The sequence below is a fragment of the Rana temporaria genome, chromosome 7, assembly GCF_905171775.1.
Source record: "Rana temporaria chromosome 7, aRanTem1.1, whole genome shotgun sequence".
In the NCBI taxonomy this organism is placed as follows: Eukaryota; Metazoa; Chordata; class Amphibia; order Anura; family Ranidae; genus Rana; species Rana temporaria.
The window spans coordinates 21,637,245-21,781,423 of NC_053495.1; the positions used below are offsets into that span (position 1 = coordinate 21,637,245).

At 46.9% G+C, this 144,179-nt stretch overlaps 3 protein-coding genes across 5 annotated transcripts in view; 1 reads left to right on the top strand and 2 right to left on the bottom strand.

Moving 5' to 3' along the window:
• The first annotated feature begins 55,691 nt into the window (after positions 1-55,691).
• Positions 55,692-98,606, top strand: LOC120945156 (mitogen-activated protein kinase 14-like). The gene is made up of 12 exons (XM_040359054.1): positions 55,692-55,887; positions 68,662-68,791; positions 70,113-70,171; positions 71,573-71,684; positions 84,733-84,762; positions 86,209-86,256; positions 89,100-89,214; positions 90,424-90,495; positions 91,793-91,872; positions 92,408-92,486; positions 94,670-94,843; positions 97,539-98,606. Exons 1-12 carry the CDS (start codon positions 55,769-55,771, stop codon positions 97,598-97,600), a joined length of 1,080 nt encoding a protein of 359 aa, XP_040214988.1. The 5' UTR covers positions 55,692-55,768; the 3' UTR covers positions 97,601-98,606.
• A 2,205-nt stretch (positions 98,607-100,811) lies between these two features.
• CCDC51 (coiled-coil domain containing 51) lies at positions 100,812-115,536 on the bottom strand. Of its 2 annotated transcripts, none has more exons than XM_040359055.1 (4): positions 115,375-115,536; positions 111,403-111,730; positions 106,958-107,122; positions 100,812-101,635 (listed from the first exon to the last, which is right to left on the bottom strand). In XM_040359055.1, the coding sequence occupies exons 2-4, from the start codon at positions 111,700-111,702 to the stop codon at positions 100,859-100,861; spliced, it is 1,242 nt and encodes a 413-aa protein (XP_040214989.1). In that variant the 5' UTR covers positions 111,703-111,730; positions 115,375-115,536; the 3' UTR covers positions 100,812-100,858. The 2 variants fall into 2 exon arrangements, with proteins under 2 accessions (XP_040214989.1, XP_040214990.1); XM_040359056.1 differs by having other exon boundaries at positions 115,302-115,377.
• Positions 115,537-136,375: 20,839 nt separating this feature from the next.
• Positions 136,376-144,179, bottom strand: part of LOC120945158 (deoxyribonuclease gamma-like) — a 54,691-nt gene continuing 46,887 nt past the window's right edge. For both annotated transcript variants that reach the window (XM_040359057.1, XM_040359059.1), the window contains exons 6-9: positions 141,871-141,983; positions 139,640-139,797; positions 138,165-138,258; positions 136,376-136,770 (exon numbers count right to left, since the gene is read on the bottom strand). In XM_040359057.1, coding sequence (XP_040214991.1) covers positions 136,696-136,770; positions 138,165-138,258; positions 139,640-139,797; positions 141,871-141,983 — 440 coding nt within the window. In that variant the 3' untranslated portion in view covers positions 136,376-136,695. The remainder of the gene's footprint in view (positions 136,771-138,164; positions 138,259-139,639; positions 139,798-141,870; positions 141,984-144,179) is intronic.

A 144,179-nucleotide genomic window follows, 5' to 3' on the forward strand; every position in this document is an offset into this window, starting at 1 on the left:
AACTTGCAGTAACACACTGAACTGTACAGCATTAAACTTGCAGTAACGCAATGAAATATACTGTGATAAACAGTCACTACACTCACACTGATTGAACTATCCCTAAATTTACACTAATGTAAAGATAAATGGTCGCACTACACTCACACTGAACTCTACACTGACAATAGAATCCGAATAGCACACAAACTGTCTAATAGCACTGAACAGAGCCCTGATCTATCTCTCTCCACGCCGCTATCACACTACAAATGGCCCCTGTGTAAAGAATATGTTTATAGTGTGGGGCGGGATTAAGAGCAATGAGTCATGATTGGATACAGTCATCATGACAGCGTCCAATCATGGCTCTGACAGTGCTCTGTGCCCTGATTGGGTAAAGCTTTTATTGGCTCTGGCTCTAATCGGTGTTAAAAAAAACAAATTGCCGCTGTAATTCATGCGCCCGGTGTCCTGAAAGGGGCCGGACGCATGGATAGGGGATGGCGGCATGGATAGGGGGTGGCGGTACCCATGCGCCCTTAATGAACGGGCCACCCCTGGGTAGAGGATTTGTGCTAGGAGGGGTGAATTATCTTGGTGGCGGGGGAACTTGAGCATTGGGGAATTTAGAGATGGGGCAGGAAAGATTTGTACTGAGAGGGGGCATTTTTAGCAGAAGGGCAGATTTGTACTGGGAGGAGGGGGAAGCATGCAGATTAGAGCTCAGGGTTTGTGTTGGGGGAATTTTGCTGACACATAATGCTCATACATTTTGGGGTGGGGGGGCCCTTTGGCATGTTCCCCCTGGGCTCTAGATGACCTTGTCCTGGCACTGCTGGCACCGGTTGCAGCACGGCTTCATAGACTTTACTGAGCAAGTTTGACAGCTGCAGTAGTTCATAAACAAATTGCTGTTCATTGAAAAAAAAAAAAAAAAGCAGGCATTTAGGTAGTCGCAGTATCACCTCCTGATTGCCTAGAAGTCGCTTCATAAAAAAGCGATCCACCACAGATTGCTTTTTAGAGGGTGGTAGAAACTGCCACCTGTGTGAACCTAGCCTAAAACTGTCAAATTTCAGCCATAAAGGACGAATGGCACCCAAACACACATCACGCGTTTGGCTGCAATTTGGGTACGACTTGGAACAGCCCGCAATTCCAAATCGCTAAGTGCATACGGGGCCCAAAATCCGTGTTTTGCATGGAGTCACGTCGATCACGTCTCGGCTCTGCTGCTGGGTCTATTATAGGGCAAAGTTTTCACTGGTGCTGATGACAGTGGCCCAGATTCAAGAAGCACTTGCGCCCGCGCAACCATAGTTACGCAGCGCAATTGCTTACTTGCGCCGGCGTAACGACTTCTCCAGATTCAGAGAGCTCGTTACGCCGACTGCAGCCTAAGATATGCGTGGCATAAGGCTCCTATGCCCTCATATCTTAGGCTGCATTCTTACGCAGGCCGATAGGTGGCGTTCCCGTTGTGGTCAGCGTATAGTATGCAAATTGCATACTAACGCCGATTCACAACATTACGCGAGCCCTGCGTACGCAGTTTACGTCGTTTGCGTACGGCGGTTTTTGCGTAAGGCTGCCCATGCTATTAGCAGGGGCAGCCAATGCTACGTATACCCGTCGTTCCCGCGTCGCGAAATTTGAAATTTACGTAGTTTGCGTAAGTGAATAGTGAATGGCGCTGGATGCCATTCACGTTCACTTTGAAGCAAATGACGTCCTTGCGACGTCATTTACCGCAATGCACGTCGGGAAAGTTTCCCGACGGAGCATGCGCTCTACTCTCGGCGCGGGAGCGCGCCTAATTTAAATGATTCCCGCCCCCTACGGGATCATTTACATTAGGCGCCCTTACGCAGGGAATTTTTGAAGAGCGCCCACGCAAATTACGTGGCTACTGCTTCATGAATGAAGCATAGCGCAAATAATTTGCGTAGGCGCAGGGTAAAAAGGGTACACTGCGCCTCCGTAAGGAGCGCGCAGCTGTACCTGGAATCTACCCCAGTATCGCCAACATAGGCCATCCAGTTGCAATGCTGCCCCATAAAGAGAAGTGGAAGCTCTTCCCTGTGCACTTCCCATGGTCTCCCTCCACACTATACATCGATTGACACCCGGCTCTGGGAACGAACATCTGCCCCTCCAGCCGCAGCCCGGCAGAATAGATGTTTGTTGTTTAAATTAAAGGGACCCGCAACTTCTGTAAAAGATCCTTGTTAGCGGAAACACGCCGGCCAACAATCGGCTTCATTGTATGATCACCGACAGGATGCCGTCCTCTACACTGGATTTACTGTACACTGTACTAACCAATGGAACATTCAACCCCCATCACCCCCCACATAGAGGGCCAGGGCTGGGGACAGGTTTGGATTCAGTCTCTTTTCTGCTGGCTATTAGTGCTGAGTGCTGGGGGGGGGTTTGTGCGTCTAGGTGTAACGACCTGTCCATAGGTGTGCACCCCAAAACTCAAACACACATGCGCACATGTGTGTATATATATATATATTAAGGGCCAGATTCAGATAGATCAGCGGATCTTTAGATCTGCGTAATCTATCTGATTTAAGATCCGCCGCCGCAAGTTTTAGTGGCAAGTGGGTAATTCACTAAACACTTACCTCCAAACTTGCGGCGGCGTATCTTAAATCCCCCGGCGGAATTCAAATTCCGCGGCTAGGGGGAGTGTAGCATTTAAATCAGGCGCGTCCCCGCGCCGATGTAACTGCGCATGCGCCGTCCGCGAATTTTCCCGGTGTGCATTGCTCCCAATGATGTCGCTAGGACGTCATTGGTTTCGGCGTGAGCGCAACTTGCGACGAGCGGGTTTGTGAATCGACGTACGCAATCGACGTAAAAAAAAAAAAATTGACGCGGGAACGACGGCCATACTTAACATTGGCTGCGCCTCATAGAAGCAGGGGTAAGTATATGCCGGGAAAATGCTTACGTAAACAACGTAAAGTGACTGCGTCGGACCCGCGTACGTTCGTGAATTGGCGTATCTCGCTGATTTACATATCATCGCCGTAATTCAGCGAGAACGCCCCCCAGCGGCCATTTTTAAATTGCCGTTAAGATCCGACGGTGTAACACAGTTACACCTGTCGGATCTTAGGGATATCTATGCGTAACTGATTCTATGGGCCAGATTCACGTAGATCAGCGGATCTTTAGATCCGCGTAAACCTATCTGATTTAAGATCCGCCGCCACAAGTTTTAGAGGCAAGTGGGTAATTCACAAAACACTTACCTCCAAACTTGCGGCGGCGTATCTTAAATCCCCCGGCGGAATTCAAATTCCGCGGCTAGGGGGAGTGTAGCATTTAAATCAGGCGCGTCCCCGCGCCGATTTAACTGCGCATGCGCCGTCCGCGAATTTTCCCGGCGTGCATTGCTCCCAATGACGTCGCTAGGACGTCATTGGTTTCGGCATGAGCGTAACTTGCGACGAGCGGGTTTGTGAATCGACGTACGCAATCGACGTAAAAAAAAAAAAAATTGACGCGGGAACGACGGCCATACTTAACATTGGCTGCGCCTCATAGAAGCAGGGGTAAGTATACGCCGGGAAAACGCTTACGTAAACAACGTAAAGTGACTGCGTCGGGCCCGCGTACGTTCGTGAATTGGCGTATCTCGCTGATTTACATATCGTCGCCGTAAATCAGCGAGAACGCCCCCAGCGGCCATTTTTAAATTGCAGTTAAGATCGGACGTTGTAACACAGTTACACCTGTCGGATCTTAGGCATATCTATGCGTAACTGATTCTATGAATCAGGCGCATAGATACGACCGGCCTAACTCAGAGATACGACGGAGTATCAGGAGATACACCGTCGTATCTCTTTGAGAATCTGGCCCTATATACATAAAAATTGCCCAAATCGTCCTCTCAGCTCCTCCCAGGACCTCCTGCTCTCTAGCTCCCTTGGTATCTCCTCCCATGCTCGTCTCCAGGACTTCTCCAGAGCCGCTCCCATCTTCTGGAACTCCCTGCCCCGGTATGTCTGATCAGACCCTACCCTGTCCACCTTTAGGAGATCCCTGAAAACTCATTTATTTCTGGGAAGCCTATCCCACACCCACCTAACAACTGTCCCCGAGACACCCCCATCAAATATTCTCTGCAGCTATTACCTTTTGTACCCCCCTCCCTTTAGAGTGTAAGCTCTACGAGCCGGGCCCTTCTGTACTGAACTGTACTGTATAGTCAGGACGCTCTCTACGCTGCAGATAGAGAAAGGAGCTGTGTGTTATTGGGCGTCCTGACTCTCCTGTACTCCAAGGGAGGGGGCGAGCACGACACTCCACACCAGGGAGAAAGCCTCGCATTACTGTGTGGAGTTACAGACAGAAGAACAGGAAGTGAGGATTTCTCAGAAGAAATAAGGACATTTAAAAGCAAAATGGAAGGATGAGGTAAGTGAAGGAGGACTGCACTAAGGTAAAGGAAGCTATTTAGGGAAAAAAAATTGTACCTTTACAACCCCTTTAAAAAGAACAAATGCCTCATTGCAGATTCATTAAAAAAAATTAAAAAAAAGAGACACCCGTTACTAAACGTAGAATTTACAAAGTACTCTCAGTCCATTAAAAATTCAAATTGCTGTGGTTAAGTCCTGTGCTTCAGCTAGATTTCATTTTGTAGTCTTGTAATGTTATTTCCTGGATGATGTTATGTAAAACGACTTTCAAATGAGCGCAACTTCTCCCGCAGTGACATCCGTCTCCAAGTTATTACCGCCGTTACAAGGTGATCTTCCTGGGTCTGGGAGCCACCAGACATATCCATTGGGAAAGGAGGATTTCTACAACACTGCCTTTATTTCCATTGGTTGTTGGCTTTTGTTCACTGATATATAAAGCAATATTAAAGTATTAAACTAAACCCACAACAGTGAAATCAGTGGGGTAGATTCAGAGAGCAATTGCGTCTGCGTAACCATAGTTACGCAGCGCAATTGCTTACTTGCCCCGGCGTATCGAATGCTCCTGATTCAGGAACCTCGATACGCCGACTGCAGCCTAAGATATGCCTGGCATAAGGCTCTTATGCCGTCGTATCGTAGGCTGCATTCTTACGATGGCCGCTAGGTGGCGTTCCCGTAGTGGTCAGCGTAGAGTATGCAAATTGCATACTCACGCCGATTCACAACCGTACGCACGCCCGGCGTTCGCATTTTACGTCGTTTGCGTTCGTCGGTTTCTGCGTAAAGCTGCTCATGTTATTAGCAGGAGCAGCCAATGCAAAGTATACCCGTCGTTTGAAAATTACGTCGTTTGCGTAAATGAATCGTGAATGGCGCTGGACGCCATTTACGTTCACGTTAAAGCAAATGACGTCCTTGCAACGTCATTTGCCGCAATGCACGTCGGGAAAGTTTCCCGACGGAGCATGCGCACTACGTTCGGCGCGGGAACGCGATGAGTGTGAAGGACTCCTGTGCTCTTCTCTAGTTATCACTGTTTTCTATCATTTTAATCATAGATAATTGATTTTTCCAGCTGCAATCGTAGATGAAAACGATCGGATTAGGATGGAATGATCACATATGGAAACGATCACTATGGAATCTCGTTGTTTATTGATATTGACATTGGAAGTGATCGGAGGAGAATTTACTGTTTGTGCTGCATGGAGCCAACCTTTCATATATCCAATGAATTAGCAGGATTGGATGGGACAGTCCGTCACATAGAAAATCAATGGGCAGAAGTGGTGTGATCACCAGGGAAGGTGCGCAGGGGATTTCTGTTTAATAATAATTACATTTACCAGTGGAGGGTAATTGATTTCCCTTTTTACAAAGCTGTTTTGTTAGGAACCTTGGGGTAGATTCAAAAAGCAATTGCGTCTGCGTAACCATAGTTACGCAGCGCAATTGCTTACTTGCGCCGGCGTATCGAATGCTCCTGATTCAGGTAGCTCGATACGCCGACTGCAGCCTAAGATATGCCTGGCATAAGGATCTTATGCCGTCATATCTTAGGCTGCATTCTTACGCAGGCCACTAGGTGGCGTTCCCGTAGTGGTCAGCGTAGAGTATGCAAATTGCATACTAACGCCGATTCACAACCGTACGCGCGCCCTGCGTACGCAGTTTACGTCGTTTGCGTACGTCGGTTTTTGCGTAAGGCTGCCCCTGCTATTAGCAGGGGCAGCCAATGCTACGTATACCCGTCGTTCCCGCGTCGCGTTTTTGAAAAATGACGTCGTTTGCGTAAGTGAATCGTGAATGGCGCTGGACGCCATTCACGTTCACTTTGAAGCAAATGACGTCCTTGCGACGTCATTTGCCGCAATGCACGTCGGGAAAGTTTCCCGACGGAGCATGCGCACTACGCTCGGCGCGGGAACGCGCCTAATTTAAATGATCCACGCCCCCTACGGGATCGTTTAAATTACGCGCCCTTACGCCGGACAGTTTTCCGGAGCGCACACGCAATTTACGGAGCTACTGCTCCGTGAATCAAGCGTAGCGCAGGAAATTTACGGAGGCGCAGCGGCAAAACGGTGCGCTGCGCCTCCGTAAGAAATGGGCAAAGCAACCTGAATCTACCTCCTTGAGCCTTTTGAGACTCGGCTGATCACAGATCGGAGCCCCGATCCCAGCCCCTTACCATGTGATCAGCTGTCAGCCAATGATGTAAACAGAAGATTGCAATCTGCTTTTTATTTTTCCTCACGCTGACAGTCGGCTTCTGTCAGAGGGTCATCGGTCCCGCACATGGACACATGCTGCTGCTAAGCAGTGCCCACCAGTGCCACCTACCAGTGTATAGCAGTGCTGCCTATCAGTACCCACCAGTGCCACATATCAATGCCCACCAGTGCCACCTATCAGTGCTAGGGTTGCCACCTCACCCTTTTAAAACCAAACACATATTAATTACACAGGTTCTGTGGCTACTTCAAGTGGTAATTAAACTTACTTGGTACCTTATCTGCATTAAATTAGCCTCAGAACCGGTGTAATTCATATGTGTTTGGGTTTAAAGGGATGAGGTGGCAACCCCAATCAGTGTCACCTATTAGTGTTGCCTATCAGTGTCACATACCAGTGCCGCCCAGGGGCGGACTGACCATTTGGGAACTCGGGCACTGCTCGAGGGCCCCATGTCACTAGGGGGCCCCATCAAGGTTGTCAGGCTCAGTCAAACCAGGGACAGTATGTAAAAATCTGTGTTTTTAAAAAAAATCCCAAGATTATAGCTGCCCCGCCTCTCCAGTACCTTTTCAGTGTGTATTCTGTGTGTATGTATTCTGTGTATGTATTCTGTGTGTGTGTATTCTGTGTATGTATTCTGTGTGTGTGTATTCTGTGTGTATGTATTCTGTGTATGTATTCTGTGTGTGTGTATTCTGTGTGTATGTATTCTGTGTATGTATTCTGTGTGTGTGTATTCTGTGTGTATGTATTCTGTGTATGTATTCTGTGTGTGTGTATTCTGTGTGTATGTATTCTGTGTATGTATTCTGTGTGTGTGTATTCTGTGTGTGTGTATTCTGTGTATGTATTCTGTGTGTGTGTATTCTGTGTGTATGTATTCTGTGTATGTATTCTGTGTGTGTGTATTCTGTGTATGTATTCTGTGTGTGTGTATTCTGTGTATGTATTCTGTGTGTGTGTATTCTGTGTGTATGTATTCTGTGTATGTATTCTGTGTGTGTGTATTCTGTGTGTATGTATTCTGTGTATGTATTCTGTGTGTGTGTATTCTGTGTATGTATTCTGTGTGTGTGTATTCTGTGTGTGTGTATTCTGTGTATGTATTCTGTGTGTGTGTATTCTGTGTGTATGTATTCTGTGTATGTATTCTGTGTGTGTGTATTCTGTGTATGTATTCTGTGTGTGTGTATTCTGTGTATGTATTCTGTGTGTGTGTATTCTGTGTGTATGTATTCTGTGTGTGTGTATTCTGTGTATGTATTCTTTGTGTATGTATTCTGTGTGTGTGTATTCTATGTATGTATTCTGTGTGTGTGTATTCTGTGTGTGTGTATTCTGTGTGTGTGTATTCTGTGTATGTATTCTGTGTGTGTGTATTCTGTGTATGTATTCTGTGTGTATGTATTCTGTGTGTGTGTATTCTGTGTATGTATTCTGTGTGTGCGTATAATGTGTATGTATTCTGTGTGTGTGTATTCTGTGTATGTATTCTGTGTGTGTGTATTCTGTGTGTGTGTATTCTGTGTATGTATTCTGTGTGTGTGTATTCTGTGTGTATGTATTCTGTGTGTATGTATTCTGTGTGTGTATATTCTGTGTATGTATTCTGTGTGTGCGTATAATGTGTATGTATTCTGTGTGTGTGTGTGTGTGTATACTGTGTATGTATACTGTGTGGCCCCATAATCTCCTATTGCCCGGGGGCCACCATAATCTCCTATTGCCCATGGCCCCATGATCTCCTATTGCCCGGGGGCCCCATGAGTTGTCAGGCTGCCCATCAGTGTCCACCAGTGCCGCCTTATTAGTGTCCATCAGTGCAGCCTATCAGTGCCCATCAGTGCTGCCTCATCAGCGCACGTCAATGAAGGAGAAAAATTACCTGTTTGCTGCATTTTATAACAAACGATAAAACTTTTTTTATCCAAATCTTCAGCCTTTTTTTTTTCCAGCAAAAAATGAAAACCCCAGCAGTGATTAAATACCACCAAAAGAAAGCTCTATTTGTGGGAGAAAACATGTATGTGGGTACAGTGCTGCATGACCGTAAGGAGTGACAGCACTGAACGCTGAAAACTGACCTGAGCAGGAAGCGGGTTTAAGTGCCCATGAAGCAAGTGGTTGTAAACCTTTTTTTTTGTATTAAAAAAAACAAAGATGTTATACTTACCTTCTCTATGTAATGGTTTTGCACAGAGCAGCCCTGATCCTCTTCTTTTCGGGTCCCCCGCCAGCGATCCAGGCTCCTCCTCCTTCATCGCGTACCCCCACTGAAAGCTGCTTTCCATGGGAGGCACTCGTGCGTTCCTGAGTCCCGTCGCTGCATCGATTGACACAGCCCCGCCCCCACCCCCTGTGTCACAGGATTTGAAACCAATGGCTCCTGCTGCTATCAATCTGTCCAATGAGGAGAGAGACAGCAGCTGGAGCCGCTGCGCTTGTGCACATGGCTGGATCGCATCGGGCACAGGTAAGAAATAAAAGGAGGGGGGGTTACAACCACTTTAAAGCTTTATGGGCCAGATCCACAGACGAAGTACGCCGGCGTATCTACTGATACGCCGGCGTACTTTCAAATTTCCCGCGTTGTATCGTTGTTTTGAATCCTCAAAACAAGATACGACGGCTTCTGGGTTAGATCCGACAGGTTGTACGTCTTCGTAGACCTTCGGATTTAAGATGCAATACTTCGGCGTCCGCTGGGTGCCGTTTTCCGCGTTGGGTATGCAAATTAGCGATTTACGACGATCCACGAACGTAAGCGCGGCCGGCGCATTTTCTAACGTCGTCTGTAGTCGGCTTTTTCCGGCGTATAGTTAAAGCTGGTATTTTGCAGCGTATAGATAGAATTGCCATGTTAAGTATGGCCATCATTCCCGCGTCGAAATTTGACATTTTTTTTTTTTGCGTAAGTCGTCCGTGAATAGGGATGGACGTAACTCACGTCTAAGTTAAAAAAATTACGTCCTAGCGACGTAATTTAGCGCAATGCACGGCGGGAAATTTCGGGACGACGCATGCGCAGTTCATTCGGCGCGGGGACGCGCTTCATTTAAATGAAACCCGCCCAATTTCAAATCCGCCGCCAGAAATTTACTACGCCGCCGTAACTTAAGGCGCGAACTCGCTGAGGATTCGAATATACGCCAGGTAAGGTACGGCGGCGTAGTGTATCTCTGATACGCTACGCCGATGCAATTGTATGTGGATCTGGCCCTATATGAGAATGTAGTGATTGGATTTAAATCTTATTAACGTATAATTGTACATAAATATAAAGATAATACGGTAATCTTCAGTAGCGATGTAGCCGCGCCGTAGTACACAATACCGCTGACAAATAACGGCGCATCCAGTACCATATCTACCGCCAGTAAATATTCCTGGCATGCAAACTCTTGCTAATCCCAGGGGGAGATCCCTTAATTACAGTTACAGATAATAACTATTTTTAGACCTATCAAGGATTATTTATAAAACTCTCCCAGCTGGGCGCACGTAAACTCCGAAGGATGTCAGTTTATTAACCGCTCTACCGCCAAATAACAACAAACTGCTATGAATGCATCGCGCCTGGGAAATTTTCAAAAGCCAATCAAATGAAAGCGATCTCGTTCATCATGTTTATTTTCCAAATGATCTTTTTAAGAAGATGATGCGCCATTTATTACACTTTGAAGGAGAACCCCGGTCAGTGGAAAAATGGCCATAAGACGTACAATGCTGTGAAAAAGTATTTGCCCTCTTCCTGATTTATTTGTTTTGCTTAATGGTCACACTTAAATGATTCAGATGATCAAAGAAATGTTAAATTGCATAAAGATAACTTTTGGGGCGACAGGCGTACCGACATTTTTTTTGCACGATTTTGCCGCAATAAATCACAGCAAATCGAAATGCAAAAAGGAGCAGGAGCTTCCTTTGAGGGTGCCATAACCCTGGTATATTTTCAAACAGCGGGCAATCCGCTTTAACATAAAAGTGGTCTCAGCAGCGGATTTGCCGCAAGATCACTTTTATGGGCAGCGGGAGAGGTGCCCCTACCTCCTGCCGCTTCTTGGTCGTCTTCGCTGCTTACCGGAGCTGTTAGTAGTGGCAGAAACGATCCAATCCCGTTGATGGTGGAACTTTGATGAGCATTTGGTGAGGCTTTGATAAACCTTTGGTGGGGCTTCGATGAACCTTTGGTGGGGCTTTGATGAGCCTTTGGTGGGGCTTCGATGAGCCTTTGGTGGGGCTTCGATGAGCCTTTGGTGGGGCTTCGATGAGCCTTTAGTGAGGCTTCGATGAACCTTTGGTGGGGTTTTGATGAACCTTTGGTGGGGCTTCAAAGAGCCTTTGGTGGGGTTTTGATGAACCTTTGGTGGGGCTTCAAAGAGCCTTTGGTGGGGTTTTGATGAGCCTTTGGTGGGGCTTCGATGAGCCTTTGGTGGGGCTTCGATGAGCCTTTGGTGGGGCTTCGATGAGCCTTTGGTGGGGCTTCGATGAGCCTTTGGTGGGGCTTCGATGAGCCTTTGGTGGAGCTTCGATGAGCCTTTGGTGGGGCTTCGATGAGCCTTTGGTGGGGCTTCGATGAGCCTTTGGTGGAGCTTTGATGAGCCTTTGGTGGGGCTTCGATGAGCCTTTGGTGGGGCTTTGATGAGCCTTTGGTGGGGCTTTGATGAGCCTTTGGTGGGGCTTCGATGAGCCTTTGGTGGGGCTTCGATGAGCCTTTGGTGGAGCTTCGATGAGCCTTTGGTGGGGCTTCGATGAGCCTTTGGTGGGGCTTCGATGAGCCTTTGGTGGGGCTTCGATGAGCCTTTGGTGGGGCTTTGATGAGCCTTTGGTGGGGCTTTGATGAGCCTTTGGTGGGGCTTCGATGAGCCTTTGGTGGGGCTTCGTTAAGCCTTTGGTGGAGCTTTGATGAGCCTTTGGTGGGGCTTCGATGAGCCTTTGGTGGGGCTTCGATGAGCCTTTGGTGGGGCTTCGATGAGCCTTTGGTGGGGCTTCGATGAGCCTTTGGTGGGGCTTCGATGAGCCTTTGGTGGAGCTTCGATGAGCCTAGGGTGGGGCTTTGATGAACCTTTGGTGGGGCTTTGATGAGCCTAGGGTGGGGCTTTGATGAACCTTTGGTGGGGCTTTGATGAGAGTTTGGTGGAGCTTCGATGAGCCTTTGGTGGGGCTTTGATGAACCTTTGGTGGGGCTTCGATGAGCCTTTGGTGGGGCTTTGATGAACCTTTGGTGGGGCTTTGATGAACCTTTGGTGGGGCTTTGATGAGCCTTTGGTGGAGCTTCAATGAGCCTTTGGTGGGGCTTTGATGAGCCTAGGGTGGGGCTTTGATGAACCTTTGATGAGAGTTTGGTGGAGCTTCGATGAGCCTTTGGTGGGGCTTTGATGAACCTTTGGTGGGGCTTCGATGAGCCTTTGATGGGGCTTTGGTGAACCTTTGGTGGGGCTTCGATGAGCCTTCGGTGGAGCTTCGATGAGCCTTTGGTGGGGCTTTGATGAGCCTTTGGTAGAGGTTCGATGAGCCTTTGGTGGGGCTTCAAAAAGCCTTTGGTGGGGCTTTGGTGAGGCTTCAAGCAAGCTTTGCCATAGACTTCTATGGAGGTTTTGAAGACACTATGAAGCACCACTAAAGCTACATGGAGTATCATTTTTTAAGCAAAGCAAAGGCAAGGTATAAACAGGACTGTAAGCTAACCATTTTATTTAGTGATCGGGGCTTGGACTGGCATTCAGAGAGCCTTAACAAAACTTGTCCGAAGCTATGTTTTGAAGCAAGTTTAAACTAGTCCTAATGTGTGTTAAAGCCGAAGCAAGTGCACATGAGCCCTAAGAAACCACTTCATGAAAAATAGATTAAAGGGCCATTAGGTAGAGGATGTGTATGGAATAATTTTGGAGAATAAGGATTTAGATCGGGAAGGGGGGTGCATTATAAACACATGTGTGTCCATTTTCAAAGACTTATCAGCTGTCTCTGTCCAGGGACAACCGGAATCTCAATTTTATTTCCCCTCTATCTGGTATTCATCCCTCCATCCTCATTCTGTTCAGCAAAATTGAAATGATCGAATAAGACATTTCTGAGCGTATTTCGTAATTCGGCGTTGTGCAGAACACAGCAAGCCCTCTCTAGTGCTCCGGTAACCAAGGAGCAGACACAAACTTTCATCCCACCACCCTCAGCCATTCATAGTCCTGAACACTAATCCATTCTGTATCCCCTCTAAGAGACTGGGAGACCCCCCCCCTCCTTCTCCTCCGAACTGTGTAAGGGGACAGCAGAAAAATCAGGAAAAAGAAAAGGGGGGGGGGTGAGAAAGACGTATTTATATCCACCCAGAGCCCGGCCTCGGTGAAGTGCTGCTTTTGTGACTTACGTAGATTGGGAGTGGAAGGAGGGCAGGCCAGGCAGTCTGTGCGCTCTATTCACTGGCCACAAACACTGCGCCATTCATCACCTCTCCCGCCTGGTATGTGTACCCACAAGGAGGGCGTTCTATATGGAAAAAACATGTACAGGTATACCTCAATATACACAGAGGGGATTGTAAAAAGGGAAAACTAGAAGGACGCGCTGCAACTATTCTTTGCAAAAAAAAAAATTTAGGATGATTTTTTTATGCCCCTCTATGCGTGCAGTGCCACATTTCCATGATTATTCCTAAAAGGTGCGCCATCTACTGGCCATGTATATGCCAGGATGTGCTATCAGTACTTTGCTGAATGATTGCTGCAGACCAGTTGTAAGAGTCGGTTCACACAGCAGCGACACGACTTCGGGGGCGACTCTGCAAGTCGTCCTGAGGACGACTTCAGAGACGATTTGCAAAATGACTTCTGTATAGAAGTCAATGCAGGTCGCCCCGAGCCGCCCCCGAAGTCATACAGGAACCCTTTTCTAAATCGGAGCAACTTGCGTCGCTCCTATTAGAACGGTTCCATTGCATTAAATGGGACGCGACACGTCAGGCGGCTGAGCCGCTGCATTGCCACGAAATGAGATTTGCCATCGAATGAGATGGTCCGCCTCCATCACATCCTATTGGCTCACTCCGGTCACGTGACATATTTAAACGTCAAGTATCGACGCAAACATCAGTCTCAGCTAGGCTATCATAGGGAGAGGATCTCCTCTCCCTGTGATAGCTGAAGCTGCACGGAGCTGGTGCACGGAGCTCGCTGTCATGCCTCCCCGCGAGCGCGATAGATCCACAGCGCTATCGGGATCCCAATGCCCGATAGCGCTGTCAGTGTGCCTCCCGCCAGCGCTAACTACACCCCGCGCCCGCAGCTCTACTCCCCGTCCCCCGTTAAGGCTCAGGGAACGGGGAACAGAAAGTACAGCATCGGGTGCAGGTAAAGTAGTAGTGCGCAGGCGCAGCACTACGCAAATAGCGTAGGGTGTTCTAAAGTATTTTCTAATCTGTGAAAAGTGCTATACGCATGCGCGAGTCTACGCTATTAGCTCCGTGCAGCTTCAGCTATCACAGGGAGAGGAGATCCTCTCCCTATGATAGCCTAGCTGAGACTGATGTTTGCGTCGATATTTGACGTTTAAATATGTCACGTGACAGGAGTGAGCCAATAGGATGTGATGGAGGCGGACCATCTCATTTGATGGCAAATCTCATTTCGTGGCAATGCACCGCCTGTCGTGTCGCCCCAGTGTGAACCGGGTCTAAAGGTTCCCCTTCTGTACTGAAATTGCTTACTCTGATTTCACTGCACACCAGTGGCGGCTGGTGTTTTTTCCTTTTGAGGGGGTGGCAAACAAACAACCCCCCCCCTCCAAGTTCTCTTGAAAGGGGCCATATGCATGAATAAGGGGTGGCAGCGGTGATAAAAAAAAAGGAGGTGGCGCCCGTGCATTCTTAATGAATGGACCACCCCTGCTGCACACTGTGAGCTGCAACAAGTCAGCTAGACCCCGCCTCATTTCCTGGCTGGAGGGCGACCTACATCATTGATAGGGAAATTGCATATTTTATATTCCTTAGCCCTGAGGAAGGGGAACTAGTACTCTGAAACGTTGTTGGATCGTACCTGTATTTGACCGGTGCTGTCACGTACCTCAGAGGGTGAGCCCGACGTGCAGGAAGTGGCAGCCGTTACTCCTCTGATTCCGGGACCCCTGATAGAGTAGACAGGGGGAACGGAAATGCAGAGTCGCACAAGCGCCTGGAGAGACGCTGATGCAGGGGCTGTTGGTCGCTTCTGCAGGATCTGATGGAGTCTCTGGAAGGCAGGTGCAGCCTGGCAAGTAGCAGACCGATGGGAAGAGGTCTGGAAGATCCAGCAGCAACAAGTCCCAGAAGACAGTGCAAGTCCCAGAAGCCGGAGAGAAGCTGGACCAGCCGATCAGGCGCAGGGAGGTCAGGATGGTAGAGGGGTCGTCAAGCCGGGTCAGTAACAGGCGGGCGGCAGAGTACCAGGGATGAGGCAGAGGGATGGTCGGAGCAAGCCAAAAGGTCAGGGCAGGCGGAAGACAGGATCAACAGGAACAAGCCGGGTATCAGGATTAGGATTCAAGCAGGGGTAACAGGTACTGGCAGGTTCAGGAAACACTTCAGACCGGACAGCAAGGGGCCAGACTCCCAGGACGCCTTAAGTACCTTGTTTTGGCGCCGAATTGCCGTTTGCACGTGCCCGTGCGCCGTTGCCGCCGGTGCGCGTGCCCGTGCGCGCCGTTGCCGCCGGTGCGCGTGCCCGTGCGCGCCGTTGCCGCGATTGCGTGTGCCCCGCGCGCGCCGATGTGCCGCTAGCGCCATCTGGTGGCTGAGGTATTTCATGACATTGCCCCCCTCCAATGGGCAGCCTCCGGATGCCCAATCGAGACATCTCCAGTGGATGCGAGTCCTTAAATGATTGGATTAGTCTCTCAGCATGTATGTTGTCCTCTGGTTCCCATGAATTCTCCTCGGGCCCATACCCCTTCCATTTAACGAGGAACTGAATTTGGTTGCGTCTCCTCCTGCAATCAAGGATGGATTCTACCTCAAATTCTTCTTCCCCATTGACTAATACCGGTTCTGGGGGACCAGTATCTCGTTCAGGAAAGGGATTGGGAACATCCGGCTTGAGCAAAGCAACATGGAAGACTGGATGAATTCGAAAGGTTTCTGGTAAATCAAGTTCGTAGGCTACCTCATTTATCTTTCTTTTAACAGAGAAGGGGCCCACAAATTTAGGGCCTAGCTTCTTCGTAGGACATGCAAGTCTTAGATTCAGAGTGGACAAATAAACTTTGGTTCCAGGTTCCAGATTGAGTTCTCCTCTTCTTCCCCTGTCAAAGATCTCTTTATTGCGTTCCTGTGTCTTAGTCATTGTCTCCTGCAGGATCCTGTTATTTGTGTTGAAAAAATTTAGAGTATCCTGGACAGCGGGTACCGTACTCTCCGGAATAGAATTAGACAGGAACAGAGGATGAAACCCGTAGTTGGCATAAAAGGGTGACTGTTTGGTGGCGGAGTGAATAGAATTATTGTAAGCGAATTCCGCTAAGGGCAGCAGGGACACCCAATCTTCTTGAGAGAACGAGGAGAAGCAGCGGAGATACTGCTCAAGAGTTTGATTTGTTCTCTCCGTCTGCCCATTTGACTGTGGGTGGTATGCTGATGAAAAGGAGAGACCGATTTTGAGACTACTGCAGAGTGCCCTCCAGAACCTAGACGTGAACTGCACCCCCCGATCGGACACGATGTCCGCTGGGACGCCGTGAAGCCTAACAATTTCCCTGATGAAAACTTTGGCTGTTTCCGGGGCAGAGGGTGTGCCCTTCAAAGGGACAAAGTGTGCCATCTTTGAGAGCCTGTCCACGACCACAAAGATAGTGGTGAAGCCTTCTGATGGGGGAAGTTCCACAATGAAATCCATGGAGATCATTCTCCATGGTCTCTCTGGCACTGATAACGGTTTAAGGAGTCCCCAGGCTCTAAGCTTGCTTCCCTTGTTGCGAATGCACGTGGTGCAAGACTCCACATAGTCCTTGCAGTCCTTCAGAAGTTGAGGCCACCAAAAGGTGCGTTGCAAAAGTTCCGAGGTTTTTTGTATCCCAAAGTGACCGGCCAACTCATGATCGTGACAAGAGCTCAGAACATCAATTCGTAGACTCTCGGGCACGAAGATCTTGTCCTGATGCCATAGCAAACCGTCCCTGGACTGCAGCTCCGAACCAGATAAAGGGAAAATTCCAGCAGAGGCTTGCCTGATTTGCGGTAATAAGTCCCTTTGTAACAATAGAAAGTTCCCAGATGACAAGATGGTGTCAGGGGGACTGAGAGACCCTGAATCTCCGTACATGCGGGAAAGAGCATCCGGCTTGGTGTTTTTTGACCCTGGCCTGTATGTGATATGAAAAGAGAATCTCGTAAAAAAAAGTGCCCATCTGGCCTGGCGTGGTTTAAGTCTCTTGGCCACCTTCAGGTACTCGAGATTCTTGTGGTCAGTGTAAATTAAAATTGGGTGCGCTGCGCCCTCCAGGAGGTAACGCCACTCCTCCAGAGCGGCCTTTATTGCCAACAACTCTCGGTCCCCGACGTCATAATTTCTTTCTGCTTCAGACAACTTACGGGAGAAGTAAGCAACGGGGTGTAACAGAGCCTTGGGGCCCTGTCTCTGCGAAAGAACTGCCCCAACCGCGGTTTCAGACGCATCCACCTCAAGAATGTATGGCAAACTCGCGTCGGGGTGTCTGAGAATGGATGCCGAAGTAAACAAGTTCTTCAGGGTTTCAAAGGCTGTTTGGGCTTCTGTAGTCCAGCGGAAACGAGCAGTCTGTTTGGTCAAATCCGTTATAGGAGCAATGATGCTGGAGAAAGCTCTGATGAATTTCCTATAAAAATTTGAGAAGCCGACAAATCGCTGAACGCCCTTTCGGTCCGTAGGTGCTGGCCAGTCGAGAATCGCTGAGACCTTCTGGGGGTCCATCTCAACGCCTTTTATGGAAATTATAAGCCCCAGGAACTGTATACTTGAGCGTTCGAACTCGCATTTATCGGGTTTGGCATACAGTCCGTGGGTTCGGAGACGCTCAAGTACATTCCTGACGTGTAGCCGGTGTTTTTCCAGAGAAGGGGAGAAGATCAGGATATCGTCCAGATAAATGATGACAAAGAGGTCCAGGTAGTCTCTAAAAATGTCATTCACGAAGTGTTGGAACGTTGCTGGGGCGTTACAGAGCCCGAAGGGCATGACTAAATATTCGAAGTGCCCGAAACGGGTACGAAAAGCGGTTTTCCACTCATCCCCTTCACGTATGCGGACTAAGTTGTAGGCCCCACGGAGGTCTAGTTTGGTAAAGACAACCGCGGACCCAAGACGTTGAAACAGTTCAGGCACCAAGGGGAGAGGGTACCGGTTCTTAATTGTTATCTTATTAAGTTCCCGATAGTCCACACAAGGGCGAAGGGAATGGTCTTTTTTTTCCACAAAAAAGATGCCTGCTCCCGCGGGTGATGTGGATGGGCGGATGAACCCCTTCCTCAGACTTTCATCGATGTATGTTTTTAAAGTCTCTAGTTCAAGTCCTGTTAAGGGAAAGATCCTTCCGAAGGGAACTTCAGCACCTGGAAGGAGTTCAATGGGGCAATCGTAGGCCCTGTGTGGTGGAAGGGTCTCAGCCCCCTTCTTGCTGAAAACATCCAGGTAGTCGTGGTAAGCTTCTGGAACAGATTGACGGGTCTCGATGTCGAAGTCCATACAAAGTAAAGGCAGAGGAGGAGGTGACACTTGTAAGCAGTGCTGTCGGCAGAACAGAGAACCGAAGCTGACCTTGCCCGTGGTCCAGTCAATCTGCGGGTTGTGAATTTGAAGCCATGGTACCCCCAGTATGACAGGAAACAGGGGAGAATGAATCACATCTAGGCATAGCAATTCATGGTGATTTTCAGCAATGGTGGTGGGTAGAGGCTGGGTTTCTCGGGTGACTGGTCCGGATTTTAGCACCGAGCCATCCGCTAGGTAAACAGAGAGTCCAGTAGTCCTGGGACGAAGAGGGATCCGATGCTTGATGGCGAAAGACTGGTCCAAAAAGCAGCTGCAGGCCCCTGAGTCAATTATAGCGCTGACTTGGATGGACTCTCCTGGAAGCTGGAAGAGAATAGGAATAGCCAGATGAGCGGAATTACTTGGCAGAACAGGTAGGTGAACGGAAGACATGGACAGACACTTACGAAGTTTGGCAGGACAGGTCCTCACGTAGTGCCCGGCCTCTCCGCAATACAGGCATAAGTTGTTGACCCTGCGGCGTTGTCGTTCTTCGGGCGTCAGGGAAGGACGGAGGAGACCCAACTGCATGGGCTCTGAGGTGTCAGGAATAGATGAGGCTGAAGGAACCGGAGGAACTATACTGGAAACGGGAGGCACCCGTGGCAGCATCCAGACCGGACGAGATGGGGTAGTGGTCCTTTCCGTTCGGCGCTCCCTCAGGCGCCGATCGATCTGGATGGTCAGGTTAATTAATGCCTCCAGGGTCCCTGGAACTCCTACCCGGGCCAGTTCGTCCTTCAGTGGCTCAGAAAGACCAAGGCGGAATTGGTAGCAGAGGGCCGAGTCATTCCAGGTTGTGTCTGAGCTCCATCTGCGAAACTCGGACACATAGTCCTCTGCTGGTCTGCGACCCTGTTGCAGGGCGTGCAAAGCGGCCTCCGCGGAGGCGGCCTGGTGAGGGTCCTCATACAGCAGAGACATGGCTTGGAAAAAGGTAGTAACATTGTCAAGTGATGGATCTTTGTTTTCCAGGAGGCGATGGGCCCAAGCTTGCGGTTCGCCAGACAGCAGTGAGATGGCGAAACCCACTTTAGTGGCTTCTAACGAAAAGGTCCGTGGCTGCAGGGCAAAGTACAGTTCGCAAGCATTGCGGAAGGCCCGGTATCTACTACGTTCACCCGCGAACCTCTCGGGCATAGGGACTTTGGGTTCGGGCGGTAGCATGATCACGGATGGGGAAGCAGATGCCCCAGAAGCCGCTGCAGCGGTGGTGGGAGTAGATAGAGCCTGGACACGATTCTCCAAACGCGTGTAGCCTTCTTGTAAGGTTCGGACGGCCTGGGTCAGTCCCTCAAGATGGCGGCAAAGTTCCTGCATAGGATCCACTCCCTGCGCGGGCTCGGACATGGCTGTCCGGTACTGTCACGTACCTCAGAGGGTGAGCCCGACGTGCAGGAAGTGGCAGCCGTTACTCCTCTGATTCCGGGACCCCTGATAGAGTAGACAGGGGGAACGGAAATGCAGAGTCGCACAAGCGCCTGGAGAGACGCTGATGCAGGGGCTGTTGGTCGCTTCTGCAGGATCTGATGGAGTCTCTGGAAGGCAGGTGCAGCCTGGCAAGTAGCAGACCGATGGGAAGAGGTCTGGAAGATCCAGCAGCAACAAGTCCCAGAAGACAGTGCAAGTCCCAGAAGCCGGAGAGAAGCTGGACCAGCCGATCAGGCGCAGGGAGGTCAGGATGGTAGAGGGGTCGTCAAGCCGGGTCAGTAACAGGCGGGCGGCAGAGTACCAGGGATGAGGCAGAGGGATGGTCGGAGCAAGCCAAAAGGTCAGGGCAGGCGGAAGACAGGATCAACAGGAACAAGCCGGGTATCAGGATTAGGATTCAAGCAGGGGTAACAGGTACTGGCAGGTTCAGGAAACACTTCAGACCGGACAGCAAGGGGCCAGACTCCCAGGACGCCTTAAGTACCTTGTTTTGGCGCCGAATTGCCGTTTGCACGTGCCCGTGCGCCGTTGCCGCCGGTGCGCGTGCCCGTGCGCGCCGTTGCCGCCGGTGCGCGTGCCCGTGCGCGCCGTTGCCGCGATTGCGTGTGCCCCGCGCGCGCCGATGTGCCGCTAGCGCCATCTGGTGGCTGAGGTATTTCATGACAGGTGCTCATACATCTTTATTTCCTAATATGTCCTTACAGTGGTGTATTCCTCTTTGGGGAGAATTTGAGTCCCGGTGGCAGTTAGCACTAGGACAGGAAATGAGGGAAAATCCCCCCCCCTCCCCCAACAGAGACACAAACAGCAAAGAAAACCTGAAAAAAGGAGTCAGCGGGCCAGATTCACAAAGATCTCTGATCTCGTATCTCTGAGTTCTGCCGGTCGTATCTATGCGACTGATTCATAGAATCAGTTACGCATAGATATCCCTAAGATCCGACAGGTGAAACTGTGTTACACCGTCGGATCTTAGGCTGCAATTCCAGGCCGGCCGCTTTTTTTTTTTACGTCGTTTGCGTTCGGCTTTTTCCGGCGTATAGTTACCCCTGGGTCTATGAGGCGCAGCCAATGTTAAGTATGGCCGTCGTTCCCGCGTCGAATTTTTAAATTTTACGTTGTTTGCGTAAGTCGATTCACAAAAGAGCTGGACGTAAGTTACGCTCACGACGAAACCAATGACGTCCTTGCGACGTCATTTGGAGCAATTTCCGGACGGCGCATACGCTGTTCGATCGGCGCGGGGACGCGTCTGATTTGAATAGTACACTCCCCCTAGCCGCGGAATTTGAATTCCGCCAAGGGATTTACGATACGCCGCCGCAAGTTTTGAGGTAAGTGCTTTGTGAATTAACCACTTGCTTCAAAAACTTGCCGCGGCGGATCTTAAATCAGATCTAATCTAAAGATCCGCTAACCTATGTGAATCTGGCCCAGCATCTTCAATCTTTTAAAACCTCAAAAATGTAAACACTGTTTTCTTTTTTTTCTTTTTTTTTTTGCTGGCACAATGTAGAGTATAAGATTTCCTATCATCTGTGCCCAGTCTTGCCACACAGAGTTAATCCAGCCCTGAGCAATCCTCTTTTATTGTTCAGTGAGATCAATCTTGACAAACGGAGAAAAACGTTGTCAAATCCTCCCCCTTGCTGTGAGTGACAGGTTGTTTACATATCTCATGCACTAGCCTGGAGACAGGCATTATTTTTTAATTCCCACCCCCACTCCTTTTCTGAAGTCATGTGGTTACTTTTCTGGATTTTGACTGGATGTTAGTGATCATAGCAGAATTCAGTGTAAGGAATACACAGGATAAAATGCATGTTGACAAGGGGAGTGTAGAGGAGGGCGGGGAGTCTACTGACATCACGACTCCACCCACAGAGCTCCAGACAACCGATCCACCCACAGAATCTGCAGTTTTTCAGTTCTTATAACAGACAGAGGGGAGACATTTGACAGGTAAGGATACATGCAGGAGACATCCATATCCTTATAGATCAGCACTATGGCAGTAGTTTAGAAAGGGTGAGAGCGGGTTTACATTCACTTTAAATAATCTTTACTTCTTCCTAAATTGACCACTGGGTGGCACCCTTCCAAAAAAGTCACTGGCCCAGATTCAGGTACATTTGCGCTTTATTTGCGGAGGCACAGGGCAACGATTTTGCCCTGCGCCCCCGCAAATATTTTGCGCTGCCCTCGATTCACGGAACAGTAGCTCCGTAAATTGCGAGGGCGCGCCAGCAAAATTGCCCGGCGTAAGCGCGCGCAATGTAAATGATCCCGCCGGGGGCGGGAATCATTTAAATTAGGCGCGCTCCCGCGCCGAGCGTAGAGCGCATGCTCCGTCAGGAAACTTTCCCGACGTGCATTGCGGCAAATGACGTCGCAAGGACGTCATTTGCTTCAAAGTGAACGTGAATGGCGTCCAGCGCCATTCACGATTCACTTACGCAAACGACGTAGATTTTAAATATCGCGACGCGGGAACGTGGGTATCCTATAGCATTGGCTGCGCCTGCTATTAGGATGTGTAACCTTACGCGAAACCCGACGTACGCAAACTACGTAATTTGCGTACGCAGGGCTCGCGCAACGTTGTGAATCGGTGTTAGTATGCAATTTGCATACTATACACAGATCACAATGGGAGCGCCCCCTAGCGGCCAACGCAAGAATGCAGCCTAAAATCTGCGTGGCATAAGAGCCTTATGCCACGCAGATTTTAGGCTGCAGTCGGCGTAGCGATGTTCCTGAATCAGGAGCACTCGTTACACCGGAGCAAGTAAGCAATTGCGCTGTGTAACCTATGGTTACACAGGCGCAATTGCTTCTTGAATCTGGCCCACTGGGTATTTCACTGCCGTTCAATACAGCCTGTCATTTGGCAGCGGCTCTTCGTACTAATAAATAAAATGATGTTGATAATTGAAATTCGCTGTGCGGAGTAACATTTGCCAAAATATATAACTGAGCTTTTCCAGAAAGATAAAGTGAAGATAATGCTATTAATCCAATGATGAAGAAGACGGGGGTTTGATTTATACATGCCCAGTAGGAATGTCTTTGGACTGCTGTTGTGGCACTTTATCTTCTACTTTTAAATTGGTTTAGATTTATGATTTTAGAGGGAAAAGGAGGGAGAGGATGTCATCCCACCTGACAGACGGATCCCCATACGTCTGTTTTTAGCAGGTAAGATAGGATAGGATGTCGGCGGATGTCAACGGATACAAGTCCATTGACTCCTGCCAATCCATAGAGGGGAATATGTTGTCCAATTGGGTCCACCTAAAAAACGTATCGGTCCGCCTGTGTGAAAGGCACTTGTTTCTATTGATGCATACAGTGTAGGGAGACATAACTCTAGCCAAGGGTGGCTCCATAGGATGCTGCAAGACAAAGGAGCCACCCAGACCTGGCACCAGTTTAAAGCGGAGTTCCACCCACATTTGCATCTTTGCATCATCTGCTTCAATACAGCATAGTAAAAACAACATTAAAGCGGAGTTCCGGCCACAATTTCACTTTTTAAATATAAATACCCCTGTAATACACAAGCTTAATGTATTCTAGTAAAGTTAGGGCCAAATCCACAAAGATCCGGCGTAACGGCGAATTTCTAATTTAAGTTACACTGCCTTAAAATTTCTACCTAAGTGCCCGATCCACAAAGCACTTACCTAGAAATTTCTGGCCGTGTAACTTAAATTCCGCCGGCGCAAGGCGTTCCTCATTTCATGGGGGCGATTCCCATTTAAATGAGGCGCGCTCCCGCGCCGGCCGTACTGCGCATGCTCGTGACGTCATTTTCCCGACGTGCATAGCACGAAATTACGTTACGTCGGGCTTTGTGGATTGCGACGGGTCAATAAAGTTGCGTCGGGAAAAAAAAAAGATACGGCGCGAAAAAAAAAATTCTAATTCGAAAAAAAAACGCGTCGCGTGACAGAAGGGTCTGCTTTTACATGGTGTACTAACTTTACACCATGTAAAAGCAGCCCTAATTTTGCGTATGCAACTTAATACTTACGGAGAAAAAACGAAGCAGAAAAGCTTTGTGGATCTCCGTAAGTGCTAATTTGCATACCCGAGGCGGCATTTCGACACGAAATGCCCCCAGCGGCGGATGCGGTACTGCATCCTAAGATCCAGCAGTGTAATTCAATTACACATGTCGGATCTTCTGCCTAACTATGGAAAACTGATTCTGTGGATCAGTTCCATAGTTAGGACCAGGGATACGACGGAGTAACAGCAGTTACTCCGTCGTATCTCTTTTGAGGATTTGGCCCTTAGTCTGTAAACTAAGGTCAGTTTTGTTAGGTTGTTACAGCATTTAGACACTTTATAAAATAGAAATTGACTGGGGCCATCTTAAGTGTGGGCATCACGAAGCCAGACTGTATGACTTCCTGGATTTCAGCCTTGCAGATCTCGCACATGCTCAGTGCTGCACAAGCAGTGTAATAGGTTTCAGATCAGATTTCAGCACCTGTGCTGTCTATGGGGGGGGGGGGAAGATGCATAATTCATCCTTAAGAACCACTTAATGTCATTTTTAAAGCGGAGATCTGCCAATTTTTCTACCAATACTGCAGCTGCTAACTTTTAAAATAAGGACACTTACCTGTCCTGGGCGCTCGCTCGGCTCTCGAGTGTTGCCACCGCCATCTTCGGTAAAGGAATCAAGAAGTGAAGCCTTGTGGCTTCACTTCCTGGTTCCCTACTGCGCATACACGACTCGCGCTGCGCTATCCCACTGGCCCCTGCTGTCTTCTGGGACCTCTGTGTCTCCCAGAAGACAGCGGTGGGGGGCAGAGAAGGTGCCACAAGTGGCGTAGATACCCGCGGGTGGCTCCGGTATCTATGTCCGGACGTGGGAGCAAATACCTGTATTACACAGATATCTGCTCCCCCCTCCCCCTGAAAGGTGCCAAATGTGATACCGGAGGGGGGGGGGGTTGTTACGAAAAGCAGAAGTTCCATTTTTGGGTTGGAACTCTGCTTTAACTAACAACTATATTTTTTTCTGTATAGCATTGGTCACTGACCATGTCTCCTTAATTCCTGTAGCTGCTTTTTAAACCCAACATCACCCTAGGGTAGATGTCAAATCCATAGGCATGCGCAGGTGTGCCAAGTGTGCCTGAGCACACCCTAATCACCCCGTGCGCATTAGTGTTATTATTATCTGTGTGCCGGCGGGGGGAGATGGAAAATATCTCTCTTGTGACTAGTTCTGCCAATAATGAAATGCTACTGTACTTCTCTTTCACTGTATCGGCTCTGTCATAAGAGTGATTGGGCCATATTCATGTAGATTTGAGGCGGGCGTAGCGTAAGCCATTTACACTACGCCGCCCCAACTTACAGGAGCAAGTGCTGTATTCCCCAAACACTTGCTCCGTAGTTTGGGGCGGCGTAGTGTAATTGGCCCGGCGTATCCCCACGTATTTCAAAGGGGGTGGCTTATATTTAAATTAAGCGCGCCCCCGTTTCGAACGAACTGCGCATGCGCCAGGCTAAAAATAGCCCAATGTGCATGCTCCAGTTCTCGGCGGAAAACGTCAATGACGCCGACGTGTGCGTCATTGACGTAAAGTCGTATTCAAGAACGACTTAGGAAAACGACGTACCCGACGGGAAAAGACGACGCGGACCCGACGCCATACTTAACATGGCATACGTGGGACTGGCGTAAGGTTACCCCTCATATAGCAGGGGTAACCTTACGCTTACGCAAACGACGTAAGCGACGGTTACGCGACACGATTTTGTTCGCGAATCGGCGTATCAGGCTCATTTGCATAAACAAATGAGACCTGAACGTAAACGCCACCTAGCGGCCGGCGGCGAATTACATTTAAGATCCGACAGTGTAAGTGACTTACACATGTCGGATCTTCAGCGTATCTATGCGAAAATGATTGTAGGAATCACTCGCATAGATACGCGGGTCAAAAAAGAGAGATACTCCGTCGTAACTCTACTCAGAATATGGCCCTGTGTGTGTATATATATATATAAACACGTGTTTGAGCAATAGGCTGCGCACACCTATAGTCTAATCTCTTCCTGTCTATGTAGCCACAGGAGAATTGAGCGTAAACTCCTCAGTGGCGACACAGACAGCAATAAAAACCTGGTAAGGGTTTTAAAGGCTCCACATTCTATACAACACTAACAAAACAAAAACACGACAGGGTTAAGCTTTAAAGCACAATAAAACTTTCAGTTGAAATCAGCTAAATATGTCCCAGGTGCATCAAAACAAAACGTGTACAAAGTCTAAGGCCCCGTACACACGAGAGAATTTATCCGCGAATACGGTCCAGCGGACCGTTTCCGCGGATAAATCCTCTCGAGGATTTCGGCGGATTTTCATGCGATGGAGTGTACACACCAGCGCATTGAAATCCGCGCCGAAATCCTCTGGCGATGACGTGTCGCGCCTTCGCCGCGATTATGACGCGGCGACGTGCGCGAAGCTGTCATATAAGGAATTCCACGCATGCGTCGTAATCATTACGATGCATGCGGGGGATCCCTTCGGACGGATGGATCCGGTCAGTCTATACAGACCAGCGGATCCATCCGTTGGGATGGATTCCAGCAGATAGATTTGTTTGGCATGTCAGCAAATATTCGATCTGCTGGAATCCATCCCAGGGGAGATATATCCGCGGAAACAGATCCGCTGGAGTGTACACACCATAGGATCTATCCGCTGAAACCCATTTGCTGGGATTTTTCAGCGGATGGATTCTATCGTGTGTACGGGGCCTTAGAGTTCATTTTCTTTAGAAACCAGCCACAGTCTGAGTAGAAAAGCCTGTCCCCTGCCAGCATGTTGAGGAGAAGGACTCTTGCTCTCTAGGTGGCAGCAGTGGTTCCTCTTTAGAGGACCAAAACACCTCCATGTAGAGCAGAGATAATGAGATTTGCTAATTGCAGACTTGCAGGTCTGACTCTGCAGGGTTGGGAAAGGCGATCAATGACGTCACACGTCCAGCCTGCCCCCCTACAGTTAGAAACACATATGAGGTCACACTTAACCCCTTCAGCGCCCCCTAGTGGTTAACTCCCAAACTGCCATTGTCATTTTCACAGTAAACAATGCATTTTTATAGCATTTTTTGCTGTGAAAATGATAATGGTTCCAAAAGTGTGTCAAAATTGTCCGATGTGTCCGCCATAATAGCAATAAAAACAAGAAAAGCCACGCGGCTTTTCTTGTTTTTATTGCTATTTCTTGTTTTTATTGCTATTTTGTGTATCGCACGCTAGCTGCTGCCTGTAGTGTATGGTTTGGGAGGGCTATTAGCGCAGTTTTCAGTTTTTTCTCTGTCCGCCATAATGTCGCAGTCACAAAAAAAAAACGCTGACCGCCGCCATTAGTAGTAAAAATTTTTTTTTTATAAAAATGCAATAAAACTATCCCCTATTTTGTAAACGCTATAAATTTTGCGCAAACCAATCGATAAGCGCTTATTGCGATTCTTTTTTTTTCAAAAATAGGTAGAAGAATACATATCGGCCTAAACTGAGGAAAAAACGTTTTTTTATATATTTTTGGGGGATATTTATTATAGCAAAAAGTAAAAAATATTGTTTTTTTTTTCAAAATTGTCGCTCTATTTTTGTTTATAGCGCAAAAAATAAAAACTGCAGAGGTGATCAAATACCACCAAAAGAAAGCTCTATTTGTGGGGAAAAAAGGACGCCAATTTTGTTTGGGAGCCACGTCGCACGGCCACGCAATTGTCAGTTAAATCGACGCAGTGCCGAATCGCAAAAACTAGCCGGGTCCTTTACCTGCATTTTGGTCCGGGTCTTAAGTGGTTAAGAAAAGCAGAGCCCGGAAAGCAGGTAAAAAATACCCTGCAGGATGTAATGTTAGAACATCTATATAAATATTTCCGAGAAGAAAAAAAAGCAAATAGAAAGAAATAAAACGAAAAAAACACTCAAAACATTTTTCGGTCCTGGAGAAATGATTGCTGCTGTGTGAGAACTCCAGGTAACACAGACCCCTTCCTCCAATTTTTATACATAAGACCTGGCGTGCCCCCTCCCCCCCTCCTCCCCTCCGGCGCACTTACTAAATCCTTTTTGCTGTGACAACATGCTGATTTAAAGTAGCGTACTGCTGTAATATAAAATCTGCGCCGCTGTGCCCGCTGCGTTTCCTCACTCACGTGAGTCCCGCTGTGAGACGAAAATTCATTTTGGCAGGATTGCCATACTGAGTTTTATTTGCGGACTTCACTAATCTCGCAGATGCAGCGGCGGCGCTCTGGTGGGAGAATATACGTATAATTAGATACAAACACCTCCTTAACTACCTGCGAGACGCATTACTCATCACAGACGAGCAGACACCAGATGGTCACGGGAGATAACGTTTGAAGCAGGGCTCTCTGCGGAGCTGATGCTTTTTAAGCGCATTTTTCCTCTCTTTTTTTTTTTCTTCACCTTAAATGGGGACATGTGTGTTCCGGTAGGTTTTTGGTGCATTCCAGTGTGTTTTTGATGCGTTTTACCGCATTCCAGTACAGTTCAGTGCAAAAAAAAAAATGCAGCATATTCTACTTTTTTTTTTCTGGAAATGGAATGCACTGGAACTGACTGCATTGATGTGAACTATGCCATTGGAAACCATATAATCTACTATCCATGCGTTTCTGATGCAAAAAAAAAATGCACTGGACTGCATGTGGTGTGAACCAGCCCTTAACCACTTAAGGACCGCCTCCTGCACATTTACGTCGGCAGAATGGCACGCCTGGGCACAAGCACGTACAGGTACATCCTCTTTAAGTGCCCAGCCGTGGGTCTCGGGCGCGCGCCCGCGACCCGGTCCAAAGCTCCGTGACCGCGGGACCCGATCGCCGCTGGAGTCCCGCGATCGGTCCCCGGAGCTGAAGAACGGGGATAGCTGTGTGTAAACACAGCTTCCCTGTTCTTCACAGTGGCGCCGTCAATGGCCCGGATTCAGAAAGAATTGCGCTCTATTTGCGGAGGCGCAGGGCAACGATTTTGCCCTGCGCCCCCGCAAATATTTTGCGCTGCCCTCGATTCACGGAGCAGTAGCTCCGTAAATTGCGAGGGCGCGCCGGCAAAATTGCCCGGCGTAAGCGCGCGCAATGTAAATGATCCTGCCGGGGGCAGGAATCATTTAAATTAGGAGTAGAGCGCATGCTCTGTCAGGAAACTTTCCCGACGTGCATTGCGGCAAATGACGTCGCAAGGACGTCATTTGCTTCAAAGTGAACGTGAATGGCGCCCAGCGTCATTCACGATTCACTTAGGCAAACAAGGTAAAATTTGAACGTCGCGACGCGGGAACGCCGGGTATAGTTTAGCATTGGCTGCCCCTGCTATTAGAAGGGGCAGCCTTACGCTAAACACGCCGTACGGAAACTACGTTACTTGCATACGCAGGGGGCGCGCAACATTGTGAATCGGCGTAAGTATGCAATTTGCATACTATACGCTGACCACAATGGGAACGCCCCCTAGCGGTCATCGCAAGAATGCAGCCTAGATCTGCGTGGCATAAGAGCCTTATGCCACGCAGATTTTAGGCTGCAGTCGGCGTAACAAGTTCTCTGAATCAGGAGAACTCGTTACGCCGGTGCAAGTCAGCAATTGCGCTGTGTAACTATGGTTACGCAGGCGCAATTGCTCTCTGAATCCGGGCCCATATAATCTACTATCCATGCGTTTCTGATGCAAAAAAAAAAAAAATGCACTGGACTGCATGTGGTGTGAACCAGCCCATAACCACTTAAGGACCGCCTCCTGCACATTTACGTCGGCAGAATGGCACGCCTGGGCACAAGCACGTACAGGTACATCCTCTTTAAGTGCCCAGCCGTGGGTCGCGGGCGCGCGCCCGCGACGCGGTCCAAAGCTCCGTGACCGCGGGACCCGATTGCTGCTGGAGTCCCACGATCGGTCCCCGGAGCTGAAGAACGGGGAGAGCCGTGTGTAAACACAGCTTCCCCTTTTTTCACTGTGGCGCCGTCATTGATCGTGTCATCCCTTTTATAGGGAAACACAATCAATGACCTCACACCTACAGCCACACCCCCCTACAGTTAGAAACACAGCTGAGGTCACACTTAACCCCTTCAGCGCCCCCTTGTGGTTAACTCCCAAACTGCAATTATCATTTTCACAGTAAACAATGCATTTTTAATGCATTTTTTGCTGTGAAAATGACAATGGTCCCAAAAATTTGTCAAAATTGTCCGAAGTGTCCGCTGTAATGTCGCAGTCATGAAAAAAATCGCTGATCGCTGCCATTAGTAGTAAAAAAAAAATAATTAATAATAATGGAATAAAACTATCCCCTATTTTGTAAACGCTATAAATTTTGCGCAAACCAATCGATAAACGCTTATTGCGATTTTTTTTACCGAACATAGGTAGAAGAATACGTATCGGCCTAAACTGAGGGGGAAGTTTCATTCCGGGACACTGTATTGTCCTGGAATGAATGTGCCCGGGACAGACCTGCAAAATGCGGGACTGTCCCAGGCAATCCGGGACACGTGGTCACACTACCCCGCAGGGATGTAGTCCCAAAGGAGGGGGCGAGCACGCTGACTAACCCCCAGACAGAACGGCTCGGTTGATGGGGGCAAGCTTACTGAGGAGGAACAGAAAGTGAGAAATTCAGACAAAGAAAAAAAAACATTTAGAAGGGAAATTGAAGGAAAAAGGTAAGTGAACCAACAATACACTAGCTTAAAGGAACCGATTTAGAAAATAAAAAACGAACCTTTACAACCCCTTTCAATAAATCCACCTATTAGTCTCAGAATTCCCAGAAAGACGCTTGCAGCAAAACCAAAGCCAAACCACATAAGACAAAGGGCCATATTCTCGTACTTTCTGCGGCGGCATCGCGTTAGCTATTTACACTACGCCGCCGCAACTTACTGGAGCAAGTGCCGTATTCCTCAAGCACTTGCTCCGTAGTTTGCGGAGGCGTAGTGTAAAAGGCCCGGCGTATCCCCACGTATTTCAAAGGGGCGGCTTATATTTAAATTAAGCGCGCCCCCGTTTCAAACGAACTGCGCATGCGCCGGGCTAAAAATAGCCCAGTGCGCATGCTCCAGTTCTCGGCGGAAAACGTCAATGACGCCGACGTGTGCGTCATTGACGTAAAGTCGTATTCAAGAACGACTTAGGAAAACAACGTATCCAACGGGAAAAGACGACGCGGACCCGACGCCATACTTAACATGGCGTACGTGGGACTGGCGTAAGGTTACCCCTCATATAGCAGGGGTAACCTTATGCTTACGTAAGCGACGGTTACGCGACGCGATTTCGTTCGTGAATCGGCGTATCAGGCTCATTTGCATAAACAAATGAGACCTGAACGTAAACGCCACCTAGCGGCCGGCGGCGAATTACATTTAAGATCCGACAGTGTAAGTGACTTACACATGTCGGATCTTCAGCGTATCTATGCGAAAATGATTCTTAGGCCGGGTACTCACGAGCAAACATGTACGGTGAAACCGGTCCGTCGGACCGTTTTCACCGTACATGCCTGCCAGAGGGCTTCTGTACGATGGTTGTACTAACCATCGTACAGAAGTCCGCGCGTAAACATTACGCGGGGCGTGTCCGCGTCGTCGCCGCGATGATGACGCGGCGATGACGCGGCGACGTGGGCGGGCCTGCCATTTAAAGGCTTCCACGCATGCGTCGAAGTCATTCGACGCATGCGAGGGACGGCGGGCGCTCGGACATGTACGGTAGGTCTGTACTGACGACCATACATGTCCGAGCGGGCAGGATTCCAGAGGACGGTTTTAAAACACGTCCAGGAATATTTGTCTGCTGGGAAAAGGCCCGGCAGGCAAATGTTTGCTGGAATTCGGCCCGCTCGCGCCTACACACGACCGAACATGTATGCTGAAACTGGTCCGCGGACCAGTTTCAGCATACATGTTTGGTCGTGTGTACGGGGCCTAAGAATCACTCGCATAGATACGCGGGTCAAAAAAGAGAGATACGACGGAGTTTCCTGAGATACTCCGTCGTAACTCTACTCAGAATATGGCCCACAGTCAGAAGATGTTCCTGCAATTGGCCAAAATGGATTCTACCATTAGCAGGAAGGGGGGAGTCAGATTAACGGTGGAGGATTCCTTTAAGCGGTAATGTCGGCCGGTCTACGAGGAATTAATAACAAATCCTCTCAGACAGTTGGTGCTCAGCCACAAAAGATGACATTATTTAGCTAACATTTTTTTATCCGAGGGATATTTTTGGAGGGGTTATTTTGGGAAGAAAACATATTTGCCTTTGGCAGTAGAAAGTCATCTCAGAACAAATTTCCACTGGCAAATGTTCCCCGCGTTTATGGGGAGCGAAGCAGGCAGTGAAGACAGTACACAGCCCCCGGGTTATACCATCCTCGCTCACCCCCCCCCGAGAGGAAAATTGTCTGCCGGAAATAAACAATTAAAATGGAGAAACTTGTTAACTCTTTCCGTCGTTTCTGATGTTATTCTACTGAATTTAAAGCCGAAGTTTAATCTGCTAATATTTTGCCGTCCTGTGTTCCTTCTTTACCCTCTAACACACATATGTCAAACACAAGGCCCGTGGGCCAAATACGGCCCCCCAGGCCTGGTCATGTGGCCCTTGTACCAAGTTACGTGGCTGAACTCTATCCCGCCATCTCCGGCTCTCATCCTCCACTCCCGCTCACTTGTAAACATAGAAGCCTTCTGTATTTACAAGGGACAGCTTTGCTCTCAGAGGCTCCCGGGCCTAACAGATCCCTTGGGGTGGGGCACAGCGGGGACATTTCTCCTGAATCTGAGAGAGAGAGCATGATCTCCCTGCAAGGCACCTACACAGGGGGGGGTACAGAGCCGAATACATATAGCTAGATTCAGAAAGAGTTAAGCCGGCGTATCAGTAGATACGCCGTCGTAACTCTGAATCTGCGCCGTCGTATATTTAAGTGTATTCTCAAAATGAGATACACTTAAATCTAGCTAAGATACGACCGCCGGCGCCGTCGCATCTTAGCTGTCTACTTACGCCGGCCGCTAGGGGCGTGTACGCTGATTTACGCCTAGAATGCGTAAATCAGCGAGATACGCCTATTCACGAACGTACGCTTGCTCGTCGCAGTAAAGATATGCCGCTTACGTAAGGCGTTTTCAGACCTAAAGATATTCCACCAAAAAGATGGCGCGGCCAATGTTAAGTATGGACGTCGGAACCGCGTCAAATATTTAAATTTTTACGTCGTTTGCGTAAGTCGTCCGTGAACTGGGCTGGACGTAATTTACGTTCACGTCGAAACCAATAAGTCTTTGCGGCGTAATTTGGAGCATGCGCACTTGGATATGTCCACGGACGGCGCAAGCAATCACGTCGGGTCACGATTCATTAGCATAAAACACGCCCACCTCTTCATAATTTGAATTAGGCGCGCTTAGGCCGGCACATTTACACTACCCCGCCGTAACTTAGGACGCAAGTGCTTTGTGAATACAGCACTTGCCTCTCTAACTTACGGCGGTGTAGCGCATATGAGATGCGATACGCCTGCCTAACGTTAGGCACGTGTACCTGAATCCAGCTAATAGATACTAGAGCCGCCTGCATGGGAAGGTCCTAGAGCCAGGCCATGTAGAAGAGAGAGAGATGCGAGAAAGCTTCAGGGGGGGGAATGTAGGTTGAGGTTGCAGATTATGCATAGCACACCCCTGTACACAGCGCACCCCTGAACTCTGCACTCTGTATGTAACACACCCCTAAACTCTGCACTCTGTATTTAACACACTCCTAAACTATACACTCTGTACGTAGCACATCCCTCAACGCCATTGTGTGTGTAACGCACTCCTGAACCCCACATTTTGTGCATAACACATCCTGGAACTCTGCAATCTGTGCATAGTGCACCCCTGGAACTGCACTCTGTACACGGTGTTCCCCTGAACCCTGCACTTTGTACATAGTGCACTCCTGAACACTTCACTATGTACGTAGAACAACTCTGAACCCTGCACTCTATACGTAGCACACCCCTGAACCCAGCACTCTGTACGTAGCACACCCCTGAACCCTGCACTTTGTACATAGAGCAATCCTGAACACTTCACTCTGTACTTAGCACACTCCTGAACGCTGAACTCTGTACGTAGCACACTCCTGAATGCTGCACTCTGTACGTAGCACACCCCTGAACCCTGCACTCTGTACGTAGCACACCCCTGAACTCTGCACTTTGTACATAGTGCACTCCTGAACACTTCACTCTGTACGTAGCACACCCCTGAACCCTGCACTCTGTACGTAGCACACCCCTGAACCCTGCACTCTGTATGTAGCACACCCCTGAACCCTGCACTCTGTACGTAGCACACCCCTGAATCCTGAACTCTGTACGTAGCACACTCCTGAACCCTGCACTCTGTACGTAGCACACTCCTGAACCCTGCACTCTGTAATTTGTATATTGGGGGAACCCTGGGGTATGGAAAAGTAGGTGCAGGTTTGGGGCGTTAGGGGGCCCCTTAGTGTCTGAACGTGAGCCTACAACACAGATTTTTGGCCCATTGCTAGGATGGGCAGCCTCGTTGGCCAATAGGAAGTCATGGAAGGAGGCAGGCGATCTCTAGACACCGTGGGGGAAGTCAATATTTGCATGTTAGTATGTCTTAGGATTTGGAATTCCCAGGTGGTCAAGAAGGCAATTGAAGGTATATACTGTGCTGGCTTTGGATTGCTTTGGAGAAGACGGAGATGTACTGTAAGTTTCAAATAAATGATTCTCCTGGTTATAACCAAATTTCCTCCTGGCATTTTGGGATACATGATGCTATTTCCCGCAGCCGCATAACACCCACCAGGCTTATCCAATAATTCCCAGTTTCTAATCTTTAATTAGAGTGAACCAGCCCTCATCTCAGAGGAATAATCAGCAAAAGCCCAAGTGCTAATGTGGTGCGTGGGAAAAAAAGTTGGGGCTGCTGTGGCCCCTCCCCCGGTGTCAGAGGCTTTTGAGGCTTCAGTATGTGCCCAGGCAGCCAGGGTAGAATGAAGACAATTGTATCCCATAACGACAGAGCGAGAGAGAGTGACCGCACAGTGCCCGGCAGCCAATCACACGCAGAGCTAGGTCCAGGCAGCCTGCGTGCTACGCAGACGAAGTTTGATCAAAGTTGTAACTCATTTTCCAAAGGAGAAATGTATTGTCTCCCCCTGAGCACAGCAACAAATCTCCTCCTGCGGCATTGTCCGCGTGCTTCGCATTAACTCCTAATCAGCTGGCGAAAGCCAAACTTAAAGGGGAGTTTCAGCCTTTTTTTAAGTTTATTAAAAGTCAGCAGCTACAAAAAGTGTAGCTGCTGGCTTTTAATAAAAAGACACTTACCTGCTCCACGGTTCCAGCTACGCGCCGGCCTGGGCTCCGCTCCTCGCCCCCCCTCGCCGGCCTGCGTCTTCATTCCTAGTGTGGGCACCCGGCAGTGGCAGCTTTCGGCTTCACGCCCAGGCACCCACTGCGCATGCGCGAGCGGCATTGCGCAAGCACGAGTGGCGCGGCGCCGTCCGATTGGACAGTCGCTCACCTACAGGGAGGGGCTGCAATATGGCGATTAAGCCTTACCAGCCCCTCGGCGGAAGGAGAAAGTGGGACAGCAAGTCCCCTTCTCCTGACCCCCCACCTACCCCCCCAAAAAAATTACATGCCAAATGTGGCATGTAAGGGGGGAAGGAGTGGATTAAGCGGAAGTTCCATTTTTAGGTGGAACTCCGCTTTAAACATAACGCTGCTGGATGGAAAATAACATTCAAGGATAACAAATAGGAAATTAGGATGTTTAGGTTAATACGGGCAGCAAAGGGGGGTAAAAACAGGCAGTCGAACCACGTTTTTACTGCCCCTGTAACCGCCCACCTCCAAAGGAACATGGTGGAGCTGCTCGGGTGAATAAACTCTACTGCGGATTTACTGGTTGGCTTCGGGGGCGCGGCAATTTTAATTGCTTGACGGGGGACTTCGCCTGTTAGGCATCATTAACATCTAAACCAGGGGTCTCGAAACTTTCTAAACAAAGGGTCCGGTTTACTGTCCTTCAGACTTTAGAGGGGGCCGGACTGTGACCATCGGGGGTAGAAAAAGTCCCGACACCAGTGGGGGGAGGGGGGGGGGTATGCCCTATCATTTTGTTTTAGTGGAAGTAATTGTGCCCCATCATTGGGTCTTATTGGGCCCCATTATTGGTCTCATTGGGAGGAATTGTGCCCCATTGTTGGTCTCATTGGGAGGAATTGTGCCCCATTATTGGGTGTCATTGGGCCCCATTGTTGGTCTCATTGGGAGGAATTGTGCCCCATTATTGGGTGTCATTGGGCCCCATTGTTGGTCTCATTGGGAGGAATTGTACCCCATTATTGGGTGTCATTGCACCCCATTGTTGGTTTCATTGGGAGGAATTGTGCCCCATTATTGGGTGTCATTGCGCCCCATTGTTGGTTTCATTGGGAGGAATTGTGCCCCATTATTGGGTGTCATTGCACCCCATTGTTGGTTTCATTGGGAGGAATTGTGCCACATTATTGGGTGTCATTGGGCCCCATTGTTGGTTTCATTGGGAGGAATTGTATCTAGTGGCAGAAAAAAAAGTACTACAGGGGAAATTTCCTTGGATTAACGTTAAATATTGCAGCAAAAGCTGGTTTTGGTATTGTATTCCTTGGTGGGCTATTCATTTTGAGTTCTGCTTCTCCTTTCACTGTCCGGTCACAGGCTGGGGAAAGGGGGCGGGTCCAGGGCGACCTGGGTCAGAGTAAGAGGGTTGAATGATGCTGGGCATTAGACTGAGAATGTCTAGTGGCAGAAAAAAGTGCTGAGCTCATCACTGTGCTGCTTCTCCTTTCACTGTCCAGTCACAAGCCAGGGGATGGGTCCAGGGCGACCTGGGCTGAGAGGAAGAGGGTTGAATGATGCTGGGCATTAGACTGGGGATATCTAGTGGCAGAAAAAAAAGTACTACAGGGGAAATTTCCTTGGATTAACGTTAAATATTGCAGCAAAAGCTGGTTTTGGTATTGTATTCCTTGGTGGGCTATTCATTTTAAAGTTCTGCTTCTCTTTTCACTGTCCAGTCACAGGCTGGAGAAAGGGGGCGGGTCCAGGGCGACCTGGGTTCAGGGTAAGAGGATTGAATGATGCTGGGCATTAGACTGAGAATGTCTAGTGGCAGAAAAAAAGTACTACAGGGGATATCTCTGGATTAAAGTTAAATATTGCAGCAAAAGCTGGTTTTGGCATTGTATTCCATAGTGGGCTATTCATTTTGAGTTCTGCTTCTTCTTTCACTGTCCAGTCACAGGCTGGGGAAAGGGGGCGGGTCCAGGGTGACCTGGGTTCAGGGTAAGAGGATTGAATGATGCTGGGCATTAGACTGAGGTAGCTGGATTCAGATAGCTTTACGCCGGCGTATCAGTAGATACGCCGACGTAACTCTGAATCTACGCCGTCCTAAATGTAAGCGTATTCTGGAAACCAGATACGCTTAAATTAGGCTAAGATACGAGCGGCGTAAGTCTCCTACGCCGTCGTATCTTAGGGTGCAATATTTAGGCTGGCCGCTAGGTGGCGCAAATGACTAGATACGCAGATTCAGAAACGTACGTGCGCCCGGCTCATTTTTTTTACGTCGTTTACGTACGGCTTTTTCTGGCGTAAAGTTAGTCGAACAAATAGCTGGCCTAGTCAATGTTAAGTATGGCCATCGTTCCCGTGTTGAAATTTGATATTTTTACGTAGTTTGCGTAAGTCGTCCGTGAATGGGGCTGGACATCATTTACGTTCACGTCGAAACCAATACGTCCTTGCGGCATACTTTGGAGCAATGCACACTGGGATATGTACACGGACGGCGCATGCGCCGTTCGTAAAAAACTTCAATCACGTCGGGTCACCAATCATTTACATAAAACACGACCCCCTCATCCTCATTTGAATTAGGCGCGCTTACGCCGGCCCCATTTACGCTACGCCGCCGTAACTTAGGAGGCAAGTGCTTTGTGAATACAGCACTTGCCTCTCTGACTTACGGCGGCATATCATAAATACGATACGCTACGCCGCCTGAAAGATGCGCCGCCCTACCTGAATCTAGCTAAGAACATCTAGTGTCAGAAAAAAAGTGCTGAGCTCATCACTGTGCTGCTTTTTCTTTCACTGTCCAGTCACAGGCTGGGGGGCGGGTCCACGGCGACCAGGGCTCAGAGGAAGAGGGTTGAATGATGCTGGGCATTAGACTGAGACTGTCTAGCGGCAGAAAAAAAGTACTGCGGAGAAATCTCTGGATTAAAGGTGAATATTGCAGCAAAAGCTGATTTTGGTGTTTTATTCCCTAGTGGGCCATTCATTTTGAATTCTACTTTAGGTTAAGTTTGTCGTTTTTACGTTTTTCACTAAATCTGTCCTTTAAAAAGACATTCCGGGGATGCAATCCAAGGCCTGGCACCTTTCCTGGACTTTATGAGCAGCTGGCAAAGTAACTCAGCTCAGAAGACAGTAAAAATACAATAAAAGAGAGCGAAGCGCAATAGAGGGGAGCAGAGTGCGGTAACCCATAGCAACCAAAGACTTAAAAAAATAAAAATAAAATCACAGATAAAGTATTAATGTGACAATAATGTCGCTTTGTTCTGCGCTCCTTACCGCAAGAAAAAAGCATGGACTTTAGTTACACTGGCGGCAGCTGTTGCCACCGGCCACCGAAGGGTTAAAGCGGCGTCTGCTTAGAAAACGCTGATCAATGCATTGATATCTCCCTGATAAACTGCGCTGCCCTGCTCCAGCACACCCGCCCCGCCATCAGCTGACCTCTGTTCTGCCCTGTTGCCATGGAAACACAGAAAGTAGAAGCCCGGAGCCCTGGTTCTCTTTGGCGCTTGATGGAACGGTCGCATAATCAAGACTCGGGCTGAAGAAATGAGGAAATTAAGATTACACTGTCGCCTCACAGAACGGCTTAGCGGTCAGATGCGGAGGGGGGGGGGTGCTGACCGTCAGTGCGGATCCAGTAACCACAACCTTCTTGTCACTCGATATGATCAATAGTGATGAGCAGTAACCCTTAGCAACCCATCACAAATGATTGCTTTCACTGATTTACATTGGTTGCTATGGGTTACCGAACTCTGTAAATCATTATCACTATATCGGCATAAGATTATTAGCCAGATTCAGGTAAGGTGGCGCATCTTTCAGGCGCTACGCCGCCGTAAGTCAGAGAGGCAAGTGCTGTATTCACAAAGCACTTGCCTCCTAAGTTACGGCGGCGTAGCGTAAATGGGGCCGACGTAAGCCCGCCTAATTCAAATGAGGATGAGGGGACGTGTTTTATGCAAATGGATGGTGACCCGATGTGATTGACGTTTTTTACGAACGGCGCATGCGCCGTCCTTGTACATATCCCAGTGTGCATTGCTCCAAAGTACGCCGCAAGGACGTATTGGTAAACAACGTAAAAAAATGCGCCGGGCGGACGTACGTTTCTAAATCGGCGTATCTAGCTCATTTGCATATTCTACGCCAAAATCAACGGAAGCGCCACCTAGCGGCCAGCGTAAATATGCACCCTAAGATACGACGGCGTAGGAGACTTGCGTCTCTTAGCCTAATTTAAGCGTATCTGGTTTACGCTTAATACGCTTAAATTTACGGCGGCGTAGATTCAGAGTTACGACGGCGTATCTACTGATACGCCGGCGTAACTTTCTCTGAATCTAGCCCTATATATATATAAAACAATAAATAAAAATTAATTATTTTATAAAAAATAAATTTAAAAAGGGGGGGTTGCCATATGGGGCCCTGGGGACCTCTGGGCCCTTTAAAAAAATTATATAAAAAATAAAAAAATATATTGAAAGAATATAAAAAAAATATTTTATATAAAAAAGGGGGGGGGGTTGCCATCCGGGGCCCTGGGGACCTCTGGGCCCTTTAATAAAAATAAAAAAATATATAAAAAATAAATAAAAATGTTTTTATATAAAAAAAAAGGGGGGTTGCCATCCGGGCCCCTTACAGGTGTACTGCCTGTACCCCCCCCCCCCCCGATGGCGTCCCTGACTCTGGGGAAGCTCTGGGTTGATGTTGAGTATTGCAGCAAAAGCTCATTATCTTCTAATGAACTGTTCATTTTATTGGCTAGATTCAGAGAGAGTTACGCCGGCGTATCAGTAGATACGCCGACGTAACTCGGAATCTGCGCCGTCGTAAGTTTAAGTGTATTCTCAAACTGAGATTCACTTAAACCTAGCTAAGATACGACAGCCTGCGCCGTCGTATCTTAGGGTGCAATATTTACGCTGGCCGCTAGGTGGCTCTTCTGTTGAGTTCGGCGTAGAATATGTAAAAGCCTAGATATGCCGATTCACGAACGTATGTGCGCCCGTCGCAGTAAAGATACGCCGTTTACGTAAGGCATTTTGCGGCGTGAAGTTATTCCAACAAATAGCTGGCCTAGTCAATGTTAAGTATGGCCGCCGTTCCCGCGTAGAAATTTTTAAATTTTTACGTTGTTTGCGTAAGTCGTCCGTGAATGGGGCTGGGCGTAATTTACGTTCACGTCGAAACCAATACGTCCTTGTGGCGTACTTTGGAGCAATGCACACTGGGATATGTACACGGACGGCGCATGCGCCGTTCGTAAAAAACGTCAATCATGTCACCAAACATTTACATAAAACACGCCCCCCCCATCCTCATTTGAATTAGGCACGCTTACGCCGGACACATTTACGCTACGCCGCCGTAAGTTAGGAGGCAAGTGCTTTGTGAATACAGTACTTGCCTCTCTGACTTAAGGCGGCGTAGCGTAAATACGATACGCTACGCCGCCTGAAAGATGCGCGCCCCTACCTGAATCTGGCTATATATGTTTTTCTGGAGTTCAGCTTTACTGACCTTCGCTCAGCTGTAATGTTTCCTATCTAGAAATAGATCGTCCCCATTGACTGTGTATAAGCCTGCAGTCGCTATGTGATATTTGATGAACGATGAAGTATTTAAAGCTCATTATGTCACATTCCATTGCGCATTTCTGATGAGTGTCGCTTCCCTTTAATTGGATGGGGGAACGCGATTCATTTGGCGTTCTCGGGGGTTAAAGTACCTGTCCCATATTCCAGTTAACAGATGGTAAGTGAATTCTCGCCGCGTCAGTCTCGGCTTTTCGATCGCTGCGCTCACTGAAGCGTGATTACATGGAACTGCGGGAGGCGCTGCGTCTATATCTGCTAATCCTCTGTACATACTGAGATACAGTCACCGGGGCTTTGGCTCTAAACGATATCATTTCTCACTGATTGGACCCTAATACTGTGTATTCCCCCATCACCAAGGAGGGAGATCGACTCCGCTGGCTTCTTCTAAATAGGATTTAGCATTTTGCTTAAAGGGAAAATGTGCTGTTTTTATGTCTTATCTGCAAGTGTTATATAAATGTAAAACTTCCAGGTATTTATTACCTGTCACAGAGATCACAGTACTCCCCCTGGCAATGCCTTCGTCTGCTTTTCTCTAAAATTCCAATCGTGTGTACACGGCATAAAAGTTCAGTTAGGAGGCAGAGGTGGGATAAGCTTCCTAAAGGCAGATAGAGTAGGAGATGGCCAGACAGATGGGGTAGGGAGCTCCAGAGGATGGGGGAGGCTCTGGAGAAGTCCTGGAGAAGAGTATGGGAGGAGGAGACGAGGGAGCTAGAGAGCAGGAGGTCTTGGAAGGATTGAAGAGGACAGGTTGGATGATATTTGAGACGAGGTTGGTGATGTATCCAGTTGCGTAGCGTGGGTTGTCAACAGGGATGGACTGGCCATTGGGACTACAGGGAGTTTCCCAGTGGGCCGATGGCTCAGTGGGCCGGCTTTAGTGACAGCGGACTGCTGCCCCCCCTCAGCTCCTCTGTCTCTTCCTCCCCGCAGCGCTCACCTGGGGGTAACAAAGAAGCAGGGGGAGGACCAGAGGAGCAGGGGGGACGACAGAGGAGCATGGAGGGAGGGGACAGAAAGCTGACTCAACAGCTATGGCCTGGGAGTTTCTCACTTCTGCCTAATCTTGTACCATAAGGGGGGCACCAAACTGATTCGGGTGAAATAATGTCTAGCTTCCCCACTGGTACTGCCTATATGAGTACCAGTACCAGCCGTTCTACTCTAATAAAGAGGGGGTGGCCGGGGGGGGGGGGGGTGCGGGAGTTGTCCGGCCGCCATGGGAGAGACCTGTCAAAGTGGGCCAGTCTGGATGAAGTCCAGGGCCAAATTTCTGTCCCAGTCCATCCCAGGTTGTCAGCGCCTGGGGCGAGGCAAGTCATTTGCAGCCCCCTGAACCATGGACTTACCTATTTTCAGCTAGCTCCAGTCTGGTCACATGATTCACTGCGTGAGGGAAGAGGAGAGCATGCTTGATAATGACTGGTAAAGCCTGGAGTGGTGACATCATGCATATGTTCCTATCTCCCATCTGTTGTTGGCGCTCCCTCCTCTCCACACCCGTGACAGCGCCCCTCTAAATTTTGCGCCCGGGGCGGTGGTCCCCCTTGCACCCCCCACGCTACGCCACTGGATGTAGCTCAGGGAAGAGTAGTGGTTGGTTTTCTATGTTGTTAGGGATTTTAATTTTATTTGGTGGGCAATTGGAGGGATTGGGGGTAAGGGTGGTGGATACTGAGCAGTTGGTAAAGGGGAATAGCTTGTTAGATGGAGGTCAACAAGGAGGGAGTTGCAAAAGTCAAGGCAAGAGATAATGAAGACATAAATTAGTAGCTTGGTGGAGTTGTTGGTTAAGAAGGGGCAAATGTTGTATATGTTACAGAGATAAAGGTGGAAAGATTTGGACAGTAATTGGATTTGGGGCTGATAGGCAAGGTCAAAGTCTAGGATTACACCAGATATCCCGGTATGAGGCACCCCTTTAGAACCCTTGGCCAGTACCACCGATAAAGGGCCAGATTCACATAGAATTACGTTGCTCCACGGCAGCGTAACGTATGTGATTTACGTTACACCGCCGCAGGTTTACAGCGTAAGTGCCTGATTCTCAGAACTCTTACCTGTAAACTTGCGGCGGTGTATCGTAAATGCGCTCGGCGCAAGCCCGCCCAATTCAAATGGGGCGAGCACCATTTAAATTAGGCGCGTTCCCGCGCCGAACGTACTGCGCATGCTCCGTCGGGTAAATTACCCGACGTGCATTGCGCTAAATGAAGTCGCACGGACGTCATTTGTTTTGACGTTAACGCAAATGGCGTCCAGCGCCACTCACGGACGACTTACGCAAACGACGTTGTTTTTAAAATTTTCGACGTGGGAACGACGGCCATACTTAACATGGCTTAGGACAACTAGGGCTCAGCCCTAATTTTACGCGGCGTAACTCGACGGAAACAACGTAAAGTTAGATCGACGGGCAGCGTCTATAGTCTATAAAGACTTCTGGGGAGGGAAAACAAATTCTTTGCACAAACATAGTGGATTCCCAACTCGTTGCTTGACATATTCCTTTATAGGCAATGATTTTTGAGCTGATGATCTGAAAATCCTGAGGACAGACAGCCTCGGCTTCTCTAATATGAAGTGACAGAGCAGCAGAATTCCATTGACCTCGCCTGGTGATGGCCAGCATTGCCTCCTGTCCACTCCTTCTGCTCTGCTAACAAAAGGACGGAGGGGTCACCTGGTATCACTACCCCCGGAGAACTGTGAAATATCTGGCCAAGACATCGATTCTCTTTCTTCTTCATTTGTATTTTTTAAGGTGGACTTTCTATAATGTTTTTTTTTTTTTTTTACATCATATAAATTAGAAAAAATATGATCTTTGTGGAAATGATTGAAAATATTAATATGCCTTATGGTAAAAAAAGAGAACACCAAGAACTGTAAAGCTGGGTTTAAAGAACATCCATCATGATATTTTTATTTCAGTTAGGTCTCTTATGAGGTCCAACCTGCCCCATCCTCTCCTGCCGGAGCCAATCTAACAACAGCTATAAAGGAAACAGCTGATTCATACCCATAGCTGTGCGCACAGGGTGTGCCAGGTGTGCCCAGGCACACCTTAATCTCCCTTTACAGCACAGATTCCCTGTCAGGTCACCTGTGGCCAGGTGACAAGTGCACCCCGTTGGGGTCAGGGATGCACCACAGGGTAGTGAAACCTATGGACGATTGCTGCGATTAGAGAGGAAGCGTGAACCCAAGATCGCCCAGGGTGCGGAGTCTAAGACCCAGCTTTGTGTTCACCAGAGCCTCTAGTGGTGAGGATGGCCTTCGCCGCAGCTGGATCCAGGTCGCGACCCCTGGGATCCTCTAGGTCACGCTCCGCAGGGAGAGAGGGCAAGCAGCAAGCAGGACAAGCGGTAGTGATGGGTAAGCCGAGGTCAGGGCAACAGGCAGACTAGGGTAACCGAGGGACAGGCAAAAGGTCAGAATCACAGGCAAATAGGAGAAGTCAGGGACGAGCCAAAAATGGTACACAGGAAGATAATCGTAGCACACTGCAGACAGGAACTAAAGCTAACAACACTGTTGAACAGCAAAGCAGACTAGCAGTGCAATGGTTAATATAGACTTCCTGGGATGGCCTAGGGTGGAGCAATAAAGGGAGGAAGGTGATAAAAGATAGTCAGAAGGAGGGTCAGGCCTCTAATGAACACATGGAGATCAGGTAAGCTGCCAGACTTTATTGCATATCCATGACATTCCCCCTGCAGTGCTACCAGCTTCCCTCCTCTCCCGCCAGCTGTTGCTGCAAGGATGCTTTAGGATGAGTGGAGGAAGGGGCCGGTAAATATGTAATTGACCATCCCCTTCCCTTTCTAAATGAAAATCGTGAGTGATCAGTAATGTGTGTTTAAGACTTGCGGTGCACAACCTAATGCAATAAACTGCGCACACCTATGTTCATACCTGGGATCTCGGCTGTGAGCACTTTCCTGAAACAAGCAACTATAAGAGGAATGCAGAGGCTAACATGACCGCCCAGCCCTTCCTCACTCTGCATTACTCTTGCCATTGCATGTCTCGTGAAAGTGCTCAGAGCTGAGACAAACTGCAGCTATGAATCAGTCGTTTGCTTCACAGCTCTTGTCCATCCATGGCAGGAGGTGGGGATATTTATTATAGCAACAAGTAAAAAATATTGAATTTTTTTCAAAATCGTCGCTCTATTTTTGTTTATAGCGCAAAAAATTAAAACCGCAGAGGTGATCAAAAACCACCAAAAGAAAGCTCTATTTGTGGGGAAAAAAAGGACGCCAATTATGTTTGGGAGCCACGTCGCACGACCGCGCAATTGTCAGTTAAAGCGACGCAGTGCCGAATCGCAAAAAGGGGCCTGGTCCTTTACCTGCATTTTGGTCCGGGTCTTAAGTGGTTAAAGAGTAACTAAATCCTCCCACACCTTCCAAAATACACACTCACAGGTCCAGCAAATTTAGTGTTGTCATGCTGCATTGCCCCAGTCTGCCACCCCACCAGGTCCAACATCTGCTTTACTTACACCATCAGGGGGGCTGGCTGTGTCATCCAGGTTTTTAAAAGCCTCTGCCACCCCTTCTGAAGATGTGCATGTGCCATGACGGGGGGGAGGTTGGCCCTCTACAGAGAGACCACTGCTTCCATGCAGAGAACAAGGATCCTTCTATACTGCATGCTTCTTTAGAAACTGAACGTTTATAAATATCTATTTGAGTTGTGTTGGGAGTTGCCAGCTTGCGTATTTTCCCACTTCATTGTGTCTGACATTGAGTCTTGCACCATCATAAAAGCAATTGCGGTTGCATTGTTATGTCTTATTTGTCATGCTGTTTTCTGCTTTGCCTGAAGTCCTGTGAAACAATTCCATTAATCGCTTCTCATCCACAGACATGTCAGCCTGAAGCCTCAGGAGGAAATGCTTCCAGATCTTTGCTGTGCGCACGGTGCTCTCTGGTTGGAAGGCCTCCTGACATCGGGGAGATGACCAGTGTTGCGTGTCGCCGCTCACATGACCTCTGGAAGGGAGGACACAGGTCAGAGCATAGCCATCTATCTCCCTGCATTCAGATACGTCATTAATCAAACTTTCAGTGTCCACATTGATATATTAAACTCTGACACGGGGGTCAGAAAAACATTGGAGACAACACAACTCCCTAAACACCTACAGACACACTAATGGCCCGTACACACCATCCGAAAAAAATATTGCTTTCGAAATGATCGTCCGATAATCTGATCGTTAGTACAGCGCTTTCGAGAGCCGATCATGTGCAGTCTTCCACTCGTCACCGTCCTCGGAAATTACGGCGGCTTCCTCTGCATCTTCTTCTCCTCGGCAGCCGATACGATCGCTTCTCCTCTCAGAAAATCGGGTCTCAGGACCTGCTTCCTGATTGGCCGGGAGGAGAATCAGGAAGACAATAGCAAATATTAGTTTTCTATTGTCACAGGGACCAGTGTGAGTTGCGCATTGCGCAGTAGGGAATCAGGAATCACTTCCTGATTCCCTTACAGAAGATGGTGGCGCCTCAACTCGAGAGCCGAGGGACAGATCGGCTTCGGGTGCCGACATCGCGGGCACCCTGGACAGGTAAGTGTCCTTATTTTAAAAGATAGTAGGTGACTTAAAAGAAAAATTCAGCGGAACTCCGCTTTAAAGCGGAGGTTCACCCTAATAACATGTATATCTGACCAACTTCCTTACATTCGTAACAAGTATAGTCCGCAATTTTTTTTTTATGCTTTACGTACCTTGTAATCCATCTTTTCAATCTACTTCTCCCCGCGGGAGTAGGCGTTTCTATGCCTAGGGGGATTGTCATCTAGGAGGTCGCCCAGATGACTGACGTCTGTTCCCCCCGGCGGTTAAGGCCCCGCCCCCCGTATTGCGTAGGCGTGCACGAGTTGCAGGGTCTTCCGAAAGAAGACGAACATGCAGATATGTGAGTCGGCTCTATACGGCGCCTGCGCTCTCCATGTTCGGCTTCTTTCGGAAAACCCTGTAACTCGTGCGCGCCTACGCAATATACGGGGGGCGGGGCCTTAACTGCCGGGGGGAACGGACGTCAGTCATCTGGGCGACCTCCTAGATGACAATCCCCCTAGGAATAGAAACGCCTACTCCCACGGGGAGAAGTAGATTGAAAAGATGGATTACAAGGTACTTAAAGCATAAAAAAAATAAAAAATTGCGGACTATACTTGTTACGAATGTAAGGAAGTTGGTCAGATATACATGTTATTAGGGTGAACCTCCGCTTTAAGGAGCGTGTTCCTGGTCAGTGTCTCGGGATGCACCAAAGTCAGAGGCAGTTAGGAATCTAGGGCTAGATTCAGGTAGCTGCGCCCCTTCTTACGGCGGCGCAGCGTATCGTATTTAAGCTGCGCCGCCGTAAGTTTGAGAGGCAAGTGCTGTATTCACAAAGCACTTGCCTCGTAACTTACGGCGGCATAGCGTAAATGGGGCCGGCGTAAGCACGCGTAATTCAAAAGATGATGAGGGGGGGGCGTGTTTTATTTAAATTATGTTGACCCCGTGTTTTTTACGTTTTTTACGAACGGCGCATGCACCGTTCGTGAAAGAATCCCAGTGCGCATGCTCGAAATTCCGACGCAAATCGTCATTGCTTTCGACGTGAACGTAAATTACGTCCAGCCCTATTCGCGAACGACTTACGCAAACGACGTAAAAAATTAAAATTTCGAAGCGGGAACGACGTCCATACTTAACATTGGCTGCGCCACCTAATAGCAGGAGCAACGTTACGCCGAAAAACCCTTACGCAAACGACGTAAAATATTACCGCCGGGCGCACGTACGTTTGTGAATCGGCGTAACTAGGTAATTTGCATACTCTACGCCGAAAACGACGGAAGCGCCACCTAGCGGCCAGCGTGAGAATGCACCCTAAGATGCGACGGCGTAAGAGAATTACGCCAGTCGGATCTTAGGCTAATGTCTGCGTATCTAGCTTTCTGAATACAGAAAGTAGATACGCCGGCGCAGCTTTGAATTTACGCGGCGTATCTATGGATACGCTGGCGTAATTCTTTGCTGAATCTGGCCCCTAGCATTTTCAGAAGGAGCCCAGCAACAGCAGCCCATACCCTTTTTTCACAACAGCTCACACATTATAATTCTGCCTCTGCAGTGACACCTTCAGGTGTAAAGAGGGTATTACTCCCCCCACCTAATAAACTGTTCACACATTTCTTCCTGAGTTTTGAAGTATATCAGCCATACGAATATATCATTTAACATAAAATAAATAAGAAGCTTATCTTTAAGGTCGCGGAACAGAATGCAGGCAACTATTCAAAATGTTCTCAATTAAACCGAGCACAAGGCATCCCCACATGACTGCGCTTTGTACTCTGAACTTTGGAAGCGATGTATTAATTCTTTGAAGTCCTCAATCTCTCCTCTTGTGGTTTCCTCAAGCCGCCTTCCATCCCTCCCCGCGTCTTTTATATAATCCCTCCATTTCCCTATCAGAAAGCCACAGACACCAGGCCCCTCGCTGAGTTTCTGGGATATTATTTCATCTGCCTTCTAATTTAACCTTTTGCCCTGTGCCTGCTGCTGCATCACATCTGACTGATCCCCGGGGACTTGTCCTAATGTGGACTGTCTGTTCCAGCACCGCTAGGACAGGTACCGCCAGTTATTACAGTTTAATAGAATCCTGTCTTCCTGCGCTCATCTGTATAAATGTGACATGACTGTGGCAGAAAGACATTAAAAATGGGAATCAATCAGGAAAGCTATTTATGTATTAAAAATACATGATGATAATAATAATAATTGAGTTTGTGCAGCTCATTCTAATCAGTAAGTGAATGGAAAGCAAAGGGTTCTGCTGACACCTGGTGGACAATTTGATAACTGCAGCATGCAGCATTGTCTAGGTCTAGGTAGGACCTGCTGGTTTGGGATATTTGTAGGCTGCCATTGCTCAGGGCAGTCTTAATGAGAGGGCACTGCCCAGGGGCCCAAGCTGCATGGGGGGCCCCTGCACTTTCCCCAAAGCAGCTGATACTTGAGCCCACGCTGCCCCAAAATCGGGGGCCCCATGGTGGCACTGAGGGTGATAGATACACAGGGGAGGCAGTCTTCCTCCTACCTACTTGATGTCTGTTTACCTGCACTGTCATCGTTGTAGGGGCCCCAGAGCATTTCTTTGCCCAGGGGCCCATGATGCTATTAAGATGGCCCTGCCATTGCTAAACTGCTTATAGGAAATCTGTCACAGGAGAATAATGGAGGCTGCCGTTGCTGAACTTATCTTTGAGAATGCTAATTATCTGGCTGCCATGATGATGCTTTGACTTCATTTCTAAGGCCCCATACACACGAGAGGATTTATCCGCGAATACGTTCCAGCGGAACGTTTCCGCGGATAAATCCTCTCGAGGATTTCAGCGGATTTCTCATGCGATGGAGTGTACTCACCATCGCATTGAAATCCGCGCCGAAATCCTCTGGCGATGACGTGTCGCGCCGTCGCCGGCGACGTGCGCGATGCTGTCATATAAGGAATTCCACGCATTCGTCGATTCATTACGACGCATGCGGGGGATCCCTTCGGACGGATGGATCCGGTGAGTCTATACAGACCAGCGGATCCATCCGTTGGGATGGATTCCAGCAGATGGATTTGTTTGGCATGTCAGCGAATATTCGATCTGCTGGAATCCATCCCAGGGGAGATATATCCGCGGAAACAGATCCGCTGGCGTGTACACACCATAGGATCTATCCGCTGAAACCCATTCGCTGGGATTTTTCAGCGGATGGATTCTATCGTGTGTATGGGGCCTAAGTAGCTGAGCTGGAACAACTACAGAGATAAGCCACCTTTGAAGTGCATGTAGACAGGAAGTGGCTGCAAAGAGGCTACAAGAGATGAGCAGCCCCAAGATGTTACAAAGGATGAAAAAAAAAAAAAAAACAAGGATGAAAACAAGTCTTTAGCAAATGAAATGTGATCGAGTTAGGGTTTACTTCGACTTTCTATAGTTAGTCCTCTAATTATCAACACATGTTGCGATTTTCAGTGCGCTGAACTGGGACATGAAACAGTTGTGCATTTCCTTGGTGTGGTTTTTGTTTGACAACAAAACGTTCCGATGAAATACATATTTAATCAACAATAACGGTTTCTCCTTTGATTAGGGAAGTCGTATGTCTTTTCAGGTTTTTAGAGAAGAACTGAATAATTTATTTTCTACATCCGGATATGAAGAGTAGAGAACAGAGCACTTGGCACAATGCTGCACTCACTGCATAGGATATACAAGTACAATGCATGGGCTGTATATGTACTGTCAGGACTGGGATCTAAACCCACATAGCTAGATTTAGAAAGAGTTAAGCCGGCGTATCAGTAGATACGCCGTCGTAACTCTGAATCTGCGCCGTCGTACATTTAAGTGTATTCTCAAATTGAGATACACTTAAATGTAGCTAAGTTACGACAGCCTGCCCAGTCGTATCTTAGCTGTCTAGTTCCGCCGGCCGCTGGGGGCGTGAACGCTGATTTACGCCTAGAATGCGTAAATCAGCAAGATACGCCTATTCACGAACGTACGCTTGCCCGTCGCAGTAAAGATACGCCGTTTACGTAAGCCGTTTTCAGGCGTAAAGTTATTCCACCAAAAAGCTGCCCTAGCCAATGTTAAGTATGGACGTTGTTCCCGCGCCGAATTTGGAAAATTTTACGTTGTTTGCATAAGTCGTCCGTGAATGGGGCTGGACGTAATTTACATTCACGTCGAAACCAATAAGACCTTGTTGCGTACTTTGGAGCAATGCACACTGGGATATGTCCACAAAAGGCGCATGCGCCGTTCGTTAAAAACATCAATCACGTCGGGTCACGAATCATTAACATAAAACACGCCCCCCTGTTCCTCATTGGAATTAGGCGCGCTTAAGCCGGCACATTTACGCTACGCCGCCGTAACTTAGGACGTAAGTGCTTTGTGAATACAGCACTTGCCTCTCTAACTTACGGCGGCGTAGCGTAAATACGATACACTACGCCGGCTCAATCATACGCCGCCCTACGTGAATCCAGCTAACAACCTCATCTGAGTCCACCAGTACTGTAGCTCTTCTTGCTGAGCCACCTAAAATGCTGGAAAGCTACCTGTGTGATCCTTTGGATAATCCTGACTTGTGCCTTGTTTCTGGTGAACCTTGAACCCTTTCCTTCTCCAATGAACTTCCCATTTAAAGGGGTTGTAAAGGTGTGTATATATATATAATTTTTTATTTTTTTTAAAATAACAAACATGTTATACTTACCTCCATTGTGCAGTTCGTTTTGCACAGAGTGCCCCCGATCTTCGTCATCTGGGGTCCCTCGGCGGCTGTCTCGGCTCCTTCCCGCAAGAGCTAACCCCCTTCTTGGGAAGGGCTCTCCCAAGGGGGTTAGCTTGCTGGGGCACACCCATGATACAGCCGGCGGCTTTAGCCGCTGACTGTATCACTCGGCCCCGCCCCCTGGCGTGCCGCATCATTGATTTGATTGACAACAGCGGGAGCCAATGGCTGCGCTGCCATCAAGGGAACGAGCCCACAGAGTTTTGTGGCTTAGGTAAGTAAAATGGAGGGGGCTGGGGGGGCCGAGAGTGCAAGGTGTTTTTTCACCTTATTGCATAGGATGCATTAAGGTGAAAAAACACAAAGCTTTACAGCCCCTAAGTCATGCCTTTGGACTTCCTGTTTGCCACATTATTGTGCTCTTTCTCCAGCCAATATCTTACTCTTGTCTCTACTGCTGCCATCTGTATCTTCACTACTAATCGTTACTAACCTTTGGCTTGTTCTTTGACTATGCTTCTGCTTGATCTCAACCTGCAACCATTCATTACCAATCTTTGGCTTGTCCCCCAACTATGCTCCCGCTCAAACCCAACCTGCAACCATTCATTACCGATCCATGGCTTCCTCAATAGTACCTGTTTTTGACAGGTATCCATCTCCACTTCCAGGAGACAGTGCCACGGCGCCGTCCTAGGAGCTTTCGGGCATGCACAGTAGGGAACCCGCAGTGAAGCCTTTCCCATACCTTGAATGGCACCAAAAAATCGGCTTCGGGTGCCGACATCGCGGGATCCCTGAACGGGTAAGTGTCCTAATAGTAAAAGTCAGTCGCTACAGTATTTGTAGCAGCTGACTTTTCATTTTTTCATGGGGGGCGGAACTCTTCTTTAACCACTAGCTGACGGCCGTACGACTTTGTACGGCCGCAGCGCGGTTCCCAATCTCTAACAGGCCGTCTTTTTACGGCCGCCCCTTTGCACGTTCCCCGCGCGCGCTCCCGAGCGCGCAGCGGGGAACTGCTGTGCTGGCCGTGTCCCTTGGACACAGCCAGTCACAGATCGCCGTGAACGGCCAATCGGAGCGGCCGTTTCCTAGGCGATCTGTGCGGCCAATGAGAGATGATCTCATATGTTTACATATGAGATCATCTCTTATTCCCGGCTCTCGCAGATAGCGGTGCTGTCAGGGGAGAGAGGAGACCGATCTGTGTCTCTTGTACATAGAGACACAGATCGGTCACCTCCCCAGTCACCCCCCTCCCCCCACAGTTAGAACACTAATTAGGGTACACATTTAACCCCTTCCTCACCCCCTAGTGTTAACCCATTCCCTGCCAGTCACATCTATACAGTAATTAGTGCATATTTATAGCACTGATTGCAGTATAAATGTGAATGGCGCCAAAAATGTGTCAAAAGTGTCCGATGTGTCCGCCATAACGTTGCAGTCCCAATAAAAATCGCAGATCGCCGCCATTTCTAGTAAAAAAAAAAAAAATAATAATAATTCTGTCCCTTATTTTGTAGGCGCTATAACTTTTGCGCAAACCAGTCGCTTATTGCGATTTTTTTTTTCTTTTACTAAAAATATGTAGAATATGTATCGGCCTAGACTGATGATAAAAAAAAAACGTAAAAAAAAAAATTTAGCTATTTATTATAGCAACAAGTAAAAAAAAATTTTTTTTTTCAAAATTGTCGCTCTATTTTTGTTTATAGCGCAAAAAATAAAAACCGCAGAGGTGATCAAATACCACCAAAAGAAAGTTCTATTTGTGGGGAAAAAAGGACGTTAATTTTGTTTGGGAGCCACGTCGCACGACCGCGCAATTGTCAGTTAAAGCGACGCAGTGCCGAATCGCAAAAAGTCCTCTGGTCAGGAAGGGGTTTAAGTGCCCAGTAAGGAAGTGGTTAATTACAAGACAGATAAATGGTGTTAGGGGTCATTCATATGGACAACCAGAGGTGGCAAAAGCAGGCTATTGAGCCATGATTTTACCGCTTCTCAACCACCTACCCAAACAAGGACATGAATAAGCACTAGTTCAGTGCGAAACGCGTCGGCTGTTCCTTTGTTCCATTGCTGTAACCTTGTGATGTGATGTACCTGCTGTTCGTTTGAATAAAAGACAACCTTTATGGTCATCGGAGTGCGGCTATCCATCCTTCTCTTCATATCCCAAACAAGGACATGCAGCCGTCCAGGGCTGTACAAATCCCCATGATGCTTTGCTTCCTGTCGGCGGCAGAAACAAAACCCCTTGTCTCATTCGGCAGTTAGGACCACCGCACAACACAACCCATTCAAGATAATAGCTGTGCAATTGACCTGCAGTGCACACAGTTGCGGCACAGTATACACAGCTGTGCATACATAAGATCAGGAAATATATTCCATAATATGAAGTCATACAATACTGTGTAGTGGAGTTTATGGATTAATGTAACACACCATAAAATCTGTCAATAGAGGCCAAAAAAAAAGACTTCCGGGGGTTTGCCTGGACGTCCTTGACCTGTTTCACACTAAACACGATAAGAGTATCAACTGCGTCTGAAAGGGACCTGAAAGAAAAACTGTCTGTGCTGCCATTGGTGTCAACCAATCAAATCTTTCCTTTCCTTTCCTTTTAACCAACCTACAGTGGGGAGAACAAGTATTTGATACATTGCCAATTTTGCAGGTTTTCCTACTTACAAAGTATGTAAGTGAGAGACAGAATCTAAAACAATAATCCAGAAAATCACATTGTATAATTTTTAAGTAATTAATTGACATATTGGGCCGGATTCTTAAAGACTTACGACGGGCGTATCAGTAGATACGTCGTCGTAAGTCCGAATCCGCGCCGTCGCAACTTTAAGCGTATGCTCAAACTGAGATACGCTTAAATGTTGCTAAGATACGGCCGGCGTAAGTCTCCTACGCCGTCGTATCTTAACTGCATATTTACGCTGGCCGCTAGGGGCGTGTACGCTGATTTACGCCTAGACTATGTAAATCAGCTAGATAGGCCTATTCACGAACGTACGCCCGGCCGTCGCAGTAAAGATACGCCGTTTACGTAAGGGGTTTTCAGGCGTAAAGATAAACCACCAAAAACATGGCGCGGAACCGCGTCAAATTTATTCAAATTTTACGTCGTTTGTGTAACTCGTCCATGAATGGGGCTGGACGTATTTTACGTTCACGTCCAAACCAATACGTCCTTGCGGCGTACTTTGGAGCAATGCACACTGGGATATGTACACGGACGGCGCATGCGGCGCTCGTAAAAAATGTCAATCACATCGGGTCACGAGTAATTTACATAAAACACGCCCCCATCCTCATTTGAATTAGGCGCGCTTACGCCGACCCCATTTACGCTACGCCGCCGTAAGTTAGGAGGCAAGTGCTTTGTGAATACAGTACTTGCCTCTCTGACTTAAGGCGGCGTAGCGTAAATACGATACGCTGCGCCACCTTAAAGATGCGGCGCCCTACCTGAATCCGGCTAATAGTCTTTTGACTAAAATGCCATTTTAGTCTTGTTTTAGTCATTTTTTTTAACAAGAAGTTGTTTTAGTCATTTTTAAAGCGGGAGTTCACCCATTTCTAAATTTTTTTTTTTCTCCCCTTAGATTCCTGCTCGTTCGGTCTAGGGGAATCGGCTATTTGTATTAAAATAGGTGCAGTACTTACCCGTTTTCGAGCGGCATCTTCTTCCGTCGCTTCCGGGTATGGTCTTCGGGAGCGGGCGTTCCTTCTTGATTGACATTCTTCCGAGAGGCTTCCGCCGGTCGCATCCATCGCGTCACTCGTAGCCGAAAGAAGCCGAACGTCGGTGCGGCTCTATACTGCGCCTGCGCACCGACGTTCGGCTTCTTTCGGAAAATCGTGACGCGATGGATGCGACCGTCGGAAGCCTCTCGGAAACCTGTCAATCAAGAAGGAACGCCCATTCCCGAAGCCCATACCCGGAAGCGACGGAGAGGATGCATCTCGTAAACGGGTAAGTACTGCACATATTTTAAAATAAATAGCCGATTCCCCTAGTAATAACGAGCAGGAATCTAAGGGGGAAAAGTGCCCTCTAAGGGTGAACCCCCGCTTTAATTCTTTTAGTTGTATTTTAGTCAAATAAAATAGTGTTATTTTCCTCGATTAAAATATTTTTGTCGAGGGAATTAACACAGTTCTTAGTTTTATAGCTTGGAAGGAATTCATGTGGGATTTTGTAATGCTTAACAAGGGCAAAAGTCAGTAAAGTGAGGCCGTGGCAGGTTTTAGTTTCTTTTTTGGGCCTTTATCAATTCTTGGATGTGTCATGACAAGTCTTTAATAGCTCTACCTGTAATGGCCCCTACAGTCCCTACAGCAGTGAATTCCATCTGTACAACCTTTCATATAGAAACCGGAGGAAGTGCGGCTGTTTATATGACATACCTGAGGTGGGAGGGGTCCCTTTCCCTGGGGGAGAGATAAGATTCACCTTCCTAGAGCTGCTGAGATAAAACCTCAGTCAGAATAAACACATCATGGAATCCGCACACAGGAAAGGCTTCTACACTCAGGAGATCAATAAAACAAAATGGGAGGTTCCTGCGCGCTACAAAGAACTGAGAGCCATCGGTTCTGGAGCTTACGGGACCGTCTGGTAAGTCATCAGAACTAGGGAGTTGGGTCAACTCATACATTTTTCAGATCTGTACTTAAAGAAATACTGAGGCTACCGTCGCTGACCTGATACGTTTTGTGGCTTCCATCTCTGATCTGGAACAAGCTTTAGCTGGTAAAGTACTACTGCACTAACCTACCTGCTTCCTACACTTACCTACCTGATTCCTACACTGACCACTACACTTACCTACCTGATTCCTACACTGACCACTACACTTACCTACCTGATTCCTACACTGACCACTACACTGACCTACCTTATTCCTACACTGGCCACTACACTGACCAACCTTATTCCTACACTGACCACTACACTGACCTACCTTATTCCTACACTGACCACTACACTGACCTACCTTATTCCTACACTGACCACTACACTGACCTACCTGACCACTACACTGACCACTACACTGACCTACCTGATTCCTACACTGACCACTACACTGATCTACCTGATTCCAACACTGACCTACCTGATTCCTACACTGACCCAGGGCTGTCTTAGAGAGGGCACACCTGGGCACTGCCCAGGGGCCCCAGCTGCATGGGGGACCCCTGCACTTTCCCCAAAGCAGCTGGTCCTTGAGCCCACGCTGCCCCAAAATCGGGGGCCCCATGGTGGCACTGAGAGTGATAGATACACAGGGGAGGCAGTCTGCCTCCTACCTACTTGATGTCCGTTTACCTGCACTGTCATCGTTGTAGGGGCCCCAGAGCATTTCTTTGCCCAGGGGCCCTTGATGCTATTAAGACGGCCCTGCACTGACCTACCTGACCACTACACTGACCTACCTTATCCCTACACTGACCTACCTGATTCCTACACTGACCACTACACTGACCTACCTGATTCCAACACTGACCTACCTGATTCCTACACTGACCTACCTTATCCCTACACTGACCTACCTGATTCCTACACTGACCACTACACTGACCTACCTGATTCCTACACTGACCTACCTGATTCCTACACTGACCTACCTGACCACTACACTGACCTACCTTATCCCTACACTGACCTACCTGATTCCTACACTGACCACTACACTAACCCACCTGATTCCTACACTGACCACTACACTAACCCACCTGATTCCTACACTGACCACTACACTGACCTACCTTATACCTACACTGACCTACCTGATTCCTACACTGACCACTACACTAACCCACCTGATTCCTACACTGACCACTACACTAACCTACCTTATACCTACACTGACCTACCTGATTCCTACACTGACCACTACACTAACCCACATGATTCCTACACTGACCACTACACTAACCTACCTGATTCCTACACTGATCACTACACTGACCTACCTTATACCTACACTGACCTACCTGATTCCTACACTGACCACTACACTGACCTACCTTATACCTACACTAACCCACCTGATTCCTACACTGACCACTACACTAACCTACCTGATTCCTACACTGATCTACCTGATCCCTACACTGACCACTACACTGATCTACCTGATTCCTATACTGACCACTACACTGACCTACCTGAGTTCTATACTGACCACTACAATGACCTTCCTGATTCCTGCACTACACCCCCCCCCCCCCCACATGAACAGTGTAGATCAGTTGATTTTGCTCAGCTCTCCCCAGCACCAGGTACTGTTCCCGACACCCAGACGCTCCTCAGTATCCCCTGTCAAGAGCTTCTCCAATAGCCGCCGTAGGCTCTGCACCGCCCCTCCCATGTTCTCACACACACATGGGGGACAGGCTGGACTACAGGAGTTCCTGGGCTGGGGGGGGGCACAGTAATGATTTTGCCCCCAAATGTTGCACCCGGGGCGAGAGTACCAGATGCCCCCTTTCCATGCCACTGCAATCTGGGGGCAGGCTGGCTCTGGCGACAGTGTCCTCAATCCGGGGACTGTCCCCAGAACCCGGGGATGTCTGGTCACCCTACTTTAGGAAAGACGACCATTAACACTTGTAACGGTGCTGGTCTGTGACTAAACAGGAGACCTGACTTGACTAAATTGCCCGGCTCAAATTATAAAAATGATTGGATAGTAATTTTTTTTTGAAGACTGCCCTAACAGCAACTATTTACATTGTCAACGATGTCTTCCATTATTACACGTATTGTTCATGGTGCAAGCAATGGAAGGAATGTCCACACTTTAGGTCCCGTTCACATCAAGACACGTTGTGCTGGGCAGCCTTCTCCAACTCAGCCCACCAAATAGACAAGTCAATTTGCCTTGGGGTAGATTCAGGTAGCAATTACGCCTGCGTATCCATAGATACGCAGCGTAATTGCTAAGTAGCGCCGGCGTATCGACTTTCTGTATTCAGAAAGCATGATCCGCCGACTGTAGCCTAAGATATGACTGGCATAAGGCTCTTATGCCGTCGTATCTTAGGCTGCATTCTTACGTTGGCCGCTAGGTGGCGTTCCCGTAGTGGTCAGCGTAGAGTATGCAAATTGCATACTCACGCCGATTCACAAACGTACGCGCGCCCGGCGTTCGAGTTTTACGGCGTTTGCGTTCGTCGATTTCTGCGTAAGGCTGCTCCTGCTATTCGGATGCGCAGCCAATGCTAAGTATACACGTCGTTCCCGCGTCACGATTTTTTAAATTTACGTTGTTTGCGTAAGTGAATCGTGAATGGACGGCATTTACGTTCACGTCGAAGCAAATGACGTCCTTGCGACGTCATTTACCGCAATTCACCTCGGGAAATTTTCCCGATGGAGCATGCGCAGTACGTTCGGCGCGGGAACGCGCCTAATTTAAATGATCCACGCCCCCTACGGATCATTTAAATTACGCGCGCTTACGCCGGCCACTTTTACGAAACGCCCCCGCAAATTACGGAGCAAATGCTTCGTGAATGAAGCGTAGCTCAAGTAATTTACGGAGGCGTAGCGTAAAAACGGTACGCTGCGCCTCCATAGTAGTGCGCGCCCCTACCTGAATCTACCCCCTTGTGTTCTGTGTATTCAGTTCACACCACAGCGTTGGTGTTATGTGCATTGAAAAAAAAGGGGACATGCTCTCCTTTTTTTTCACCGTAGCTAACTGCAGTGTTGCAATGCATTACCCTGCTGCAATGCGTAAAGGTGAATTAAATGTCATATTGATATTTCAATATAGTAAAAAAATAAATAAAAAAGAAGGTAAACAGTGTGATACCATGTACTCTGTGTACATTGCCTGCAGGGCATGCATAGTGCAGAATACACCCTGACTCACATTGTGTAAGGCAGGATTCACACGCATTTTTAGTTATTTTTGCTGATTTGCACTACAGAACGTGTTCCATAGTAAACCATGTTAAATGTACTGTAGTGCAAATCTGCAAAATGCAAAAAAGCACTCAAAATACAGAGGTGTAAATCCAACCTAAGATGCCTGGAATGGATTTGGGTGCCAGGATGATATAACTCCAGTGCACACATGTAGGAGTTACATCATCAGTGGCTGCCCAATGGCAGAGTTGGAAGACTCTACTTAAAGGAGAAGACTGCGAGAAGGTGGCAGTGACGGAGCAATTAGGGTAGGATTGAGGACACTGTTCCCGGACCCAATCTGTCCCCTGTAATATGTCCCCGGATTTCATTTTAAAAATCTGGTCACCTTAAAGTGGATGTAAACCCCAAAAATTTTTTTTTTTTTTTTTGATGTCACAATGTAGAGTATAAGATTTCCTATCATCTGTGCCCAGTCTTGCCACACAGAGTTAATCCAGCGCTGAGCAATCCTCTTTTAATGTTCAGTGAAAATTAACAGAATTATAAAGTCCGTTTCTCTGTTCTTGCTTTGTGTTACAGGTTATTTACATATACTGGTAATATACAATGAACTTTGGATCACCTCATATTATGATAAACATAACATAACATATGATAAACATGTCCAAGCTCTAGATATGTAAATAACCTGTAACCCAGGGGGCTTTAGGAGCGGAGGAGATATTCTTGCCCAGACAGGAACTATAGCAGGGGTGGGCTGGAAAGTGGGAAAAATGAACCAAATCAAAATGGCAATTTTAGATTGCGGGGGGTTCTGGTGAATCGGTGCATGTCTTTTGCAAATATCTCCTGTGTAGGTTTAGGAGATATTTCTTGCACCTACAGGTAAGCCTTAATCTAGGCTTACCTGTAGGTAGACGTGGTCTGTAAGGGTTTACAACCACTTGAACTGTGGGGGTATGAGTTAGGTGAGGGCTGCATAGGCCTCTCTGAATAGAATGATTTTCAGAGATAGTCTAAAAGTGGACAAAGTAGGAGATTGTGGTAGGGAGCTCCTGAAGATGGGAGATACTTGGGAGAAGTCCTGGAGGCGAGCATGGGAGGAGGTGACAAGGGAAATAGAGATCAGCGGGTGTTGGGTGGAACAAAAAGAATGATTAGGTAGGTTATTTGAGCCAAGGTTAGTAATGTAGCTGGGGCAGAGTTGTCTAACTTTGTAAATTGTTGTTATTATTTTTAATTTAATTAATTGGGTGAGCAGAAGCCAGTGGAGGAAAGGTGGTAAGATGGTCAAGTCTGGCAGTTGCATTCATGATGGACTGTATGTAAAGATAAGCCAATGAGGAGGGAGTTGCAGTAGTCAAGGCGGAAGATGACCAAGGAGTGAACTAGAGCTTTGTGGTGTCATTGGTTAGGAAAGGGCATATTTTGGAGATGTTTGCAGAGGTTGAGGAGATTGATTGGATGTGGGGCCAAAGGGATAGTTCAGAGTCCAGGATTACACCTAGAACCTTGGCATGTGGGGATGGGTTGATAGTCGAGCCGTCAATCTTGAAAGAGAAGCCATGGGAAGAGGCACATGGGGGAGGATATGTTATATGCTCGATTTTGGATAGATTGAGTAGGAGGAAGTGGTGTGAAATCCAGTCTGACATGTCTGTTACTAAATTAATGATTTGTGATGGAGTAAGCTGAGGAGAAGAGAGATAAAGTTGGGTGTCGTCAGAGTTAAAATGGTATTGGAAGCCTAGGGAGCTGCGGTGGCTCAACGCGATTGGCACTGCGCTGACAAGCCATTCACCTCTGCAGCTAGAGGTTCGGATCCCGGTCTCAGCTACATGTGAATTGAGTTTGGTGGTCTCAGCCCGGCTCCCGGTGGGTGTGCTATGCGAGGTAAGCTTGCGCTTAGTACGCCCACCCCCTCCCACAAAAACCACCACACTTACACGCACTCGAAATTGCACGCACTTTGACCACGCGGTCTCTAAAAAGAGAGGCGAAGGACTAACGGGGCTGGTTGAGCGGGCAAATCCTCTCACTCCCTTATAGGGAGTCCCTCTGCCCCGTTGGGCTTCAAAGCGGAGCAGGTAGGGCGGGCTGTGTGGGAGGACCCCCTCACACACCCACCATTGCCACCCGGGGCATGGAGAAAGGTGGCAGATTGCCTCTGGGGGAGGCCTGCCTACTCCCAACTCCTGCAGTTCGGCTCCTCTCTTGAGTACACGCACAAAATACACTTTAAAAAAAAAAATGGTATTGGAAGCCATAGGAGGCTATTAGCTGACCCAGGAAGGCATTGCAGATTGAGAATAGGATAGGTCCAAGAACAGAACCCTGGGGGACCCCAACAGAGAAAAGAAGAGGAAGTAGAACTGTGACACCGAAGGTGTGGTGGAATAGGTAGGATGAGAACCAGCAAAGAGTATAGTCACGGAGACCAAAGGAGTGGGGAGTGATCCACTGTGTCAAAAGCAGCAGAGAGGTTCCTGTGTAGGAGTATAGAATAGTGTCCATTGGTTTTAGCCGTTAGTAGGTTGTTTGTAAGTTTTAGGAAAGCAGTGTCTGTGGAGTGCTGAGGGCGAAATCCAGACTGAAGGGGATCAAGAAGGTTGTTTTCAGTTAAATGGTCACTCAGTCGGTTGTAGATCAGACGTTCAAGGACTTTGGAGGAAAAGGGGAGCAAGGAGATGGAGCAAAGTTTGTTAAGATGGTTGGGGGTCCAATGAAGGATTTTTAAGTATGGGGGTGACTAGTGCATGTTTTAGAGAGTTCGGGAAGATGCCCAGTGGCGTATCTAGGGTATGGCAGCCATGGCAAGTGCCATGGGCGCCATATGAATGGGGTGCTGTTGAGTGGCTGGGCAGCAAGGCACTTACCAGGGTCTGAGGGTCTCTTCTTTCCTCCTCCCGAGCATAGGCAGGATCTCCTTTTCAGCACCTTTGCTAATGGACAATGGCAGCGCTATCCCTGCTGCGTTCAGCCACAGCCCTCCCCTGTTCTCCCAGGCTCTCCCATTCCTTCTGGTCGGATTGGCAGCGCACAAAGAAGAAGGAGGAGCATCAGTTTCTTCCTCTGCTCTGTGAAAACTGAGGTCTTAAGTGATGAAGATTCCATAACTTCCAGTATTGGTTCTGCATTTACCTGGCCTTGGAGGGCAGAGGAGGGATCAGGGGTCTAATAAACACCAGATTTATCCATAAAGAGGATATGTCACTACCCAAGGGATGATAATTATCACTGGGTTTCAAATGTTTCGACAGGGGCGCAGTTTCTGTGCTCGCCATAGGCGCTATTTTCACTAGATACTCCTCTGAAGATGCCAGAAGAGAGGGAGAGATTGAAGATGTGAGTTAGAAAGTGTAGGATAGAGCCAGAGGGTGACCATAGCATTTGCGAGGAAACAGGGTCCAGGGGGCAGGTGGTTAGGTGGGTATTCAATGCTCTTTGTATTTATTGTATTGTATATACTATTGCTATATTCTTTTATTGTATCTTTTTTTATTACCTCTTTTTTTTCCTTTCTGCTATTTTGTGGCACTAGAAAAGGTCAAACATAGTTAAAAGGATCTTCTGTAACCATGAGGAGCCACTTAATGCCCATTGTACCTTTATAAACCACCTTAATTTCCAATTGCCCAATTTCAATCTGCCCAAAATGTTAAAATTTCACCCAAATCTCCAAATTTCTGCTCAGTTTTTAGGGAAGTAAAACGCCCTTTCTCATCCCTCGTCTCAGATAAACCATGATGGATTCAGCCCAGGAAACCAGAGAGCAGTCTAGTCTACCAAAGATTTATGGGTAGCTATGCTGGAAACCGTCCATTATCAGCAAATGCAGAGAAAGTAATTCCCTTTTAATGGCCCTGTTATCGTTCAGTCAGAATGATGCAGATTTGTTTTCATGAATTTGCATTTGCATTCACATAGCTCATGCTGGCACATTGCCTCCAGGGGAATCAGACAATCAAATTGTATAGCCAATGGATGATCAGGGTGTTTCTTTCAAGACTCAAGGCTAAAAATGTAATTATAGCTGCTGCTGACAGTAATACGATATATAAGGAACTTGATAAGTGTAGGGCGCCAGCAACCCCCACTTATCTATTATGGGATTCCTCAAGCTCGTCCATATACTTTATATATATTATTGTGTAAATGCCTTCTCTTTTTTTGTGGTATGCCCTATGATCTAAAAAATATGTCTCACCGTATTAAACTTTTCTGTATCCTGTCCTCCTAAATGATAAATGCACTTTGACCCATTTTGATTGGTGCAATAGATCCAGAGTTAGCGTGATCAATAATTTAGCGTGGTCAACAATGCTCCACCCTTCCCCTACCACTGTCCGACCACACAGCTTTGTAGGAAATGGATAACTAACTAGTGCTAATTGACAGTCTTCTTCCCTGGTAGCAGGTGCACAAGCACTCGGCAAAGCGCGGGGGGGGGTCACCATTAGGGTTGCCACTTTTTCTTCAAGCCAAACCCGAACACTTTAGTGATGCACAGTACATGTATTTGTTTTAGCATATACTATAGAATTGTAACAGACCTGGGACACCTTTCGGCACTCCAAAGAGAATAGTAATGCGGCACACATAGTGCCCCCTAGCCCTCCTGTCAAGCCCTGTTCCAAGCCACATTCCTGTCTAAATAATGGGCCAGATTCACATACAAACGCCTATCTTTAGGCGGGCGTAGCGTATCTCAGATACACTACGCCGCTGTAACTTAGAGGGGCAGGTCCCGTATTCAGAAACATCTTCCGCTCTAAGTTACGGCGGCGTAGTGTATCTGATACGGCGTAAGCCCCCCTAATTCAAAATAAGCTGGTAGGGGGCGTGCTGTATGTAAATGTTTTGTGACCCCACGTAAATGACGCTTTTATCGAACGGCGCATGCGCGCTCATGCTCAGTATTACGTCGAATTTTCAAATTAAATTACGCCCGCTTAATGCCTAGTCGATGTGAACGTAACTTACGTCCAGCCCTATTCACGGACGACTTACGCAAACGACGTAAAACACGACGCTGTTCCGATATTTTCGATGTCCGTACCTAACATGACTTACCCCTGCTTTATGAGGGGTAAATTTACGCCGGCGTATGTCTTACGTAAACGACGTATCTAGCTAATTAGCATATTCGACGCAGATATATACGGAAGTGCCACCTAGCGGCCAGCGTAAATATGCACCCTAAGATACGACGGCGTAGGAGACTTACGCCACTCGTATCTAGGCAACTGTGAGGCGTATCTGATTCTATGAATCTATGAATTGCGACGGGCCGCACTCAGAGTTACGATCGGCGTATCTGGAGATTCGCCGTCGTAACTCCTTTGTGAATCCGGGCCTATGTGTCCAGGTTTCAGGTGGACTGAAACTCGGACACATGATTCAAAACCCAAACTGTCCAGGTGAATCCTGGACAGTGGCAACCCTAGTCACCATGGATCACAACACAAGTAATGACAACAGTAATTGCTGGCTGCTGATAAATATTCCCCTGTTCTCATAGTAGGAAAGGATCAGTCAGCTCTCACGGGGTTGTGTGATTGATCTGACAACTCCTAGTAAACATTCGCTGCATAGTACAGAGGTGCCTAACTAGTGACCCGGGGGCCACATGTGGCCCGCAGAGCCCTCTGATGTGGCCCGCGACCTCCTGCTGCTTACTTAAAGGTACGTTTATTACTAAAATCACAGGGTATATATGGGCATATCTGTTCTGCAGTGATTACTGGGCTGAATTCAAACTGATCCGCAGGTTCAGAGGGATTCACCCTAAAAAAAAAAATTCTTGGTCTACCATGCCATCCAGCATACTAGCGTCAGCTACAGTATGCCTTTATTTACATTTTTGGCGCTGTACTTACAGTTTAATCCATTAGTTTAGTTTCAGACTCCCGCGGGGAGTAGGCTTTCCTATGAAGAGGGGAACATGATTGACGGCCGGCTATGGCGCGTCACGCTTTCCGAAAATGGCCGAGATAGGACTTGGATCCATACGGCGCCTGCGCAGTCAGCGAAGAGCCGAGTCCTATCTCGGCTATTTTCGGAACGCGTGACGCGCCATAGCTGGCTGTCAATCATGTTCCCCTCTTCATAGGAACACCTACTCCCCGCGGGAGTCTGAAACAAAACTAAAGGATTAAACTGTAAGTACAGCGCCAAAAAAATAAATAAAGGCATACTGTAGCTGATGCTTGTATGCTGGATGGCATGGTACAAAGTTGTTTTTTAGGGTGAACCTCCGCTTTAAACGCACTGAGCCATAGACTTCTATTACCTGCAAGTTTGGTGAGCTTTCTATAAGTGCACCACACCTACAGGATGTAATAGAAGTCTATGGCAAAGTGCAGCTAACCACAGGAACACAGGAAAGCCACAGGTGAACTGTGTTGCACCAGTGATGCGGGTTAACAACCGTGCATCAGTGTGAAAGCAGCCTTAGGCCCCTTTTACATGGTCAGTCCGACCAAATCGGACTCTCCATTCACCTCTAAGGAGTGGAAGATGTAAATGGACTTGTGTCCGTTTACAAACGCCTACCCCCAATCCAATCTCAACAAAAAGAGAGTGTGCTCTATAGAGCCGAGTGGGCTGCCATCCACCCGCTCCGCTCATTGTGGCCCGCGACCGGTTACCAAGTCGCTTAAGTGGCCCTTGCTCTTCAAAAGGTTGGGCACCCCTGGCATAGTACTTTGGAACTTTACTAACAGCCGGCAGGTTGATCACAAAGCCCCACCAGCGCTGACTGATCCATACCTATCGTGAGTGTAGGGGAATGTTTACTAGCAGCCAGCAGTTAGATCACACAGCCCCACCAGTGCTGACTGGTCCTTTACTTTTCTGAGTACAAGCTGCATTTACAATAGAGGGAGGCTGTGGCTTCAGTGCTGTGCTGTAACTCCCACATGTAAATGTCCATAAATTGGGCTTCAGTCTGGGGTGGAGCTGACAGCTGGCACAAACAGGAATAAAGAGGGGTGTTTTAATGCAAAATAAGAGCACAGATCAGAATGGCATCAACTGCTACAGGCATTTGGCCCTCTGGGGGATTCAACAAGGATATTTTAATTGTAGTGATACCCAGGGGTCAAGTCCTGGGGAAAAAAGTGTGGGAACTCCCACCCAAGATCCACTCCCCCACCAAAAAAATAAAAAATTATACGCTCATATGCATAATTACTAAACCGCAAATTCTTTCTAAATCCCGCGAAAACTCGCGGCAGACCTCCGCAATGTCTCCTGGGAACAATGACAAAAGCTCCCAGGAGACATTTCGGCATCGAGAAAGTGACGGAATACCCGCACACTACCTAATGAATCCATATACGGGAAGCGGCCAGTAACATAAAGGATTACTTAGGTTCGCCTGCCCCTGACAGTGACTCGAGCTGGGCATCGCCGCTTAGTGAAGGACTGGCTCGGGCGGCTCGGCCTCTCTAGTCCTGCAAAGGGAACTGCGTTCCTGCTGTGAAAAAAGTGCAGGAACTCCGTTCCCACGCGTTCCTGCAGGACTTGAGCCCTGGTGATACCTCTTCTTTAAAGGATCAGCTCTAATCAGAGCCAGGAATATGTATTCAAACTGGTCATCTGTTTACTGGTTTTAGTATTTTGTTATTTGCACTCTTAAAAAAAAAAAAGTATCTAAAACCATTTTTGGTTTTATTTTGCTCATTGCTAGTCACAGGTATAAAGTATAAAGTTGGACACAATTAAATATAGAAAATGCTTTTAAAGTTGTCACAATTATCCTCTCCCATAGGAAGTTATGAAAAAAATCCTGTCCCTTAACCCCTTCCAGCCTCAAGAGAATGGAAGAAGCTTTGAGTACTTCCGTTGCCAAATTATTGGGAGCAAGCAGCTGGCAAATCGCGTACTTACACAGATAAATACATTGGGAGTAATTATAAGTGAAGCTAACGACCTGCAGTGATGACTGCTCAGTGCAGCATGAAAATAGCATTACAAGGATGGGCTTTTCATGCTCGTGCAATGCCTGGCCTCTTTCATACATAACCTGCTCAGTTATATGGAAGATGATTTGTCTGGCTCCGCCGTACAGTGCGGCCCATTAAACAAAGCCTGAATGGTGATTCTGCAGAGGCTGCCGGTAATTAGGCCGCAATTAAACAGTCATTACGTTGAAAAACTGCTGACGTTCACCGTGAATCATTAGAGGACATATATCCCTTCGCAACTGACTTTAAAACAGAATTTCATTCCACTCAGCAGTAAATAAATGTATATAATGCCAGGTAACCACTTGGTACTTTGTATTTTAAAACCTAACTCCAGGCAAATAAAAAGACAAATGTTAATATGGGTCAGTAGTCATTAATACAGCATAAAATGTTTTTTTTTTTTTTTTACAATGCAACACTTGTGTGTGTATCTGGATTTGAGCTACCGTATTTATCGGGTTATAGCGCGCTCCCGCGTATAGCGCGCACCCCTAAAGTTGCCCGAAATTCCTGTGGAAAAAAGATTTTTTGTACTTACAGTTTTGGTGTCTCGCGCGGCATCCATCGGCGGCCTCGTCGGGTCCGGCGTCCGTCTGCGGCTTTGGGTGTCCTCTTCGTCGGGTCCGGCGTCCTTCTGTGGCGTCCTCGCGTCCTCCCCGCTCGTTTCCCGCGCCGAGTTTGAATACTGCGCCGGCATATACCGGGCAGGCTCGGCTACTCTCGGGCTGACGTCCTGTACGTCGCGAGAAAAGCCGAGACTGCCCGACTATACACGAGTGTACTGCGCTCGGTATATGTCGGCACAGTATTCAAACTCGGCGCGGGAAAGCGGGTATCGGCGTATATCGCGCACCCACGATTTTGCCCTGATTTTCAGGGCAAAAAAGTGCGCGTATATGCCGATAAATACGGTAATATCCACTTCTTGCAGCCCCTGTACTCTCAGAAGATTGAGGACATACTGGGAGTGCAGGATGTCATGGACCCGCCCCCCTGTAGCAGCATCTTAAAGCGGAGTTCCGCCGAAAAAAAAAAAAATCTGCAGCTGCTGACTTTTAATATTAGGACACTTACCTGTCCTGGGTGCCTGCGATGTCGGCACCCGAAGCCGATCTGTCCCTCGGTTCTCAGGTGGAGGAGCCGCCATCTTCGGTAAGGGAATCAGGAAGTGAAGCCTTGCGGCTTCTCTTCCTGGTTCCCTACTGTGCATGCGCGAGTCGCGCTGCGTGATCCCACTGGTCCCTGCTGTCTTCTGGGACCCGTGTGTCTCCCAGAAGACAGCAGGCGTGGTTCCACGGTGACCTCAAAATCTAGGGGGGTCCTATCTCTTCTAGAGGAGTTGGAGCAGTAGAATGTCTCCTTTTAAGTCATTCAGTCTGATCTCCTGCTGTTCAGGTCCATTCACAACAAAGGCTATTCAAGCTGCTTACAGTTTAGCAGTAAATCAGGCTTGAGAAAAACTGGAATTGTAGCCTAGATCTTAGACCTCTACTGGTTGCAAGTGGTAAATACAATAACATACCATATCTTTCTACAGCTCGACAAAGGACTCCGTGACCGAGGAACGTGTTGCCATTAAGAAATTGCTGCGCCCATTCCAGTCTCTGATTCACGCCAAGAGAGCTTACCGGGAGCTACGCCTTTTAAAACATATGAACCATGACAATGTAAGTCCACATACCTAGACCAGACAGAACGTGAGTAATGGTGGTGTTGCTGAGAGCAGCCAATCAAATTTCAGCTATTATGTTCCTGGTGTACAATTTAAAATGAAAATGAACAATTATTAAAGTTTTATATGCATGCCAACCTTGTCAAATTGTCCTATCATTTAGGTATGAGGCTCGTTTATACCTTAGAACTAGAGGACTGCATGAAGTGTTGCATGTTCTTCACATGTGTTAGTACATGTATTTTGGGGTGATAGATTGTTCTTGTTGCCCGATGCTGGTAGATTTAAAAAAGGGGCACAAAATACTCTTCCAAAAATTGCCTACACTAAAACACCCCCTAGCACTTAAAGTATATCTAAAGACAAAAGATTTTATTCTAGTTTTGGAAACAGCAGGGAAGGTTTAGACCGCATATGTCAAACACAATGCCTGTGGGCTGGATCTGGCCCGCTAGGCCTTGTCATGTGACCCTCACACCCAGGTTTTCCAGCCGGAACATGGAGGAACTTTATTCCACCACCTCCAGCTCTCACTCCTCACTGTCACTTGTAAACACAGGGGTTGGGGGTTGCACACTATGCATAATTCACCCTTAAACCCTGCACTCTGTAGACAGAACACCCCTGAACTTTGCACTCTGTACATAGCGTACTTCTGAACTCTGTAAATTACACACTTCTGAGGTCTGCATTCTGTACATAACACACTCCTGAACACTGCACTCTGCACATAACGCACTCCTGAACCCTACACTCTGTATGTAGTACACCCCTAAACCCTGCACTCTGTGGAAAGGGTACCCCTGGAACTGCTCTCTGTGCACTGCACACATTCTGTACGTAGTGTACTTCCGAACTCTGCACTCTGTACATAGCGTAATCCTGATCTCTGCACTCTGTACATAGTACACCGGCAAACCCTGCACTCTTTGCAAAGGACACCTCTGGAACTGCACTCTGTACATAGCACACCCCTAAACCCTACACTCTGTACATAGTGCACTTCCAAACTCTGCACTCTGTACGTAACACACTGCTGAAACGTGCACTCTGTATGTAGCACACCCCAGATACAACCTGCCCTTTGAGGGCAACCATACTGCTGATGCGGCCGTTATGAAATTTGGTTTGGCACCTCTTTGGTTTAGACCTTCTTACATTGTTCCTGTTATGGTGACAACTTTTGTGTATTATTTTCCCCCTCAATGCATTCAGCCAACATAGAGTTTTGTCTAAGGTTCTTCTTTAAATTAACCTAAAAATGTATATTTTGACCTCATGTAAATGATAGCTTAGCTCTCACCACTCTCTTACAGGTTATCTCTCTGCTAAATGTCTTCAGTGCTGATGACTCCTTGGAAACTTTTCAGACATTGTAAGTATGTAGGCAGGTGCCTATTGCATTATTTCATGTGCTCATTGGGTTAATGTCCGGTACTGGATGGATTAATATGATGTGGTGAGTCTGTCCTTTTTGGTCTGTGACTGTGATGGGGATATGTACATTATATATACAGTATATATATAGCAATGAGGGGTGCATGAGCCAGGGGTTTTGTTGGTCATGGGGGTTGGAAAGTCCATACATGTGAAGATGTAGGGCCAGATTCTCAAAGAGATACGACGGTGTATCTCCTGATACGCCGTCGTATCTCAGAGTTAGGCCGGTCGTATCTATGCGACTGATTCATAGAATCAGTTACGCATAGATATGCCTAAGATCCGACAGGTGTAACTGTGTTACACCGTCGGATCTTAACTGCAATTTAAAAATGGCCGCTGGGGGCGTTCTCGCTGATTTACGGCGACGATATGTAAATCAGCGAGATACGCCAATTCACGAACGTACGCGGGCCCGACGCTGTCACTTTACGTCGTTTACGTAAGCGTTTTCCCGGCGTATACTTACCCCTGCTTCTATGAGGCGCAGCCAATGTTAAATATGGCCGTCGTTCCTGCGTCAATTTTTTTTTTTTACGTCGTTTGCGTACGTCGATTCACAAAAGCGCTGGACGCAAGTTACGCTCACGCCGGAAACAATGACGTCCTAGCGACGTCATTGGGAGCAATGCACGCCGGGAAAATTCACGGACGGCGCATGCGCATTTAAATCGGCGCGGGGACGCGGAATTTGAATTCCGCCGGGGTATTTACGATCCGCCGCCGCAAGTTTGGAGGTAAGTGTTTTGTGAATTACCCACTTGCCTCTAAAACTTGCGGCGGCGGATCTTAAATCAGATAGATTACGCGGATCTAAAGATCCGCTGATCTATCTGAATCTGGCCCAGTATGTAATGTAAAAATAGGAGCTACTCTGTGCCAGTGAACAAAACATATATAGAATGTGAAAATATTACAACCAAACATAACAATGAACATCATATTAGTAATCTTAGTAGATTTTCTTGTTGGGGATTTGGTTATTTCTTTGGTGCAATATTATATAGTATATAGTATATAATATAGTAATCCCACTTCTGACACCATGTCATGCAGCACGTCACCCCACCATGGCAAGTTGCAACGTTCTGCGGTGCATAGACTTGAATAAAGGGTAATTTTGTCACGTTTCAATAAAGTTATATATTTTTTTTTAATAAAGTAACAATGCATCACCGCTCCTTCACAAGCCCCTTTTTCTATTGAATACTCACCTTTCCTTCGCCCCCCCCCCCCCCAAAGACTCCCTTCAGCCCTGGAACTTGACGCCAAAGGGGGGAATACATGGTTGCCTGGCATGGCCTGAATATAATATATATTTGTGCTTCTATCCTAGTTACCTTGTCATGCCATATATTCCCCTGGACCTGACACGGGTCATGAAGATACAAAAACTAAACCACAGCATGATTGTCTATCTCCTCTACCAGATCCTCCGAGGACTACAGGTAAGGCCATGGTGTGAGTGTATTGATTGCCTAATGACTTTCATTGTAAGAAGGAATCTTTACCAAGTGAGGGGGAATCCCCTCAAAGAGCTCATTTACTATGGTGCTGCCCTCTAAAGAGTGATCTGTGGTGGATCGCTTTTCAACGAGTGTTTGACAGGGGGGAGAGGGAGGCATTATGCAGCCTATGGTTTAACCCTAAAAACCTGCACCAAAACTGCGTGCAGGGTGGTTCCATCAAATTATGAACTTGTCACCGGGAGGATGGGTAGAGCAGGGGCACAGAGAGTGATAAAACCTGACAGGGGTTCTAAGGCTAGGGTCACACCTTGTGCTTGTTGGGAACACGCACAAAATTGTCCCGACACACATAGAAATGCGCTGCCCTTTAGCGGACATGTGATGGTGCTAATAAATGTTAATGACACCCCCATGTATTGGCTAATGGGTGCATTTTTACATGCGTCAAACTGCATGGTGTTGCAGCGTAAAATAGTATTTACTTTTTTTTAAGTCAGAGTTTAGTGTCCCTTGAAGTTTATTCTGCCTATAGTTTGCCTTCCTTGGTAATTTTCACCCTCACTCTCTATAGTGTTGAGCGGAATACGCCATATTCGATTTCGCGATATATCACGAATATATAGACGAATATTCATGAAATATTCGCTAAAATCGAATATTCGTGATATTTTATCCCAAAAAATTTTTGCAAAATTTCGCTAATGCGAATGCGAAATTGATTGCGAAATTTTGACAACTGTGGTAGGAGAACTCTGATTGGCTCTGATGCAAACGAAGGGCGGAGAAAGTATTCGCGAATATTCGGAAATCGAATATTCGCGATTGCGAATATTCGGCAACATAAAAGGATCGCCTCAGCTTAGCTACTCGGCCCAGGGTCTCTAATCATACCAGCAATGCTTTTAGACGTCGATAGGATGTGATCTGTTTTAAAAATAAATTTGAAAAAATACGAATATTCGGAATAGCGAATTTTGGCCGCGAAATTCGAGTTATTCGCGAATATTCGAATATGCCATATTCGTAACGAATATTCGCAATGCGAATATTCGTGAGCAACACTACTCTCTAACATACCGTAAAATACTAAGGGCCAGATTCAGAAAGACTTACGATGGCGTATCTAATGATACGCCGCTTAAGTCCACGGATGCGCCGTCGTATCTATGCGCTGTATTCACAGTACAAGATACGCCTGAATTTTGGCTTCCTACGACCGACGTAAGTCTCCTACGCTGTCGTATCTTGGGTGCATATTTACGCTGGCTGCTAGGGGCACTTCAATTGATTTACGCGTCGAATATGTAAATGACCTAGATACGACGATTCAAGAACAGCCCACCTTACGTCTCAGTCCTCCCTTTACATCATAGTTTTCCTTCCTCCTTACATTACAGCCTCCCCTGTACAATGCAACCCCGCTTTATATTGCAGCCTGCAACCTTTACAATGCAACCCCCCCTCCCCCTTTACATATCAAGCTACCCCCCTACATGACATCAATTCTCTGTTACAGTACCCCCCTATGTATTGCAGTAGCCCTTTACAACACAGTCTCCCTCTTTACATTACAGCCCACCCTTTAAACAGTAGCGTCCCCCCTATGGTGACTACGTGTCCCGGATTGCCCGGGACAGTCCCGCATTTTGAAGGTCTGTCCCGGGCACATTCATTCTAGGACAATACAGTGTCCCAGAATGAAACTGACACAGCCACCCCCGGGCCAATCTGATGCCCCCAAAAAAGGCCGCCACATCACCGCTTTACTCCCTGACAGTACTTGTCCTGGCCGGGAATGCCTGGAGGAGCACAATCCTAAATCCCGCCTCTTGTGTCCAATCACTGTGCTGTGATTTGTTACAGCACAAGCTGATTTTTGGGAAGGGGGTGTCCCTGAATTGTAGTTTGGAAATGTGGTCGCCCTAGATGCAGGGCATGGGAAAGAAAGTAGACACAGGCAGCTGAATGTTGCGGCCGCGGCAATCCGGACAGACCTGTTGCTTGGTCCGGGTGCGGACCACGGTCCGCCATTCAGTGATGCCTAATCTATATGATGGTGGATGTCCTTCATTCAAAAAATGAGGCAGGCTCTATGGCCCAGATTCTCGTAGATCGGGCGTATCTTTGCGGCGGCGTAACGTATGTCATTTACGTTACGCCGCCGCAAGTTTTTCATGCAAGTGCTTTATTCACAAAGCACTTGCGTGTAAAGTTGCAGCGGCGTAGCGTAAATCACGCGGCGTAAGGCCGCGTAATTCAAATTCGGCGGGTAGGGGGCGTGTTTCATTTAAATGAAGCGTGTCCCCGCGCCGAACGAACTGCGCATGCGCCGTCTATAAAAAATCCCAGGGTGCATTGCTCCAAATGACGTCGCAAGGACTTCATTGTTTTCGACGTGAACGTAAATGGCGTCCAGCTCCATTCACGGACGACTTACGCAAAAGACGTAACTTTTCAAATTTCGATGCGGGAACGACGGCCATACTTAACATTGGTTGCGCCTCATATAGCAGGGGCAACTTTACGCCGGGACAAGCCTCACGCAAACGTCGTAACTTTACTGCGTCGGCCACGCGTACGTTCGGGAATTTGCGTATCTAGCTAATTTGCATACTCAACGGGGAAAACGACGGAGGCGACACCAAGCGGACAAAAAAAAATTGCATTCAAGATCCGACGGCGTAAGAGACTTACGCCTGTCAGATCTTATGGTTATCTATGCGTAACTGATTTCTAAGAATCAGTCGCATAGATACGACGGCCCAGATTAGGACTTACGACGGCGTACATGGCGTTGCGCCGTCGTAAACCCTTTGAGAATCTGGGCCTATATGACCTGCTGCATCTTCTAATGCTCATTGTGAGAAGCTCACAGTGTGCAGTGATATCACAGTAAGCCATTTCAGTCCAGGAGAAGAGTCTGTAGAACTGTGCAAGACTGGAGGGAAGGCCGGAGGTTAATTTTAAGGAATTCCCACAGAAAATGCACAATTACCCAATAAACAGATGTTGATCTTTGTACATTGGGGGTCAGGCTTTCGTATGGGAACATGACTTGGATATTGTCAGGGGACAATGGAGGAGAAGGAAACATCCCAGGACTGGGGGGCACCGAACAGACCTTCCCCTGTGATCGCTGCCAGCCCCTCCCCCTTTATTAATGTCAGCCGGCCCGTCTTATCAGCAGCTCCAGACAATGAAACCCTCAGCAAACATTCCACCTACGTGTTCAGACACCTCGCCGTCCGCCCGCCCGCCGCAAAACAAGTCCTGGAAAAATAAAACTGCGTTTATATTCTGAGTTTATAGGAGGAATGTGCTTAGTGGAAGGGTAAGTGTGAGTCTGCCAGGCACAATCCACATTCACTAATCAAAAATACAAATAATAACAAATATCAGATCAGAACGGATATTTAAAGATGAGCTCCAGGCTTCCCCTTCAGTCTTGCACAGTTGTACAGGCTCCTCTGCTGTTCTCAAATAGCTTCCTCTGATTTCACTGCACACTGTGAGCTTTTTGCAGCATGCTTTAGAAGCTGCAGCAAGTCAGAGCTACCTCATCTTCTGGCTGGAGGACGTCCAACACCATCTAGCACTTTCCTCCCTAGTCCAGCTGTCTTTGACGTGCTCATTTCATCTATTGGTTTTCAGCTCTTTCACTCGACATCACAAGTGAGTGTTACCCAGGTCCAGGGCTGTCTTAATGAGAGGGCACACCTGGGCACTGCCCAGAAGCCCCAGCTGCATGGGGGGCCCCTGCACTTTCCCCAAAGCAGCTGGCCCTTGAGCCCACGCTGCCCGGAAATTGGGGGCCCCATGATGGTACCGAGAGTGATAGATACACAGGGGAGGCAGTCTGCCTCCTACCTACTTGATGTCTGTTTACCTGCACTGTCATCGTTGTAGGAGCCCCAGAGCATTACTTTTCCCAGGGGCCCATGGGCGAGGGGCCCAGGGCAGTCTGTATACAAATACAATGGCCCATATTCTCTCTAAAAATCCGCGGGCTGCGCTTAAGGCACTTACACTCCGCTGTCCCAACTTACAGGAGCAAGTGTTGTATTCCCCAAACACTTGCTCCATAAGTTGGGACGGCGGAGTGTAAATGCCCCGGCGTAGCCTGGCGGATCTCCAAGGGGGCGGCTTGTATTCAAATTAAGCGCGCCCCCGATTCTAATGAACTGCGCATGCGCCGGGCTTCAAAAAGCGCAGTGCGCATGCTCCAGTTCTCGGCGGAAAACGTCAATGACGCCGACGTGTGCGTCATTGACGTAAAGTCGTATTCAAGAACGACTTACGCAAACGACGTACCCGACGAAAAAACACGACGCGGACCCGACGCCATCCGTAACATGGCCTACGTGGGACTTGCGGAAATTTACTCCTCATATAGCAGGACTAAATTTCCTCTTACGCAAACGACGTTAGCGACGGTTACGCGACGCGAACTCGTTCGGGAATCGGCGTAGAAGGATCATTTGCATACGCAAATGAGTCCTTCACGTAAATGCCATCTAGCGGCGGCCGGCGTCATTACATTTAAGATCCGCCAGTGTAAGTGACTTACAGATGGCGGATCTTAAGTGTATCTATGCGAAAATTATTCTAAGAATCAGTCGCATAGATACACTGGCCAAAAAAGGGACATACGATGGAGTATCCTGAGATACTCCATCGTAACTTCTATGAGAATATGGCCCAATTAGCCTAGGAACACCCACTCCTCCAGACTGACTTCAACTCATTATGGCATTTTCATAGGCGTTGCGCAGGGGATGTGCCGGGTGTGCCTTTGTGAATCCGGGCCTTAGGCTAAAATGCCTGAAAAGCGCCCCAGTGTAAAAGTAACTTTAGTGCTATGAATTGAGACAAGTACACACTATAGAGGGATATGCCTTCTTAATTTTTCATGTCTGAGATTTACAACTACTTTAACTCCAATGGAAAAAAAAAAAAGAATCACATTGCCTCCTATGCTGTGTGGCAGAGCTTTGCAAATCTCAGGTCTGGAGGGACAGATCTACACGTTTGCAGGTAAACAAGCTCTCTTATATGTATTTAGTCGTTTGCCTGCAGTTCAGCTTTAAGGCACTTACATTTTCCTGAACTCTGCCAGCATCACCGACTTCAGCTTGGCAGAAATAGGCCTAAATGGTAGTTGGTGAGAGATCCCAGGACTCCACTTTATATGGTTACTTATGTCCAGGCCCGTCGCTACAGGACAGGCAAAACAAACAATTGCTTGGGGCCCCCAACTTCCCAGGCTGTAGCGTGGCCGAGCTCCTCTTCCTTCCTCCTGGAGTCCTGTCAGTCCGGCCGGGTACCGCGTGTGGTACAGTAGATTCAGTTTCCTGTTCCCGGCTGGACTGCAGGGGGGCGGGTTGAGATTGCATATGAGATTGCGTGCGGGGGGGGGGTTCTTGGGGGCCCCCATTTTGCTTGGGGCCCCCAAATTCCTTCAAATGGCCCTGCTTCTGTCTGTCTTCCAGCTGTTTCCTATTGGCAGATGAGGACTGCGGCGATATGACTGCAGTGACATGCGTTGCGTACAAACCCACGATAAATAAATGGTCTCCAATGGCTCGGCGTTGTCACTAGTATGAAGAAATACGTTTAATGTCCTCATTCATGAGATGACCATTTTAAACAAACCAGTCTTTCCCCCGGAGTTCTCAGGAGTAAACTTTTCGGTCCTATGCGGAGAGCAAGAATTATGGGCGAGCTTCATCGATTTGTTCCCGCACAGTAAATTTATGAACACCCCTACACTGCAAGACTGCTGAAAATCAATTGCAAGAAGCCGTGTAATAATAATAAAGGAAGCCGAATCTCAAAGGATTATTTTGGTGTATTTCCTATAAGAAATGATTACAGGGAGTGCAGAATTATTAGGCAAGTTGTATTTTTGAGGATTAATTTTATTATTGAACAACAACCATGTTCTCAATGAACCCAAAAAACTCATTAATATCAAAGCTGAATATTTTTGGAAGTAGTTTTTAGTTTGTTTTTAGTGTTAGCTATTTTAGGGGGATATCTGTGTGTGCTGGTGACTACTATTACTGTGCATAATTATTAGGCAACTTAACAAAAAAAAAATATATACCCATTTCAATTATTTATTTTTACCAGTGAAACCAATATAACATCTCAACATTCACAAATATACATTTCTGACATTCAAAAACAAATCAAAAACAAATCAGTGACCAATATAGCCACCTTTCTTTGCAAGGACACTCAAAAGCCTGCCATCCATGGATTCTGTCAGTGTTTTGATCTGTTCACCATCAATATTGCGTGTAGCAGCAACCACAGCCTCCCAGACACTGTTCAGAGAGGTGAACTGTTTTCCCTACTTGTAAATCTCACATTTGATGGACCACAGGTTCTCAATGGGGTTCAGATCAGGTGAACAAGGAGGCCATGTCATTAGTTTTTCTTCTTTTATACCCTTTCTTGCCAGCCACGCTGTGGAGTACTTGGACGCGTGTGATGGAGCATTGTCCTGCATGAAAATCATGTTTTTCTTGAAGGATGCAGACTTCTTCCTGTACCACTGCTTGAAGAAGGTGTCTTCCAGAAACTGGCAGTAGGACTGGGAGTTGAGCTTGACTCCATCCTCAACCCGAAAAGGCCCCACAAGCTCATCTGATGATACCAGCCCAAACCAGTACTCCACCTCCACCTTGCTGGCGTCTGAGTCGGACTGGAGCTCTCTGCCCTTTACCAATCCAGCCACGGGCCCATCCATCTGGCCCATCAAGACTCACTCTCATTTCATCAGTCCATAAAACCTTCGAAAAATCAGTCTTGAGATATTTCTTGGCCCAGTCTTGACGTTTCAGCTTGTGTGTCTTGTTCAGTGGTCGTCTTTCAGCCTTTCTTACCTTGGCCATGTCTCTGAGTATTGCACACCTTGTGCTTTTGGGCACTCCAGTGATGTTGCAGCTCTGAAATATGGCCAAACTGGTGGCAAGTGGCATCTTGGCAGCTGCACGCTTGACTTTTCTCAGTTCATGGGCAGTTATTTTGCGCCTTGGTTTTTCCACACGCTTCTTGCGACCCTGTTGACTATTTTGAATGAAACGCTTGATTGTTCGATGATCACGCTTCAGAAGCTTTGCAATTTTAAGAGTGCTGCATCCCTCTGCAAGATATCTCACTATTTTTGACTTTTCTGAGCCTGTCAAGTCCTTCTTTTGACCCATTTTGCCAAAGGAAAGGAAGTTGCCTAATAATTATGCACACCTGATATAGGGTGTTGATGTCATTGGACCACACACCTTCTCATTACAGAGATGCACATCACCTAATATGCTTAATTGGTAGTAGACTTTCGAGCCTATACAGCTTGGAGTAAGACAACATGCATAAAGAGGATGATGTGGTCAAAATACTCATTTGCCTAATAATTCTGCACTCCCTGTAATAGCAGAGTGTTCACCCAGGAAGTGTCATGGCGGCCCCTTCACTTGCTCTTATCAAGATCGGAGTGTCAGAACAAGCTGATGTCTGATGCTTAATACCCTTCCTGACCTTCCGTTATACACTAGGGGCTAGATTCAGCAAGAATTTACGCCGGCGTATCTATAGATACGCCGTTTAAATTCAAAGCTACGCCGGCGTATCTTCTTTCTGTATTCAGAAAGCAAGATACGCCGAAATTAGGCTAAGATCCGACTGGCGTAAGTCTCTTACGCCGTCGTATCTTAGGGCGCATATTTGCGCTGGCCGCTAGGTGGCGCTTCCGTCGTTTTCGGCGTAGAGTATGCAAATGACCTAGATACGCCGATTCACAAACGTACGTGCGCCCGGCGGAATTTTTTTACGTTGTTTGCGTAAGGCTTTTTCCGGCGTAACGTTACTCCTGCTTCTATGAGGCGTACGCAATGTTAAGTATGGACGTCGTTCCCGCGTCAAATTTTGAAATTTTTTACGTCGTTTGCGTAAGTCGTTCGCGAATAGGGCTGGACGTAATTTCCGTTCACGTCGAAAGCAATGACGATTTGCGTCGGAATTTCGAGCATGCGCACTGGGATTCTTTCACGAACGGCGCATGCGGGGTCAACAATAATTTAAATAAAACACGCCCACATCATCCCCATTTGAATTAGGCGGGCTTACGCCGGCCCCCATACGTTACGCCGCCGTAACTTAGGGTGCAAGTTCTTTATGAATACTGAACTTGTGCCCTAATTTACGGCGGTGTAACGTATCTGAGATACGTTACGCCCGCACTAAATTATGCAGGGCTATCTGAATCTAGCCCACTATTGTCAAAAGTATTGGGACACCTGCCTTTACACCCACATGAACTTTAAAGCAGAGGTTCACCCTAAAAACATGTATATACCATTCCATCCAGCATACTGCCGACATGTACAGTATGCTGTTTTTTTTTTTTTTGCTGTACATACCGCCGTATAGCTATTTTTCCCCCGGCTTCTGGGTAGTGGATCCCGCAGGAGTGGGCGTTCCTATTCAGAGACTAAGTGATTGACGTGATGAAAAAAGCTTCCCTCAGCACATAATACGCGTCACCAGTTTCCGGAAGAAGCCGAACTGCGAGTCGGCTCTATATGGCGCCTGCGCACCAACGTTCGGCTTCTTTCGGAAACTGGTGACGCACATTATGCGCCGGGGGGAAGCTTTTGTCATCACGTCAATCACTTAGCCTCTGAATAGGAACGCCCACTCCCGCGGGATCCACTACCCGGAAGCCGGGGGGAAAATAGCTATACGGCGGTATGTACAGCGGAAAAAAAAATAAAAACAGCATACTGTACATGTCGGCAGTATGCTGGATGGAATGGTATATACTTGTTTTTAGGGTGAACCTTCGCTTTAACATGGTTACAGACCACTTTATGCTACAGGTAAGCCTATAAGAAGGCTAACCTGCATGTACTGATGTCATCGGCACATGCGCACTGGGGCAAACTGAAGCAACGGCACATATGTGCCGTTGCTTCAGTGACCGTACCATTACCGGCGGCTCCCATGCAGGAGTGACGTCATCGCGGCTCCGGTGCTGTGATAGGCCGGAGCCGCGGTGACGTAACCCTGGGGAGAGATGTCACCACCGAAGGGGGCACGAGGACCGCTGCGGGGGCTTCGATGTAAGGTAAGAAAACAAAGGGCCAGTTTACTGTCCTTCAGACTTTAGGGGGGCCGGATTGGAGCTAGTAAGAGTAGAAAATGTCCTAGTGTCCAGCGGACGTAAATAGTGCCCCATGCATAGATGATTGATGTGCGGGTAAGGAGCGCCACGCGTTCCGAAAATAGACGAACTCGGCTTTATACGGCGCCTGCGCAGTCAGCTCTACACGGCAGGCGCAGGCGCCGTATAGCGCCGAGTCCTAGTTCGTCTATTTTCGGAACGCGTGACGCGCCTTACCTGCACGTCAATCATCTACGCCTCTTCATAGGAACGCCTATTCCCCGCGGGATCGAGAACTCGGAGCCGGGTGAAAAGAACTATAAGACGGTAAGTACAGCGGAAAAAAAAAAAAATACCAGCATACTGTAGATGTCAGCAGTATGCTGGATGTAATGGTATATAGATGATTTTTAGGGTGAACCTCCGCTTTAAATAACCTATGGGGCCCACACACGATCGGTTTTGACCGATGAAAACGGTCCTTCAGACCGTTGTCCTCTGGTTAACCGATCGTGTGTACGAGGCCTAAGGCCTTGTACTCACGGCAGGACATGTCCGATGAAAACGGTCTGCAGACCGTTTCCATCGGACATGTCTGGCCGGGGACTGCCCGGGGACTTCTGTTCGATGGCTATACACACCATCGAACAGAAGTCTGCGCGTAAACAATACGCGGGGCGTGTCCGCGGTGTCGCCGCGTCGATGACGCGGTGTCGCCGCGACAATGACGCGGCGACGTGGGCGGCCCGCCTTTAAAATGCTTCCACGCATGAGTCAAAGTCATTCGACGCATGCGAGGGATGGCGGGCGGCAGGACATGTACGGTAGGTCTGTACAGACGACCGTACATGTCCGGGCGGACAGGTTTCCAGCGGACTGTTTTAAAGCAAGTCCAGGAAACAGTTGTCCGCTGGAAACCTGTCCGATCCGCCCGAAAATGGTCCGCTCGGGCCAACACACGGCCAAACATGTCTGCTGAAACTGGTCTGCGGACCAGTTTCAGCAGACATGTTTGGTCGTGAGTACGGGGCCTAAGTGTTACTTAATCTTGATAGCCTCACTGTAGGTGCATTGGTCATTGGCCAAATAGCATACAAGTCTTTAGATCAAAATCTTGTAAGGTTTTCTGGGCTCTACACATCTTTATTACTATTTCGCTGTTATATTTTCACTTACTAAATGAGAATGTAGCATCATTTATACAGCTTGCTATAGAACATGGAGCTTGGGATAGAAAAAAAAAAAGGTTTAAACTTTTTGGATTTGTATGCCGCAGTAGGTGATCCTGTTTTGTCCAGTAAGGAAATCAATAAACGCGTTGATCATAAGGTCTAACACCTCTGTGCCAGTAGGAAGCACATTCCTCGGAGATATTTATTGCTCGGAGGGAGTAGAGACAGAAATAATATCAATCTTGCTCCTGTATGTTTACAGTTTGCCTCCTACTCGATAAATGGGCCGTATCAGAGAGGAATGCCGGGATCATGTACATTCCACCCCAATCTAGCTGTGCTTATCTGATCCTCCAATGCCGGGGACATTCATCACGCCTGTCAGCAGGCCTCGCAAAGTGCTCCTGTTCATGTAACCAGCCAGACCCTCTGTTATATATTTTATATTTCTCATATTTATAAAGCCCAGACAGCCAAGTGTGTAGAACCGTTCGCCAAATGCATTTACAATCTAATATCCTTATCACGTACACACAGGGGACATTATAAGGAGACATTACATGGGCATTTATTGGAGTGCGGAATACACTTTGTGGTGTATTAATAAAACATTTGTTCAACAAATGTCAGAAACTTTAGTGCAAGCTGAACAAAATGCCACCATCTGTATTCTAATAGATTAATTCCTGTATCATCAGCTCCATCTAGTGGAAAAAATGCGGTACATTTCAAAGGCATTTCAGAAAACCATACATTTTGGCCACTAGATGGAGCTGATGATAACAGAATTCGTCTATTAGAGAACATACAGTGAAATTTAGTTCAGCTTGCACAAATGATTCTGAGGCCGCGTACACACGGTCGAACATGTCCGCTGAAACTGGTCCGCGGACCAGTTTCCGCGGACATGTCCGACCGTGTGTACGGGCTAGCGGACAGGTTTCCAGCGGACAAAAGTTTCTTAGCAAGCTAAGAAACTTGTCCGCTGGAAACATGTCCGTCGGACATGTCCGATGGTTAGTACACCTAATCGGACATGTCCGCTGGTTATGAGGTGTAACCAGCGTCCCGAAATCCCGCGCATGCGTCGAATTGATTCGACGCATGCGTGGAAGCATTGCACTTCCGTGTTTGAGAACGTCGGTGTCTTCTACGTCACCGCGTTCTCTGTCCGCGGGGATTTTGGTCTGATGGTGTGTACACACATCAGACCAAAAGCTCCCAGGAGACATGTCCGATGAAAACGGTCCACGGACCGTTTTCATCGGACATGTCTCCTCGTGTGTACGGGGCCTGACAGTCATGCAACAAATGTTTTAGGCTTCATGTACTTGGGACTTTTTTACAACCTCTCTTGAACGACTTAAATTGACGTTTAAAACATCAGTTTAGCCGCGTTTACATGCCGTGTTTTGCAGCGTTTGCGTTTAGAAGCATTTCTTAAAAAAAAAAAAAAATTAGCCAAAAACGTGAGTAACTGCGTGTAGCCGTGTTTAGGCTCCATGCACACGGGACGTTTTTACAACTGCTCCTAAATGATTAAAGTGGTATTAAAGTCTTTACTACCACTTTTACCTACAGGTAAGCCTATAATAAGGCTTACCTGTAGGTATAAAGAATATCTCCTAAACCTGTACGGTTTAGGAGATATTCCCCTCGCAATGCGCCGCTGTAATTACAGCGGCGCATGCACAGGGGGGATCCTCGGCTAAAGGGCTGGCAGCCGATGGACCTTGCCGGAATGAAATCTCCCGTGCGCATGCACGGGAGTGACGACATCGCCGCTCCAGCCAATCACAGCGCTGGAGCGGCGATACCCGGAAGACACGCCAGGCAAGATGACATCTCAGTGTATCTCAGTTTGAGCATACACTTAAAGTGGAGGTTCACCCGAAAAGTTAATTTTTACATTAGATTGATGCTCATTTTGTCAAGGGGAATCGGGTAGTTTTTTTTTTAAATCTAAGCAGTACTTACCGTTTTAGAGAGCGATCTTCTCCGCCGCTTCCGGGTATGGGCTGCGGGACTGGGCGTTCATATTTGATTGACAGTCTTCCGACAGGCTTCCGACGGTCGCATACATCGTGTCACGATTTTCCGAAAGTAGCGGAACGTCAGTGCGCAGGCGCCGTATAGAGCCGCACCGACGTTCGGCTTCTTTCGGCTACTCGTGACGCGATGGACTGTCAATCAAATAGGAACGCCCAGTCCCCAAGACCATACCCGGAAGCGGCGGAGAAGATCGCTCTCTAAAACGGTAAGTACTGCTTAGATTTTAAAAAACTACCCGATTCCCCTTGACAAAATGAGCCTCAATCTAAGGTTAAAAATTTTTTTTCGGGTGAACTCCCGCTTTAAACATACGACGGCTTAGATTCCGAGTTACGACTGCGTATCTACTGATACGCCGGCGTAACTCTTTGTGAATCTGGCTAATATATATATATATTTTTAGAAATGCTTCTTAACGCAAACGCGGCAAAACGTGTCGAAACGCTGCATGTAAAACGGACGTTTTAATTGTGGGTTACTATCTGTCAAGTTAAATCATTCAGGAGAGGTTGCAAAAAGGTCTACTGTAAGCCTTATAAATAGACCCCTTATTGTTATATTATGTTTGAAATGAGGTGAACTTTACCAGCAGACACGTTTTATTGATGATATTTTAATTCTTTATTTATATTTTTTCCAGTATATTCATTCTGCGGGTGTCGTGCACAGGGTAAGTTTGTTACACATTTCATTTACATTCTTACCCTCCCACAAAATGGCAACATTTAAATGGAGGAGTGGACAGCCCTCACTTTAGTGAGTGGGGTTTTTTGGGGTCCAAAGTTGGGCTTTAAAGCGGAACTAAACCCGTCTATCCTCTGCAGCCAAGGAAGCTTCCATCTCGACCTCTGTTTGATCTGCAACTGCCATGGTGCTGCACATGTGATTAGTTATGACACCAGTCATTTGATAGTTTGACGGTTAGGTTGAAAGCACAAGCGAATGTGACAGTTGGCATTTGCGGCATGCTGGGAATGTAACTGTGTTTTGAAACTGTTAAGCAGAACTAAACCATCATATCCTTTTCAGCCAAGGAAGCTGCCATCTTGGGGCCAGATCCACAAACGAATTACGCCGGCGTATCTTTGAAAACGGCGCGTAATTTAAAAAAATGACCCGTCGTATCTGTGTTTTGTATCCACAAAACAAGATACGACTGAATCTGGGCTCGATCCGACTGGCGTAAGTCTTAGTACGCCGTCGGATTGTAGGTGCATATTAACGCTGGCCGCTGGGTGGCGTTTCCGTCGAATTCCGCGTTGAGTATGCAAATTAGCTAGATACGGCAATCCACGAACGTACGTCCGGCCGGCGCATTGTTTTACGTCGTTTCCGTAAGGCTTTTTCCAGCGTATAGTTACCCCTGCTATATGAGGCGTATCCTATGTTAAGTATGGCCGTCGTTCCCGTGTCAAATTTTTAAAATGTTACATCGTTTGCGTAAGTCGTTCGCGAATAGGGCTTTGCGTAGAATGACGTCAACGTCGTAAGCATTGGCTTGTTGCGGGTTAATTTCGAGCATGCGCACTGGGATACCCCCACGGACGGCGCATTCGCAGTTAAAAAAAAAACCGTCATTTACGTCGGGTCAAGACGTATTAACATAAAACACGCCCCCATCACATACATTTGAATTGCGCGCCCTTACGCCGCCTAAGTTACACTACGCCGCCGTAACTTACGGCGGTAATTCCTTCAGGATACAAAAAAATCCTGTAAGTTACGTCGGCGTAGCGTATCAGAGATACGCTACGCCGGACGGAAGAATGCGCCGCGCTACATGGATCTGCCCCTTGGACTCTATTTGATCTGTAACTGCCATGTGATCAGTTATGACACCAGCCATTTGATGGTTTGACAGATTGGTTGAGAGCACAAGCAAATGTGATGGCATTCCCGGCGTGCTAAGAATGTAACTGTTTTTTTAAACCATTAAATCAATGGGTTTAGTTCCACTTTAAGTTGATGTGTTTAGGTCCACTTTCTAAATTCAAATCTAATATTTATTAAAAAAAAAAATTGAATCTTTAAAATAAGGTCATGCCATAATGATTGTAAATTACTTAGTTATTCTGATTAGGAATATTGAATCATATGCTTGTTTTCTGTATTTTAGGATTTAAAGCCGAGTAATCTGGGGGTGAATGAAAACTATGAGATTAAGGTAAATGACCAACCCAATTCAACATCTTTGCAATACTGATCAGTCCAAGCTTGGCATTGTTCTTAAAGGATAAATATAATAGTTTTTGTTCTTTTATTTTACACTTTGTAACAAGGGGTTCACCAGTTTATAAATGTAAGTTTTTCTTCCTTATTATGGCAGTGATATCACAAGTATCCTCACCCCATAATTTCCTGGACCTTCTACCATTGGGGTCCTGTCATTACAACTCCTTTGTGAAGAACTCTCCTTCCTGGAAATGGCGATATGTTGGTGACCTTCCCAGTGATTGCGCCATTGGCCTTGTTTGTTAGTTCCTGTTTGGGTCTTTCAAAAGTGTTAATAAGAGCAGTATATGTCTCTGGAAGGCTTCAGAGGAGCTGGGAAACACTATGGGTAACTTTGATGTCCTCTCCGATGGCGCATAGCTGCTCTATGATGTCTAGCATAGCTTTTCGTGGTCACACATATGTTTGCCTTCTAGTCTCATCTTATACAACTTTCTTAGCTTGCTGTTTAGACTTGAATGCTCATGCAATTTCTGTAATGAAGTCCACATACCTTTGGCCGTTTTCTCTGTTCTTATGTGGATAAGCTGGTTATTTTTCACTAGTAAGCTTATGGTCACTTTTTCCTGTCTATCCTTCCTGTCCCAGTCCTCCATCTCTCCGTTTGTTGGTCTGTCTGTATTCAGCACTTGCCACATGTCATCCCTACTAAGAAACGCTTCCAGTTTAAACTTCCACAGCTGGTAATTGGCATTGTTCAGCTTTGCAATTGCAAACTTCACATCTGAACTGCTCTGTCATCTGCTTGCCATATACAGTACTCACTGTATAATTCTTTCCAGTGCCTACTAGGCTTGTAGTATCCTCTCCAATGCCTGGGTGTCAGGGACCCATAACCTGTTGTGCAGAGTGTCAAAACATGCGCTGGAAGCTTCTTGTATACAGCAGAAGGATATCTTTATCATGGCTTCCTTTTTCTGTCTACATGGGTCCCACTAGGGAGGTTCAACTAAAGAGAGACCTTTTGATCCACAACACAGATAGAAAGTGTCCTCTATCCAGCCAGTGGTCAGAGCTGCAATTCTTTACTGTCTTGGCCATGCCTGTGAATTACAACTCCTTTGTGAATAGCACAGCAGTGTGAGGGGCATAGGGGTACAACACCATAACTGGCGTTGTTCATAGGCACCATTTGGATACAGCAGGGAGTTAAAGCTACAGTTCCCCGCTGTACAGAATTGCTCAGCAGAGGTTAGAGAACCACTAAAGTAGGAACATAAATAAGTGTTAATGTGGGTATTAAATAATAATTAAAAAATATATATACCGTATTTACTTGAGTAAAAGCCGACACGAATATAAGCCGAGGCACCTAATTTTACCACAAAACACCGGGAAAACTTATTGACTCGAGTATAAGCCTAGGGTGTCCATGTGCATGCCTCATTTTGACTCACTGTGTCCATGTGCATGCCTCACTGTGTCCATGCCTCACTGTGCCCATGCCTCACTGTGCCCATGCCTCACTGTGTCCATGACTAGACTTACGTTTAACATGGGTGTATATAGAAGGGGTGCCCGGCTTTGAAAAATCGGTGCTCCCCGGCCGTAGGTCCCCAGACAGCAAACTTTGCACACTTGTAGAGGAGAACTACGGTATATATAGCTGTTCCTGGAGATGGGCTTTGAAACGTAATGCTTACCTGTGCTTTGCCCATGCATGGGAAAGTAACAGGTTTAATTAAAAAGATAATATACATATGGTACACTCTGATTATACATAAATGAAGAAATAACAGTGGTAAAAAATCGACAACAATACAATGCATGTTACACCGTAGTTTCAATTGGTTTCCATATGAGTACCCCAACGCGTTTCGACCTAAACTGTCACGGTCTTCTTCAGGGGAATTGTACTCTGATGGATTATAATTAGAAAAAATATTAAAGTTACATCCCTCTAACAAAAATGTTAACATCTGCTGAGAGGATAATGTTGAAATTATATTTACCACTCAAAGGTTAATGAAATGGCATACAATCAGCTCCAACCATGTTGTATATTTTACTGTAATGTTGAAACTTAGTAAAGATTTTAATTTCAATATTATCCAACTACTCTTATTTATCTAGAACATCATGCCGCTAAAAAAAAACACTGGGGGACCTTCCCATTTTTGTTTTTGCAATTTCAGGGTGCGCGGCCCACGGGCTCCATATATGCGTTTTTCCTTGTTTCAGGTTGGTCCAGTGTAAGCTTTATTCTGGACAAGCATATTTAACCACTTTGCCCAGGGCAATTTTCAGCTTTCAGTGCTGTCATACTTTGAATGAGAGTTATTCAGGCATGCAACACATGCTAAACTGATTATTTTTTCATTATTTTTTGGACAGCAAGAGCTTTCTTTTGGTGGTATATAACCACTTGGGTTTTTATTTTTTGCTAAATAAATGAAAAAAGACCAACAACGTTGAAAAAAACTTAATCCATAAAATGGAGCGAGCCATTATACCCAATTAGCATTCACCTATCACTGATCCAACTATACAATTTTGGGCTAGTGAACTGCATATTATTGCTGCTCTTTGCGGTGAGTTATAGAATAAACCAAGGACGGTCCAATAAATGTCCGCATTTCCAAAAAATGAGACATGGAGACATCGGTTCATTAACCACATTATTCTAATGTATTTATTTATTTGCATTGAATAGTACATTATATGGAAATCCCAGCAGTAGCCTAGGGGCATGCTTGTAGACCAGAATAATTATAATCTAATTATGTCTAATGAAGCTTTTTTTGTATAGCAATGAGATTCATTTCTGTCTTTTAGATTTTAGATTTCGGGCTGGCTCGCCAAACGGAGAGTGAAATGACTGGATACGTGGTGACACGCTGGTACAGAGCACCAGAAATTATTTTAAATTGGATGCACTACAACCAAACAGGTGACTTCAGAAATGCCATGCATTTTGCAAAATTGAGGTAAAAGTGTAACTTGGCAGAGGGCCATATTCTCAGAAGAGTTACGACGGAGAATCTCAGGAAACTCCGTCACATCTCTCTTTTTTGACCGCGTATCTATGCGAGTGATTCCTAGAATCATTTTCGCATAGATACGCTGTAGATCCGACAAGTGTAAGTCACTTACACTGTCGGATCTTAAATGTAATTCGCCGCCGGCCGCTAGGTGGCGTTTACGTTCAGGTCTCATTTGTTTATACAAATGAGCCTGATACGCTGATTCCCGAACGAAATCGCGTCGCGTAACCGTCGCTTGAGTAAGTGTAAGGTTACCCCTGCTATATGAGGGGTAACCTTACACCAGTCCGACGTATGCCATGTTAAGTATGGCGTTGGGTCTGTGTCGTCTTTTCCCGTCGGGTACGTCGTTTTCGTAAGTCGTTCTTGAATACGACTTTATGTCAATGACGCACACGTCGGCATCATTGACGTTTTCCGTCGAGAACTGGAGCATGCGCACTGGGCTATTTTTAGCCCGGCGCATGCGCAGTTCGATCGGCACGGGGGCGCGCTTAATTTAAATATAAGCCGCCGCCTTTGAATTACGCGGGGATACGCCGGGCCTTTTACACTACGCCGCCCCAAACTACGGAGCAAGTGCTTGAGGAATACAGCACTTGCTCCTGTAAGTTGGGGCGGCGTAGTGTAAATGGCTTACGCTACGGCCGCGGGAAAACTACAAGAATATGGCCCAGAGTAACCAACTGAGAAATAGCAGTATGGGCCAGATATAGGGCCACATTAAAGATGCTAATGAACCATTTACACCAGTTCTTACTATCTAATGAGCTTAAAATCTGTTGTCTCTACCGTACAAAAGCTCTCATTTCAATCTGGGCAAAACCTGATTGACCTGCTAATATATATTTTTTTTTTCTTCGACCTGCTAATATTTTTATGGCTTTTGGGCGTAAAATGGTGTACCTTGAGGAAATCCATGCACCTATAGGAAGAAAGTGCAAACACTGTAGAGTGACCATAAAGGATGACATCATGTGCAGGCAGCTCCAAAACAGTGTTATGTATGTCAGTAGACTAGAAAAAAGGAATGGAGCCCTGATTGATTGCTATGGGCAACCACTTCCTATACAAGGTCCTCAGGCCTACTAACCCAACTCTTGTTCTCTTTACAGTGGACATTTGGTCTGTTGGATGCATCTTGGCTGAAATGATCACTGGCCGTGTTCTGTTTCCAGGAGGAGACTGTATCCTTTTTGTGAGAATTTTGTATAAATGTATAAATGTCAGTAAGGGCCAGTTTTGGAAATACCTGGTAGAGGAACCTGAATTTCTTTTGATGGCCTCTCCTACACCTCCCGCTCAGGGCTCCCAGGAAAGTGACAGGTGGTGCAAGGGCACGGCGTGGCATGTGTGCCACATAGTTCTTGGCAGCAGTTGGTATGGGTTGATAGGCTGAACGTCGGCAAATTCAGGCCAGGCAGCAGGCAGAAGATCAGAGAAGTACAAAAAAAGTGGCAACCACCCCCAACCTACAACTGGCCTTTGCAGCAAGGTGAACATGGAAAGGTAATGCACATCACAAACAGACAAAAGATTTCCTAGCACACTTACCAGCCAGCCTGCAAAACAACCAAATTTGCCCCATCTAACAGTTTACGTTAAAAACAGAGGGTTTTGTTTGCACACATTTGCAAATATATGCGCAAGCCATGCTAAGGGACCTTTTTTTTTTCTCTTAATTGGTATTTGCAAAGAATTAAGAAAGTTACAACAAAGAGCCTTTGGGCATTCCCCGGCTTGAGAAATACAACTATATAAACAGGTACATAACAACAGGTTATCTACCCAACAATACAATAGATCAACTCAAAATTCAACTGCTCAGTCTTTCCATTTGAAAAAGCGATGGAATTTAGAACACGCTGCACATCTTCAATAGGAGTGAAATGTCCCAAGAGGAAACTTTTGTACTAAGCCTAGTATACCAAGGAATTTAAACAGAGGAATATTGTGAGAGTCTTAGCTGGTCATAATATAGAAAGAGTAATTAGAGCACATCAGATATAACCCCTATTCTTGAGCAGCGTTAGTGGAGATAATTTCCAGCTATATTTTCCACACTTTGTCAAATTTAGCAATACTCCCACAAGAGTGATATGTGACTTTATATAATGGAATTGCAGAATTGATCAGAGATTTCCAAGAATTCAGGGAGGGAGCCTCTGATTGTTTCCATGTTAGTAATAATATTGCCTTACAGGTATTAAAGAGCAATAGTCCTATGAGGGTCATCAGGCCCAGCAAACAAACCGATACAGTCTTCGGGATTGGAATTGTTAAAAGCGAGGTTATGAACTGCGTTACCTCCTCCCAGAAAGAGTGCACTTTGGGACAAGACGATGAACTGATGAACTGAACACTACAAGACACAATAGTGTCAAATCATGACCCAAAACCATTATAGTTTTCCTTTAAAATGCGGGGAAAGAGGATTTTCTGTGTATGTGTTGTGGCATAATTGTTTACTTAATGTACATTCAGATTTTGATGAACTGAACAAAATTATTGAGGTAATAGGAAGTCCCCAACCATCATTAATCATCAAGATGGAAAGCAAACATGTAAGTACCCATATGTTCTACAGATCGACGTTGGCCAGTTATGTAGGCTGCCCCTCTGTGGCCATGATTTTGCATCTCGTCTTAAAATGGAAGTGTTTGGGACTAATGATTGGCTGCTAGAGGTGCAAACGCTGCATCCTGGAGGGATATCACATTCTCCCAGGTATTTGTCGCATTCTATAAAGATCCAAAAAAATTGCAGCGCATATAAACTAGACAGTGACCATAAATGATATGTAAATTGCAACAATACTTAAAGTGAATCAATTAAATTGAAAATAGCAAAATAGCTTGTTCCTGCTGTTTAAATGAGTGTACATTGACCACTCTAACTAGGGGGTCACTGGCATTTCCCTAAACCTCTGGTGTTTGGTGTTACCTCGGCTATCCTAACAGCCATTTTCCATCTTCATCACGTAGTGTGGGACTCTTCTTCTCCAGTTAGTGATTTTGGACATTTATGAACACTCTTTAAAGTGCAAACATCACTGTTTTTTACTACTACTAATTTGCAGCCCTTTATTTCTCTCTACAGGCTCAAGACTATTTAAAAATGCTACCACACAAGCAAAAGAAGAATTTTAAAGAGGTTTTCCCGACAATGAACGCGCTAGGTATGAAAACCGCCCAATGAGACAACCCATTATCCACCCATAATAGCAGGAATGAGTAGATCATCTGTGAACTGGGTGTGCCCTGTCTTGATGTTTTCTAAATTCACCTTTCTGTAATATTTGGGTATTTGCATAGTTCCTCCCTCTTTTCTTTTATATTGTGTCACAGGTCCAACCAGGACCTTGTCAGAAATGTCCATATCCAGCATTATTCCCACAGTCTATTACTTCAGCAATGTGTGCACATTTAAAGTGTGTGTATAGCCAAACTTTTCTTCTTTTAGATTTGGATTTAGTATTGAACTATTAAAATCTGTGCATAGAAAGTACAATAATCCCATTGGCCTACACAACTGACCTAAAGTAACCACCCCCCCTCGCCATCCTCAGATGCCTACTTACCTAAAGCTGTGGCCCAAAGGAATCTGAAGAGCCTTTAAACAGGGCCGATCCTAGGCAGGGTGCACCGGGTGCTCCGCACCCAGGCGCCGTAGAGGTTGGGGCGCCGAAGCTCCAAGTGCTCCCCTCCCTCCTCCTTATCTGTGTCCAGAGGCAGAGCGCATGTAGCAGGTGCTGCGGTTCCCCATCCTGCTTGCTCTCTCCGCTGGCAACTGACAAGAGCGCATACCTCCGGCTTTCCCCCGGAATCCGGGCTGGGTACAACAGTGGAGCCTATTACCGGAACACGTTTCGGCACTAGGCTCCACTAATTAATTCTGTCCGGTGTGCATGGAGCAGTCTCCTGTCTGCCCCGCCCCCTCTGCGGGTGTAATATGCTTCTGCTCCCAGCGCGCCCGAGGTACAGGGATCTATTGGACAAGTACTGATCTATGGGGACACCTGATGTGGGGGGCTCTGATGGGGACACCTGATGTGGGGGGCTCTGATGAGGGAAAACCTGCTGTGGGGGGGCTCTGATGGGGGGAAACTGCTTTGGGGGGGCTCTGATGGGGGACACCTGCTGTGGGGGGCCTGCTGTCCCATAGACACTCCTAAACCTTGTGGACAGTCTTCCCAGAAGAGTTGAAGCTGTTATGGCTGCAAAGGGTGGGCCAACTCAATATTGAACCCTACAGACTAAGACTGGAATTCCATTAAAGTTCATGTGTGTGTAAAGGCAGGTGTCCCAATACTTTTGGTAATATAGTGTACATGGAGGGCAGGGCCGGTAAAAGGGTGGGCAAAAAGGCTGTCTGCTATGTGCTATACACAAAAAAAGAGCGTCAATTTTGAAAAAAACACAATACTTTTTACTATAATAAATATCCCAATTTTTTTTTATCAGTTTTGGCCGATACGTATTCTACATATTTTTGGTAAAAAAAAAAAAAAATCGCAATAAACGTATAGTGATTGGTTTGCTCAAAAGTTATAGCGTCTACAAAATAGGGGATAGAATTATGACATTTTTTTTATTATCATTTTTTTTACTAGTAATGGCGGTTATCTACAATTTTTGTCAGGACTGCGATATTATGGCGGACAGTTTTGACACATTTTTGGGACCATTCACATTTATACAGCGAACAGTGCTATAAATATGCACCGATTACTGTATAAATGTGACTGGTGGGGAAGGGGTTAACACTAGGGGGAAATCAAGGGGTTAAATACGTTCCCTGGGAGTGATTCTTACTGTAGGGGGAGGGGACTGACTGGGGGAGGTGACCAATCTGTGTCCCTAGGTACAAGGGACACAGCATCAGTCTCCTCTCCCTGACAGGACGTGGATCTCTGTTTACACACAGAGATCCTCGTCCTTGGCTGTGTAACGGGTGATTGCGGGTACCTGGTGGACATCGCGGCTGCCAGGCGCGCGCATCGGCATCTCAGTGGCGCGCCCCCCAGTGGCCGGAGGAGCCGAGGCCGTAAAAAGACACCCTCCCGGACCTGTAGAGCCATCATTTGACAATGGCCCGGGCTCCAACAAGTTAAAAGAAGTGATAATTATTTTGAGCAGAGTTCAATGAGATTTGGAAATAAAAGTCACATAAAGATCCTTATCCTTGTGTAAAGCCTCCTGAATTGAGGCAAAAGTGTCTTAAAACTGAAATACGTGACCGCACGGTGCAGCCGTGCATAGAATCACCCTTCAATTCAACATGAGTCACCCGCAGTCAATATTTGACTTGGCATTTACAATCTAGACAGGTAGCTAACGGATTTCCTTCCTGTCTCACCAGAGATTGATCTGCTGGAGAAAATGCTGGAACTGGACCCAGAAAAAAGGTTATCGGCTGCAGAATGTCTGGCACATCCGTACCTAGAAGAATTCCAGGACTCAGACCCTGACCCGCCTGCAGAGAAATACGACGATTCCTTTGAAAACCTGAACCTTGGTATCGCCGAGTGGAAAAGTAATGTACTCGTGTTTTATTATTATTCTAAACACAGGCGGGATCACACAATAAAAGCCAATGGGATGGATACATAAAACAAGGCAGAAGGCCGGGGTCAAAGCACGCAGATTAAAGAGGAAGCTCCAGTAGATTACAAGATCCTTTACATATTTAAAGCTGAGTTCCACCCAAAAGTGGAACTCTGCTTAATCCACTCCTCGCCTCCTTACATGCCACATTTGGCATGTAATTTTTTTGGGGGGGGAGTGGGGGCTTCAGGAGGAGTGGGACTTCCTGTCCCACTTCCTCCTTCCGCCGAGGGGCTGCAAAGGCAAATAGTCTAATCGCCTTTTGGCAGCCCCTCCTGTAGGCGATCGCCTGTCCAATCATGGCGCTCACGCAGTGAGTGCCCGGCCGTGAAGCCGAAAGCTGTCACGGCCGGGTTCCCACAGTTAGGATGGAGACGCCGGCAGGGAGGGGGGGGAGAGGAGCGGAGCTCCGTGCGGCGCGGCGCTGGACGGTGGAGCAGGTAAGTGTATGTTTATTAAAAGCCAGCAGCTACACTTTTTGTAGCTGCTGACTTTTAATAAACATAAAAAATGAGTGGAACACCCCTTTAAATACTTAAAATAAATAGAAATTGAGGAGGAAAAGGAAGAAAGGAAAGAGAAAAATAGAGAGCCAAATGAGGAAATGAAAGAAAAAAAGGACGGAGGAAACAAATTAATTTAGAATATATAAAAAAATATAAAAGAAAATATAGAATATAAAATAGAATATAACATAGAATAGGATATAGAATATAAAATAGAATATAGAATATAAAATAGAATAGAATATAAATAAGAAGAGAATATAAAATAGAATATAAAATAGAATAGAACATAGAATAGATTAGAACATATAATATAATTAAGAAAATTGAATATATTATAGAATAGAATATAGGAGTAGAATATTAAAAAATATATACTATATTCTCAAAAGTATTGGAAAGCCTGCCTTTACACACACATGAACTTTAACTGCTTCCGGACCAGCCGCCGGAGTCATACTGCGGCAAGTTGGCTTCCCTGTGCGAGCCGTCGTAGCTGTACGTCGCCCGATTAGTGTCCCCGGAGCCGATGCGAGTGCTCGGCAGGCGCGATGACCGTCGGGCACCCGCGATCGCTTGTGACAGAGTGAGAACTGGGACCTGTGCGTGTAAACACACAAATCCCGGTTCTCTCAGGGGAGAGGAGACAGATCGTGTGTTCATACTAAGTACACCACAGTTAGAACACACATTAGGGAACACAGGTAACCCCTTGATCGCCCCCTAGTTGTAACCCCTTCCCTGCCAGTGACATTTATACAGTATTCAGTGCATTTTTACAGCACTGATCGCTGTATAAATGTCACTGGTCCCAAAAATGTGTCAAAAGTGTCCAATTTGTCCACCGCAATATCGCAGTCCTGATAAAAATCGCTGAGCAGCAGGCATCGCAAGCAGCTTCTCCTTCCCCTTCTCGACGGCTTCCGTCTCCTCCCTCCTCGGTGGCCAATCTGAACACTTCCTCTTTCGGTCAATCAACAAACGGGTCTCAACTAGCCAAAGTCGCGTGACGTCACTCCTGCGAATGCCGATGGTCGCGGCATGGGCACTATAGAAACGGCACGATCGTGCCCATTCTTCAGTGTGCATGCGCCGATGACGTCAGCGCAGATGTATTTGGTTAATATCGTCTGAACGGTACAGGTTTAGAAGATATTTACAGTACCTACCGGTAATCCTTATTATAGGCTTACCTGTAGGGTAAGCCATAGGGGACCTATGGTCGGCTGTTACCGGGTCCCCAAAGTCCGGGAGATCAGGCGCAAAAAAGTGACTCGAGTATAAGCCGGGGGGGGGGGGGGGGGGGGGTTCAGCACCAAAAAAATTGATAAAAAACTCGGCTTATACTCGAGTACCGTATTTGCCGGCGTATAAGACGACTGGGCGTATAAGACGACCCCCTAATTTTCCAGGAAAAATTTTGGTTTTGGGATATACTCGCCGTATAAGACTACCCCCTTCCTACTAGTCTTTCTGGAAGCTGAGGGGTAGCCAGAACCACTGACAGAAACAGGCTTTTTTAAAATCGCACTGTGCCATTACATGCCTCACTGTGCCATTACATTACTTGCCCCCACTGTGCCACCACTTGCCCCCACTGTGCCATCACTTGCCCCCACTGTGCCAACAGTGCTATCACTCACGTTTTGTTGATTCTGACAAGCCGATGACAGTCTCCGTGCTGCGAGCGTCAATGATTTAAAAGCCGCGCCTTCTTTTCAGACTGTCCTGTGATAAGCGGAAGACAAATTTTCCCAGCAGCGCCTCTGTTCTGTGTTCCGCCTATCACGGACGTCCTCTCGTCTGAGGATGAGAAGGCATCTGTGATAGGAGGAACACAGTCGTTGCTGGGAAGATTTGTGTTCCGCCTATCACAGGACAGTCTGAGAAGAAGGAGCGGCTTTTAAATCATGGACGCTCGCAGCACGGAGACTGTCACCGGCGTATAAGACGACCCCCGACTTTGGATGCATTTTTTTGCATCCAAAAAGTCATCTTATACGCCGGAAAATACGGTATATACGGTACTTTGTAAAGGGCGATTTTAATTATATTTATTTTGTCAGCAGATCTTCCAAGAAGTTTGCAAAATTCCATTTCTCATTTGTGTTTTCACAGGTTTAAGTCACATGGAAGTCATGACATTCGATCCGAAGAACCCGACCCAACGCGCTACTTAACCACACCGGTGCAGTTCCTTGTTGTCTGCCAGGCAGCCGCATCCTGGGACTTCGGAAAAAGCTCCAGAACAGAATCAGAGCAAAGAACAGTCTGTTCATCAAACGATCGATCCAACTTACAAATGGAAAGCCCTCATTTTTTGTTACGGACTAAATAGGACTATGAACATAAAAATGTTATCCGTATATTTCTAACATGAATGTGTCTTTTACAACCTGTGGAGCTCCAGTTTTATTGGACATACAAGCTTCATCAAACAAACTTTTATTTCTGTTTTGGATGGTTGTTGGTAGATTGAGACACTTAATACCTTCTTGGGACTACATCATGAAGATCTCTGTACCCACCTGCTTCAGCCAGAATTAGGCTCTATTCACACTTGTGTGACTTGTTATGCAACTTTGGACATTAAAGTTGCATGACAACTGTTCAAATATGTGCGACTTAAAGTTGCAGTGACTTTAAAAGGTTCCTGCACTACTTTGTTCCAACTTTCATGCGACTTGCATGCCATAGACTGCAATCTCAAAAATTGCATAAACGTCGCACCTGAATGTCATACATGCAACAGCTGTCCATTATCATTGGTCAAAGCCACATCCAAGTCACACCTATCCAAAGTTGCACAAACGATGCACTCCAAAGTCTCGCAACTTTGGAGTCCTACAAGTGTGAATGGAGCCTAAGGCGTGGTTCACACATGCTGCAGCCAAGGTGTTCGGTGTGTCCCTGTACACCGGTTCAGGTGTGAATCGGGTCCAAATTTTTGCCTGAATTCGCACCTGATCAGAACCAAAGATGCACAGGACCCTTTTTCAAATGTGGCAACTGCGGCTGCCCCAGAGGTGTGTGAACCGGCTCCATTGCAAGCCAGGCACACTCTCCTGTCATGCGAATTGAATGCAGAAAATCCACATCCAATTTGCATAAATGTGAACCCAGCCTAAAGGGATCTCATATTCATTGTTGAATATCTCCTTTATAATATATTAAAGGGGTAGTAAAGGATTTTTTTTTTCCTAAATAGCTTCCTTTACCTTAGTGCAGTCCTCCTTCACTTACCTCATCCTTCCATTTTGCTTTTAAATGTCCTTATTTCTTCTGAGAAATCCTCACTTCCTGTTCTTCTGTCTGTAACTCCACACAGTAATGCAAGGCTTTCTCCCTGGTGTGGAGTGTCGTGCTCGCCCCCTCCCTTGGACTACAGGAGAGTCAGGATGCCCACTAACACACAGCTCCTTTCTCTATCTGCAACTATCTGACTCTCTAACTTACGGCGGCGTAGCGTAAATACGATATGCTGCGCCGCCGTAACAATGCGCGCCCCTACCTGAATCTAGCCCATCGAGAATAATGCACAGTGTTCTCCGAGTAGCATTGGTGCTGAGCGGTCTGTCCCTGTGCTTCTTATACAGCAGGGCACAGAATCCGGAAGACAACAAGGATCACTGTAGTGGCCTCAGCTCTTACAATGATTCTCTGCTTCCACGGCGATTGGTCAGGTGTGGAATATGTATACTTCTATTGGTCAAAGTTGGACCAATGCAACTATGGGGAAAAAAAAAAAAACATGAACACAAATATACATTTTTTCTGTGCAATAATCTTAACATATTTAACAAAAACATCTGCTACAGTTTATGAAATTAGCATTTTGTTCTTATTTTTTGGGATATTTCTGAGCCATGTATTATATTAACATTAAATGGAATTACATCTGTCATGAAGTGTTTTAATGATTCGCGTCACACAGTGATGGAAAGGTAAAATTAATCTTTAAAATGGATAAAGCTTTGTGTTTCAAGAAAAAGTCAATTGAACTAAATGATAGACCCAGCTGTGTCCATAGAATACTCCATTTGTGTTCAATTCCATTATAAGGAGAGCCCATTCACATAAATCTCCATTCCTTCTCTTCCCCTACACCAGTGGTCTCCAAACTTCGGCCCAAGGGCCGGATGTGGCCGGTTGCATGCCTTTTTCCGGCCCTTGGGGCACTAATCCTCCAACTGATATGAGACACTATTCTGCCACCTGACACCAACGATGGGGCACTATTCCTGCTCCTAATACCAAATGTGGCAATGTTTACTCCAACTGATGCCAGGTGGAGGGGGGAGTATGGTGTGGGGGTTGTTTTTCAGGGGTTGGGCTTGGCCCCTTAGTTCCAGTGAAGGGAACTCTTAGGCCTAGTACACACGAGAGGATTTATCCGCGGAAACGGTCCGGGGGACCGTTTCCGCGGATAAATCCTCTGGCGGATTTTGATCTCATGGTTGTACTAACCATGAGATCAAAATCCCCGCGGAATTCCGTCCGCGGTGACGTGTCGCACCGTCGCCGCGATGATGACGCGGCGACGTGCGTGACGCTGTGATATAAGGACTTCCACGCATGCGTCGAATCATTACGACGCATGCGGGGGATGGATTCGGACGGATTGATCCGGTGAGTCTGTACAGACCAGCGGATCAATCCGTTGGACTGGATTCCAGCGGATCGATTTCTTAGCATGTCAAGAAATTTTGATCCGCTGGAAATCCATCCCCGGGGACAAAAATCTGCGGAAACAGATCCGCTGGATCGTACACACCAGGGGATCTATCCGCTGGAACCGGTCCGCGGATCAATTCCAGCGGATCGATCCTCTCGTGTGTACGGGGCGGTTCTCCACCCTAAAGTGGAGTCCCGCTGATCGGAACCCTCCCCCCCTCCAGTGTCACATTTGACACCTTTCAGGGGGGAGGGGGGTGCAGATACCTGTCTAAAGACAGGTATTTGCACCCACTTCCGGCCACACGCTACGGGCAAAAGACGGGCATTCCGTCACATCCCGTCTTTCGCCCGTTGTGTGCTGGGAACACTCGGCTCCCAGCACACAGCGTGTGAGCCAATCGGCGGGCGCAGCGCGACTCGCGCATGCGCCGTAGGGAACCGGGCAGTGAAGCCGCATCGCTTCACTTCCTGGTTCCCTCAGCGTGGATAGCAGCAGAGTGACAAGCGATCGCTCGTGCTCTGCTGCGATCGGCGCTGGACTCCAGGACAGGTAAGTGTCCTAATATTAAAAGTCAGCAGCTGCAGTATTTGTAGCTGCTGGCTTTTAATATTTTGTTCCCGTGGCACATCCGCTTTAAGGTGTCAGCATATCAAGACATTTTGGAGTTACTTTTTAAACAAAGTTATAAAACACAAAAAACAAAGACAAGCATATATTGTAAAACAGAGATTTGAGGTTCTTTATTTCTAGTTTGGCCATATTAATTCCCCTTGAGTAGGACATACATTACTGGAAATGTTAATGCGACCGCAGTACAAGTCAGTGCAGTGCTGTATATGGAATTCCTGTTAATCTGTGTTCCTAGTCTCTGCTCCGCATCAGCCAATTCTAGAACGACGTTTTGCAGGGGTGCTTCTTGACTTCCATCCCTCGGAATGTTAGCGGCAACTGGCAGCTCCGCAGTCCGCATGGAGACCTTCGAGTTGACGTTTTGCACATCTGTTGCGATTTTGTTAATACTCTTTTCTAGGTTACTGTATTGCTGCTGTAAACTTTCCAAGTGTTTCCCTGTTTCCTTAGTGTAGGTTATGCGTTCTTTAATGTCCTTTAATGCCTGATCTGCTGAACCTGATAAGTTTCCCGGAACTGCAGACCCTCCTCTCTGCGTTTCTTGGCTCGGGGGCAGCACACTTGGTACCATATCTCTTAACAATAAAATGAGCTCACCGAGGTCCCTCTGTTGGCCCTGATGCACCGAGGCGTGCTGGTGTATGGCTTCTTGTAAACTGATTGGTCCTTTCTGAGCTTCTAGAAGCAGAGACTTTAGTTCTTGCAGCCTAACGCGATTGATGTAAGTGGATCCCATCACCCCGATGACCGTCCCTAGAACCGATCCGATGATCGACCAGTTCTTAGTCCGTTCTGCTCTGGTCCTCTCTTTCTCGTGGCTCTCCCTGACAGAGGCGGAAAAAAGGGCAAACTTCTCTCTCTCGCTCTCCTCTGCATGGATGTACGATGCTCTCAGCCTTTTTTCTTCCTTAAAGGGAAAGAATACATTTACATCAGAAAGACAAAGTGATCCTGGTACGATGGCCCTACCCGACACAGATCAGGATCCCAAGCAAGGTCTGCCATTGCCAGACTCCCAGAAGCCGTGCTCATTCCAATGCATGTGTTGTGCTGTGGACTGAAGTTGCATAGTACCACGTCTGGAAGCTGGCCAGTAAGGATGAGCTCCGGCGTGTTCGCATAGAACACGTGCAGAGCCCGCCAGGAAGTGAGCACGGCGCTGTGCTAATCACAGCCAGGGAGACATTGTCCCGATGCTCGGCTGCAGGGATCGTGCAATGTCTCCCTGGCTGTTATTAGCGCAGTGCCAGGCTCACTTCCTGGCAGGCTCTGCACGTGTTCTATAGCGCAAAAAAATAAAAACCGCAGAGGTGATCAAATACCGCCAAAAGAAAGCTCTACTTGTGGGGAAAAAAGGACGTCAATTTTGTTTGGGAGCCACGTCGCAATTGTCAGTTAAAGCGACGCAGTGCCGGAAGCTGAAATGTCACCTGGGCAGGAGGGGGGTATATGTGCCCAGTTAGCAAGTGGTTAAATAACCGATCGTGTCAGAACGCGGTGACGTAAAACACAACGACGTGCTGAAAAAAACGAAGTTCAATGCTTCCAAGCATGCGTCGACTTGATTCTGAGCATGCGTGGATTTTTAACCGATGGTTGTGCCTACTAACGATCGGTTTTGACCTATCGGTTAGGAATCCATCGGTCAATTTTAAAGCAAGTTGGCTTTTTTTTAACCTAAGGTTAAATAACCTATGGGGCCCACACACGATCGGTTTTGACCGCTGAAAAAACGGTCCTTCAGACCGTTGTCCTCTGGTTAACCCATCGTGTGTACGGGGCCTTACTCTTCCCAAAACTGCCTAAAGTTCTACTATTTCTTTTATTGATCCATATTATTACAGAAAGATCAGCATGTGTCCCATCGGAAGCACTCCTTAGTAAATAACAAGTCACAGATCAGAGGTATCATTTGGCATAGAACCGAATCTAAGTAGTTAACATGTGCCTGCAGCTTTTCCCATTAGGGTTTTATTAATAACTTTTCAGCTGGAAATACGGAACACATGTTGGACATGAGGCCATTGATCGGATTAGCTACGGCCTGGATGGAATGAATTTGATTAATAAATGACATATTTGAAGCCGACTCACTGGCTTTTTTTTTTCCCAGTAAGATCTCAGAGAGAAGAGAACATTACAGGAAACATGGGAAGATCTCTATCTCCCCTGATAATCCAAAATCAGTTTTACAAACGGTTCTAATTTTAAACAGACCCCGGCCCCCCCTGCTTTCCTTGTTCTTTAACCAATGGAAAGCAAAATACTTTAATAAATGAAGATTGGTAATAATAACGGATGCGTCAGGGGAATTGGTGGAACACACAGACTGTTACTCTTCAGGGAATATGTCATGCTATTATTTTTCTGTATGGCAAGAGCTCCCCTTACAGATACATGAACAGGGTATCTGTCATATTATTATTTTGTGAACAACTCCCCTTACAGATACAGTGGTACCTTGGATTACGAGCATAATTCTTTCCAGAATAATGCTGGTAATCCAAAGCACTCGTATATCAAAAGAGTTTCCCCATAGAGGTCAATGGAAACTCAGATAATTTGTTCTATTGTATGCAGTACTGCATGTGGCCATAGGTGGGGGGGGGGCGCAGGAGGCACTCGGAAACACTCTGAAAACTAATGCCGCGTACACGCGACCATTTATCATGACGAGAAAAATGGCATTTCTCTTATCGTCCATGGACGGACACAGCTCCTTAAATCTTGACAAGTGGGTTATGTTCCCTGTTTACAGGAAGTCCTCTCCTGTAAACAGGGAACATAACCCACTTGTCAAGATTTAAGGAGTTGTGTCCGTCCATGGACGATAAGAGAAAAGGATTTTACAGCGAGTACAAAAAATCCTATTTTTTTAAATTGGTCATTAAAAACAATCGTGTGTGGGCTCCAGAGCATTTTTCTCAACGAGAAAATGGGCATTAAAAATTTAGAACCTGCTCTATTTTTTCCTCTTCGTTTTTCTCGTCGTGAAAAACGGTTGTGTGTAGTCTTTAACGTGCATGCTCAGAAGCAAGTTGCGAGAAGGGAAATTTGCATAATCAGCCCAAAGGGTGGCGCCATGCGAATGGAACTTCCCCTTTATAGTGCCGTCATACGTGTTGTATGTCACCGCGCTTTGCTCAAGCATTTTTTATCACGATCGTGTGTAGGCAAGGCAGGCTTGAGAGGAATCACGTCAAGAAAAAAACTTCGTTTTTTTCCATGACTTGAAAAACGTTTGTACGTGGCATGAGTGTTTCTGAGTGGCTCCGAGCGTCTCCGGCGCCCCTGCACCTCAGGCGAAATGCGTTACTGCACACCGCAGAGGCTTGAATCCTGCTCGTTTTGCGAGACAGCGCTCGCAAATTGACTCAGGACTTTGTACAAATAATACCCCGTATTGCGAAACATTCGTTAACGGCATTTTTTTCGCAATCCGAGGTATTACTGTGTAAGAAAAGAAGAGGGATAATTCACAAAGTAGTAACGTAGACAAAAACTCACCCAAGCTCTACCGCACAATTGTAAAGTCATGAGCTATTGAGCTTGCAAAGTGCACAGTCTGCTTGCCTTTAGTAAATCAACCCCATAGTCTGATCACTGGGGGAGAGAAGACTGAGGAAAGGTTTCCTTTTGCCTGTAGCAAACCAGTGACATCACCTCCTGCTTTTTTAAATACTTTGTGAATTATAGCAAGAAAGGCCGGCAACACGATTGCTTCTGCTTACAAATCTTTATTGGTGCTACATCTGTAAGGCTAACGCGTTTCGGCTGGAGCATTCCTCATAGCCTACAGGTTTACACTAAAACCAAGCAGCAGCTCAGCTCGGGTGCCCCCACAGAAAGCTACTTGCTGTCGGGGCACTCGGCAGGAGAGAGGGGCCAGGAGAACCAGCGAGGGACCCGAGAAGAGGAGGATCTGGGCTGCTTTGTGGCAAGTATAGCATGTTTGTTATTTTTAACCACTTAAGCCCCGGACCTTTAGGCAGCTAAATGCCCAGGCCAAGTTTTGCGATTCGGCACTGCCTCGATTTAACAGACAATTGCGCGGTCGTGCGACGTGGCTCCCAAACAAAATTGGCGTCCTTTTTTCCCCACAAATAGAGCTTTCTTTTGGTGGTATTTGATCATCTCTGCGTTTTTTATTGTTTGCGCTATAAACAAAAATAATGCAATGTTTTTTACTTTTTGCTATAATAAATATCCCCAAAAACATATAAATATTTTTTTTCCCTCAGTTTAGGACGATACGTATTCTTCGACATATTTTTGTTAAAAAGAAAAAAATCACAATAAGCATTTATCGATTGCTTTGCGCAAAATGTATAGCGTTTACAAAATAGGGGATAGTTTTATTGCATTTTTATTAATTATTATTTTTTTACTACTAATGGCGGCGATCAGCGATTTTTTTTTCGTGACTGCGACATTATGGCGGACACTTCGGACAATTTTGACACATTTTTGTGACCATTGTCATTTTCACAGCAAAAAATGCATTTAAATTGCATTGTTTATAGTGAAAATGACAGTTGCAGTTTGGGAGTTAACCACAGGGGGCGCTGAAGGAGTTATGCTTCACCTAGTGTGTGTTTACAACTGTAGGGGGGGTGTGGCTGTAGGTCTGACGTCATCGATAGTGTCTCCCAATAAAAGAGATGACACGATCGATGCAGCCGCCACAGTGAAGCACGGGGAAGCCGTGTTTACATACGGCTCTCCCCATTCTTCAGCTCCGGGGAGCGATCGCGAGGGGGCGGCTAGAAATGAATAGCCGCGCCCTCGTCCCGGATGGCTCCCCACGGGTTTTCGACCGCCGCATGTACCGAGGGGGGGTTCCCAATCGGACCCCCGACCCGCGGAAAGGCAGGGACGTACATGTACGCCCATATGCCTGTACGTGCCATTCTGTGGACGTACATATACATGCGGCGGTCGTTAAGCGGTTAAACAAAAAATAACTTTAAATATATCACTTTAATTGCTACCCATCCGCCGTACAGACATATACATCCTTGGATGGGAGCAGTGATATATCCATCTTTGTTGCAGTGATCATCAAGATATACATTTCTTTGTGTCGGCGATCCTCTACAAAGTAAAAGTGATTGGAGCGGTTATATGCAGACACTCGATCACTTTTACATGCCGCCACTGCCTTTACCAGAGTCTCCTGAGTGATCGGGGAGCCCAGTAAGGATGCGACCACCTTTGTCGCATTCACAGAAAAGAGTGGTCAGGAACGGAAGTTCCCACCCCTCTTCTGTGATGTCAGAAACCAGAAGCGATGAGGATTTAATCACTTCTGCTTTTGACTCTTTGTTTACTGGTCTGTTACTGACCAGTTAATCAGCCGATCAGACCGATCTTTCTTTGTTCGATCGGCTCATTTGGAGGCCAGGGGAGAGATCTGAAGTCTAATAGAACCCAGATCTCTATATAAAAAGAGAGGACCTGTCACTGCCCATGCTATTACAAGGGATGTTATTCATCCGTTGTGATAGCAATAAAGTCAATAAAAAAAAAAAAAAAAAAAAAAAGGTAGTGTGTTAAAAAATGTTTAAAAAAATAAAATAAATAAAAAATAAAAGTAAAGTGCCCCTGTATGCATATGTAAATGGTGATTGCACGTGAATGTCAGAGTGACAGCAATTTAAAGGGGTTGTAAAGGTACAATTTTTTTTCCTAAATATCTTCCTTTACCTTAGTGCAGTCCTCCTTCACTTACCTCATCCTTCCATTTTGCTTTTAAATGTCCTTATTTCTTCTGAGAAATCCTCACTTCCTGTTCTTCTGTCTAACTCCACACAGTAATGTGAGGCTTTCTCCCTGGTGTGGAGGGACATGTTCGCCCCCTCCCTTGGACTACAGGAGAGTCAGGACGCTCTACGTTGCAGATAGAGAAAGGAGCTGTGTGTTAGTTGGCGACCCGACTCTCCTGTAGTCCAAGGGAGGGGGCGAGCACCACACTCCACACCAGGGAGAAAGCCTTGCATTACTGTGTGTAGTTACAGACAGAAGAACAGGAAGGATTTCTCAGAAGAAATAAGGACATTTAAAAGCAAAACGGAAGGATGAGGTAAGTGAAGGAGGACTGTACTAAGGTAAAGGAAGCTATTTAGGAAGAAAAATAAAATTGTTTTTTTACAACCCCTTTAAGACACAGTTTGCCTTTAATGCCGGGGTTCATGGAGGACACAAGTAGCAGACTAGTGGAATTCTGTACCTGCAGTAGTTTATGCTCCAGAGTGGCCAACTCCAAGTACTGCACATCGTCCCGAGACACGCGGTCCAATCGATCCCGAATTTCTTTCAGCTTTACCTGCTGGGTCTCGGCGTTCTCACGGGCCTCTCGCACTATCCCACGGGCCACCATGAAGTCTTTCTCTGCCTGAGGATGGAATATTTGACATAGGATGTTATTCTTCATTACACTGTAGTCCTGGAATACTCAATAAAAAGGTTTACTTTCGATAAATCACAGATTGTATTGTACCTTTGTAGTGATTTTTTTGTTGCTCACAGTAAAACTGCCCATACACTAGTAGAATATTCTTCAAACTTTTTCATCTTAAAGGGGTTGTAAAGACAAAAATATTTTCCTCTTAAATTAAAGTCTGACAGTAGCTGATAAAGTAAAAAGTAATGTTTTGCATTATAACTAGTTTGATACCTGTTGAAATCGAGCTGTTTTATTCACCTCCATCACTCCTGAATCATTATTCTCACTGACTTCCTGGTTTGCGGTGCGCATTCATTCTTGCTACATCAAGGCCTAATGGGAACTACAGTTCCCATTAGGCTTAGCCTCCATGCCTGTTGAGGGATAAGAGAGCATCTTCACGCAGGGCTGTAGTCAGAGGGAGGGGGTGAGCACATTCTGCTTTCCACCATGCAAAACGGCTCAGATGCTGGTGGAAAGCAAGAAGAGGAGTGACAGGAAATGGCATTTTCAAACCTGGATTACTGTATTTTGGAGGTCAAAAGGAAAAACGAGGTAAGTGATATTTAAATTCTCTTGCTTACAGCAATCAATTGATCTAATACAAAACAAACCTTTAGTGTTCCTTTAAGAACATTTGCTTCATTTTCTAATAGTGAGTTCAGATCGATGTTCGTTTCCAACCATAATGATAAGAAAATTAGAGTAGAGTAGAATGTGGCTTCCACTAGGGAAAGTCCATTCAATCCAAAATCAAATGTTAAAAGCTAACAACATTTTGAAGTACTTTTCAATGACATTCGTCAACTCATTGAATACTAATATGAACTTTTAGGCAAACATTTGTTCAAAAATCTACTAGTGTGTGGCCAGCATAAAGACCAGCTCCTATGTAAAGATTAAGTCACCACCTACAAAAACTGTAGCTGCTCACTTTTAATAAAACAGCCACTCACTTGTCCCACGAACCAGTCGTTTCCGACATCTCATCTTCTGTCTTCAGCGCCGGCATCTTAAAAGGGAGTTGTAAAGTGAGAAGGTTTTTTAACTTAATGCATTCTATGCATTAGGATAAAAAGCCTTCTGTGTGCAGCAGCCACCCTAATATTTACCTGAGCCCCCTCTCTATCCAGCGATGTCCACAAGTCTCTCGGCCGTCTGGGACTCTCCTCCTGATTGGCAAACGAAGCCCGCGATGTCCTCGCTGGTGGCTGCATCCACCCCTCTTCCTTCTGGGGCTGCGGACTCCGGCTCTGTGACTGAGTCGAGTAACGTCATTCCGCGCTGGCATGCGGGAGCAGTCAGTCACGGCAGTTGCGAGTGAAGAAACGGCATGGAGGGCTGCTGAGAGGATGGAGCAGAGAACTAAACTGCTGTATCACTGCTGGAAGGAGGAGGGGCAGGAGGAGCTGAGCTTCTGCCTTACTACTGGGATAGGAGGGGCAGGAGGAGCTGAGCTGCTGTAACACTGCTGGGAGAGGGAGGGCAGGAGGAGCTGAGCTGCTGTATCACTGCTGGGAGAGGGAGGGCAGGAGGAGCTGAGCTGCTGTATCACTGCTGGGAGAGGGAGGGCAGGAGGAGCTGAGCTGCTGTATCACTGCTGGGAGAGGGAGGGCAGGAGGAGCTGAGCTGCTGTAACACTGCTGGGAGAGGGAGGGCAGGAGGAGCTGAGCTGCTGTAACACTGCTGGGAGAGGGAGGGCAGGAGGAGCTGAGCTGCTGTAACACTGCTGGGAGAGGGAGGGCAGGAGGAGCTGAGCTGCTGTATCACTGCTGGGAGAGGGAGGGCAGGAGGAGCTGAGCTGCTGTATCACTGCTGGGAGAGGGAGGGCAGGAGGAGCTGAGCTGCTGTAACACTGCTGGGAGAGGGAGGGCAGGAGGAGCTGAGCTGCTGTAACACTGCTGGGAGAGGGAGGGCAGGAGGAGCTGAGCTGCTGTAACACTGCTGGGAGAGGGAGGGCAGGAGGAGCTGAGCTGCTGTAACACTGCTGGGAGAGGGAGGGCAGGAGGAGCTGAGCTGCTGTAACACTGCTGGGAGAGGGAGGGCAGGAGGAGCTGAGCTGCTGTAACACTGCTGGGAGAGGGAGGGCAGGAGGAGCTGAGCTGCTGTATCACTGCTGGGAGAGGGAGGGCAGGAGGAGCTGAGCTGCTGTATCACTGCTGGGAGAGGGAGGGCAGGAGGAGCTGAGCTGCTGTATCACTGCCGGGAGAGGGAGGGCAGGAGGAGCTGAGCTGCTGTATCACTGCTGGGAGAGGGAGGGCAGGAGGAGCTGAGCTGCTGTATCACTGCTGGGAGAGGGAGAGTAGGAGGAGCTGAGCTGCTGTAACACTGCTGGGAGAGCAGGAGGAGCTGAGCTGTTTTATCCCTGCTGGGAGAGGGAGGGCAGGAGGAGCTGAGCTGCTGTATCACTGCTGGGAGAGGGAGGGCAGGAGGAGCTGAGCTGCTGTAACACTGCTGGGAGAGGGAGGGCAGGAGCTGAGCTGCTGTATCACTGCTGGGAGAGGGAGGGCAGGAGGAGCTGAGCTGCTGTATCACTGCTGGGAGAGGGAGGGCAGGAGGAGCTGAGCTGCTGTATCACTGCTGGGAGAGGGAGGGCAGGAGGAGCTGAGCTGCTGTATCACTGCTGGGAGAGGGAGAGCAGGAGGAGCTGAGCTGCTGTATCACTGCTGGGAGAGGGAGAGTAGGAGGAGCTGAGCTGCTGTAACACTGCTGGGAGAGCAGGAGGAGCTGAGCTGTTTTATCCCTGCTGGGAGAGGGAGGGCAGGAGGAGCTGAGCTGCTGTATCACTGCTGGGAGAGGGAGGGCAGGAGGAGCTGAGCTGCTGTAACACTGCTGGGAGAGGGAGGGCAGGAGCTGAGCTGCTGTATCACTGCTGGGAGAGGGAGGGCAGGAGGAGCTGAGCTGCTGTAACACTGCTGGGAGAGGGAGGGCAGGAGGAGCTGAGCTGCTGTAACACTGCTGGGAGAGGGAGGGCAGGAGGAGCTGAGCTGTTTTATCCCTGCTGGGAGAGGTGGATCAGGAGCTGAGCTGCTGTGTCACTGCTGGGAGAGAGGGGGCAGCAGGAGGAGCTGAGCTTCTGTATCACTAGTGGGAGAGGAGGGGCAGGAGGAATTGAGCGGCTGTAACACTGCTGGGAGAGGGAGGGCAGGAGGAGCTCAGCTGTTTTATCACTGCCAGTAGAGGGCGAGCAGGAGAACTTGAGCTGCTGTATTACTGCTGGGAGAGGGAGGGCAGGAGAAGCTGAGCTGCTGTATTACTTCTGGTGATCGTCGTGGTGATCTACGACGATGTTTGACCCCTCCTCCTTCCAGAAGGCTTCACTGCCGTTTCCCTTACCTAAGATGCCGGCGCCTGCACCCAAAGCAGAATGAAGAATTGGCTCGGGTGTTGACATCGCTGGATCCCTGGATAGGTAAGTGCCCTTTTTTTAAGTCAGCCACTACAAATACTGTAGCGGCTGACTTAAAAAAAATTGGGGGGGGGGGGGGGGAGGGGGGACTGGGGCTTTAATTTCCATCAGTGTACGTCCGGCTTTACACAGGGTTTGGACCACCCAGCTCTGACACGGTAATGGTACAGCAGAGGGGGAGTATATATGGGTGGTGGTGACTGTTTTTTGGGGGAGATTTCCCTTAACTGGAGAGTGCAAAATCTAGTGCAACTACATAGAAACCAATCAGCTTCCAGGTTTAAGCCCAGGTTCACACTGGGCTGCGGGAATAAAGCCGTGCGAGTTCAGCTGAACTCCCACGATTTCACTCCCGCTTGTCAGTCCCGATTTCGGCCGCGATTACAGAGACATCTGTGCAGTTTTCTGCATAGAAGTCAATGTAAATCGCAGGCCGAAATCGCAAAAAGTAGCACAGAAACTACTTTTTGAAATCGGTGCAGTGCTGCAGCATCGCTCCGATTAGGACGGTGTCATTGCCGGCAATTTCTGCTGATTCGACATGGCAAAACGCAGCAGTGTGAACCAGGGCTAATTGTCAAAGTTTATTTTGAACAAGCTGAAGTCAGATACTGATCGGTTACTATGCACAGCTGCACCAGATTCTAAGTGCTCCAGTTTTAGTAAATCTCCCCCTCTGTCACATTGCCTTGAATAAGAAAAGCGACAGAGTCTCTCGAGGAGCGACATACTGAAAACAGTGACCTGACACTTCTTTTCAAAGGAAATACCAGATTCCCTTTAAGACTGAGTTAATTGCGAATCCAAGAAATGATTTCACCTCTGCCACGTTTCCCTGAGCTTCTCGAACTTCTACAATGCCGACAAACTCTTCATATCGGTCCCACCAGTTCTTGGCTGTGGTGGACACGGCCTGCGCTGTGTTTCTGCCCACTGTCTTCCCCACATCCTTCCATCGCTGCAAGGGGTGCACACCGGGATCCTCCGCAGGGGGTCTGGTGTCAGGAAGTTTAGAAGCAGGAGAACAAAGAGTCCTAATACAGAGATGGGCGACTCGACTTCTAAGAAGAGGGGATTGCAGAGAAGGTCTCAAAGAGCCAATGACACAGATCTGCTTCATCCCGAGATGCTATTGAATTACACAACACCTGCAAGTAAAACAAATAAAAGTTATTTTTCTCTTTAAAAATTATATATATATATATATATATATATAAGGGCTCGCCAAATCCTGGTCGCCAGGTCGCCATGGCGACTAGAAATAGGGTCCTGGCGACTTGGCTTGGAAGGGGGGACAATCTGGCGCCATCTGGTGGTGAGCCGTTGGTATTACCACCAGATGTGTAAGCTGGCGCCATCTGGTGGTGGCCGTTGGTATTACAAGTTAAGCATTACAAGTTAAAGCGGAGGTTCACCCTTTAAAACATTTTTTGACACTACACAAAGTCGCGCCAATCGTACCGACACAAGTCCGGTGTTTTTTTTTTTTGTCAGCACATACCTGTTAATCCCGATTTTCACCTCACGGCGATCCCGCAGGAGTGGGCGTTCCCAAGCACTGCTTGTGATTGACAGGCTTCCGAACGGCGCATACTGCGCGTCACAGGTTGCCGACAGAACCCGAACGTCGGTGCGCAGGCGCCGTATAGAGCCGCACCGACGTTCGGGTTTTTCCGGCAACCTGTGACGCGCAGTATGCGCCGTTCGGAAGCCTGTCAATCACAGGCAGTGCTTGGAAACGCCCACTCCCGCGGGATCGGCGTGAGGTGAAAATCGGGATTAACAGGTATGTGCTGACAAAAAAAAAAAACACCGGACTTGTGTCGGTAGGATGGCGCGACTTTGTGTAGTGTCAAAAAATGTTTTAAAGGGTGAACCTCCGCTTTAAACAGCAATTCTAATGTAATTTTTCACTATTTTCACTGTCATCTTCTTCCCTCCAATTAGAACCCCCAAACATTATATATATTTTTTATCCGAACACCCTAGAGAATAAAATGGCGATCGTTGCAATACTTTCTGTCACGCCGTATTTGCGCAGCGGTCTTACAAGCGCACTTTTTTGGAAAAAAAATTACACTTTTTTTAATTAAAAAATAAGACAACAGTAAAGTTATCCCCATTTTTAATATTATGAAAGATAATGTTACGCCGAGTAAATTGATACCCAACATGTCACGCTTCAAAATTACGTCCGCTCGTGGAATGGCGACAAACTTTTACCCTTTAAAATCTCCATAGGCGTTGTTTAAAAAATTCTACAGGTTGCATGTTTTGAGTTACAGAGGAGGTCTAGGGATAGAATTATTGCTCTCGCTCTACCAATCGCGGTGATACCTCACATGTGTGGTTTGAACACCGTTTACATATGCGGTCGCTGCTCACGTATGTGTTCGCTTCTGCGTGCAAGCTCGTCAGGACAGGGCGCGTTTTCTGGCTCCTAACTTTTTTAGCTGGCTCCTAGATTCCAAGCAAATTTGTCAACCCCTGAGATTATATTATATATATATATATATATATATATATATATATATATATATATATATATATATATACATACACATATACATATACACATATACATATACACACACATACACACACACCTTGGATTACGAGGATAATCCATTTTTTTTTAGGGGTCTGGAGGTTCCCAGGGGCCCCAGATGGCAACCCCCCTTTTTTTAATTTATTTTTTATAAAAAAATATATATTTTTAAATATATTTTTATTTTATTTTTTATTAAAGGGCCATATTTTTTTTTTTAGGGGTCCGGAGGTCCCCAGGGCCCCGGAGATCCCCAGGGCCCTGGATGACAACCCCCCCTTTTTTATAAAAAAAAAAAAAAAATTATATATTTTTATATATATATATATATATATATATTATATATATTATTATTATTATTATAGGGCCCAGAGGGCAACCCCCCTTTTTTAAAATTGTTTATATATATATATATATATATATATATATATATATATAATTAAAGGGCTCAGAGGTCCCCAGGGCCCCATGTGGCAAACCCCCTTTTTTTTAAAAAAAAATTATTAAAGGGCCCAGAGGTCCCAGGGCCCTGGATGGCACCCCCCCCTTTTTTTTTTATAAATGTTTATTTAAATTTTTTTTATATTTATTTCGTTTTTATTAAAGGGCCCAGAGGTTTCTTTTTTTTTATTAAAGGGCCCAAAGGTCCCGGATGGCAACCCCCCTTTTTTGTAATTTCCTTTTTTATTTTTTTTAAATGTGTGTATATATATATACAGGGGTTGACAAATTTGCTTGAAATGTAACTCAAAACATGCAACCTGTAGAGTTTTTTAAACGTCGCCTATGGAGATTTTAACCACTTACCCCCCGGAACATATTGCTGCCTAAAGACCAGAGTACTTTTTGCGATTCGGGACTGCGTCGCTTTAACAGACAATTGCCCGGTCGTGCGACGTGGCTCCCAAACAAAATTGGCGTCCTTTTTTTCCCACAAATAGAGCTTTCTTTTGGTGGTATTTGATCACCTCTGCGTTTTTTATTTTTTGCGCTATAAACAAAAATAGAGCGACAATTTTGAAAAAAATGAATATTTTTTACTTTTTGCTGTAATAAAAAGGGTAAAATTTTGACCCCATTCCACGAGCGGACGTAATTTTGAAGCGTGACATGTTGGGTATCAATTTACTCGGCGTAACATTATCTTTCATAATATTAAAAAAAATGGGGATATCTTTACTGTTGTCTTATTTTTTAATTAAAAAAAGTGTAATTTTTTCCCCAAAAAAGTGCACTTGTAAGACCGCTGCGCAAATACGGCGTGACATAAAGTATTGCAACGCTCGCCATTTTATTCTCTAGGGTGTTAGGATAAAAAATATATATAATGTTTGGGGGTTCTAATTAGAGGGAAGAAGATGGCAGTGAAAATAGTGCAAAATGACATTAGAATTGCTGTTTAACTTGTAATACCAACGGCCACCACCAGATGGAGCCCCCCCTTCCAAGCCAAGTCGCCAGGACCCCATTTCTAGTCGCCATGGCGACCTGGCGCCCGGGATTTGTCGAGCCCTGTATATATATATATATATATATATATATATATATATATATATATATATATATATATATATATATATATATTTTTTTTTTTTTTATTAAAGGGCCCGAGGTCACCAGGGCCCCAGATGGCAACCCTGCCTTTTTAAAAATAAATACATTTAAATATATATTTTTAATATATATATATATTTTTCTTTTTATTAAAGGGCCCAGCCAGAGGTCCCCAGGGCCCCCGGATGGCTACCCCCCTTTTTTATATATATTTTTCTTTATTTCTTATTTTTTTTGTAAAGGCGCCCCCGCTTCTCAATTCGTGGTAGCCTCCCTGCTTCTCAATTTCAGGCGGAAGCACCCCCCCCCCCCCCGGTTCTCCTCTCCAGGGGGCCCATGCCTGAAGCTGTGTAAGGGGCCCCATAATTCCTGATGGCGGCCCTGTTCAGGAGGGTTTGTCCTCCTAACCTGCTCAAGCTCATCGCTACTCGCCACCTGTCAAAACACCCCCACTAAGCGCCCGTTCCCACCGGTGCAATTTGTCGTGCAATTTGACAGTTCCAAGTTGCATGACAAGTCGCATGACTCATAAAGAGTGCAAGCTAAGGACATTATAAAAATGTCACAGAACATATAAATAATCACAATAATAGGAAATGCTGGAAAATAGTAATTACCCCTTTAGAGTTTATAGAAGCATAACAAGCTGTCAGTGTTTCCTGTACATGACATCACACATTGCTCTGTTACCTGACTTCATCAGAGATCGGCCCTGGGTCATTTCTCTGTCCTACGAGCCCTGCAATGGTCCACAGTCCGCTTCATCCGAATGACAGAAGGGTTACACTGCACTCTATGCACTTCCTACAATTACTGGGTGTACCAAGATGGCGGCACAAGCACTTCCTGTACTCATTACGTCACTTCCGTGACACATTGTGATGGGTTCACTGAAGGGTAGGTGTGGAACGCATCGCACTTGCGGTTGGAACGCATTGCGCATGCGCAGTTGTCCGCCACGTGACTTCAGCAGCATTCTACGATAGGCAGCAGAATGTGACAATACAGCTTGTCATATTCGGCTCCCCGTCACAGATTGCTCAGGAAGTGACGTTTCATCGCCGCCATCTTGCTACACCCCACACCATTGCACAGTAATGCCAGAGTGAGAAGGGGGCAGGCGGACATCTTGTTACACCCACCGGAGTTTTAGATGTCACAGTTATTTTCAACTCAAAATTGAGCTTTTCACATTTAATATGTAAACCGTCCGTCGGATTTAAAAATACTGTATATAATACTGCATATAAGCTCCGTTTTGTGTTGAAAATAACTGTGAAATCTAAAACTCCGGTGGGTGTAACAAGATGTCCGCCTGCCCCCCTTCTCACTCTATCATTACTGTGCAGGAATGTGGGGTGTAGCAAGATGGCGGCGATGCCATGTCACTTCCTGAGCGGTCTGTGATTGGGAGCCGAATGTGAAGAGACACAGGCAGTGCAGTGGACACCTATTTCCGGTGCAGAGAGGGATACTTGTGTCCTGAGATCGCAGCAAAGATGTCGGGAAGAGACGGTATGTGATTTGAATAGGGGGTGGCGGGATCCGATGCCATCCTGTGTGTGAGGGGTGATATGGAGGGTGGGGGGAGGTGTACCCGGGATGTATGGAGAGGGGAGATGATGAATGGAAGATCAGGGTGATAGTCGCACACACCTCCAATGCAGTGGCGGCTGGTGCTCCAAATTTTTTTGGGGGGCGCAAACAAACAAAACAAAAAAAAACAATTGCAGCCTCACAGTGCCCATCATACACAGCTACTGTGCCCATCAATAACAGTCACAGTGCCCATCATACACAGCTACTGTGCCCATCAATAACGGTCACAGTGCCCATCATACACAGCTACTGTGCCCATCAATAACAGTCACAGTGCCCATCATACACAGCTACTGTGCCCATCAATAACAGTCACTGTGCCCATCATACACAGCTACTGTGCCCATCAATAACAGTCACAGTGCCCATCATACACAGCTACTGTGCCCATCAATAACGGTCACAGTGCCCATCATACACAGCTACTGTGCCCATCAATAACAGTCACAGTGCCCATCAATAACAGTCACAGTGCCCATCATACACAGCTACTGTGCCCATCAATAACAGTCACAGTGCCCATCATACACAGCTACTGTGCCCATCAATAACAGTCACAGTGCCCATCATACACAGCTACTGTGCCCATCAATAACAGTCACAGTTCCCATCATACACAGCTACTGTGCCCATCAATAACAGTCACAGTGCCCATCATACACAGCTACTGTGCCCATCAATAACAGTCACAGTGCCCATCATACACAGCTACTGTGCCCATCAATAAGTCACTGTGCCCATCATACACAGCTACTGTGCCCATCAATAACAGTCACAGTGCCCATCATACACAGCTACTGTGCCCATCAATAACAGTCACAGTGCCCATCATACACAGCTACTGTGCCCATCAATAACAGTCACAGTGCCCATCATACACAGCTACTGTGCCCATCAATAACAGTCACAGTTCCCATCATACACAGCTACTGTGCCCATCAATAACAGTCACAGTGCCCATCATACACAGCTACTGTGCCCATCAATAACAGTCACAGTGCCCATCATACACAGCTACTGTGCCCATCAATAACAGTCACAGTGCCCATCATACACAGCTACTGTGCCCATCAATAACAGTCACTGTGCCCATCATACACAGCTACTGTGCCCATCAAAGGCAGCCACTGTGCCCATCATACACAGCTACTGTACCCATAAATTGCAGCCACTGTGCCATGCCATCAATTGTCGCCACTGTGCCATGCCATCAAACGCAGCCACTGTGCCAATCAACTGTCACCACTGTGCCATGCCATTACACGCAGCCACTGTGCCATCAATTGTCACCACTGTGCCCATCAATTGTTGTCACCACTGTGCCATGCCAAACACAGCCACTGTGCCATGCCATCAAACGTCACCACTGTGCCCATGAATTGTTGTCACCACTGTGCCCATGAATTGTACTCGCCACTGTGCCCTGTTAAATTCTGCCACTGTGCCCTGTAAAATGCCCCCTCCCCATTTCAGCCCAGCACTTACCTTTTTGGGGTCAGCCATCCTGCTTCCACCGTCCCTCGATGTCTTCTCCCGCCCTCTATGACGCTTCAGCCAATCAGGTTACCAGAACCGGTGAACCTGATTGGCAGAGACGCCTGTCAGTCTTATACAAGGAGCGCACCCCTAGTGAGTTCCTTGTATAAGCTTCCGGGACCCGAGGGCTGTACTTGGAAAAGCCTCTGATAGGCACTTCCGTACAGCCAACCAGCTGCCGTTATTCAGATGGCCGGACATTGAGCGCCGACCATCTGAATAGAACAGCAGCGATAATAACATAGATTTGTGCAATGCATGAATCCATGTTATTAGACTCCGTGGCGGTGAGAGCCCGGTCTCCAAGGTAACCACGATTCCAGTAGAGGGGGACCCCTGCCTTTAACCGCTTTACCCCCGGATCATTTGGGTGGTCAAAGACCAGGCAACTTTTTGCGATTCGGCACTGCGTCGCTTTGACTGACAATTGCGCGGTTGTGCGACGTGACTCCCAAACAAAATTGACGTCCTTTTTTCCCCACAAATAAAGCTTTCTTTTGGTGGTATTTGATCACCTCTGCGGTTTTATTTTTTGGCGCTATAAACAAAAATAGAGCGACAATTGTGAAAAAAATTCAATATTTTTTACTTTTTGCTATAATATCCCCAAAAAATATATAAAACTTTTTTTTTTTTACTCAGTTTAGGCCGATACGTATTCTTCTACCTATTTTTGGTAAAAAAAATCGCAATAAGCGTTTATTGATTGGTTTGCGCAAAAGTTATAGCGTCTACAAAATAGGGGATAGTTTTATGGCATTTTTATTATTATTTTTTTTATTTATTTTTTTACCAGTCATGGTGGCGATCAGTGATTTTTTTTTTTTTTTTTTAATTTTTTTTTTCGTGACTGCGACATTATGGCGAAACACATTGGACATTTTTGGGACCATTGTCATTTTCGCAGCAATCAGTGCTAAAAAAAAAAGCTCTGGTTACCGTGAAAATGTCACTGGGGGTAAGAGCACACTGCTCCCACAATTCAGAATAGGTAAGGAGCCACCCCATAGGCCAGGGCCCTCCTTTTCCACTTAGAAGCGTTTTTATCGTCCGCCCGGGGCCCACAGGTAAGCGTTCCCAGGACGACAAGGTGAGGGGCAAAAGCGTCCCTGGTTTCGCAAGCCTGCGAAAAACTGCAACAGCATGAAGATTTGCCCCCGCCCGACTCTGACAGGCCGATCCGTTTTCATCCGATCTTCCCATAGAGGACAGCGGGGCTCTGACACAGCACAGCGAGTGAAGACGGACCTGTCATCTGCCTGCTCAGCGGGGATCAACAGAGCGATCTCCCCACTGAGCTAGCAGAGTCCGTCCAGCGGATCCATCCCGTGTGAAAGGGGCCTATGTCTTTACTGATATCACCAGAAGGGGGAAACCATCCCAAACTGTAGGTTGTCACAACAGCAATAGAGGGGAAATCTTCCGATGGGGGGGGGGGGGGAAACAATCCAAAATGCAAATTTATTATTTTTTAAATTGTGGGGAAGGGTTGGACACTCGTCGGTATTTTTTTTTTATTGTCTGTGTCCCCACTGGGGAGAGTCACCCCTCTGTATTGAGAAAGAAAGTCATGGGAGATCCCATATTAATCACTTTCAATTATAGCGGTAAAAAGGACAGATAGAGGGGGAATCTCTGTAACGGGGGGGGGGCACAGATGACACAAAAAAACAGGTGTTAAAGTCTCCCTCAAACCAAAAATGTTCATTGCAGCTTAAAGTGTAAGTTCACCTTTAAAGTACTTTATTTTTATTTTGTTTTTTTTTGTGTTTTTTATTTTGCAGGTGGAAAGAAGAAGCCACTAAAGCAGCCTAAGAAAGGCGCCAAGGATTTAGATGAGGTACTTAACAGTTTGTCTGTCTCTCGCTCTGTACAGTGAGCAATTGTGTACAGACCTTCCCAACTACTACATTCATGCCATGTGTTGGGGTTAGGCAGGACATTGGGGGGGGGGGGGAGAAAAAGATAAATTCCAGGCATGGATATTTTATACATGGGTAGACTGATCCAGCTTAAAGAGGAGTTCCACCCAAAAATGGAACTTCCTTTGACCCACTCCTCTCCCTCTTAAATTCCACATTTGGCATGTATTTTTTTTGGGGGGGAGTGGGGGCTTCAGGAGAAGGGGACTTCCTGTCCCACTTCCTCCTTCCGCCGAGGGGCTGCAAAGGCGATTAAGCCTAATCGCCTTTTGGCAGCCCCTCCCTGTAGGCGATCGCCTAGGACACGTCAGGTCCTAGGCGATCGCCTGTCCAATCAAACAGCGCAGCGCGCATGCGCAGTGGGTGCCCGGCCGTAAAGCCGAAAGCTGTCACGGCCGGGTGCCCACAGTGACAATGAAGACGCCGGGGAGGGGGGGGGGGGGAGAGGAGCGGACCCCTGGCCGGCGCGTCGCTGGAACGCTGGAGCAGGTAAGTGTCAGTTTATTAAAAGCCAGCAGCTCCACTTTTTGTAGCTGCTGGCTTTTAATAAACTTAAAAAATGGGTGGAAAACCCCTTTAAACACATGTAACTATGTACAATGGCTATAAAATGTCAGGTTTCTGTAATGTAAAAAAAAGTCCTAGATAAAATAATTTTAGAACTTTTTCCACCTTTTAACTGCTTGCCGACCAGCGCACGACTATATACATTGACGGCATGGCTCGGACAGGCAGATCGTGGACGTGAGCCCGACTGCGGGTCCCGCGGACTCGATCGCCGTGGGGATACCCGCAATCGTCTCATGGTGAGTTAGAACGGGGAAATGCTGATGTAAACAAGCATCTCCCTGCTTTGTTCAGTTTAGCTTTGAAAGAGCTTATCTGATTGGTTGCTGTGCACATCTGCTCCAGATTTGGTCGATTCCCCCCTCCATGTGTTTTAGGGCCTGCATCATTAGGCAAAAGCTAGATGAATGTGACCCAAAGCAAGCTGCATTTGACAATCCGTTTGCGATCATTCAGAGTGCAAAGCTGCATTTGACAATCCCTTAGCGATCATTCAGAGTGCAAAGCTGCATTTGACAATCAGTTTGCGATCATTCAGAGTGCAAAGCTGCATTTAACCTCCTCCTTAGCTGCATCAATCTGATCCCAGCTGCCTTTACATTCCCGGCACAGGGATATGCATAAACTATATCATCTAAATTCTGGTAATAGGTCTGCTTTTCAGAAGACCCCCAGACATTTTTTGTGTTGTTGGAGCATCCCCCTTACTCTTTATTTTTTTTGGCATTAGGCACATCTTTTCTTACAATAGCTAGATGTGTGGCCATTACAATTTAACTCCTTGGTAAAGACAGCTGTGGGGAAGGATGGTTTTTGATAAAATCAGCTTTTATAAACTGAAACATTAAATTGTGCTGGTGCCTGGAATCTTGAGTTCAGCACGACAGCCATGAGTTGCCTTGGTGGTGCTCAAGTGCAGGTACTGATGTGATTGCTGGCAGGGCCGATCCTAGGCAGGGTGCACGAGATGGGGGCGCGCAAAGCTCCAAAGTACTCCCCTTTCTCCTCCTTGTCTATGTCCAGAGGCAGAGCGCATGTAGCGGGTGCTGCGTTTCCCCATCCCGCTTGCTCTCTCCTCTGGCAACTGACAAGAGTGCATACCTCCCGCTGTCCCCGGAATTACCGGAACACGTTTCGGCACTAGGTTCTACTAATTAATTCTGTCCAGTGTGCATGGAGCAGTCTCCTGTCTGCCCCGCCCCCCTCTGTGTGTGTCGGCTCTTCTACCATAGGCGGTGTGATGAGAGGCTTCTGGGTTGGCCGGAGCTGCTGCCAATCATCCCGTGCACTCCCAGAAATGCTCTCCGAGTGCCACCCTCCAAGTAACCAAAGATGCCATGTATGCCCGCCCCCTGTAATGTGCTTCTGCTCATAGCGCGGCCGACCTACAGGGATCTATTGGACAAGTACTGATCTATGGGGACACACACCTGATGTGGGGGCTCTGATGGGACACTTGCTGTGGGGGGCAACTGATGGGGGTTAAACCTGATGGGAGGCTCTGATGGGGGACACCTGTTGGGGGGGACTCTGATAGGGGGACACTAATGAAGACTTCTTAGGGGAGCATCTGTGTTTGAGTCATAGCCATAGAAACATGTATAAAGGGGAGGAGTTAGTAAGATGACCACGCCCATGTGGGGGGCGCCAGAAATATTTCTGCACCCAGGCGTCTGTGACCCTAGAATCGGCCCTGATTGCTGGGTCATGTCTGTCACAAATGACCATTGTACAGCCCTGGCCAAACGTTTTGAGAATGACACAAATATTCTCACAAAGTCTGCTGCCTCAGTTTTTACGATGCCAATTTGCATAAACTCCAGGATGTTGTGAAAAGTGATCAGGTGAATTGCAATTATTTGCAAAGTCCCTCTTTGCCACAAAAGGACCAGCTGACATGTCAGTGATTTCTCTTGTTAACACAGCTGTCGGGCCGGGTTAACATATGTGCCGCCGCGGTTCTCAGCATGGGGTCTGGTGCTTTCCCGTTCACGGGTTCCTGTGTGTGTGTTTGGGTCTGGTTCAGGTGCAAATTCAGGCTGCAATTCGGACCTGTTTTACACCTGAACCTGATCCAAACGTGCACAGGACCCATTTGTAATGTGGACCGTGGCCGCCCCAGACATGTGTGAACCGGCTCTATTAACAGGGAAACCTGCATCCAATTCGCACATATGTGAACTTATTGTTGGTGAGAACAAGGCTGGAAATCACTCTAATGCTGATTGAGTGAGAACAGTGGTCTCCAAACTGCGGCCCTTTGCTTGCTTTTATCCGGCCCTTGGGGCCATAATTGCTCCCCACTGACACCAATGAAGGGACACAATTCCTCCCACTAATACTAAGGCTGGGGCACACTTTTTCCCAAATGGTGCCCAATGATGGGGCACTATTCTTCTCAATGGGACCAACAATGGGGCACCAATTTCTCCCAATGATACCAATGAAGGGGAGCAATTCCTCCCACTAATACCAATGCTGGGACACAATTTTTCCCAATGACACCAACAATGGGGCCCTATTCCTCTCAATGGGAGCAACAATGGGGCAACATTTCCCCCATTGACACCAATGATGAGGCACAATGGCTTCCACTGAAACAAATGATGGGGCACTTTTTTTTTTCACTGACCTCTGGACCTTCTCGATTCCCAATTTCCATAGTCCGGCCCACCTAAAGTCTGAAAGAGGGTAAGCTGGCCCTTTGTTTAGAAAGTTTTGAGACCCCGGAGTTAGAATAATAGACTGGAAGCTTTGAAAGGAGGGTGGTGCTTGAAATCATCGTTCTTCCTCTGTTGGCCATTGTTAACTGCAAGGAAACGCGTGCAGTCATCATTGCTTTGCACAAAATGGGATTCACAGGCAAGGATATTGCTGCTACTAAGATTGTGCCTATATCAACCATTTATCGGATCATCAAGTACTTCAAGGAGAGAGGTTCAGTTGTTGTGAAGAAGGCTTCAGGGCATCCAAGAAATTCCAGCAAGTTCCGGGACCAGCTGCGGGATTGGGGCACCACCAGTGCAGAGCTTTCTTGGGAATGGCAGCAGGTTGAGTTGGTCAGGTCTTGAAAAAGAAGGGCCAAGACTGCAAATATTTACTCTTTGCATAAACTTAAAGCGGAGTTCCACCCAAAATTGGAACTTCCGCTTAATCCATTCCTCGCCCCCTTACATGCCACATTTGGCATGTAATTTTTTTGGGGGGGAGTGGGGGCTTCAGGAGGAGTGGGACTTCCTGTCCCACTTCCGCCGAGGGGCTGCTAAGGCGAATAGTCCTATCCCCTTTTGGCAACCCCTCCCTGTAGGCGATCGCCTGGGACACCTGACAGGTCCCAGGCGATCGCCTGTCCAATTGGATGGCGCAACGCTGCTCGCGAATGTGCAGTGGGTGCCCAGCCGTGAAGCCGAAAGCTGTCACGGCCGGGTGCCCACACTTGGAATGAAGACGCCAGAGAGGGGGGGTAGGAGCGGAGCGGAGCCCCCCAGCCGGTGTGTCGCTGGAACGTGGAGCAGGTGAGTGTATGTTTATTAAAAGCCAGCAGCTACACTTTTTGTAGCTGCTGACTTTTAATAAACATTAAAAATGACTGGAACACCCCTTTAATGTAATTGTCAATCAAAGCCTTTGACACTTATGAAATGCTTGTAATTTATCCTTCAGTATAGCATAGTAACGTCTGACAAAAATCTAAACCAGCGATCCTCAAACTACGGCCCTCCAGCTGTTGTAGAACTACACATCCCATGAGGCATTGTAACACACTGACATTCACAGACATGACTGAGCATGATGGGAATTGTAGTTCCTGAACACCTGGAGGGCCGTAGTTTGAAGACCCCTGATCTAAACACTGAAGCAGCAAACTTTTGTGAAAATTAATATTTAGTGTTCTCAACACTTTTGGCCCCGCTTTACTGAAATATCTGGTCCCTGCATCTTTTCTAAGGCCCGGTAAGTTTAGAAGTTATTATTTTAAGCAGCCGATTTGTTTTTATTGCTCACACCTTTTCATTGTACTTGTAGGAGGATGTCGCCTTTAAGCAGAAACAGAAAGAAGAGCAGAAAAAGCTGGATGAGTTGAAGAGCAAGGCCTGCCAGAAGGGCCCTCTCAGTAAGTCCTCCAATAATAAGATATTCACAGCACAGCAAATCACCTTTTTGTTATAAAAAGCATCTCTTGTCTGATCAAGGTTCGGGGGGTGGGGGGGGACGACGACTGCTCGGGCATTTCACTAGAGCCTCCCTCTCTTCCTCTAGAATGTTTTTTTTTATTTAATAGACAGTGCAACCAAAGCGCTGAGAGGGGATTGGAAGTGATAAAAAAAGAAGCTAGGGAGTGGTGGCATAGCCCACCAGATTCTGCCTTTCCCTTTAACTAGTTACCGACCGCCCACCGTCGTTATACGTCGGAACTTTAAAGATGGGTATCTCGGTAACGGCAGCAGCAGCTGCTGCCACAACCGAGATATCCATCTCTTCAGTGGGCGGTCCTGTCAACGATAACGGCGGATTCGCCGCGAGATCGCTGTTATTGGTGGCGGGAGAGGGGCCCCCCCTCCCGCCGCTCTCCCGTGCCCTCCGCCGCTTACCGTAGCCGTCGGTAGCGGTGGAGGCGATCGGGTCCGCTGCTGACTGGGGATGCGAGTGAGGGAAAAATGTCCCTCACCCGTCCCCATAGCTCTGCTGGGCGGAAGTGACGTCAATGTATGGCTTAAATAACACGCACAGACCTCACATGTGATATGCACAGGAAGAGATTCCTGTGCGACTCGCTTGTGGTGTCCTGCAATGCACAAGTGTGAACCTAGGCTGAATGTACGATTGTGTCCCTCTCCTTTTACTCAATTGACTGACTTGATGTGGGTAGATATAGATGGATGCATGTCCACTTACATCCGCCTACCCAAAGGGATTACATGGATGTCACATGTAATCCGTTTCTGTTCTGTCCAACTCGGCAGAGGACTACTCCAGGATCTCCTGAGAAGGAACACAAGGTGCCCATGTGCATTTTCATACATTTGGGACCCGTTTTATAAAGCTTTACTGCAACCATACCTTTGCTTTAAAAGGGGTGGGGGACACAGATTTCTAAAACGGACATAGAAGAAATGCAGAAATCCTAAGGAGCCAAGCCTGTTAAAATGAATTTGGATCAGAAGGGGAGACTGGTCTGTCAGAGTGCTGTCTGCAATGTCTAATACAGTGACCCTGTTGGACCAGATATACAAAATTGCTTTTGTGGTGGTCTGTGTCTTGAAACACGGCTGCTTCCCTGTTTACTGGCTTCTTCAATTCTACACTTTGGGGGTATGTAATACCTGCTCCCATGCCACATGCTGTGGTTTCTCCCGCCACCTTGTGCCTCAGAACAGAGTGTATGGTGGAACCACAGTGTGCCGCAAAGAAAATAGGTGTTGGATCAACCATTGGGTGAACCAAACATGGTTGACCATGTTAAAGCCTAACATGATTTAGGCCCCTTTCACATAGGCGATTCGATCAGGTTCGCCTGTCAGGTTTTTCAGGTGGACCTGATTGGACCCTTCAGTCTTCTATGGAGCAGCGGATGTCGGCAGACACATGCCCGCTGACACCCGCCGATATTTGATCCTATCTGCCAAAAACGGATAGTGGTCCTATTCCCCCATCTGTCGATCAGATTGGAAATGGATCCAATTGGCCCTTATTGGAGAGTGATCTGTGTCTACTCTGCATGAGTGGAGTGGACATGGACCTGTCATCCGCCAGTTCAGTGGAGAGATCCCCTGCTGAGCAAACGGTGGCGCCTGTGTGAAAGGGGTCTTGGTTAACGTTAAATAGTTTATTTGAATAAAGATGGTCCAAACAAACTATTTCCCTCACTAACTCGTGCAGTGGCTGTCGTCGCTGTATTGATTGTATGTGACCTCAGTTACAGTATTGAGCGCTGTGTTCTGCCAGCGGGCTATGTACTTCCCATCCTTCCAGAACAGAATGGAGTCTGCTCAGCCATTAACAGGAAGCTTTGTATCTTCTGAATGCATGCAAAACCTCCTCTGATTAGCTAAGGAGAATGTCACCTACCCAACTCTCTGCCAATCAGAGGAAGCTTTGCATTGTGCTATGTCGATGTTGGGCACTTCCCTGCCGGCATAACACAATGATCACTGCTAACAGCTATAGCCGTGGGCAGTAATTGCATGCAAAAAAAATCAAACGGGCTGGTTGTACTGAAGTCAATCCATCAATCAGCCTGTCCATAAATGGATCGCATCTCAGCTGGTCTGTGCTGAGTGGGTTGAGATTTGATCCATCTACACGGCTTTAGTGTGTGTCAGAATCTACTCAAATTTTTAGTTATTTATTTTTTTCTTTCTCCATGCTGAGGTCTTCTTTAACCACTTCCCTACCGGCCCATAGTAAAATGACGTCCACAAAGAACTTCTGCCGTTCAGAGTGGACGTCATGTGACGTCCTGGGCTTTCCGGGTGGTTATCTGAATGATGCCTGCAGCTAGAGGCATCATTCAGATATCCTTCTAAACTGCCGGCGATTCTGCACAACGTAAGAACGATCAACGGTTCCGCCGCTAGATCGTTCTTACAGGCGGCGGGAGGGGACATCCCCCCCCCTCCCGCCGCCATCCGGTGCTTCTCCGGGCTCTCCCGTGCCATCGGGGGCCCGGAGAACGAATCGTCCGGCGCTCGCAGGAAGCATAGAGATGACTGGTGACCAGATGGTCACCAGTCATCTCTATGACCGTCGGAGGACCCGGGCGCGATGTGATGACGTCACGCCCGGGTCCCCGTAAGTAAACAAAGCCGCGATTGCGGCTGCTAAGCAACCACAAGCATGAGATCGGTGAATTTTTTTTCACCGATTTCATGCTTTCCAGCCTGGAGGAGAGATGTGGGGTCTTATTGACCCCGCATCTCTCCATAAAGAGTACCTGTCACACACATTCCTATTACAAGGGATGTTTACATTCCTTGTAATAGGAATAAAAGTGATAAAAAAAAAAAAAAGTGTAAAAAAAGAAATAAATATATAAAGAAAAGAAATAAAAATTAATTTTTTTAACGCCCCTGTCCCCGGTAGCTTGCGCGCAGAAGCGAACGCACACGCAAGTCCCGCCGACATATGTAAACGCCGTTTAAACCACATATGTGAGGTATCGCCGCGTGCGTTAGAGTGCCAGCAACAATTCTAGCACTAGATCTCCTCTGTAAATCTAAACTGGTAACCTGTAAAAAATTTCAAATCGTTGCCTATGGAGATTTTTAAGTACCGAAGTTTGGCGCCATTCCATGAGTGTGCGCAATTTTAAAGCGTGACATGTTAGGTATCTATTTACTCGGTGTAACATCATATTTCATATTTTACAAAAAAATTGGGCTAACTTTACTGTTTTTAAATTTTTTTAATTCATGAAACAATTTTTTTCCCAAAAAAAGGCGTTTGAAAAATTATTGCGCAAATACCGTGCAAGATAAAAGGTTTCAATGACCGTCGTTTTATTCCCTAGGGTGTCTGCTAAAAAAACATATATAATGTTTGGGGGTTCTGCGTAATTTTTTAGCAAAAAAATTATGATTTGTACATGTAGGAGAGAAGTGCCAGAATAGGCCTGGTATGGAAGTGTGTATAACTGCCCGGTATGGAAGCCCGGTCAATAGTAAATTGAAGTTCGGGAAGTGGTTGTGTAATCCTGACTGGATGTCTATTGACGTCAAGCAGGATAACATGCCGGCGCGCGCAGCGAACGATGATGCAGCGGAGGCTCTTTACCACGTGATCAGCCGTGTCAATCACGGCTGATCACGATGTAAACAGGAAGAGCCGTTGATTGGCTCTTCCTCACTCGCATCTGACAGACGCGAGGAGAGCCGATCAGCAGCTCTCCTGACGGGGGGGGCCCCCCCCTCGGATGCCCACACTGGACCACCAGGGAAGCCGCCAAGACCACCAGGGAAGGGGGCAACATGTGGATGGCCAGGTACATCCCCCATGGCCATCCACATGTAAAAAAAAAAAGCACAATAGATGCCAATCAGTGCCCACAAATGGGCACTGACTGGCAACATGGGCACTGTCAAAAATTGGTAAATAAGTGATGCCCCTCAGTGTCCATCAGTGCCGCCCCTCAGTGTCCATCAGTGCCCGTAATTGAAGAAAACTTACTTATTTACAAAAATTAACAGAAAAAAATAAAAACTTTATTTTTTTAAAAAAATTTCGGTCTTTTTTTAGTTGTTGCGCAAAAAATAAAAACCGCAGAGGTGATCAAATACCACCAAAAGAAAGCTCTATTTGTGGGAACAAAATGATAAAAATTCTGTTTGGGTACAGTGTAGCATGACCGCACAATTGCCATTCAAAGTGCGACATCGCTGAAAATTGGCCTGGGCAGGAAGGTGCGTAAGTGCCTGGTATTGAACTGGTTAAAGTCACCTTAATGTCTTTTTACTCTGGGCTTTAGTCAGGACATTGGCCGTCTTTCCACGTTGTTCTTGCTCAGTTACATATCTGGATGTAATCCTATTTTCTGTCTCCTGTAACGCCATTTCTCTGTAAGCTGGCTTACCCTAGAATATCCTCCAACCATTCTATATTTCCCTGTATGACGGGAATGCCTGTAATGACATTGTGTAGAATCTTCCTCTCTATGCAGTACGGCTCGCCAGAAAGGAATATTAAGAAATAACGCATATGGTTTTCTTTCAGCTGGCGGCGGGATAAAGAAATCGGGAAAGAAGTGAGCAGGTTGTTTACATGACTTTGTTCTGGTTGTGGCGTTGGAACGGCGAAGATCTGCTAAAAGTGACAACTCGGTGGATCTCTTGTATGTTTTGTGTACAGTGATAATAAACAAGTGTTTCGTTTTTTTTCCCTTTGTCTTGAATGTAGTGGTATCTGTGACTAAAATAATGTTCATTATTACAGTAATTCCCATGACATGTCTCTTCCCAAATCAATAAATATGTAAAGAAATTCTATTTTATTTTTAAACAGATTGCAGGGATTACATCGATGGGTCTTTCTACCATAAGTTTATCCGCCACCGTCGTAAAGGATAAGTTCACTTTTCTCCTATCGCCGTCCAGGACGGCACACCTGAGGGCTCCGCCCCACAGGAAACAAAATCAAATGACAGCTTATTATAAGTCCCCACCCTTCCCCTGGATCCTCAGTATTGATTGTGTTTCTCCTGAACACAGTGACCTGTTTCTTTTGTTTAAAAACCAAATGACTGGGGAGGGTCTGATGGTACCCCTGTTGAGACTGGGGAGGGCTGAACTAACCTGTAGGCTCTGTCCTTCTCACAGGTTGCCCCAAGTTTGCACCAGCGCTCTGGCTGCAGGGAGTGCACGCCATCGCTGTATTGCATAAGACCACCGCCTTCGGGCGCTCTCTTCACTTCCAGATCCCCTATTGCAGGAAGCACTGCACTCCAAGACTTGTTCTGGAAACGACCGCATCACAGGAAGCGGGCGGCGGCAGAGGTACAGCACAACCCGGAAGTACCTGAAACGCCGGGAGACAGCGTGGAGAGCGGCGTGGGTCCCACCATAAAGTAGGCCTGTGGTTTCTTTATTATCCTCTCAGGTGTGCCGTCCTAGAAGGTGATAGGAGAAAACCTACGTTGGACTTACCGGTAACAGTATTTCTACGAACCTTCCAGGACGGCAGGCCTACTTCCCGCCCTATGTGGAGGGAAAGATGAACTAAACGCTAGGTGGTAAGTACCTATGTGGAACGATGTCCCTTGTGAACCTTGTTGGGATTACTTTATTACATACTGGGGATCAAGGAGAAGGGTGGGGACTTATAACAAGCTGTCGATTGCGTTTCCTGTGGGGAGGAGCCCTCAGGTGTGCCGTCCTGGAAGGTTCGTAGAAATACCGTTACCGGTAAGTCTAACGTAGGTTTTTGCAAAGAAAATTAATGCATATATATATATATATATATTATTATTTTTTTTTTTTTTTGAGCCTCTAAAGCCAGGGGTAGGCAACCTTTAAAAAGGTGGAGATCTACCTAAAACATGGTAGATCACCGGGCACATGATCACCTCTGCACACCTGATTTAAACCTCTTAATTGCCGTACTGTAGCGTACTGTTCTGAGCCCCCTACAAGGCTGCTTTTACACTTATGTGCTGTGGTTTACCTGCATTGTGGGTGCATCTGTGACCTTCCTAGGTTAGCTGTGCTTTGCCACTATTCTTCTATTCTATTATATCCTGCAGGTGTGGTACTCTTTCTGAAAGCACACCGAAAGTGCCCCAAACCCACAAGATATAATTTAAAGTCTATGGCTAAGTGCATGGAAGCTGCAGGTACATTGCACTGCACCTGTGGGGTGGGGAAATCGCAGTGCATCAGTGTGAAAGCAGACCTATACTATTATGCCTGGTGTATTGCTTTACACTGACATGAAGAGCTCTTTCCTGCTGTTGGCACCACTCTGGAGACCGTTGGCTGGGATCAGAGGTGGTGTGCAGCTGGTATTACTTTGCATGGGACAGGAGCCAGCACTACAGAGGAGGCATCAGCTTATGTGGCTCTTGCTCCAACTCTACAAGTAGACCCTCTGCATTGCACTCTGATGCTCTGGGGTGGTGGGTCAGCAAGCTGCGATCTGCTGGCCCCTGCTCTAGTGATGAACAGATCGTTGGTGCCATGCAGGTCTCCAGCAGAGACAGTATATCTGCTTGACCATACAAGTAAGCAGATACAATCCAACAGGAAGCATGGATTAACTACCACAGTGCTGTGGTAGTTCATTGAAAACTGCAAGCCAACAGTGCAAAGGCTGCCAGACCTTGTAGTTTTCCATGCCCAGAGCCCTGTTAATCAGTGACATGACCAGACGGGTAAAGCTCTGCCTTTTTTTTTTTTTTTTTTAAGTTGTGACGGTTAGCAGGTTTCCTTTCCTTCCCCGCTAACTGTCACATCAGGGACCGGGGAGGTGTGGGTGCTGGTCTGTTCATAACATATTACTCCCCGAATATGGATGTAACACAGGGCTCAAAATTCCTACTAGCCAGGCCCCAAGGGTTACTCGCCACCAGTTGCCCCGCCCCTAAACACGCCCTCATAAATTATCTCATGAAATGACACTTAAATGTTTTATGCAGAATTAAGTTATAAAAATGAACAACAACTGTATCCATGTCCACCGCATGCAGCCTGTGCCCACCCCATGCAGCCTACCTGTGCAGGCGAGGAGAGGAACAGAAGAGCCGCCCAGGTGATCAGAGCGCAGCGCAGGGAACACAGGATACGTTTTTATTTTAATTGCCGTGTTCCCGCCGCTCAACGTCATATTCAGCCCTGCCCCCTGGCCAGGGGAACTTTGATTGACGGATCACCCGTCACCAGGATTGGACGGGTGATCTGTCTGTCAAAGTCCCGGGACCAGGGGGCGGGGCAGGATTTGACAGCGAGCGGCGGGGAACACGGCAATTAAAAAAGGAAACTTATCGCTTTGTTCCCCGCGCTGCGCTCTAAACATCTGGTTGGCTCTCTCTCTTCCCCCTCCGCGGTCACTGGGAGAAGGACTCCTATTCCACACAGGCTGCCTGCGGTGCTCGCCCCCCTCAGCTCCCAGGCAGCCCTTAAAATCCGAGCAGGTGAGTGGATTTTTTGAGTGCTAGTGTAACATGTTAGGAAAGGTGAACTTATCCCTTCAAGAGACATTGAAGCTGATTTACTGGAGCGTGCAAAATCTTCTGCAGCTTTCTTTTCTGTCAAAGCTTTATTGAACAAACAGAAATTAGAAGCTGATTGGCTACAATGCACATCTGCACCAGATTTTGCACTCCCCAGTTTAAGTAAATCCATCCCAGTGTCACCTTGCCTATACAAGTTGAGTGTCTTGTAAAGGGTATTCCTCCAACCAACCTATACTGATGTTTTCTGCACTCATTTGCAGCTGCTGAGTGGGGAAGGGGTTGGTATTTTAGCTTTTTTTTTTTTGGTGCTGTGACCCCATTAGGATTTCCAGTCATTCACATCACTTGAGGGGAAATATCTTCAATAGGGATGAGAGTGTTGCAATAATTTTTAACAAGCACTTGCAGCCTCAATGGAAAATTCTGCCCCCTGAAAGATTGCATGATGGGTGCAGCTGTCTTTACAGATCTCCAACAGTCGGAGCCTAGCAGTTTGCTGTTATGAGGATTGGTGAGCTCTTCCTGAGGAGGGAGTATGCTGGGTTTTGCAGAAAGCTCACTGCTTCTGCACAGAACAATGGCCCAGCTCCCCTGCATCTGCTGGCAGGGGACAGGCTTTTCTGCTTAGTGTTTAGGTTTGACCTCATTTTATATGGCAGTGATGGCGAACCTTGGCACCCCAGATGTTTTGGAACTACATTTCCCTTGATGCTCATGCACTCTGCAGTGTAGTTGATGTGACATTCGACGCGAACGTAAATGACGTCCAGTCCCATTCACGGACGACTTACGCAAACGACGTAACTTTTTCAAATTTCGACGCGGGAACGACGGCCATACTTAACATTGGCTGCGCCTCATATAGCAGGGGCACCTTTACGCCGGGAAAAGCCTAACGTAAACGTCGTAACTTTACTGCGTCGGCCGCGCGTACGTTCGGGAATTTGCGTATCTAGCTAATTTGCATACTCGACGCGGAATTCGACGGAAGCGCCACCTAGCGGTCAAAAAAAAAATGCAGTTAAGATCCGACGGCGTAAGAGACTTACGCCTGTCGGATCTAATGGATATCTATGCGTAACTGATTCTAAGAATCAGGCGCATAGATACGATGGTGCAACTCAGAGATACAACGGCGTATCTGGAGATACGCCGTCATATCTCGGTTGTGAATCTGGGCCATAGGCTCTTTACCTAGATTGGATCGACACTCCTCGCCACCTATCGCTGCGCACAAGCGGCTTATCCTGCTGGATGTCATATGGTTATGGTAGATGTCATATGGTTATCCTGCTGGATGCCGATCAGCGAGCCAGAGAGGAATCCGCCAGCGCCGGAAGTTTGCCGTGGAGATTTCCGGTGACCAGATGGTCCCCGGGCGGTCTCTATGGTCTCTATGCATAGGAGCCATGTTGGAATGCATGCGCAGTAAGCATTTTTGGTCGCAACGTCACCTCCGTTGTAACTTCTGTTGGGTAGCAGTATTCTGATAGAACACCGGCTTTAAGCCTGAGAACCAAACAATCAAACCCTGCTGATCGCTCAGTTCAAAGTGCTGGTGACTGTTGGGCGGTCCCTCTGGCTATTCCTCCTGCACTGACTGCTGTATAAAGGAACAAACTATTTAAAGTTTACTAAAACATGCAGTTAGGCTTTAAGTGGCAGTGTTTCACGATACAAGCTACTAGAAAGTATAATTACCTGTACAACACACTGTTAGAAAGAAAAAAAAAAAAAAAGGTTTATTATATTCATTAACATCAAAGATTTTCCATTGCAAGCATTATAAAACAAATTAATGAAACTACACTGATTATATTTTTATGGACAATTAATGACATTGATGTGTCTCTTGGCCACAGAGGTTATTAAAGGAAGCTTTTCTTAAAGTACTATATATGTAAACCCTCACCTTGTAAAACAACCCATTCAGTTTAAAATGAAAAGGCAAAAACATTTGTGTATAGATATAAAAATGTGTTTCCCTTTTTTTATAAGTGGTTACATAACCTCCTGTTCTCAGCTCAGGAGCTCAGAGAGCTGGTGGGAGGAGAAACATCAGGACACTAGTCCTCCCAGAGAATAGCTGTGCGGGCAGGGGGTCTGGGTGTTAGGACAAGTCTGATCATTGGAGGAGAGCAGGCTGAGTTCTCAGCACAGCCAGAAAACTGATCATGTTGTGTTCTTATGCCTAGGGTGGTCAGTTTTTAATAGGAAAGCAGAGGGACTGGCAGGAACATCAGGGATTTCACACAAAGGAAGCAATACAACGAGAGTAGAGTGGTGCCAGCAGTGGTGCTGTGGGGCCAGACCAACATAGTGATGCACCCCCAGGGGGGCTCACCATGACCGCTTGGGATCACAGGAAATAGGTTGAGTGATGTTAGCCACCATTCAACTCAGAAGAGGAGTGCTGATGGACCCAACTGAGTCTGCATTGTGCAGTGCTGAAGGAGGGTTATAGTGCAGTAAAAACTGCATTAAACCCTTACAAATACCCAGTGAATTGGCTGGTCTCATGTAATACACAGAGATTAAACAAATCCTCCTACATACATTGTATCTGTTTATCTGCAGGCTTCTCTTCTCTACATCTGTTCAAAGTACAGAATTTTTAAAGCTTATCTGCGAGTTAAAAAAAAGGGGCAGAGAGCTGAATTTACACTCTGCAGAGCTTAGGAGGAGAGCTCTGAGAGCCGATTGGAGGGAAGGGACACACCCCCATTCACAGAGTATACAGGAATAGAGCTGACGCTGTCTATCAGCTAGAGGTCCCTCCCCAGTCACTATCTGTCTCTTGGTCAGGAAAACTTGTCAGAAGTGATTCATGCTGATAGCAGAAGAAGGAAGCAGCAGACAGAGATGACATTTAGTGCTCTGGGCTGAGACAAGTACACACTATAGAGCAGGGATCCTCAAACTATGGCCCTCCAGCTGTTGTGAAACTACACATCCCATGAGGCATTGTAAACCTCTGATATTCACAGACATGACTAGGCATGATAGGAATTGTAGTTCCTGAACAACTGGAGGGCCGTAGTTTGAAGATCCCTGCTATAGAGGGATATGCTTTTCTCATATTTCATGTCTGAGGTTTAAAACCACTTTAACCACTTAAGGACTGCCTCCTGCACATGTACGTCGGCAGAATGGCACCGCTGGGCACAATCACGTACCTGTACGTGGTTGTATAAAGCCCAGCGGTGGGTCGCGGGCGCGCTCCCACGACCCGGTCCGAAGCTCCGGGACCGTTGGACTCGCGGACCCAAACGCCGCTAGAGTCCGGCGATCGGTCCCCGGAGCTGAAGAACAGGGAGAGCTGTTTGTAAACACAGCTTCCCCGTTCTTCACATAACCCCTTCAGCGCCCCTTGTGGTTAACTCCCAAACTGCAACTGTCATTTTCACAATAAACAATGCTTTTTAAATGCATTTTTTGCTGTGAAAATTACAATGGTCCCAAAAATGTGTCAAAATTGTCCAAAGTGTCCGCCATAATGTCGCAGTCACGGAAAAAAATTGCTGATCGCCGCCATTAGTAGTAAAAAAATTTTTTTTTATAAAAATGCAAAAAAACTATCCCCTATTTTGCGCAAACCAATCGATAAACGCTTATTGCGATTTTTTTTTTTTACCAAAAATAGGTAGAAGAATACGTATCGGCCTAACCTGAGGAAAAATAAAATTATATATGTTTTTGGGGGATATTTATTATATCAAAAAGTAAAAAATATTGCATTTTTTTCCAAATTGTCGCTCTATCTTTGTTTATAGCGCAAAAAATAAAAACCGCAGAGGTGATCAAATACCACCAAAAGAAAGCTCTATTTGTGGGAAAAAAAGGACGCCAATTTTGTTTGGGAGACACGTCGCACGACCGCGCAATTGTCAGTTAAAGCAACGCAGTGCCGAATCGCAAAAAGGGGCCTGGTCTTTTACCTGCATTTTGGTCCGGGTCTTAAGTGGTTAACCTATTTGTTGACACGAACAGACACTCAGATAGGGGAGGGGGGAGAGGACAGAGGAAACAGATAGCAGGGCGTATGACTGAGGCACATACTGACTCTGGTGTCAGAGCTCAGCAGCCCTGATATATCAGAGTCAGCATACAGGGGGAGGGTAGAAACTGGCAGGATCAGACAGGTGTTACAGGTGGCCAAATGACACAGCATAAGCACTGTCTTGTATAAAATGCTTTAAGGCAGTGTTTCTCAATTCCAGTCCTCAGGCCCCCCCAACAGGTCAGGTTTTCAGGATTTCCATTATTTTGCACAGGTGATTTGATCAGTTTCACTGCCTTAGTAATCACCACAGCCTTTTCATCTGAGGGAAATCCTGAAAACCTGACCTGTTGGGGGGGCCTGAGGACTGGAATTGAGAAACACTGCTTTAAGGGAACAGGATACTTTTTTTTTTTTTTTTTATATGGGTCAACAAACGCTTTAAATTCTGTTAGAAGCCAACGAATCAGCATGACAGCCGAGTGGAGCTCACAGAATAAGACGTTGGCAATTGCAGCCTCCATATTTCTCTCAGGAAAGGTTCATGTGAAAAATCTAGGCCTCGATATTTGGGACATTGGTTCACCACTGGCAAAATAGCTGCCTTTGCCATGATTCTGACAGCAAATGAAACAACGTATGGTAATTCATGGTTCTGGAGGTTGGGCCGTACTGCTGCAAAGAATATTCAGTAGCAGATCACATTTCTGGACTATGTTCCATCACTATTTCTTTCCACCTTTTCCTTTCAGTGGTTGTAGCTCTACTTCCACTGGGTAGTGATCGCTGACAGCCAAAGCCTGTAAAAAAAACATATTATCATGAATGTTAATAATGGATGTACAGGAGACATAGGAGGAACAAAAAACATAAAATACAAACTAAAACGTGCGCTAAATGGAATAATGAACTAAATAGTGAAATAATATAAAAAAAATGGAAGACCACAGCAGCTGTTGCAAAGGTGCTAGAACCTTAAAGCGGATGTACACCCAAAAGTGAACCTCCGCTTTTCGGAACCCTCCCCCCCTCCGGTGTCACATTTGATACCTTTCAGGGGGGAGGGGGTGCAGATACCTGTATAAAACAGGGATTTGCACCACTTCCTGGTATAGAGTCCGGCCCCTCCGCATAACCCCCCCCCCCCCGTTGTGTTCTGGGAAACACTCGGCTCCCAGAACACAACGGGGACCAGTGGGAACGGCGCAGTGCGACTCGCGTATGCGCAGTACGGAACCGGGCAGTGAACCCGCATTGCTTCACTTCCCGATTCCCTCACCGAGGATGGCGGCGGGGGAAGCCGAAAGCTGAGCTACCGCTCGGCTTCGGCTGCCGACTTTGCGGGCGACCTGGACAGGTAAGTGTCCATTTTTTTAAAGTCAGCAGCTGCTGTATTTGTAAAAAAAAAAAATGTTTTAAAAAAAAAAATTCAGGTGAACCACCGCTTTAAATGATAAATGTACAGATTTTAACAGTGCTAGTGGAATAGTTCCAGGAGAATGCTCGTAATCCAAACTACTCGCATATCAAAGCGAGTTTTCCCATTGAAGTCCATGGAAACGAAAATAATTTGTTCCGCATTGACTTCAATGCATTGCAATACCGCATGTGGCCAGAGGTGGGGGGCACCGGAGAGCCTCAGAAATGTCCGGAAAGGCCCGAGGACACATCGGCTGACCTCGGCAAACGTCGGAAAGGCTCGGAAACTGAGTATTTCCATGTCTTTCCGAGCATTTTGTATTTACTCAGCTTATTTTTTTGTAGTATTAAAATTTGTTTTATTAGTTGAATTATTTAAATGTGACAAATATGCAAAAAAAATAAAAAAATCAGGAAGGGGGCAAATACTTTTTCACAGCACTGTAAGTACATGATAGCACAGACACATACTGTAAATTATACAATTTGATGTAAGATACACTTTAAATTCCCTTATTTGTTCATAGTACAGTTTTCATTTTCCACCATGGACTCATTATTTTATAGAAGGTTATTTTAGTGTATTCAAAAAAACAAAAATAAAAAGCAAACATGAAGAAATGACTTTTCAATATAAATTCACTATTGATTTTTTGTCCTGGCCGGAGTTCCATTTATGAGTTTAATAGAAGTCCTGATGCAATTGAAATCTCTGGGGTGAAACTTTTCATGTGTAAACATGTCCCCCCCCCCCCAGATTTACCCCCCAGCTCACCTCCTCATCTGTCAGTTTATACTCCAATTGGAAGTTAAAGGGCTTGGCGGAGTCTGGAACAATGTATTGGAGGAGATCCTGGTGGACAACTATTCTAAAAGACAAGAAACACAATCATTTTTAAATCAGTTCACATTTTTATTAATGACATTTTTTTTTTTTATAATTTTTGTATTTTTTTAAATAAGTGCCAAAAACAGCTTTACTCCATGGTAGGGGTAGGCAACCTTTCAGAGGGAAAGATCTACCTGGACATCATGAATGAGATCAGTGGGGTGCAGCACCTTTTCTTTTTAAAATAAACTAACTAAAAAGCCCCCCAATAAAAAGATGGCATGAAGAAAAATCTAACAAAACTAATGTCAATGTAAAAAAATAACTTATCCTCCTTAAAATTTAGCTTCAGTGAGAAACTCTGCATTCACTTTAAAGTGATATTAAAGTTTCATTATTTATAAAAAAAAAAAAAACATGTCATACTCACCTGCTCTGTGTAGTGATTTTTTTGCACAGAGCAGCCCAGATCCTCCTCTTTTTGGGTCCCACGTCGGCACTCTTGAACCTTTCCTCCTTCAGACTGCCCCACAGCAAGCAGCTTGCTATAGGGCAGTGGTTCTCAACCTTCTAGTGCCGTGACCCCTTGATAACATTTTCCAAGTTGTGTGGACCCCTAACAGTAAAATTATTTTCGTAGCGTGGGTTGTCAGCACCCTAGGCAAGACAAGTAATTTGCACCCCCAAACCCACGGACATTTTGCAATTCCTTCCACTTATACAGTATTAAAACCCCTATGGTACATTTTAGGATGTACAACTCTTTCTCTTTGTTCTCCTTTCTTTCTCTTTTATTTCTCTTTATTCTAATTTCTTTTCTTTTTTTCCCCCATCCCTCTCCAGCTGTCTTTCTTGTTATTTTTCTCCCTTTTTCTTTCTTTCATCCCGCTCTTTTCCTCTATATTCCATGTATTCTCTATTTGTATTACTTCTCTTGCTCCTTGGTGGGGGGGATGGGATGAGTGGCAATGCTGATCAGTCAAAAAAGCTGGGAGAGCGGTGTGGGCTTCAGGAACAGTCCAGGATGTGGGGACCCCTGGCAAATCATCATTTGACCCTTAAGGGGGTCGCGACCCCCAGGTTGAGAACCACTGCTATAGGGGCACCGGAGCTGAGCCGCTGCTCTGTGTGTCCATTCAGACACCGAGCTGCCAAGCCGCCCCCTCCATCTCCTGATTGTCTCAATGGCTGTGATTGACAGCAACAGGAGCCAATGGCTTCCACTGCTGCCAAAGGCCAATCAGAAGTTCAAGTCCCTGGAGAGGCAAGGATCAAGAATAAGGATGAGCTATGGCGTGTTTGCATAGTACAGGTGCAGAGCCAGTAAGCTCTTATAGGTGTGATGGACAGTTGTCCACTTTTGGCCATATACTGCATATTTTATCACATAGGGATTTGTACTGATTAAATGAATTTTATACCGATCATAGGAGCAGTCCGTTGTGTTGGTGGCCGTTGTGTCTTTGTCATCTGCGATCAACCAGTGAAAACTCTTATCGCTCCTCAGTTTGATTGTTTTCATTTTCTTCCCCGAGACGTAAGCTCCATCAGCATTGAAATCTCCCAGCACCATAATATTCTGCATTTAAAAAAAATGTGAAAAATGTAAATCTTAAAAAGCCCAGAACAAAAAAAACTCCTGAGCACACATATACAGTATAATTGGGAAATGTATTGTGGATTATTCGCTAATGCCTAATACACGCGATGAGAAAATCGGACGAAAATAACCGCAATCAGATCAATCCTTCGATAATCTAATCATTAGTACACAGCTTTCGACATCGGATCATGACAGTTCAGATAAAAGTTTCCAAAGGACACGAGTGAAAATATTTATTGTTTGATAACAGAATAAATTACCGTATATACTCGAGTATAAGCCGACCCGAATACAAGCCGAGGCACCTAATTTTACCACAAAAAACTGGGAAAAATTATTGACTCGAGTATAAGCCTAGGGTGTCCATCTGCATGCCTCACTGTGTCCATGTGCATGCCTCACTGTGTCCATGTCTCACTGTGCCCATGCCTCACTGTGCCCATGCCTCACTGTGCCCATGCCTCACTGTGCCCATGCCTCACTGTGCCCATGCCTCACTGTGTCCATGACTAGACTGACGTTTAACATGGTAGTCTATGGAAGGGATGCCCGGTTTTGAAAAATCGGTACTCCCCAGCCGTAGGTCACCTAGACAACAAACTTTGCACACTTTTAGAGGAGACATGGGGCTACATGTGTGCCAAGTTCGGGGTCCAGGGAACCTACGACTGGCCGGTACCGCGTCCCCAAATTTACCAGAGAAATTTCCGTTTAACATGGGAGTCTATGGAAGGGGTGCCCGGCTTTCAAAAATCGGTGCTCCACGGCCGTAGGTCCCTTGGACAACAAACTTGTAGAGGAAGAGTGGGGCTATATGTGTGCCAAGTTTGGGGTCATGGGGACCTACGGCCGGCCGGTACCGCGTCCCCAAAGTCCGGGAGATCAGGCGCAAAAAGGTGACTCGAGTATAAGCCGAGGGGGGCATTTTCAGCACAAAAAAATGTGCTGAAAAACTCGGCTTATACTCGAGTATATACGGTACACAGATTTCGTGTAATTAGTATTGTTTTCATACGAAACAAATCGAGTGACCAAGACTGCATAAGGTTGAAAACAAACAAAAGACAATTATCATCTACAACCAAAAATGTTCTTAAAGCGGGGGTTCACCCAAAAATAAATTTTTAACAATACATTCAGCCGAGTTGTCCTAATGACAATCGGCTGTTTTTTTTTTGTACATACCGTATTTCACCGCCGCTTCCGGGTATGTCTTCCCTGGGACTGGGCATTCCTATCTGATTGACAGGCTTCCGACCGTCGCATACAGCGCATCACGAGTTGCCGAAAGAACCCGAACGTCAGTGCGGCTCTATACGGCGCCTGCGCACCGACAAAAACGCTGCTTTTTTTAATCTTCTGCCTGGGTGAAAAGTTCTCTTGATTAAAGCGACGAAACGCCCGTAGCAAACGCTCGTTGTCGCGCAAGTTGCTTGAATCGAGCGTTTCCATTACTTTCTATGGGAAATGGAAACGCTCAAATACGCCCAAACCGCCCGATACGCGCGACAAAAAAGGGTCTGGAACTTGTTTGAGCTTCAGTCGTTCGACGTCAGGCGTATCGGCGTGCAAATGTGAATCATCTTCATAGGGTATAATGTATTTTTTCCCCTCTAGCGTATTTGAGCGTCGCGCTTCAGGCGACAAAACGCTCAGGTGTGAATGCAGTCTAACCACTGTAGAACAGATATGCCCATATATACATTGTGATTTTAGTAATAAAATAACCTTTAATAACAGTATTCTATTCTATTCCATCCCAGAGCAGGAGGTCGGAGGCCACATCAGAGGGCTCCGCGGGCTACATGTGGCCCCCGGGCCACTGGTTGGGCATCCCTGGTTTCCTAGTAATGGTGGCAATCAGCATCTTATAGCGGGACTGCTATTTTTATTCGTAGTTGTATTTTAGTGACTAAAATAGTATTCATTAATCGACTTAAATGTTTTAGTCGACAAAATGAACACAGACGAAAACGCAAGTCACCGCACTGTGAACGAGCCCTTATTATGTTTCTGGTCGGGTCTGCTGTTACGGCGGTGTGTTGTTACCTTTGTATCCCATTTTTTGCTCACATCAAGGTACACATCGAACAACTCGTCTATTTCTTGCACGGAGTCTTTGGGAGTCGTGTGGATGGGGATGAGGACAAAATCCTTTACAGCTGGAATGAAAACAAGTGGATATCATATCACTAGGGGGGCAGCAGTGACCACAATTCAGAGTAGTGAAAAGAATAAAAGATGATTGGTGGTTATAGGTTACTGCACAGCTGTGCAATACATTAAAAAAAATATCCGAAATCACTACAACACCCGTCACACCTTGTACAGGTTTGGTCCGTTTTCATCGGTCCAAACCGATCGTGTGTGGGCCCCATCGGTCAGTTAACCTTCGGTCCAAAAAATTTGAACTTGCTTTAAAATTGAACCGATGGACGCCCAACCGATAGGTCAAAACCGATCGTTAGTATGCAAAAGCATTGGTTAAAAACCCACGCATGCTCAGAATCAAGTCGATGCATGCTTGGAAGCATTGAACTTCGTTTTTTTTCAGCACGTCGTTGTGTTTTACGTCACCGCGTTCTGACACGATCGGACCGTTCTCATAGGATGGACTGATCGCGTGTACGCAGCCTATATTAAAACATTAAATACATGCCATTTAACATATCGCCGCTCAATTCCCAGTGTTTAAACTGACTTACTGTTTATTCCTGATGTGCCGAGCTCCTCCATCGCTACTGTGGGCATGTGAAGCCCACTAGCAATCTCTTTCGGCATATGGTGATGCTGGATGCCAATCAGAATATGCAACCGAAGGGATGTTGCGTCGCGGCCATCTCGGTGCACTCGCCCGCATGAAACCTAGAGTTAGAAGTCGGCAAGCGGACATCTTTATACACCCACCGAAGTCTTGCTTTTAAAGTTATTTTTAACATTAACCTCATATTTTATATACTGTATTTCACTATATAAGCTGAGTTTACTGTTAAAAATAACTGTGAAAAGCAAGACTCCGGTGGGTGTAAAAAAATTCCCACTTTCCGACTTCTAAACTCTAGGCTTACTATGGAATAGTGCGGGTGTACCAAGATGGCCACGACGCAACATCACTTCAGTTGCATATTCTGATAGGTAGTGGGCTTTTCTTGCGTCATGTCTAAATATCACGGGGACCGGCGCTCGGCGCTGCCCACTGACTCCTGGGAAAGGATGACACAAATCTCCCAGGAGCACAGGCGATGAGGGAAATGATGCCAATTGCCACAGACCGGAAGTGTACATTTTTATTTTTTTTTCCAAATGTTGTTGCTGAAGGAGAATGCTGTGGATTTATGTAAAGTTCATTTTATGGGTGGAATTCCGCTTTAAGAACAGCAATCTGACACTCTCCCTTGGCTGAAGCATATAGCAGAAAAAAGTAAAAAAGAGGCTTATTCACTATTGTATTTGCTGCCGACTTCATTTCAGTAATAAATTAGGAGAGTTTATCTAGGCTTTAATTACGTGTCTCTGTAACTCAGTAAGCATTTTCTCTTCAGAATATTTAGGCCCCATACACATCTCGCGATTTGGGATTGTGAGCAGAATTGCTGTGATTCTGCCTTCAATCTCAAATCGTGAGAATAAGCAATGCGTTTTTGGGTGCCATTACTTTTTAAAGGCACCCCAAATGCAAATGCGATTTATAAAACGCGATATGCTTGTTGCCCAAAAAGGAGCATGAACTTCTTTTTGGGATACAAATGCACAAAGGACAGCCCATGAAATAAATGGGTTGCCTTATATGCAACACCCAAAATCGTCGTTCAATCAAAATCGCGAGTGGGTTACGCTTATTCCCGCTACAAAAAATGTGAATGCAGCTTTCATATAAATTTATAAACACAGTAACTTTGTTGCTTTTGTACTTTATAATGTACAGGAGCCTGCAGTAATAGGTAATACGTGTAGTAGTAGTATTACGGTATACAATAGTAATACATTATACATACATTTACAATAGAAATACATAGTAATACATATTACTGTACATACATACCGTGTTTCCCCGAAAATAAGACCTAGCGCAATAATCGGGGAGGGCTGCAATATAAGCCCTACCCCAAAAATAAGCCCTAGTAAACTTAAAGTGGAGGTTCACCCAAAAACACAATTTTTAACATTAGATTGAGGCTCGTTTTGTGAAGGGGAATCGGGTGTTTTTTTTTTAAATCGAAGCAGTACTTACCGTTTTAGAGAGCGATGTTCTCCGCCGCTTCCGGGTATGGGCTGCGGGACTGGCCGTTGGTATTTGATTGACAGGCTTCCGACAGGCTTCCGACGGTCGCATACATCGCGTCACGATTTTCCGAAAG

Excerpts from the sequence above, each read along its gene's own strand:
- LOC120945156 (XM_040359054.1), top strand. The coding sequence starts at position 55,769 with ATGGAATCCGCACACAGGAAAGGCTTCTACACTCAGGAGATCAATAAA. Across the intron at positions 71,685-84,732 it reads AGATCCTCCGAGGACTACAG|TATATTCATTCTGCGGGTGT; the intron begins GTAAGGCCATGG and ends TATTTTTTCCAG. Across the intron at positions 84,763-86,208 it reads CTGCGGGTGTCGTGCACAGG|GATTTAAAGCCGAGTAATCT; the intron begins GTAAGTTTGTTA and ends TCTGTATTTTAG.
- CCDC51 (XM_040359055.1), bottom strand. The coding sequence starts at position 111,702 with ATGAAGCAGATCTGTGTCATTGGCTCTTTGAGACCTTCTCTGCAATCC. Across the intron at positions 107,123-111,402 it reads CTCAGGGAAACGTGGCAGAG|GCAGAGAAAGACTTCATGGT; the intron begins GTGAAATCATTT and ends TTCCATCCTCAG. Across the intron at positions 101,636-106,957 it reads TGGAGCATAAACTACTGCAG|GAAGAAAAAAGGCTGAGAGC; the intron begins GTACAGAATTCC and ends TTTCCCTTTAAG.